Source organism: Perissodus microlepis, chromosome 5 (assembly GCF_051167445.1).
Source record: "Perissodus microlepis isolate ML-2025 ecotype Zambia chromosome 5, ASM5116744v1, whole genome shotgun sequence".
Lineage (NCBI taxonomy): Eukaryota > Metazoa > Chordata > Actinopteri > Cichliformes > Cichlidae > Perissodus > Perissodus microlepis.
Genome location: NC_140465.1, coordinates 23,018,025 through 23,147,573, shown reverse-complemented (window position 1 = coordinate 23,147,573; position 129,549 = coordinate 23,018,025). Strand labels below are relative to the sequence as shown.

General features: G+C 38.7%; 4 protein-coding genes across 7 annotated transcripts; 3 read left to right on the top strand and 1 right to left on the bottom strand.

Moving 5' to 3' along the window:
• Positions 1-55,424: 55,424 nt before the first annotated feature.
• Positions 55,425-96,680, top strand: cfap20dc (CFAP20 domain containing). 3 transcript variants are annotated; one of them, XM_084928885.1, is made up of 19 exons: positions 55,425-55,546; positions 55,696-55,785; positions 56,092-56,185; positions 56,690-56,762; positions 57,741-57,855; positions 58,024-58,171; positions 58,621-58,767; positions 60,899-61,014; positions 61,206-61,308; positions 62,850-62,960; positions 65,414-65,727; positions 74,213-74,545; positions 76,126-76,362; positions 86,052-86,113; positions 90,000-90,094; positions 90,975-92,885; positions 94,708-94,814; positions 94,915-95,026; positions 95,156-96,680. In XM_084928885.1, the coding sequence occupies exons 1-16, from the start codon at positions 55,526-55,528 to the stop codon at positions 91,091-91,093; spliced, it is 2,178 nt and encodes a 725-aa protein (XP_084785011.1). In that variant the 5' UTR covers positions 55,425-55,525; the 3' UTR covers positions 91,094-92,885; positions 94,708-94,814; positions 94,915-95,026; positions 95,156-96,680. The 3 variants fall into 3 exon arrangements, with proteins under 3 accessions (XP_084785011.1, XP_084785010.1, XP_084785012.1); XM_084928884.1 differs by having other exon boundaries at positions 62,838-62,960; XM_084928886.1 differs by lacking the exons at positions 94,708-94,814; positions 94,915-95,026; positions 95,156-96,680 and having other exon boundaries at positions 62,838-62,960; positions 90,000-90,053; positions 90,975-91,094.
• A 2,596-nt stretch (positions 96,681-99,276) lies between these two features.
• Positions 99,277-101,526, top strand: LOC146387344 (protein FAM3C). Its single transcript, XM_084928891.1, has 6 exons — positions 99,277-99,456; positions 99,554-99,612; positions 100,825-100,875; positions 100,986-101,070; positions 101,152-101,278; positions 101,413-101,526. The coding sequence occupies exons 2-6, from the start codon at positions 99,558-99,560 to the stop codon at positions 101,503-101,505; spliced, it is 411 nt and encodes a 136-aa protein (XP_084785017.1). The 5' UTR covers positions 99,277-99,456; positions 99,554-99,557; the 3' UTR covers positions 101,506-101,526.
• A 1,451-nt stretch (positions 101,527-102,977) lies between these two features.
• On the top strand, positions 102,978-108,315 carry LOC146387343 (protein FAM107B-like). Of its 2 annotated transcripts, none has more exons than XM_084928888.1 (5): positions 102,978-103,083; positions 104,454-104,505; positions 104,978-105,164; positions 105,253-105,412; positions 107,530-108,315. In XM_084928888.1, exons 1-5 carry the CDS (start codon positions 103,060-103,062, stop codon positions 107,632-107,634), a joined length of 528 nt encoding a protein of 175 aa, XP_084785014.1. In that variant the 5' UTR covers positions 102,978-103,059; the 3' UTR covers positions 107,635-108,315. The 2 variants fall into 2 exon arrangements, with proteins under 2 accessions (XP_084785014.1, XP_084785016.1); XM_084928890.1 differs by lacking the exon at positions 102,978-103,083 and adding an exon at positions 103,161-104,359.
• A 68-nt stretch (positions 108,316-108,383) lies between these two features.
• camk1a (calcium/calmodulin-dependent protein kinase Ia) lies at positions 108,384-128,937 on the bottom strand. Its single transcript, XM_084928887.1, has 12 exons — positions 128,556-128,937; positions 127,249-127,367; positions 115,087-115,218; positions 113,999-114,073; positions 113,405-113,543; positions 113,154-113,280; positions 112,800-112,875; positions 112,591-112,703; positions 112,413-112,491; positions 111,867-111,954; positions 111,532-111,700; positions 108,384-111,029 (listed from the first exon to the last, which is right to left on the bottom strand). Exons 2-12 carry the CDS (start codon positions 127,332-127,334, stop codon positions 110,926-110,928), a joined length of 1,188 nt encoding a protein of 395 aa, XP_084785013.1. The 5' UTR covers positions 127,335-127,367; positions 128,556-128,937; the 3' UTR covers positions 108,384-110,925.
• Positions 128,938-129,549: the final 612 nt, after the last annotated feature.

Below are 129,549 nucleotides of genomic sequence, written 5' to 3'. Positions count from 1 at the left end.
CGGTCGTGCGCTTTGAATTGTTTTCCATCTGAAAGACAACATGTTGTCCAGTAGGTTTGATGCACTGGGCTGAACAGGAGCACGCACAGCGCTCCCTGTATGCTTCTGCAATCATCCTGCTGCTTCTGTCAGCAGTGAAATCATCAATAAATGCCATCAATAAAACAGAGATGAGGTGCTTTATTTTGGATCATGCTCAGTGCTTTTGTTTTGTTTTGTGTTAATCTCTTCCCTTTTCAACGATGGTGATATAGACTCAATTGAGTTTAATGCGTCCATGCTTTGTTCCCTCTCAAACTGATGCTTTTGTGAGGATTCGCATCTGGTGCTGAATTGTTCAAGGTCAAGGTAACAAAATGCCCTGCTGATTATTGACGAGGAAACATTCACACCTTCATCCCAAAGAGCGTTGTTGACTTGCTGTGAAGTCATATAGGTTTCTGTGCGCCATGCTAATGATTTTCTGATCATCCTTGATAGTCCTGTGCACACCTGCTTTTATAAAAACATGAACCTAAAGGGAGAGTTTTACAGAGGAACTACTTTTGCTTTCTCTCTGGCATAGCGAGGGCTATTAAGGACTCGCTGTGTATTGGCAAATGATAAGGTCCATTCACAAAGAGCCATTGATTTAAAAACAGAGAGAAAAGGAAAATAAACACGTTGGGCTAACAAAATGAATAAATGAAAATAAATTCATCTCTTTTTCTTCTGTTCTTTGTCTAGTTCCCCTGCCAATTTTGTGCACCAATGTCATTAATTAATTAGCAATTAGTCTTCCCACTATTTATATAATCTGTTTTTCAACTTCTTGTTGCCTGATTGTCATATTACTTCTTCCAGTTTGTCATTCCATCTGGTTTGTATTCTTCGAGCTTTTTGATGTTTTTCCTTTTTGTGACATGCTTCTAGTAGCTATATTTATGTATGATTTCCTTGCTTCCTTTTGGAACATTGCCTTTTAGGTAACCCTTGCTGGAAATGTTTGCTAAACCGATAGAGCTCTTGCGTATAATCTCCAGCCTGGCAGTAAAGGCTTAGATTTTGGATTGCGGCCAAATTATCCACCATGTCTTTACCTAATCACTTTTCTGTGACTTTGCTGGAAAAATCATGAGGTGAAGGAGAATTCATAAGAAGGCTGGCAAAGAGAAGCATGGGGCTAACTACATTTAGCCTACACTACTTTATAATATGAAGGCAGGTGCTGTTTGCATCAGTCTACCGTGGTGAAACCACAGCATTCAGAAGATGGGCTACATAAAGCACATCTTAGATACCTTTCCCTGTGAATTCTTGTTGTTGACAGACGCGACCTCATTACCAAGGCTGAGCTCTTTGAAAATAAGTGAATACACAGAAACTCACATTAAAATTAGCTGCTCATTCTGTCCACTCACATTTTCTCTTCACTCTCGACAGATGATCGAGACAGACTCCTGCTTTTTATTAAGGCTTTCAACATCTGTGACCGAAGTTAAAATACTTAATGGGAATCCATAAAGGCTGGAAATATAGCAATGCTCAAAACAAGGTCATAACTAATGCGAACTGAATTATGGGAAACCTTATATTCATTTAAATCGTTAAGAAGAGCATTCGGAGAGCATTTGTAAAAAAAAATCCATGATACAAACGGCCTCATGCAAAGCAACGTCTTCATAATACAACTGATTAAACTGTGTTAATAGCTTTCCTGCTGGTTTAACAAATTGTTGAAGGCTCAAAAGATATCTATATAATTTAGGAGGTAAAGAAAGGGGGATGCAGTGAAGCACCTTTCCTTAGTATTTAGAGAATTCAACCAGATCTTATTAAGGCTGCCTCACAGATACTTCTGGGTCACTTCACTCAGTTAGGAACCTTTCCAAAGCAAAATTGACTATTCTACCGCAGCCCTGGTGTCCTGTGTTCAGGTCCTCTTCTATGTGAACTCTCTTCAAATGTTACTTTATGTAATAACTTTAGTGGCTAGAAATCCAGCTCTGCACTCCATACGAGCTCCAGTCAAAAAGCTGCTTCTGCCATGGCTGAGTATTTCACTCATCAGCCTACACTTCTTCCAAGATAAGTCCTTCCCAGGATGTCTCTCTGTAGCTGAGAGCAAGAATGATGCAAAGGTTATTCGACTTTCATTGTGTCTGACGTGACCTGACTGCAGCAGGCCGTTTACCGAAGTGGTACAGAAGGTCAAACGGTGATATCACTAACTGTCATAATCTGCAATCAGCTGTAATGTATTCTCTTCTGTCTCACACTACTTGCAAGGGATGAGAAGTTTTAAAACGGTTGTATTCTGAATCGCTGCAGAGACGACGACCGCTGCTGCCAGCGTCTCACTGATCACGCTCCCTCCTCCCTCATTTGTCATCCGGCCCTCTGCTTTGTTTAACGACACAAATCAGTGCGCATCATGCTGTTCAAGCTCCACTTGTGCACTGTTTAAAAAAGAAGCCATGCTTGAGGATACTTATGGAGTCACCGCTAGCTCGCACAAACCCGAGTGAAAGCTTTACATCACGGTGCGTGGTGTTTTGAGCTTGGGATTACTAGCTTGAGAATCTTTAAATTGTTGTGGAAGCTTAAGATTGCAAAAATAGCTTATGTGCAGTGCAGAAATATATTTCAGAAAACAAAATAGTTCATAATTTGCCATTCATCATATGCTGCCATGTGAGGCTCAAATCTCCTTAATGAGCAGAGTTTGCCAGTCATTGTGTCTGCCATCACTAAGTGAGGCTATTACAGCGTCTAATGAAGCTGATTCATTTTTACTGGACTTCCCATTATTTTATTCCAAGCTGTTATTCTTTCTATAGACAACTGAAAATGAGTTTCTTTGTACAGAATTACATGGAATAAAGCTTGTTATGCTGGATCTAGAGAGAGGCGGCATACTCCTCTGCGTGTGCGGAAGAAGTGTCTAAAAGCTATTCCACTGTTGACTATCCCCCTGTGTGAGCTAGCGACACTGAAATGCAGAGAATTTGCAATAGAATCCCATTAGATTGATGGTTCCTTCTTCTTGGTGCATGTTTCATTTCCCTGTTGTTTGCCACTTACAGCAAAGCTACACATCCCAGTGTATTTTCCCTCAGTATGGCTGAAGTTTTGCAAGTCTAATTTCTGCCCTTGAATTAAATTACTCCCCCCCAAAAAAGGAAAAAAAAAAAAAAAAAAAGAACAAAAGCGGTCACAGCCATACAGTGTATTTGCATTTGGATCATTTAATACTCCACCTTCAAGGATCATTAATCTTGTCTATGCTTCATATACAAACTGGGCATCAATAACATTGGTAAGGTAGGAGCGAGGAGGGTATAAATCACACGAGCAATATTTTCAGTTAATCAGGCATCCATTTTTTTTAAATCAACAAAAGAGACATAAAAATTAACAACCTTGTTTCTGCTCATGCTCCCATTTAAAATAAACTGTGTAGTCAAGATCCTGTGGCACGTTGGTTTAAACAACAGACACAAACACTTTAATTTGTTACTCTCTGCTTCGGATAATCACACACTGTGCATAGATGACAGTAACATAACAGCAGCCTCACATTTAGAACCTGTAGCCAGCTCATTTAGCGCCACACAACACCCACAGCTTAATTAGCTCCGTCGGTATCATCTGCAATTCTGAATGCTTTCACAGCATCTTTTTGATGCTTGGCTGAAAGACACATTTTCTCTGTAATTTAGCTGGCTACTAATCTAATCATTACTATATCTTGGGAGTGTTTTCTCACTTTTGCGGGCAGTTAGCTGTGATCTGACGACCTACATTACAGTCTATGCTGTGACTGCACAACGCTAACTGTGACATGTTTGAGGCTCTAATTGTCGTGATGATTAATGAGAAAAGTCACAGGACTCATCCCACCTAGCTGTTGTGGAAACAGTTATTAGGTGGATTCCTTGAACGAGCTCTTTCTTGTTACGCTAACCAACATATTGGCTCCACTAACAATTAGCAGGCTAACTAAGTGTTACTGACTGGATAACTGTTAGCAGTTATGTATTATTTTATTGCATATAGACATCCTTTTGATATCTAGAAGTCCAATGCTGATATTTGGAAAGGAAGTGTGCTACAGAAAGAGGAACACGAATGCTTGGATGAGGTCACATGTTTCAAAAACATTTTTGAAATATAAAATCAATAAACGATCACCAACTTTGACATACACGCTTTGCTTCAGTTACCTGCAAAGCAAAAACTCTGTGCGCTACATTAGTTATGACTCAGGTGTTCCATTTTCTGTTTTTACCTTTAAATAAAATACTTTAAATCTTTTGGATTGATACAATTTTTTCCTATAAGCCAGGCATCACCTGTCAAACCCTTTGTTTCTATCCCCACCATCTCCTTGCTTCCTTTTCCCCTCTCTCTTTCTTATGTGTTTACTTCTGTGTGTGTCTGATTATAGGAGTGGGGACAGGTGTGCTGGAACCTAAGCTGAGCTTCACCAGCTGCAAACACTTCTCCTATCACTCCTATCAAGTCTACTTTCAGTACCACCACTCTGCCAGAACGTAGTCTCTGCTTAAGCACTTCCATAAATGAGTCAGCCCCCTTTTCTTCCTGGTTCGCTCTCTTTGTCGGCTCAGCCCGATTCTCAGCTAACTGGATCCTTCTCTGCCTGGCTCTCTTTTTGCCTTTCTCAGTCCAGCTTCCAACCGTGCCTCGGTCGCATCTGAGGTTCGCAGCTACTACTCACCCAAATCCAAATTTCAGTTTTCTTGCTGCCAATCAAGCTCCTACAACTTTTGCACTACTTTTTTGACTTGCTTTATTTCAGAAGTCTTTTAATGTCGTCCTCTACACTTGAGTTCATCGGCCTTGACGTAAAGGTACATTCTGGCCAAAAATGCGGACCACCAGACGCTGGACTCCACCTGTAAAAACTTTAGTTGGTGACATACACAAACTAGTCTCGAGTTGCCTCCATGAACCTTAGCTCAGTTATTGCTCCCATCAGTCTTTAGCCAGCAGCCTGGTTGGTTAGGCTGGGCTCACAAGAATTAGTTCGACAGCCAGCTCACCACTCTGACCGCTAGCAGTCAGCCAGATGGTTTTTTGCCAGCCTGTCCCTGCCAGTTTTCAGACCAGCTGACTTAAACCCCTGGCATCCCGATTCTGGTTGACCTGCCTCGCCTCAAAGGCCTCCACAAGAAGGACGTCTCAGCTACCCCTATGCCAAGTCAGTTCCAAGGCCTCTTCCATGGTTGGCCTACACAAGGTGTAGGTGTTTGTACCTGTTTCTTCTGCCTCTGATAGTTGACACGAAGACCGTCTCAGAACTGGCCTTCTCCTTACTTGAGTCATTTGACAAATCCTATGTTCAACTGGTCAACACAGAGTCAGCCAAAGCAATATCTTTCCCTGAGCTGGCTTTTAGCACTCATACCCAGAGGAGGCTGATGTATTAGTCAGCCCTGCCTGAGCCAGCCTATGTCTGTCCCTATCTTCTCCCCTAAGAGGATTCCAGTCTGTGGCCCTGGCTCAACCTGCTCCACTGCTGCTGGACTGTGCACTCAGAGCTACTGGTTCCCTGCTCTCCTTTTGCTTGGATCAGTTCCAACCTTGGGTTTCAGTCTACGAGCCTAGGTTTCCCAGGTTTCCAGCTACTTAAGCCGTAGTTTCAGTTCTCTTGCTGCCAGCCCGGCACCTCTTCAGCCTTTTCCTCTAATCCTTTATTTACCTTGGATGAATCAACAGTCTGTTGACCTGGTCCTTTGCCTCTGTCTGCACTCGGGTTCAACAGCCTAGCTGTGATATCACAATCTACCGTAAACCCTGTTATGTTTACTTTCAACAGTAAGTTAATTCTACTGCTGATACTTCACCACTTCACGTGCTTCATGTGCATTACAAACAGCGGCACGTGTATGGCTGCATGCCTTTATCGCGGAAGAGAAAAATATAAAAAATGGGTTTTGCTGTTATCTTTTAATAAACACTTTGTTCCAACTAGGTTTTGGTAATGATTGATTTTAGACATTTTAGGATTTTTTTGTTGTTGGTATAACTAAAATAGTTTTAAAATCGTATTCAGTTTGACACAGGTTGAGACACACACACATTCACACACGAACAAAAACACAGAAGCACTGATGGGCCTGATAATGTCTCTAAAATGAAACAGGAGCTGACATTTAATTATGGTGGGGGGAAGTATGTTGCCTTCCATTTTTAGTTTTAATTTTTGCTTCATAAATGTTATCTCAATGCTTTCCATGTTAGAGCACTGAGAAGTGTGCAATTAACTTGGTGAAAACAATCACGGCATAACTGACAACATTTTGTGAAAGCTGACGAGGTGAACTTGAGGTAAAATAGAAGCGAGATAAAAGGAGATAAAACGGCCTCTGATTTCTCAGTTTGTGCGTCCTCTCCTCTCCTTGAATCTTAGTCCTTCCCAATAGAGATAAAAGCACAAACAGCATAAAAGAGCCACTGTGATGTCAGCCTCTGATTAGGCCTCAGCATTAGCATTTTGGCTGCTGCCATGTTGGCTTTGTGGAGCCAAAATTTACCATATATCGATGAAAGGATGGCGTGCTAATTTATCAGCTAATGTTAGCGAGCTTAGTTAGCAGATGCATTGATAATCTTTATGGGTGCAACACATTAATGCAAAGTATCAGACACACCAAAACCAAAGCACAAACATCTTGGATGGTCTGTAACATATTACTCATCTATTAACAGTGCTGAAAATAGTGCCAACTCCTTTCACACACACACACACACTAAAAGGTCTAGTTTAATGACTTGAAGTAGGAGACACTGATCACCTCCTGCAGCCTGGGGACACTTTTCAAACAACGTGGCCCATCCTTAACTCAATTATCCAGGTGGATGAGTTATAAAAGAACTCCCCTCTCCTACAGGTGGTATGAGGGTGGTATTATCCATAGAGGCCAAAACCATTTTTTTGTACCAGGTTGTAAATATGGTTTTTAATGCTGTAAAGTTGGAAGTCTATGTCGATTTTAGAGCCAGCTTCAAGTGGTAAGTAGAAGAAGCGGAGTTTCTGCCATTTGTGCATTGCAAGTGATGGAGGCGAGGAAGAGACGAGGGAGAGTGGAGGCAACAGGCATTCAATAAAATGAGACATCCTTTCTCTGGAGCCTCATTTTAGAGCGATGACAATTAAAGATGACCTTTGACATGAGAACATCTTACTTTAAAAAAAAAATACAGCTACTACTGTAGTTTCGGAGGATATTCAGGACTACTTTTGAGTAGTTCTGAAGGGCAGAAAGTCTAATAAACTTAACTCAAATTAAATTAATACAGCTACAACCATTTGTATATTACAGCTGTGCCACACATCTTTTAAGCACTTAATGTAAAACAAAACTTCAACAAAAGATACACCTTTGCATCTTCAATTTTAACACATCTGGTCATCGCTTCTCTGTCCTCCAGGTGCATTTTGGGAATTGAGACATCCTTTACCATGGCACACTGAGATTGATTTCCAGGTCACAGACACGAGGAAGAAGAAGGAAAAAGAAGCGCAAATTAGACAAATGTGAAAAGCCTTGAGACTTGATGAGGACTTGGAAGGGGAAAAAAGGAAGCAAAGTAAGAAGGGACTAACAAAGAAAGTTATTAGCAAAAGAAGAATATGCTAATTTCTCTGAGACACGCATAGACAAAAGAGAGGGGGTCAAAGGCACAGAAAGACAAGAGAAAATGTAAAACACGAAAAAGGAAAACGATAAAGAAAAATGAGCCAAAACCCGACATCACTACAGAATGAATTGTGTCGGGATTTTTCCATTCAAATCACGGGTGACCATGGGAAACGCTAGTGACCAAAGCGGCACCGTATACCTTTCAGCGAGCGACCACCAGCAACTTCCACCAACTCGGCAACAGGTCAGGGGACACACAATTTTCACTAGAGACCAGAGGTTGCCAGAGGTTTGCTGACCGGTCTCTGTGTCTCTGAGAGTGCTCGAAGGCATAGACTAAAGTGCTGTGTGAGTGGGTGTTTGTGAACTGGTCAAGGTTGCCTGTAGTAAAAAGTGCTTTAAGTGCTCAGAGTAGAAAAGTGTTAAGTACTAGTCCATTAACGAACTGAAAAACATTTGTCAGTGTAAATGTTGTTTTTCGTATATTTCTTATTTGGTTTTCACACATAATAACAAACAATGAAACACAGGTGCATTTATGGACTCCTCTACAATTTTTTCCAATTCTTCCACAGTTGACCTGTTCCTTTGTACCTGTGATTGTGTGTGTGTGTGGTGTTTTGCTGTTGTTGTTCTTTTAAAATATATGCTAATAACGTATTGTATTTTTGCTCTGCATTTGATTATGCACACTGGAAACATTCCCAGCCTCATTAGCTAGTTGAGATAAATCTTCCCATCCATGCTTTGGCGTTAATGAGATTCTCAATTTCTTTATCTCACACCAGAGCTGAGGAATTGGCCTGATGATAAAAGGTTGCTCCGAAGAACATCTTTCTATTGACTTTTTAAAAGATAAGTGTCTCTCTGGAAAATTAAACATGATTATTAAACAATAATTAGTCTATTGTTCAAGCCAACAAAAGAGATTGGGTTAAGGTTTGGTGGTTTGTGTCCATGAACTAAATATGACAAATATCTGAATTCATTCAAAAGGCCTCCAATTCTCCAATTCTCATTACTTAACTGAACTTCTGCAGTGGGTTGCAATGAATAACGAGGAAAGCTTACACAACTTGCTTGCACTTGACCTGTGAAAGGGTCAAGAGATGCTGGGCGGGAAAAAAAAAGATTACAGCATTTTATTGTTCTTTATGCAAACACAGATTTAAAGTCATTCAGCACACAAGCTAATGTTCCACAGCAGAAGAGACAATGTAGCCATCTTTTCCTATGCTCAGACTTCTTATCAGCAAATTTAGTACATATGAAAAAACATTTTTCGAAAACAAAGAAGCCTGATTTTACCTGTGGCGAGGCTGCTGTTGTATAATGATGTCAATCGCCGAGGAAACAGGATATATTAAACATCTAATCAGTTTACCGGACTGAAGCAAAACATAATTTTCAGATAAAATCATTACTGCACTCCTCTAGTGTTCTCTTTGTTGATATTCTTTCCCTAATTTGTGAACTTGCACCTTGCAAGAAAAAAAATACTTATGAAGACATGGCTGAGCTGACTGAAGGTTTTATAATCTGATAGCTGATTCCTGCATACTTCAATTTATTTCTGTCTGGACTATATGGTAATTTGTCCAGCCCTTAATCAGCTTGCATGTCACTGTTGTTTACACAACAGTTTGCCTACTTTCTGTGTTATGTGGGAGATGGGGACCAAGTTTCTGCTGGTTTCACACAAGAAAGCGGGCACGCATCTTAGCATAAAATAATTAATTTTTTGTGTATCGCCTCTGACATCGTTATTGTGCAATAATCCGAATAAATGTGCATCATGTCTAAGGTTCAAAGACTGCAAAAAAAAGTAAAAAATCATCTTAAACATAACACAAGTTGCAGCAATGCCTTAATTGGTCAACTTAGGTCTTTTTAATGTTCCTATTTTCTATTGCAAAAGATGTGTTGCTTTTATCTTTGGTGTAACAGTTTTCATGTGGCAAATCAAAACACCGTATTTGTCCTCTTGCTTTACTTAAAGCTATCTTTTGACTGAAGATGAAATCCTTTAAGCTGCACTGATCATCATCATTTCTGTGCCCGGTTTCAAAAAACCGACACAAACACGGTTTGTTCCTCTGTGCTTCAGCTAATCACATACTATGGTGTATTAGGGATAACTGTAATGTAATAGCAGCTTTATATTTAGACCTTTAGCCAGCTCATTTAGCACCACACAACGCCCACAGCTGAATTAGCTCTTTGAGCATCATCTCTTTTTCTGAATGTTTTCATATGAAAAAGTCCTTTTACTTTGTAACTTTTTCTCCAGTATTGAAACATTGCAGCAGGATTTCCTTCTTTGTTGTCACACTGTCTAGCACAGACTGCCTTTCCCATCTACAGGTGTTAAATCCACTCTACTGAAATGAAGAGTGAACCATATACCTACTTGCCACTTTGTTAGGTACCATTGCTAGACCTCCTTTTCCTTCAGAACTGCTATAATTCTTTGTGGCACAGATTCGACAAGGTGTTGAAAACATTCCTCAGACATTTTGGTCCATTTTGACATGACAGTATCACACATTTACCGCAGATTTTTTGGCTGCACATCCATGATGAGGTTCAATCACTTCCCAAAGGTGCTCTGTTGGATTGTGATCTGGTGACTATGGGGGCCATTTGACTGCAGTGAGTTCACTGGGATGTTCAACCACTTTGAGATGATGTGATTTTTGTGATATGATGTGTTGCCCTGCTGAAGGAAGCCACCAGTAGATGGTTATAAACGGATCAGCAACAACACAGGGGTAAGTTGTGGTGTTTTAACTATGCTCAGTTGGTATTATGGGGGAAATAATACACTAGCCTAAACTGTTGATATAAAGCAGGACAGATCTGCGGTTTCATGTTGTTTGTGCCAAATTCTCACCTTACTGTCTGAATGCAGTAGCAGAAGTTAAAACTTATCAGACCAGGTGACATTATTGCCTCCTTTTCCTGCTAGTTGACACCAGTGGCATCAGGTGTGGTCTTCTGCTGCTGTACGCCCATCTGCTTCAAGCTGTCAATGTGTTGTGTGTTGAAAGGTGCTCCTCTGCATATCTTGGTTGTAACAAATAGTTATTTGAGTTCATGCTGCCTTCCTATCAGCTCAAAGCAGCCTGGTCATTCTCCTCTGACCTATGGTATCAACAAACCCGCTACTGGATATTTTATCTTTTTCAGACAATTCTCTGTAAACTCTAGAGATGTTTGTGCAAAATCCCAATAGAGCATCAGTTTCTGAAATGCTCAGAGGAGCCCGTCAGGCACCAACAACCATGACACACAGAATCACTTAAATCCCTTCTCTTCTCTATTCTGATGCTCAGTTTGAGGTCACATTGACCATTTCTACATGACTGAACATACTGACATGTGATTGGTTGATTGTATATTTGTGTTAGTGAGCAGTTCAAGACGTAACAATGTGGACTGTGGATTTTGAAAAAAGTGCACTCTAATGGCAGCTAAGCTTAAAAGATTCAGGTAAGGAAATGTATTCAGAAAGCAGAACTTGCTAGTGAATAGCAAGAGTGACCGTTCCAAAAGAAAAAACAAGTAAAGGTTGTCAGGCAAGCAGTGTTGGTCAAGTTACTTGAAAAAAGTAATCAGTAATTAATTACTGATTACTTCCCCAAAAAAGTAATCCCGTTACTTTACTGATTACTTATTTTCAAAAGTAATTAATTACTTAGTTACTTTTAAAAACACGATTTACAACCTGAATAGGTGATAAAGCGATAGATCTTTCAGCCCAATTCTACTTTTTCTGCATAATCCATCATACAAAATGTAATCAAATGGAAAAGTCTCTTTTTTTAACTTGTTTTATCAGTTTTAATCTTTTAACTTTATGCATCAAGCAAAAATTAAATTATATGCAACATTCTCTGACTTGAAGAAATTAGTTTAACATTTAAACCTATTTTCTGCACATTCCAGCACATAAAATAAAATATTTTTTTTGTGTTTACACTCAGTCTTTCAAATAGATGCAAGTAAAACACAGCAGAAAATAAATAAAATCAAAGACTCAGCGGTCCTGTTGCTCTATTTTCACCTGTAAAGCAGGAGTAGGGTAGAGGTTTACCCTGGTGCAGGTGTGCCGCAGTGGTCAGTGGAAGGATACGCAGCTTCTCTGTGAATTTCCCATTACGTGGTAGCGCACTCGGTGCTTGTTTAGGGGTTTTTTTTCGCTGTAAAAAGAAGTTTTCTTCCCACGCACAACGGACGTTAATGTTTTTGTCACTTTTTATGGAATCAAACTCAAAGTAAGGTCAGTACTTCCACGCTTTAAACGCTGCACGCTCATACTCTCTCCCGCACTCGATATATTATCCATTGTTGATCTGCACACAGCTGTTGTCACAAACGTCGCACTCGCTTACGTCACTGTCATGAGACATTCTCGCAAAAAAATCACGGTTTTAGTAACGCAGTAACGCAGCGTTCCTACAGGAAAGTAACGGTAATCTAATTACCGTTTTTGCAATAGTAATCCCTTACTTTACTCGTTACTTGAAAAAAGTACCGCGTTACCGCGTTACTGCCCATCTCTGCAGGCAAGTACGGCAGTCAAATTCAAAATATGAAGAAGACGATCATGCTCCAAGGTTTGCCATCAGCGTAGGAGGAGAGTCTTGTTTTTGTAAAAACTCAGTTTGGGCTTTAAGTTTAAATTGTATTTTTGTTTGTGCAACTTAAAATGAATAACAGCATGTAGAGTTCCACCTGACTCCTTTTGTTTGTAGTTTTTATTGTTATTTTTATGGTAGGTTAATTAAAATACTATCAATTCACTGTATAATTTGTTTTCCAAAACAGAGCATAAAAGAAGAAAACCTTGGGAGCCACTGCCACAGCGAAACAGTGAATCATTTATATAGATAGTTGTGTTTTGCTCGGAGCACGCAGAGCTGACAGATGAACAGCTGGGGTAGATTCAGTCCTGATGAACAGTTTGGTACCAACACTTAAAACCTTTGGTCTGTTGACATCAGAGCAGTGTGAATTCAAGCTGAATCAGTGAGCAAACTGCCTAAACCTACGTGTGTCACTAATATTAGTTCATATTTTTATTTACCCATCACATTAAGATGGGTTCCTGATCCAAATTGGGCGCTCAAATAAAGATCGCATCAATAAGTTTAAAATAGGGTCTTGAAAAACACCTCCTATTTTTTCTACACATTCACCTAACAAGGGAAAAATCTGCCAAATCAAACATGCGGAGCTACACGCTGTGGCAACCCCTCGCAAATATGGGAGCAGCCCAAAGTAGCTTCTTTACATCCTGTAAAGAAGAACAAGTACATTCTGTACATGTGCCTTACGTTGGAGAGAGTACAGGCGAGCCAACAAAGGCACAAAACCTTCACATGTAGATTATTTTGAAACTAAATAACAATATCTCACGTTTTGAACTTGTTGAGCTCTAGAGTTACTTTTGAAGTTTCCACACATTTACACCTCGTCTTAGTGTTTACTAAACCAGGAGTTCATTTTAAGAAATGGTATTATTAATGACTTTTCTACATTTTTAAGACAATGCATTTTTCACACTTTGCAAAGCCATCCATTGTGCTGAATTAGACCCTTTTTTTGGTGCCAGCTCAGATCCGTGGGCTGTGAGTTTGACACCCCAGTTTAGAGTTTATTAGTATCCTACAGAATCTAGTGGAAAACCAGTGTCACTTTGAAGATTCAATCCAAGAGACAATTTTAATGAAGATTGCTCGCTAAGCCATGAAAGTTTATGAAAGTTTCTAGCTTCTGAGTTTGCTTCTGCATTGATGTTACGGCACTGCAGGTGGTCACTGGGAAACTTGTAGCAACACCGCGTCTTGCTCTGTAATGCATCAGTGGGCAGAGCCTACAAAGGAAATTGTGTTTATCAAACGTTTATGAAAAACTTCACTGAATCCATTCATCAGCATCTGACTGACTAACACAACTCTAGTTATGCGCTTTTTGGATGAGTAATTTGAATAAATTCGGTTTTTGATGCCAGATGGTGTTCTTTTTAAAATCTTTAAGCCTCAGAGAGGTTCGACAAATTAAATGCTGACATCACTTGGTTTATTAGAAAAGATTGCAGGCAATGATGTGAAACAGTCGGCGGAAGAAAAAAAAAAACAACCTTTAGGGACGTTTCCACAGTTCCTATCAGCTGAAAAGGTAAAGCTGATAGATAGCATAGATGGAACATTTTTAATGAGGTAATATTCCCAGCTTCATCTGGCGTAGAAATGATTTGTGGACGTAAACGGCTTTCGTACAAAGCTCTCACCGGCTTGCTTTCCAGGTGCTAATAATAAATATAACCCTCCCCTTTTTAAATGAATGCATTTATTTATTTATTTAGTGTCCACGTGAACACAGCGGGAGGAAATTGGAGAAAGTTTGTTGCTAAGAAAATCTAAATGACAAGTTATTCTCTGTAAAGGTCACAATTACTTAGAATCACAGCATCATGAAGGAGTAGAGCAATTTTCCTTGGTAAACATGATATAGCCCATTACATTTAGTGGAGGCAGCAGGCAGCAATTTATAATATTGTGTGAGCTGCCAAGTGCAACCTAAGTCTGTCTAACAGTAGCAGGTGTGTGAGTTAGATGTGTTAAGCTGAAAACAGCTTGTCTTCGTTTCTTACCGCAGCAGATGGAGAGTGGCTTTCACCAGCTAAGCGGGGTCATATGCAAGTATGATTATACAGATGACAGTGAGGAAGTGGAGAATTGGAGGAACCTGTTTTAAGCCCATTTTATGTAAAAGTCTGTATTTATTGGCTAGTCGTAGCATTAAAATCTGGTCACGAATACAATGAGTCATCGCGGAGAAGCTGTAAGTGCAGCTGGCCAGATTTAGATCATGACTTTAAGTTATGGCATGATGCTGTAGTGGTAATTGCAGTATAATGGGCCATCAATGTAAATGCGGATGCTGGTAATTGTAGCTGTCTGGCAGAGAATTCACAACACGAGTGCAAGTTTATTTGGAATTATTGGTAATAAAAAAATGTGTTTTCTTTTGTCACCCGTTGACATGGTTCAACTTTACCGTTTCATTGTAATTAATTGTTTTGATTTCCTCTTTATTGTGCCAACAAGATGAGAAGTTAAAATCCGACAAATTTAATAGGCTAAAAACATAAAAATAATAATCACAATAAAAGGGGGTGGTGATGAGTTGCATGCAGACGCTAGGTTTGATGATGTGTTTGGGATTCATTAGCACTGGTCACTCTTTTTAGCTCAGTCTAATAAGCAGAAAACTGGCAGGCAGTGTGTGTGTCTCAATTAAAGAGCAAAACACTCACATTTATATGAGAATCAACACCACCACTATGAGAAATAATTTAACACTGCGAGTAATGTTCTGCTTGAGTGAAAGGGTAGCACAGGCCCTGCATCACAATCTCATTGGTATGCATAAAATAAGATATGGGCCTGCCAGTATCCTCTTCTTCACCTCAGCATTAATTGTTAGCAGCAGTAATGACTTTGACCTTCACCAGTGAGTTAAGTATATTGTGTGTACTTCTTCTACACCTGTCCCACAGCAGGCACTAGCTGTTATTTGCACACTGACAAATATGTAAACATTTTTATGGGTTACTTTACATGAACTTCCATTTTTTTTCTTTTCTGCAGTTGTACGGGAAACTAGGATACTCAACATTGGTGCTCTTTTTTTTGTTTTTTGAACAAGTCATTGAACAGAATTGGTGTTTGATTTTATAAGATGTAATTGACCAATTTTCAGCTATAACAAGGGTGCTTCTATGAATTTTTATGGCAACCAGGAATCAGTTGGAAAAATTCAATGACTTGTAACGACAGTTATGGACAGACCTCCTTCCCACCACGATAATAATTAACCACGAGGTAATGGAGCTTACAAAATGGAGTCTGATTGCAAATGTAAATATGCTTACTTCTAGTGAGTGGTGGAAGTACAGCGCACTGTCTTTGTTTAAAGTTTGCCTTTGAGAGAGAGCCACTGTGAGGCATATGAGGGGGAGTCAATTTTTTACAACTAAAAAAAAAAAGGTTTTGTTTTGCATCTTTAATTAACACAAGAGGGCATATTATGATATTATTTACATTAATTATATTTACAATGATGCACTGGGCAAGAGAACACTGTTTTTCACAGAAAATGGAAATCCAGACTCCCTTGTGCCCATGCAGCCTGGGCTACAACCCACTTGTTGGCTGGTGTGCATGAGTGGAAAGTCACCAAGTTTAGTTCATCACACAGGCTGCTGTAAAATCTGATTCGGTCAATAACCACAGCAGAGTTGCAGCCTGATTCTGTCATAACTTGTTATAAGAAATAATTGTAAAGGACTCTAAAGGAAGACCCAAGCCCGTACAGTGATTTATTGATAGGAGTTTGAAATTCACAAATGAGACTTGCAAGCAGAGGTCAATGGGAATTTAGGTCAACAGCTCAGGAGTTCACTTCTGCCAGAAAAAAATGTGATAGATTCAAGTCGCCTGGAGCACTGAAGCCCTAATATTTAAACTGAATTCTTATTTGGGTTTTCTAGAGAAGAAGAGAGAGAAGGTGGTGGAAGGAGCCAGGGTTCCTCAGTATCTGTGAAGGACGGACAGGTATTCAATTCAACTCGGTGCTATAACAACAGTCACCTTGTACTGTCAGTAAGAACCTGATAATAATAGAGAGAAAACCCCAACAATCATATGACCCCCTATGAGCAAGCACTTGGGTACAGTGGGAAGGAAAAACTCCCTTTTAACAGGAAGAAACCTCCAGTAGGCCCAGGTTCAGGGATCTGCTGTGATTAAACTGATCTTTTAATACAGGCAAATGATGTCCTGATGACAAACAGGTTTGTAAGCTGAAACTAGGAGACACCACCAGCAGGTGCAGCCCAGGGCAGGCCTTGCCCACCTCCACCTAAGTCTTAGATCAATTCAATTTTATTTATACAGTGCCAGATCACAATAACCTTCTATTGCAAGGTAGATCCTACAATAATACACAGTGGGAGTGGGGGGATAAAAAACAACCCTAACCAGTCCACGACCATGACGAAGTCCTCCTATCAAACATGTACTTTAAATTCTTGCTCATAAGGGGTTGTTTGGGTTTCTTTCTAATATTGTAGGGTCTTTACGTGACAATACAAAATGCCTTGACACGACTGTTGTACTGCAATGGCGCTCTACGAACGAATTGAAGTTTCGGCTAGCATACGCAGCGGCGACTGCAAACTCAAAAACTTTGCTTTTGAAAAAAGTGCAGAACTACACTAGTTGGTGACCTGGAGGATGTTTTTAAAAGCAAGGAAATGAGTTCCTGCCATGCCGATTAGATGTTAATTGACTTCCGCTCGCTTTACATTGAGATGGAAACATTTTACCTTTGTGTCCTTGTGCACGTCTCTTAATCCGAAGACTGTACACTGTGATGAAATTAAACAGTTCCGCACCGGTGTGTATGCGGCGTGTTTGTCAGGTAATGTAAGCCAAACGGCAATCCATTATGAAAACACACAAGATAAGCATCTATTATTTTGTGTTTTGTTTTGAAATGCTAATTGGTAAACATTTACTCAATATGCATGTGTATGTCTGTGTGAAAGAGAAACGGAGAGAGTATGCATGGCATCAGGAAGTTATTTGGTTTGTCGAACAGGTGTCTGGTCTGAATAAAAATGTTATGCTCATTTGCAAGCATAATTCAATATGAGATGCAGGAAGGGTTTTTATAGAAGTTATATAACTCTGGTGAATAAGCCAACCTGGATCAGCTGGATTTTCTATGACAAATCGCTTATTCGCCAAATCATCACATAAACAGCTTTTCCTGATACTCTGTATGACCATTCACTGAGAAAATACCAACTTTTTCTTTTTTCTTTTTTTTACCCTGGGCTTCATTATCAATCCTCTTAGCATAATGTGAGATTGAGCTTTGTGTTGCAGCGTATTCAGAAAGGTGCAGCAGCACAGTGACAGGCACAGTGCGCCTCCGCTGTGAGCAGATAACAATCATCAGCTATCACAGCTCATTCAGAGCCCGCACCAATGTCAGAAGCAACCTTTTCAAGATGTTAGCGATTAGCATGGGTTGGCCTCATCGCTAATGACATTTCAGAGCATAGCCCGGCGACAATACTCAATACCCTGCGCATTAGAATTCAAGTCACACTAGGCTGGGTCAGAGGTGGCAGGGAGAGAGGCAAGCAGCCTGGACAACATGCCAAAAGCAGTACAGCTGTCCACTTTTCTGAAGACCACAAATGACCTCTCAGTCATCCTCGGAGTTGTGATGTAGCCTCACCCTCTGATGTGCAGGTTGCTGCTGAGTCACCCGCTGCATACAGTTGCCACAAACAGACTGTGATGAATGGGCAAGTATGCTGGCAGGTCCCTTCTTCCACCTGAGTTATTTCCTCTGCAGATATACTGAATGAGTGGGGAGTACAAGACATCAGTGGAAAGTATGGTAGAGAAGGTAGTTAGCAAGAGAAAAGCAGCATTATGTAGCTCTTAAAAGTAGTTTTTCTTTTCTCGCCGCAACTGCTCTCCGAGACACAAAAATCCTTTGATGTAAGAATACAATGGGGGTAAAGACAGAAAAAATACTCAAGAAATGACACATTTAAAAGAATGCAATCCAGTCTGTTTCTTTTAATCTTTCTGTCAAATCATTGCGAGAAGTCTTCTTTAAAATCTCTCGTTCTCGTTAGTTTTCTGGACATAATGCCATGAAAATAAAGGCTGAACAGTCAAACTAACAGATGCTGACAGGTAAGTTGACAGATGGTTTTTGGAGTCCACTGAGCTCAGTGAAATAAATAAATAAAGAACACTCCATCATGTCAGGGATTAGGTGCTACTGTTTTCAGCTCCACCGCAATAAGCAGAACCATTAGCATTCATTTTCAGTACTAAGATGGAAATCCATGCTGTCTTTCTGCCCATTAGAGTGGCATTTAACCCCATACAGGTGCTGCTTCTCATGCTGAGTCAGAGATGATCTTGTGGTTAAATACAGATACTGTCGTATTTTTATGCTCTTAAAAATGAAAACGGCAAACCTGTCTTTTAAAACGACCTTCACCGTCAGTGTGTCTGCGCGCGTGCACGTGTGCGTATTGGGTTGTGGGTGGATGGTTAAAGGGGGTTTGGGTGGGTGGGGGGGAGTGCTGATATTCAAAATGGTAATCACATATCTTATTGCATGTATAATGAATGCACGGACAGTGAAATGGGCGATCTAAACTGCAAGCAAAATATTGTGCAGCTTATGTGTCGTATGAAACTGGATTATCTGTTTACATGTGTGCATTTGAGGATTAAGGTTTGACTTTTCATTTGACTGACTGAGGCAGGAATTATTTAACTTATTTACATTTTTCTTTTAAAGCCAGAAAATCTTAGAAAAAACTGCACACCTTCTGTTGTTTTGTCTCTAGATGACAGCTCACGTAAATCAACGCAGAAAAAAAAAAAGAATGGACATACATTTATTTTTTTTCAGTATGAGTCTTGTAACATATTCAGTTTTTTGGTTCTTATCAGACAAATACTGCAAAAAAAAAGAAAAGAAAAAAGAAAACTCAAGGCATTTGACTTAATATGACAAAGAAAAACCCTCCTAAACCTCACCTCACATTCAAGAGGCAGGAAACAGCAATCAAATGGGTCTGTTTACCTAAAAATAAAACCCACAACTGATTCATGAAATATATACCATATAAAAATATGTTACCAAGAATATATGTAAAATATATGGGATATTGTATGACTGATATATAAAAAAAAAACGTTAGCATTATCCGAATCTGAATATTTCATTAATCCCAAGAAGAAATATTCCAAAGTTAAATAATACATACAAGATGACATATATATTATGCTATATATTACGAAGCGAGACTAATGAATTATTAAAATTTGTTGATCTTAAAATCCGAATTTTCGGTGTCACAAGACACCACTCTTTTTTACCTGGCTCTGTTATGCTAACCACATAACCTGGACAGGAGCAGGCTCAAAGTTTCAGTATAAAATCGACTGGAAGCGCCACCTTTTCACTAATTTAGGTTCAGGTTCAGGCCCAGGTTCCTTTACTTGAATAATACAGCTTTTATTTGAACCCGTAGATAGATTTGATCTGCACTGGTGAGTCATCCATCCTCACTTGTACATTTTTTAATACAAACACAGACAACAGATGAGCATAACACAAAATACTGAATAAATAAATAAATAATAATAATAGAGAATTTACCCAGCCTCATGCAGGATCGCAGAGCTATGATTTGTTCATCTGAATGATGGTTGCTGGAAAAAGGCTGTTTTTAAACACACTATTCTGCGCTTCCATCATCCAGATGGAAGAAACCGAAACTCACTATTTACAGCATCTTTTAAGTGCATTATGAATCATGTGCTGTAAGAATATGTTTTATATGTGTAACTTGTTATGGTGTAAAAATTACAGAACGAAGCCCAGCTGTAAAAATGCACAAAGCTGTGGTTTGTATTGCTGCTGAAATTTGCATGTATTCAACAGCTAAAGCAGATAAAATGTTCTTATAGTTTTAATCTGTTCTACTTTTGTTTCACACTGCTGGAACTGCAGCTACTAGAGCATAAATTAGAAAATTGATCAGGCTATTTATCACCAAGAATACCTATTCAATCAAAAAAAAAAAAATTAATCTTACTTTGATCTGGTGACAAATTAAAGTGAATTCTATGTTTCCTTTATTAGGCCACGGGACAGTAAGCTTTAAAGTTTCAGAGCTTTAACGTGCAGTTTGATATAAACAGAAGTGTTAAAATAATCAACTTGAATTAAAAACCTTTATTTACCGGTCTGTGCACTAAATCCCAATATTAATGATTTTCTGCTGCATTAATCTCTCGTCTTATTTTCACCACGATGCATTTTACTGTCATGTTTTTATGTCCTTTATAAATTTTTAATCGCCATTTTATCATCATCATCTGATAACGTCTCTGACTGAAGTAGGCGGCATTCGCAGGGGTCACTTTGTGTGGAAGAAGAGTCATATGACGCATGAAACGCCCCTTTTTGTGTGAATGCACACAGAGCCTGAAGCACTTTTGTCAAGGCAGCTAAGACAAAGAAATCCTGGCTGTGTTGAAATTCCTTCACAGTCTACCCCTCAGGGGTCACAGGGAGGAGTTGTAAAGTGTGATGGCTTTGGTCTTTTACTGAGCGTGCTCCTGTGACTGTCCAGCACATCACGGAGAGATGGTGAAGGATTGATACTTTATACTTGCCAAAAGAACTCAAACTCAGGAACACGGGGGAAACGTAAGCCTGTCATGACCACTGGGTCTGAGGATCAGTGTTTTTACTCTATAGTGTTTTTACTCTCTTTTGCATTCATTTTTTATGTCTATATTCTTAGTTAGGTTCTGGTTATGAATATTTTTTTCAAATGACTAGTTACTTTCATACTTGTGTTTTAGTTATGATGCTTTTCATTTCCTGTTTTACTTTGATAGTCATTTGTGACTATTTTCTTGACTGTCAAAGCGGCGTCCCCTTCCCATGTTAGTCATCTATATACGTACACTTCACAATAAGACAGAGTCCAGCTCTGTCCACGTTTTAACAATCTGCTGTCCAGCCAAACACTGATTTAGGTTTGTGTTAATAAATCAAACAACTTATATATAGGAGTTAACATATTAAATTCTGAGCTGGAGTTTGTTAGAAGCTTCCCTCTGCTTTCCAATCAAAGGAACTAAGCTAGTCTGACAGTATTGCTATACAAAAGCCAGTCCATGTGAATATTATGAAATATATAAATTTAGTATGTTGCTTTGTGAATGAGTCATATATAAACAAGTTTCTCTCTGAGAGAGCTGAGAAGACAGTTTAGATTAGCACAAAGACTAGAAAAATGGGGGAAAGCTCTTTCTATGTGGATCCCTGTATAATGATGTGTATAATTAAAATTCTACAGATCAACAACAACACACACGCGCGCACACACACACACACACACACACACACACACACATATATTGTTATAGAGGCTAAGCCTAGGCTTGAAGCCACTGAGGTATTCGATGGGCGGGGTTGACGCAGTGATGCCACTGTTATGAATGAAAACTTGTGGTATTGAGAAAGTCCAATAACTGCAGCATTCCTTATCTTGTCACTTTAAACATTTATTGCTCACCACTGATTGCATTTGCTGTTTCATAGTTCATCTTTATATCCAACATCATCCAACATAAATCACAACAGCACAGCAGTCACAAACTGTTTGGTCCTTCCGCCCAACAACACCTGACCCTAATTAAATGTTCCGACCTTAAATGCAATCATTCACGCAAAAAAGTGACATCTGGCGGCTCACATAAGGTAATAAACAAAAAACCTACATATGTCATTACTACAAGTCTGAACACCAAACCCTGCTGCTGTGTAAGTGCTACTGCCAGACAAACCTACTGGTATAATAACTCAAAAAATGCAGCACGGCTTTGGTTTGGGAATCAACAGGCTGACCCACTGACACAACAATTTAAACAAGCTACAGCATAAACAGTTCCCACAGAAGACATTGCACTGCCTTACAAAACAGCGCTGACAGTGGGCCTCATAATTGGACCTGTTGGCCTATCAGTGCCTTGCTCCACAACAAATGAAGCCCCCTGACACCCGAAGAAAAGAATCTTACTTCATAATTAAAAACAAAGCAGAAAAAAACAACCAAAGACATGAACAAACAAACAAAAAACTACGAAATGTATCGTATTTGCCCCCCAAGAAAAAAAAATCATCACAGCTGCTAAATGCATTCAGAAACAGCAGCATACACAATATGAGCTACACGAGTTTACAAGACTGAACCTTTAAATTTATTTTACCCTTAGTTGTAATAAAGCACTTGGTCAGATGTTTTGTGATAATAGCCTAATTGTACTTTTCAGGTGGAAAATTACGCTAAATAAGCCGTCATTGTAAAACAAAATTCATTTGGTGAGATTTTGACACCTCAGTAACAGGTGCCACTGCTTTTCCTCACATTGATTTGTGTGTGTGCTCTCAAAGTGTTTGGAGGGTTTAAGCAATTAAAGCAAAAGCTCGTGTACTGTAGAGCCAGACTTTTTTTTTTAAGTGGTCTTGAACAAGAGTTCTTTCAGCCGAGTTCTTTCACCTGGCCATGCTCAGATTAATTGTTTTGTTTTTTTTTTATCTGTTTGGCAACTTAACATTGACCTATGATTAAAAAAGGGGGAAAAAACAGGCCTAAAAGTCATTCAAGGGATGAGGCAGTGTTGAATCGACATGTAACAGACAACTTGGCAGAGAAACAATTTTAAATTGTGTCTTTAGGCACTTTGTTACTAACAGCCTGTCACAAAAACACATAATTTATTCCCATTTCTTTAGTTGAATTTATGAAAAATGCCAAAGATAACACAGTTTGACAGGCATAACTTGTATTTTTGCACTGACAAGATGATTCCCAAAGAACTATTAGCGGAAAACGTGGTGTGCGGTGTGTCCAGTTCTCTCAAAATCTTAAGTAATTTGAGAGAACTGGACTAAAGGAGGGCAAGTGTCAGGCCTCAAAAATGATCTACAGATGACCAGTATCTGAAAGTCCTTAACAGGGAAAAAAAAAACCTGAAATACAACCTGAAAGATGAATCTACTGTTGAATCCATCTCCTGTTCACTGAAGCCTCATCAGAAATGGTTTCAGTGGAAGGGTGGATGTCAAGAAGCCATTCTTAAGAAAATGAAACCGTGAGAAAAGATATGGCAAATTACACGAAAACTGCACTGAAAATCAAATGCAACAAATCTTATGGAAGGATGATTCCAAATTTGAAATCCTTGGTTCAAGTTGTCATCAATATGTACGAAGGAGGTCAGGAGAGAGGTGCAACAGTGAGTGTCTGCAGTCATCTGTAAAACATGGTGGCAGCTCTGCCAAGGTTCAGGGCTGCAAATCAGCTAGTGTCTTTGGAGAAAAATGATGGAATTATGAATGCAGAAAAGTACAGTCATTATTGAAGCAGTGTGGGATCATCTATTCGGAGAATGGAACAAAAGGCAGCCGACAGCGAAGGAGCTTTGAATGTCCTTCAAGAAGCCAGGAGAACTATTTCTGAAGACTTCTTAAAGAATGCTTATAAAGAAAGCTTTTCTAACAAAGTTCAGACTGTATCAAAGAATAAAGGTGGTCATACCAAATATTGACTTTCAAGGGAGAGACCATAGCTTGCCGTTTACGGTATTTGCTTTTGTGTTTGTATGTTTCAATAAATTGCTGCATCCGTTTACAATTTTCATGGCAGTATATAAAGAATTGAAGAATGGCTTAAGACTTTTGTACAATGCTGTATTTCAGTGTTTCTTTCTTTTTTTTTCTTGGTTTAGAAAGATGTCCTATCATATGAAAAAAGCCCCATGGCAACAGGATTTCTACATGCAGTAAAATGCCTATGGTTAATTTGTTTTTTTTACCCTGAATACTGATTATTGTATAATTACAATTTGAGTAATTTTTACTTACTGCCGATTTTTATCTTTCATTGTCAAATACTTTTTAAATTAATTCATTTCTGTAGGGACATTATCAACCCATTTGATATGCAATGTTTTCTTTGTTTTGTAAATGCTCATTAAAACTGCGCCTCAGGTTATATACACAGGTACATGGTCTACAGATGTGGCTCATCACATGCTGTGTGCATCAAGACACTTTGCACCTCGGAACAGAGTCTCTGCATGACAAAAAATCAGAAACATTCCCAAAGCAATGTCTTTGATGCAAAAAATCTACATCTCGGATAATATCTAGGGGATAATAATAGGCTACGCACCAACTGAGGTCCAGAAAATGCATAAACAAAAACATTAAATGTAAGAAAAAAGATGGCAATGATGATTTGCAGTTACATAAAACCCTTCAGTTTCTTCTTTGTTCGGGGTATTTCTTTGCAAGTCTTTATTTTTTGCATGGAAACAAAAAACACAATCATACTTGGAGTTCAATCTCAGCTCTGAGGAGGAGGTATGCTTGCATATGATTTAGAATAAGTGGTGTTTCATAGAAATAATTTCCAAGTGACTAATTTGCCTCACCATTCACAGCACGAGTCAATGGAGATGCCAAAGAAATCAAATTACATTGAAAATTTCAATTATATCTCCTTTTTTCATCTGGACACAGTTTAGCCTAGTGCTTTGGGAGATGTCAGTCTTTTGTGCAAATCCTTTTTTTAATCATTTTTTATGCATGTAGATGGAAAGCATTCTGTGAACAATCACACCAGGGTCACGAACAAACCAGTTTTAATGAGGTATCCTTAAATATTCTACAGGGGGTTCACGAGTGACTTTGTGTGACTGCAAATAAATGAAAGCGTCGTAGGAATATTTATTTGAGGAATCTCACTTTTTTAAACAAGCGATCTAAAAAATGATTTGTGAACTTACTCAGAAACAGTCTCTATATTAGACATTAGCGGGTAATTGTGCTTCAAGATTCGAAGCATAACCCAGACCTAGGACAGCGACAGTCATAACCACTTATTAAATTCCACATTTCGGCAACCACGTCTCCTACAGATTGCATTTATATACCGCTAAATTGTTTTTTAAATTACATTTAAGTGCAGCATTATCTCTGGTTAGATTATGCTCAGAGCAGCCTGATGCCATGAAATGGTATAAGAATAACACCATGATTTCACATGTTATTAAAGTGCGTTTTCTTTTAATGCCTTTTTCATTTAATTTCACACTGACTTCATTCACTAATCAGAGCCGAAGGACAGCCTAACCCTGACCTGAAAATGCTTCCTATCATTATCATCAGGTAACTGTTTCCCTTAAAGGTTTTGGAGGATTACCTGTGTAGTTATTTTAAAAGCTATAAATGACACGCAGAAAGGTCGAAATGTGCAGAAATGACAATGTGGTGAAGCGGGGTGCTATTTATACCCATTGCATGATATCATCATGTTCAGAGACAAAGCTCCACGTTTATGAACTCCTTTCAAGACGGAGCGGCGGTGATTGGGATGAATGGTGTTTGCACAAAGCATCCAAATCTCACACCAGAGACCGGAGTCTGCATTCAAACTCCCGTCTGTGATTAGCCTTCATTAAGGTAATAAAAGCACTTTGGTTAAGGTTAATAAACGAAGCATTTTGATTAAAGGCAAATAAACAATTCATCTCCTAAGTCACGGTAATATCAAAGCAGATTACAATCTTTTCCTGTGCTTTACAAAGTGCCATCAGTTCCGGAAAAGGATGAATAATGTTGTGCTAACTATAGGCGTGTCATATTATATTTGCATATTAGAGCCATGGTTTTATGTTGAGTTTGGGTGGATGTTCATGTCGAATGTTGAATTTTCTTGGAATTTGGTTTGGTGGGGTTGATTGTGATTTAATGGCAGCTTTGAGTTTTTAAGTGTCACTCCAGCAGCTGGTAAATGGAGAGCAAGTATATTACAGCCAAGCAACGGGTAAGTATCACAATTTAATTCTCGCTACAATCTTTTGTTATGGTAAAATTACACATCGAGAGTTCACTATATTAGAGCTAGGCTAATGTGCAGCTAAATATAGGTTTTTTTCTACTTCACCGTTATCTATCTATTGTCTCTATGTTTATCATAGATCAGAATATCAGCAGGGTGCAAACTGCAGGGAAGACAGGGGGCGCCTGACTGTGCCTAATGAGCTGCCCTGAAAACATGATTTGTAAAATTTTGGAGGGTCTCTAAAATGTGTGGGGGTTTTTTTCTTTCTCCCATTGCATTTCTATTTTTTTTCCCGTATCTTAAGCATCATAGATCCTACTTGAAATTAGGCTATTACAGATTTATGATTCATGCATATGGGTGATTCATCACTACTTCACTTTAATGAAGATACCAGCATGTATGCTATTCTTACCAAGCTTTTTCTTCTTACCAATGTAAGACAAAAAAGAAAAAAGATGGTATAATGCATAAACCAGAGAAAACAAACATGTCTCCACCAGCTGCAAAGAGTTCTATTCTTACATAAAAAGCCCATTCAGTCACTCTCAACACCTTCATTATCTGTTTATTATTCTCTTTACTCGTATTTCTATTAATAGAAATAATAATGAATAAAGGCTAGCAAAGTGCTTTAGAGATGCAGATGTATATAGTTCCTTTCCGGCTAAAATAAAAAGTTCCCACAGAGTAAGTGCTATAGTTCCCATATCACATGGCAGCATGCACACGTGATTCCTTGTCAACAGCAGGGCATGTGTGGTGTATATATAGCTAATTTAAGCAGCAAGTGTCAGATCAAGGAGCATTCATTATTGATCAACACATCATCAGTTACTTCTTAGGCAATCACACCTCAGAGATGGGGATCATTAACTTCTTTAGTAACCATACAAGGGTATTAGGTTATCTTTATGGAGCTCTATATTATCCCGTGATCTAAAGAAAATGAACCTGTTTTATTCTGATAAATTAGCTCCTTATCTTCCGAAAGCTGCTTCTTTTCCACAAGATTATGAGATAAATTGACTCATTATGACAAAAATGGTATAACACTATCAAATCACGGTTGCTTCCCTACTAAAGATGAAAAATCAGTGATCAAGAGACACTGTGTGGGAATCTGTTTTCATTTGTTAGGGTAAACTAAGGTAGGCTTTCACTCAGTTGATGAGGTAAACTGATGCAATCCAATAGAACAACCCTGTAATAAAGCCTGCTTTTTCTTTTCTTTTTTAACGATGGTTAAAATAATCAATTTCTTTTAAAAAGTGGAGGTGTTAATTAACATTAAGGTCACCTTGGAGGCTGTCCCTGGCAGTGTTGAGCAGGACTGTGTGATATCAGGAGTTGTTTCAAATATTTATCATATTTTCATTGATAAATGAAGCATAACCAAATTATCATAAATTCAATCAAGAAACTTCAATCTGCAGGGCCTTTGAATTTGAATTTCAAAATTGTGGTTTATTGTTCCCCCAACTGGCTTCAGTACAAAAAAAGAGAGTCGTGACTTGCCTTTATTCAAACGTAATTGTTAAAGTGGAACATTATTATGCCTTCTGCAGAAATTAAATATTACAGTGACTACAGATTTTTGAGTTAAGGACGGAAAGAATCGAAGGGCAGCAAAGGCAGCTGCCGTGCATTTTTTAAATTTCTTCTTTCCAGTTCGATTCCTGGGGTGTCTGTGGGAGCACAGAGGAACACAGGGGGATACGGCTCATTTGTTCAATGCTAATGTGATGGAAAAAAGATGAGGTCAGCATGGCATCGGAGTCACCAAAGTGGGATTGATTCTGGATCACATCTCACTTACATGAGAAACATGGATGTAAACGTATCGATTACGAGTGCTTAGAAAACTTCAGTGCCGCTGGATAGCTTAAAGATGCCCGAGCCAGAATCAGCAGTGTCCTTCTCTTCTGGCCTCGTCCTTCTCTGACAAGATCGTGATTATCAGGGATCTGATTATGTCAACTCTTCCCACTGTTGGGTTTGGAGCATTAACAAGCAGACAGTATACCTTTGCAGGATATCACACTTGCTGAGGGTGTTTAATTAATAGCTATAAATTTCATTTGCAGGAATATTCCCCAAGTGTTACATCCAGGAAACTCAAGAATGACACATAAAACAATGCAACTTAATTTTTTTGTTATTTACATGACAGCAAATAAAAAATAGAATTCTATTGAGACGGCACAAAGGTTTATACGCCTGCCAGGATATATTTTAAGATGTCTCTGTTTTTCTACGGCCATATATTTTTACTGAATTCCGTAGAATTTTAAAGCTACAAGGAAGGAAAAGTGGCTTCTGTACAAATATCTAATCATTCACAAGGTGACACTTGTAGACCTCAGAGGCGGCCCTATTTCACAAGTCTCAATGATAATCTGCACTTACTTACATCATTGATTATGTCTGTGGAAGAGAAAGTCCACCGGGCATTCTGTCCTGCTATTGCACAGAGAAAGAGAAACACGAAACAAACAAGATTAATAATCGCCTGCGGTGTCCATCCCTGGGGCCAAGCGGCTAACAACTCTTGACAAAACAGGGTTTAGAGCAGCAGATGGATTGTCTGTAGAAATGAAGGGAATGTGCACTGGGAGTATAATGAAGAAAGAGCGTTAGGTGCGCGCTTTTCCCCGAGTCCCTGCGAACGAGGCTATGGAAATTAAATCAGCCCGTGACAGTTCCCGTCAGCTGATTCCACCTGGGGACAGTGACCACAGATATGAGCATACACTAATCAGCCTTTGTTTCATCTGAAGAAATGAGCGCATTTAATAATCGCAAACAATACTCTTGTGGTTCAATAAAAGACATCCAGTCCTTGGGAGGCTTACTCCTGAGAAACTGAACACGGCCGTCAACATCTTTGCTGCCTACAGGAAGAAACGTGACGTGCATCTGTTAATAAAAGGAGGTAAAGTCAGGGGAGAGTGTTGGAGAAGTAGTAAAGAAACCATATTTACTTTTAAAAAGAACCTAAAGGTGAGCTGTAAAATCTTTACCCAAAAAGTTTGCTTTCCCTCACAGTCTGGCAGTCTGGTTCATGTTTGACCTCGGGTGTTGTGGAAGAATGAGAGAGGCCTTTTCAGCCCTGAACCATAAGAGGTGCTCTTGAGGATGCAAGCGGGACATTGAATGGACTGTAAACAGACGGCTGCCTAATGCAAAGGTTGTGCTATAGTATGTTAAACCCACAGTAGTCCATTTGTTCTAAACATGTAGCAACCACTCCTAAACCTAAGGTTTTCCTGTAGTGAGAGAGCATGTCTGAAGTGAACTAGCCCTTGTTGCCACATGTTAGACACTGGATAATACCCTGACCTCATTCTCACAGCATTATCAGGCCTTAGATTTAGTGTATAATGTCGGATTTTTGGTAACATTTCATATGTGCTCACAATTTTGCAGGATAAGTACAAAATGTATGTCTTTTTTATATAATCAGTGGTTGGAATGAGCTGTAAAAAGCCTCCTAGAGTGAAAAAATGAGCCACTAGCCCCGTTACTCTCCTATTTAGTAGACCACCTACTGTTTCACTGTGTGCTGATGTATTTAGTTTTTCCTAGCCTTATCACCAGACAAGAAATACAGAATTTGATGATTTCTGCCAAAACTCTGGATTATGTTCTGTGGCAATCTTTCTGTTTTTTATGTCAAGAGTCCATTTCTTCAAAAAATAAAAATAAATAAATAAATAAAAATCTCTCATTCTCCAAGATATGTGTTTGGCAACGACAACATGATTAAAATTAGGAAGAAATGGTAACAGTTCATGGTGTCCTTAAAATCTGCCTGGTACTGTGGTACACACTACTTCCTTCACTAACACCGAAAGGCAGATTGGACCTAATATGTCACCGATATGAGTATAATTCCCATTGTAGTACTCGTGTTTTTTTGCACTGCAGTGCAACTCTGCCCCAGATTTGCTGTGGGGTTTGATTAAAGAGATTGATTGGGGAATGCGCAACATATGAAAAGAGAAAGGATGCCGGTGCTCACTGATAAATTGTCTTCCTTTTTTGTGGGTATAAAAAAAAAAAATGTGTCTCAGCAATAAGCCATCATCAGTGTAACCCACAGTTTGGCTATTATATAAACCAAGTGAGGTTTAAATATAATTCAGCGAAGAGAATACATGAAAACCCCCCCACAAAAAAACACAATTACTTACATGATGAACCAACCAGAAAGTGGCCATAAATCAGGAAGGAATCCTATGAAATAATATCCAGCATCGCTACATGATAGTATATAGTATATATAAATTCCTCCACTTGTTAATGAACTGGTGCTGCAGCAGGCATAGAGCCCATCACAGCTGAGGTGGGGTAGAACCTGAACAGATCAGTAGTCTGTCACAGAAAAACAAACAATCATCCACAACTGTGGCAAGAAACCATGGAGAAAACCCTCACAGGCACAGGGGAGAACATGCGACAATGCTAAATGATGCACAGCAGTGCAGCCCTCTGCAATATATAAAGGCAAAACTGGAATAATGTAAGTCTTAACGCTCCATACCGCACTGGGATAGACTCTGTTTTGAAATCTTTCTTTATCTTGCACTTTATTTAGTTCTACTTCTGCTATTTGCTTTGCTTCCCACCAGTTTTGGGCCAAACTCGTGCTCAATCAGCTTATCGCTCACTCAATACTTTCTCCCTTTTGCTAGACTGGCTTTGTACTCACAGCATTTAAGATTTCCAGTCATGCCTAGTGCTCCTTACTTTTTGTCTTGTTTAGATTCTTATTGCATTTCCTCATTAGTTTCCTGTTTTTAGATTTTTGCTGTGTGCCTCCTACCAATTTCGTTTCCTTTGTGTAGTGATCTCTGGTGGATGACCTTTAGCCTGACTCAGATTTTGGACTTTTAACTACGTGTGGCGCCAAGCTTTTTAGTCTTTCTCCCCCTGTGCAATTGTCACGCTAATCACATGACTTATATATGAAAGCCTTTGCTTGTGTAATGAGTTCACTAATAATCATGACCCATTTTCACAGCATAATAATAGGCAGAAAGCTAGTTTTAACAAAAGGCTCCCAAAAATTCACTGCATCCTATCTGTCCAGCATCAAACAGAAGAAGGACAAAGTCAGTAGGTGTTAGAAAACCCCACCCTGATTCTCCAGCAGGAACACCCATCCACACTCTGAATAACAATCAGATCATGTCTACTGAATAAAACAGTGTTAGGTAGCTTTAATCACAAGGTATAACTGTTAATGTTTTGCTCATGTCTGTAAAAAACAGAGATCAGAGATCAAATCCAGAGGCTGTCAGGAAACTACACCCACTGAAAGCCCCCAGGCAGCTGGCAGCACTGCAGTGATGTGAAGGCCAAGTACTACCCGACACATTTAATCAAGTGAGAGGGTCTACATTTAGACAGGCATGGTCCACAGGGAACGTGAAGGTTCTCACGGCAAAATGAAGAAAAAGGGAGAAAAAGACCAACTCGTCTGTGCTGGATTGATTCTTTCTAGCCTTGATTGAAATTCACCCACTGCTGTTTAAACACATCACCAGAAAAGGGGATTTATTTTGGTTTAAATGAAACAGTGAAACCTTGAAATGTAAAAATGAGTATTCATTTTGTGATTTTTTTTTAAACAGTAATTTAGAAATTGTAACAGGAATCATTCAACTTTAAAATGAATTTTTTAGTATCTTACAGTAGAAGGCAACCGATCAAACATCCTCTGAGTTACGGATCTTTTAGTGACGGAGAAAACTAAAACGTGATCACACGATCCTTTGAACATTCGTGGTACGTTCTGGATTGCCGATGCTTGGGCAGCCAGGGTTGGAAATTCAGTAGTAAAAAAAGTGCATATTCATCGTTAGCAGGTCGAGAAATTTGTGACCCCTCTCTGAGAAAAAATGCCTTCAATTTCTGATTGTTTCTGAGTATTTTAAAAGAAAGACATAAAAAACACCCAAATACTTTCATGTTGGCCTTTGATGAATTAGAAGCAGTACATTTCAAAGACTTGCATCACTATAGTCTTAAAATAGAATAATCAGTTTTTATTTGATTTGAATATCAAAAACTATGATTTGCGCATGGCCTTAATGCTTAGAATCATGAATTAGATGTAGCATGCATTTAAAGTCATAATCATCAGTAAAAGTAATGATTAAAAGTCAGAATGTAATTGCCCTCAGGGCCTGTTATCTGGAAAGCACATCATGTGGTCGGACATAATGCATGTTGAAGGTGTGGACAGTCCTCACAAAAGGCAACGTATTTACTGTAATTTAATTAAAGGCATCAATCTGTGGGCTAGTGTGAAAGTGCCATTGTGCCCTCTACTGCTGAAATTCAATATGCCCTGCGCCTGAGAATGAATGCACTCGTGAGTATGTCCACCTTGTCTACCTGGAAAAGCAACAAACACTACTTGGACCGCAGGTTGCCGATGCCAAGCGTGATGCGAAGATGGAGGTGATCCACACAGGTCATTGTGCGATTTAAAGGTACATCGGGAAACGTTGTTGAGTCCGATCATAAAAACAAAAACCAAGCATCTTGCAAAGATGCCATTTTTTCTTTAATGTCTTTCCTCCTTTTAAAAGACACATCAGCAGTACACCTTTACTGAACTTTTCTGTCTGAATAAAAACATTCAGACAGTGCTAAAGAAAGTACCCGAGAAATAAATAGGCACCAGCTAAAGTAAAGTGAAGTGTATGTGCATTGTGTCTGGAGTGTTTGGCCATCAGATCACTGGTTGTCTCTGCAGCTAACAATGCCCATTCACCCTTGACGTGGACCTTTCTGGTGGCTTGTGTTGCAAAACAAGCATCCACTGGTGGCTTGCATTATATTACTTTAAAGCCGCTTAAATCGATTTTTTTTTCTTCATAAGAGCGATGTGTAAAAAGAAAAGAACATATCAATGGATCTATAGAGCTTTATTGTGAGTTTTCATCTCATTGTCTATCTATCTAGCCTTTATTTTGGTCCAAGCTTCCCACTCGCGTACTGCTGTAACAGCAGGGAGCTGTTTTCTTCTTCTTAAAAAACAATTTCGAGACAGTCAGAGCCATTGACTAGCTAGTGAACATGGCAAAACATAGCAGCTAAAGAGCAATACTCTATTTTCCCCACAGGAGTGGGAAGGGAGCAAAAAGAGAACTAAAAAAACAACTAACAATAAAACTCAATGCTGGACTTTTTCTGTGGGGAAAAAAAGAGAGCATGCTTTCAAATGAATGATGAGTGTAAATACTGGATAGTTAAAATGGGACCTCGAGTTCCTCGTCCCCAAGAGTGGCCAAACAATCTGTTACGACAGGTTAAAAGGAAGGTGTGGGATTTGGGCTGGTACACAGTGGTGACAGTTTTCCCTCCTTCTGCAAGACACAGCAGCGAGCCAATCCCCAGCATGTTGTTTAGTGGAGTTATGTGGCAGGAGGGCATCGTTAAAGGCATCATGTGTAACCGGAGGGTGATTAGAGACACAAATGAGCAGATTGAACATCTTTAAGTTGCCAAACCAACTGCCAAGTAATCCATGTTTACGTTGCAGCCTAGCAGTGCCAGCTAGAGTATATAAGAAAGTGTTGTTTCAGCTCTTTAACAAACATACAGTACATGCCACAATTATTCACTGTCGCATAATGAGAGCGGTTTTCAGTAAATCATACGAGAAATAATATACTTTCATACCTCCGGGGTGAAGCTTCATAAATTAAAGTGAGAATAGCATCTTTTTCAACCTTATCAGGTCATGTTCATTATTCAAGCAAACAGACTTTGGCACAATTTCCTTGCAGCTTCTATAGTCACCCTGAAATCAGTCATAAAAGTTGCATCAAGAAAAAATAGAACACACTGTAATGAGATTGTTTGACAGTGAACTCCGGTAAGCTGATATAAAGTACAAATGAATAATATACTTATTTGCATCTTAGCCTGAAGTTATCACATATTCGAAATGACTGATTTATGTATTCACCCCCCCCCCTATTTTCTTCTGTGCCATTATAGTGTAACATTAATGTATTTAACATGTATTTTCCATATTCCATCTTGACCTCATCAGCGAATCATCTGTGCTGAATTCACCACCGTTTTTAATGAGGCATTGACAAGATTCATCAGTGATGGGGTCTTTCATCACCCAAGTGACTGCATAACACTTGAACTCATGTAGCCGAACATATGGAGAGCATCATCAAGGCCTTTTCAGCGGTTTTCAGCTGAGACACATCTTATCTATCAATCCAACACAAATGACATCGGCAGTGGAAAAGAATCAAGCCAAGGGAATGTGTATCGAACATACTTTTCCCCATAAGCACTTGCAGACAAATCGCTGCCAACAGTGTTGTAAATTGCTCTTTGGATTTCTGGCTCTGAAGCTGGGGGGGGAATAGCCTGGACTATGCAGAGAAACACAGCTGAATGAGTTCAAGATAAGCACTTTTTAAAGGCCCTTTATCCATTTTTGTCATTCTAATATCCTGTTAAGAGGAGTGTTCCGTTTTCCACAAACAAGTCTGTTATTAACTATTATTTTTCATTAGTAGAAGTCATCACACTGGATCGATGCATACGTCACCTTGCCACATTATTGATTTTCATTTTTTCCCCCTTGTTTTCCTCCGTTCCCTCTTTTTCGGTGCACTGTGTCATAATTAAAACAACTCAGAGGCATCAGTGATGATTGCACTCTTTTTTCTGGCCTCAGCTGAGGAGGTTCATTTTTGCTTTTCTCTCTGTTTGTTTGCAGTAAATGTCAAAAACTCACTTACCTACCGCCCAAAATACAGAGCTGAATAAAATACATAGGCAAGATTGTTGGAGTTGCTGAGACTGATCTTTTCCTCATGAACCAGGCTATTGCATTATAAAGTATCATACTGGATGCATGGCATCTGCTGTTGCCTGCTATTTTGTGCTGGATGTGAACAGATAAGAAAGGGAGAACATCGGTTTGTAACTTTGACATGTTTTAACCACACACACATTTTCAGAACTAGATGTTACTTTCTCAAAATGAAGTCTTATGCACTTTCTGTTTTTTCTTATATAAGCCTTTCCAGTTGGGTGTGCCAAACACTGCATAAAAAGATGTGAATATTAACCTAACCCTAAACCTAACTCAAATTTTTTTTTTATATGGTCTCTCTATTTGGTAGGTTCTCACTATTTTGTAGGCCTGAACGGAAGCTCTAGCTGACTTCAGTTTGATGTCTTTGGTTATGCACCTCCAGAGGTCTCAAGGATAGTCTGGCTGCTCCAAAAAGCTTACCCACTTTCCTAAAACATACATGGGGGTAAGGTTAATTGGTGATTCTAAATTTATTGTAGGTGTTAATGTGAGCATGAATGGTCTGTCTCTATGTGTTAGAGACTATCAGCCTATTCAGGATGTGCTCTGTCTCGCGCCCTATGACATCTGGGATAGGCTGCAGGCCCTGTGACCCTAAATTGGATAAGTGGAAGAAATGGATGAATGGGTTAATCTCTTTACCTTTATACTTTACATTTCTGTTCCCAAGAGACGATTTTTTTCAAGATGAGAACTATACCAATTATCAATATTTAAGTAAAAATAAACCCTACACTGGTGGTTTCTATGGTCACCATCACATTGAACGTCTCTTATCTTTAAGAATAATTTTAAACCTGCATCTGCAACCAAACCTTAACCAAAGCAGCAGAGTGTAAGACTGGATATGGTACCTGATAATGTAGTGTTCCCTGCTTTTTCTGTGTCTGCAGTGAATAAAAAATGGTCTTGCATGAAGCAGTGTTTTCTGGGTAGGTCTCAAGGACTTCTTGGCCTTTTATTCCCCTGCCTGGACCACCACACCAGCAGGTTTCAAGTACCCACCTACTAATAGTAATGTACAAACTGTAATTACTGGCCTTTATTGCCCTTAATTTCTAAGTGCAGGTGAGGTTGAAGTTCACATGAATTGTTTTTATGTAGAAATGCCACTTGTCTGTGGCACAAAAGGAAATGTCAGAAAAATAATGAATAGATTATAAAAAAACGGTGTCAAATTAGACGGTATCTGCTTATTGTTAAAAATCTGACATGTCTGAGAGGTCTCATACTGACTTCAGAAGTAAACATGTTATATAACTTTCATGTGTTTGTGTGTGTGTGTTTGATCACAGTGTTGTTTTTAGACCGCAACGTTACCTTGGATCTTGCATTTACCCATCCTCTTCTTTCACCCCTGCAGGTCACCTCGCTGCTCTGATATGTGACTGTAAAGCCCTGCATTTTATTTCTTTTGTTATTTTTTTTATTGGGTTTATTTATGTCGTGAAGAACTGAGGAGAACTTAAAGAAGCAATTGAATGTGGTCAGGTGTTAAATGCACACTTCCACATTACTGTGTAATACAACAACAAGATGAACCCCAGAGTAACTACCTCCACCTCCACTCTCCCACCACAGAGTCCCTTCTTTGGTAATTTCCATTACAAATTTGCATCTGATGTTTTGAGTTTGGATTTTTTTTTTCTTTGCAAACATCTTGCTGCACTGTGTTTTCATGCAGAAGGGCTCATGGGATCACTTAAAATGGTGTGAGCACAAAGTGTATTGTGTGCCTACACCAAGCAGTGACCTTGCTTTCCCTTAAAGAAAACATCCTTGAAGTAAAATAACTGTGATGCTCTGGGGCTCGGGAGAGAGCTCCATCCCCAGAAGAGATGTTAGCACAGGCAGACCTGCTTTGGGAAGAGGAGCGTCACAGCGCCTGCGGGCTGATGAGTCACTTTGAAGCAGATCTGAGAATACCGTTATGGCTGCAGGGGCTAGAGAATTGTCAACCAAGCGTTCTCAAACCTGAAGAGCTGCAGGAAGGAGTCTCCCCCTCGCTCTTTCACCAATATTGAACATCAGTGAATATTGAATCATTTTTTTTGTCATAGTTCACGTCTATCCACGACTCAAGTTATTAAATTATTGCTGTCGTGCCTTCACTCACATAACGATGCACTGGTGAAGCTGGGAAATGACTATGTTTCCTCTGCAAAATACACCATAGAGCGAATCTCTAATAGTCTCTAGACTCACAGATAGTGAAGTAAAGATTCTGTCTTAAGTTCAAAATGCCACATAGCAGAAAATGAAAGAGTTTCTGTAGGGTCTTATCTTCATGTGTATTAGAAATTACTTTTTTATCTTAAGAAGACTGTAGAAACCGATGAACTTAATGCAGTGCATAAGGTCTCCTCTAAGCAGTGCAAAAGATTACCTTACTCTATTATACAGTAATTTGAAAGTGAGGTAAAGGTTAATGATGAAAGAAGGGCTGCTGTCTGTGGCCAAAGGTGCCATACTGGCTGACAGAGGATTACTCACAAATGTTTTACCGAAATGACTCAACATTTAGGAAAATGTTTCAACGAATAGTAAGCGGTTGTATTTATTTAAAAAAAAATTTCAGACAACACTGAACATTTTTCTCTTGCATAAGTGGAATGTAGTATGTGGTAAATGAATTCTACCACACTGACTTTCAATAAAATTCTCTTCTATATATTACAGATGATGTCTGAGGTATTTTATTATTATAAATACAAATAAAAATAATATGATATATAAATATTTTGGGTAAGAAATGTTTATCTGGGCTTTTGAATTTTCCAAAGTTCATGCTTCTGCTTTAATTCATTCATTTCTGTGCCGTTTAAGCTTCTTTTGATGTAAAACCTTCATATTTGTCTTTAAGAAGCCACTTTGCATTTGCCCAGTCAAGTCAAATTTAAACAGAAAAGTATATTTTTCATGTCTGATTTCAAGACTTCCCGGATTTTGTATTCCTTTCTTTAAGAGTCTCGTTGATTTTTCAGGTTGAGTTCTGTGCTCTTTGGGTGGAATCTCTCTGCACAGGCTGTCCTTCTCACACCTGCTTCGAACAACTTCGCCAATCCCTGGGTATTTTATGTGGGTGGATGGTGCAGCAGATCACTGCCAGATTGTCTTTCATGGTGGTAATCTGCTTGTTAGCTGCATGTGCTTGTTTTTACGTCAACTAAACTTTGTTGTTCCATCATTCTTCTAGTTGTCAGCCCAGGTGTTTTCACTCTAACCCGCTCTGCTCCGAGGAAATATGTGTTCACCAACAGCCACTCATCTTTGAATCTTGTTATTGTAAAGAGGACTTACCTGAAACGTACGTGCCTGCCCACTCTTCATCGCTGCACCAGTCACCTTTCTGGAAACTTGCCTGTCCCCCGAAGACCGCTCCTGAGCCTCAGTCACTCACTCGCCTCCAAGCCAGACTGTTAAAATTGACCTCCACCTTTTACTACATAATTCATACCCACCTTGGCCTCATCTAATCCATCTTCTTCTCCTCCTCCTCAGAGATCCCAGTTGTGTCACCGCTGTTAAACCAAAGTCTCAAGTTTCACACTCAATATTAAGAACTGCTTGCCTTTCAATAAATCTTTTAAAACTGCCTTTGGTGCCCTGAGACATACCTTAGCCCAAAAATGACGCTTCCAGATCAAACAAAAAGAAACATGAGCTTTCTGATATGACGCCCATTCTACAGAATAAGACTTTTTTTGTGCTTTACATAACTGCTGGTATTGAACGGACAATCACCTTGCTCCTATGTGAAAGTCTGTTTTTTGTTTTGTTTTTTTAATTCATCACACTCATGGTGTAATAATGTCATCTGACTTCTTCCTTTGCTCCTATTTTGTTTACTTTGCTAGTCACACTGCGTGGGATGTGTGGAACACTGATGCTGCTGTTCTGTTTGGGGAGTGTCCAGGTAGCTGTGTTTGTAATATGTATTTGTTTGAGGAAATATAGTATAATATATGTCCTTATTGTTAAATATAATATCAAGCCGTTAATACAAACCTTACCTCTTGTGTCCAGTTCACAGATGGTCTGAGACGTTAAACACAAAGACTGGAAGAAAAATGAAATCCCCAGTTATGTCTTTGCACTTGAGATTCTGTTGCTTTGGTTTTGCTCAGTTAATGTCTTTTTTAAAAAACTCCAAGTAGAGCTTAAGCACCCATTAGAAGCTAATATCCATTAATGGGTCCAGTTAGCAAATAGCCAAAAAAATAGAGATGCAGTGTCTAGTCATAAAACTCTGTCTGTATTCTGTACACATGATGTGCCTCTATATGGTACAGAAGGCTACATTAGTATTACAAATGAGTTGACCTCAAGGCACCTCACATATCTGTGTTACTATGGAAACATAGTAACCAGCAGTAGTCACACAAACCACCTGCAACTCAACACCTCAAAGACTAAGGAACTGGTTGTGGACTTTGGGAGGTCCAGAGCAGGTCTACTGCCGGTTCAGATAGAGGGGGAGGAGGTGGAGTTGGTCAACAAGTACAAGTACCTCGGGCTGTGGGTGGACAACAAACTGGACTGGTCATGCAACACAGAGCACCTGTATAAAAAAGCCCAAAGCCGACTGTACTTCCTCAGGAGGCTGAGGTCTTTTAACATCTGCAGGAAGCTCCTGAGGATGTTTTACCAGTCGGTGGTTGCTGGAGTACTTTTCTATGCTGTGGTGTGCTGGGGGAGCAGCACAGCAAAGAAGGACTCATCCAGGCTGGAAAAACTGATCAGGAAGGCTGGCTCTGTGGTCGGCATGAAGCTGGACACTCTGGTGACAGTGGCAGAGAAAAGGACACTAAAGAAACTGCTGGACATTATGGACAATGCTGGGCATCCTCTGCACACGGCCATAAACAACCAGAAGAGCCTGTTCAGTGACAGGTTGCTTCTCCCCAAGACAAGAACCAACAGACTTAAAAACTCCTTTGTCCCACACGCCATCAAACTGTTTAACTCCTCTCTGGAGGGGAGAGGGAGGGGAAACAGGAGGACAAAGGAGGGGGGAACAACTAAGCTGTAGTGCCTCTTCACCTCACTGTGCAATTACCTTTGTACAATACTTTTTGTTAATAGTCAACGGTGCAATAGACTCCATACTTGAAATGTGCAATCCACTTGTATTTTTATTTTTATTTTATTCCTATTTATTCTATTTATCCCCTTTGTATATTTTTATCTATATATGTCTTTGTATTTATATATGTGTGTGTATATATATATATATATATATATATATAATATTCTGTAACTCTATAACTTCTGTCGGTGCTGTGCTTATTTGGAACCGAATTTCCCAGAGGAACCCACCCGAGGGATTAATAAAGTTTTATCTTATCTTATCTTATCTTATCTTAGTAAATATAGTGGAGAAATGTACAATTTTACAGAGCTGGAACCCAAACTGAAAAACTTATAAAGCAAACCTAACACCACCTTACTCAAAATCCAACAAAACAAAAAAAAACCTCAGACTATTAATACACCTGAGAAATGAGACCTGCTGAATATTACAGACTGAATCACTCCAATACAACAACTCGGTGAAAGGATTTGATTGTGTGTGCTTGAAGCAGGGATCTGAATGTGTTAATTTAGTGATGCCAACATGCTCTTTATTGTTGTCTGTCTATTTTGGAATAATGCAGATCTACAAAATGCAAACACTGCATTTTACATGTTATCCTGCACTAAATCCTGTTCACCAGTGCCTTAAGACTTGGCTTGCAAGTGCACACTTTATATGTATATCGCTTTTTACTGGAAATTAGACGGTGGTTATATTGAGATTATACTTCCCTTAGGGTGGACACATTTCTCCTGCATTTCTTGTAGTGTTTAAGATGACATGAATATCTATATCATGAATATCATGAATATCAACTACACTGCTCTCTAGATAAATGACCAATCATACTTGAATGTAACGCCCAGCTCAGGGTTAAAAGAAAGCTAGCATAGTTCTGAATGGATGTACATTAAAATCAAGCATTCAGTTAATACTTCAAAATGCATCACAATGATCTGAGGTTGGAAAACTGAATGAATGCCATTTATTAAAAAACAAACAAACCACGAAACAAAAAAGACATAAAACAGCTGTGAACAAAGAGAGATCCTCAAGCACAGAGGAATGTTTTCCACTTTTTCCAAAGAGGTTTTAGACCGAGTCAAGCCAAAAACACCCAGCAGTTTTATTTCACTTAAGTATTTTGGAATTTTAGTTGATCAGAAACAAAGGACAATGAAAGCTTTTATCTCAAATAATATAACAGAAAATCGTCGCTTTTACTGTACTCAGAAATAATTTGACTTCTGGTCTAGAGAAACCCTGACACGTGTCAGAAAGTGTGCTAGATTTGAATGGCAAGCTTTGAATCAAAGTTTTAAGACAAATTTACAAAATGCTTTTTCATTTTTTTCTTCTCACCTCTGCTATAAAATTATTTTAAAACTGCTTCAATTTATTTCCTGGAAACAAAGTGGCTTACCGGCTACATAACCATGGCAACATGCAGAAAAGATGATGGAGATGGAATGACTAACTTCTGCTTCATAACCTCTCATTGTGTTTAAACCCTTCAACGCACACCTCACTGTGTTGAGCATAATAGATGGTTCCTTTCTTACACAACTATATACCACTCAGGAATAACTGTATTACATCAGATAATCTTAGTTTGTGGCAGTGCAAGCATATTAGATGACTAATTTCTCCCAGCGGGCCGGACATTATTATGTGCAGGCATGTGTTTAAGATATAGCTTGCTTCAGCAAATGCCTCATACTCAGTAGCAAATTAAATTAAAATGACCAATAGGGAGTATAGAAAAGCTCGAGCCAAGTTAAACATTTTTTTTTGTCTCTGGCACTAATGAGGATAAGTCATGTGTCATGCTTTGATGAACTTTCAATTTGTATTCTGTGACACACAGATTGTGAATACTGGATCAGTTCACGTAAGGGTTAAAACACAGGTGTGCTGTCTATTTTGGCAGCTCCTCATTAAATGTGAGAAAACGTAGCAACCAGACTCCATTTGACAGCAACCACTCTCTTCATTTACAATGTATCCACAAGGTGCCAGATGCCAACAACTCCAGATGTGTGCGGCTCTCGAGATTCAAAATTAAAACTCTTAAAGAAGCATCAACAGCAAATGTATAAAGCTGTCCATATAGCCATCAGGGTGCTCTTATATCAGAGCCGACTCTTTGTGATACATGTACACAAATCTCATTTCTATCTTTAGGCATGAATAGATGTTGACATTATTTAACATTTGCATATACACTCACTGGACAATTTATTAGGGTCATCTTGTTAGTACTGATTTGGAACTGGTTTTGGTTTCAATACTATTTTGGATTGAATCTATTCCATGAAGAGTCGATCTAAAGTACAGGAAATGTTCCTCTGTGAATGTCCCAGTCTACCAGATCTCAAAACTTTGCTCTATTGGACTCATATTTGATGACTGTGGAGACCATTTGAGTAAAGTGAACTCATGGTCATGTTCAAGAAACCAGCTTGATATCATCTGAGCCTTGTGACATGGTGTGTTATCCTGCCGGAAGCATCCATCAAAAATGGGTACACTATGGTCAGAAATGGACAGACATGGTCACCAACAATATCCAGGTCCACTGTGGCTTTTAAACTATGCTCAGTTGGTACTTAAGGGCTCAAAGTGTGCCAAGAAAATATCTCCCACACAATTATATCACCACCAGCCTGAACTGTTGATAAAAGGCAGGCTGCATCCATGTTTTCATGTCATTTATGCCAAATTCAGACCCTATCACGTGAATGTTGGAACAGAAATTGAGACTTATCAGACCACACAATGTTTTGCAAACCTCGTGAGGTGAGCCCAAGGAAATTGTAGCTTCAGCTTCTTGTTCTTAGCTGACAGAAGTGGAACCCAATGTGGTCTTCTCATGCTGTAGTCTCTCTGCTTCAGTGGTCAATGTGCTGTCTATTCGGACGTGTTCTTGTGCATACCTTAGATTACTGTTGCCTTCCTATCAACTCGAAGCAATCTGGAAAATACCCTCTGATCTCTGACATTAACAATTTTCCCTCAGAGAAATGCTGTTCACAGAATATTTTCTCTCTCTTTGACCATTCTCTGTAAACCCTAGAGATGGTTATGAGGGAAAATCCCTGTAGAACAACAGTTATTCAGACCGGCCCGCCTGGCACCAACAACCACACTGCCTTCAAAGTCACTTGCATGAGCTTTCTTTGCCATTCTAATGCTTGGTTTGAACTTCAGCATTCCTCAGTGCATTGGAGTTGCTGATCAGATATCTGTGTTAATACACAGCTCAGCAGGTTTACCTAATTTAGTGGCCGGAGAGTTTGAAAACACAAGTTATCAGGCAGCTGAGCTGTTTTATAATCTTTTCTGTTCATACATTTAGGCATTAAAAAAAAAAGCTGTAACTAATTAACACCAACATTTTAAAGGGGTTAAATTCTCAAAGAACAATTCCTAAATCACAGCTGAAGACATATACACACACAAATATATATCCAATCTAAGCTGACTGAGTTGCAGTCCTCTTCGTGTCATTCAAGGTGACTACAATACACTCTCACACTTGTACACACTTTGCATAAATTGTACTTTAAACACAGATCAGGTTTCTCCCATGAAGTGAAATTTGCCGAACCCCAGGATGACCTCACTGGGAATCCACTAAGTCTTCAGCAACTTTGGAGCTACGGATAACAGAACCAGTGTTATTATGTGTAATTGCTCTCCTGCTGTCAGGGCGTCCAGTATAGTAGCTTCCAAACAAAGACCCCAGTGCGCACACAGTAAGTGATTTAAAATTACTGACCCACAAGGTTACATGTGCACATTGTTGAAAAAAGATGCTTTCTAGTCTGTATTTTGTTCCCCCTCAATTTGGCAGTGTGTCATAGACAATGGGGTTATTAACAACAGCAAAGAAAACAAAGCAGCATATAGACCAAGTTACTTGCAATGTAAATGCATGATTTTGGTCTGCTGATATGGGCTATCTCAACCTGCAGGAAGATACTAACAACCATAATGCTGTCATACTGCCAAGCTTACCTCCAGGGGTACAAACTCAAACACACACACACACAAGCACATACAAACTGGCATCCATGAATGATCAAGTACATGAAACCAGTTCCACTGAGACATATCTGCATAAATTACATTTACACATGAAATGTAAAACTGCCCCCCAAAAATATAAGACACCCACTTTGATCAGGTGAAAATGACAGAGCACTGTTTACTGGCAGGTAGTTTAGGTGGGTGTTGGTAGCCAGTAATGTGCCTCTGTCAGTACTGCTGAGCTCTATCAGGGTTAAACAAAACCACCACTGAGCTCTTAGTCAAGCTATGCCAACTACCACAGAAAATATCCAATTCTGTCCATCTGTCTTATTCTCTTTCCAGCTCTCTCACACACAGCGCACACATGCAGCTACAACTGTAATTTTTACAAAGACGGGTTGGATGAACCAGTCTCGAATCTATTCACAGCTGTCCAACAACATGAAAAGAATTGAGCTGGTTAGAAAAATTGGTCTTCCCCTACTGCTTCTCGCTTGTCTGGACTGTCCAGAAGCAGCATACCTCTTATTTAATAAGCATAAAGCCTCTTTACAATTATAGTTTCAGACAGACCTCTAGTTTAATTAATAAAATATCTACAACATCAGAAAGATGAATAGCTTTTCACTATCCCCTTTCAAAACAGCCAGTGTGCATAGACTTAAATGCTACACTGACAACCTGATGAGTATTTGGCTTTGGTAGTGTCACTTTTAGATATAGTTAAAGAAAAAAAAAAAATCCACAATGTGTTGTAAACATTACAGTTTACTTTAAATCACATATAACAGTGCATTATTGTTATAAGATTAGAAAGATTTTTCTCATTTTTTGCATTTTGTTGTTACACTAACATTCATGAAAATTGCACAGATTTTTCACCTCTATATAAACTGTTATAAACCTGTGACAGATTGTTATGTTACATTTATCAGAATCCATAATACTACTGTCACACTAGGGACAGTGGTTTGAGGCTTTGGCACAACCGAAACTACTGTGACTGTTTGCCATGAAGCTTTTGTCTTGTTGTCTATGATACGGTTGCTTTGAGGACAGGGACCAGATCTGCAACTTCTGGCAGACAATTGTTGTCTTCAAAGCAACTTTGAGTTGGCAATAAGACGGAGTGAGTCTGCTATCACTCTGTTATCAGTCTGCTACGAGTTTGTTATTGAATGGGGTCAAGCTGGCAATTACATGCAATCTGTTTGTGGTAATACACTGATTAACTGTGATAAATTGGATAAAATAGCAAATCTGTTGCCATCTGTTGCAAGTCTACTGCCATCTACATAGCCAGAAATTCACATTAACTATTTACATTTAGTCCAACTAGAACCTCATAGATGTGAATCAGAAATTCAGAAATTCCTCCATAAATGGTGATGTAGTTGCTGCACAATGGCAGTTTAAGTGCAGAATGATATTGAAAGCAATGTTATGCAACCTTGCTTTCAATACAGGAATATAGCCAGAACACAACCAGCTAAGACTGACTCAGACTGATTGCAATATACTGGCAATCGGTCTGCATTTGTAAATTAGATTGAAATTATTTCCAGCTCTTGCCAATCTGTCTGAGAGTCACTCCGAGTCGGACGGTGATTATTTGGAGCAGGTAGTTTGCCTCCCAACAGGTGACCTGTTCACTTGCCTTGGAATGAAAAATGACCAGTTTGGTAGTGCAACTACTCACAAATGGTTGCCAAATGTGAAAAAATTCAAAGAAATCGCTTTAAAATTTTGGGGAATATATCTCACTATTTCACACATATTGCATTTTACAAGCCATCCAGTCAGTGAAGGATAGCCAGTGTTGTACCAGTACTGAACAACTACAATGTGGTAGTTTATATTGTGTCTCTGAGTATGCATACATAATAATATGGGAAATTGGGAAAATAGCTCCTTGGTCACAAGGTAGATTAATCAGTCAAAAAAAAAAAATCCAACAACAACAACTCCAATATATGATTAAGCAAACCTATCCCCTTTTTAAAAGTATTTTACTTGAGTTGCTGATCAAATGATCAGCAATTGTGGCAAAACAACAAACAGACCCAGAGTGGGAATGAATAAAGCCTCCGAATCTTCCATTGCCGTGTGCTGTTAGTCTGTTTTACCAGAACATTAATAGTGCTTGCTGACATGAGCCTTGCTAGCACAAAAGTTCTGGTACTCTGAGCTCTTGTCATAAGGAATTAGCTTTTGCAGTAATGGCTTACGCCCCCCAAAGTCCCCAGGTTAATCCATTTATTATTGGAAATCTAAAGTGTATTAGGCATGATGCAGTCGTTTCAATACAAGGATAAAGATTCTGTCTCACCCACTTTAATAGGTGAGTGTAAAATGAGCAATACTTGTGATAACTACACATTATGAGCATATTTGTTGGCGTAATGTGTTTGATCAACACTGACGTTCACCCTACTGAAATCAAACGCTCTATCCAGCTACACCCATTTGTTAAATATACAAGGATTCTCCTTTGTGTGAATGGGTGCCATGTTGTGCCACAGCTAGTATTTAATAACTACTACACACACAACCTTCTGTGAAGTCTTTATATGCCAATGTAAATGTTCCATTTACTATTGACACACACGAAAGTCAAGTTTGAGTGCCTGACAAATTAACTGTATAAGGAAAAAAAGAAACACTTTCAGCATTAACATCAAGTGGAATCATAATCAGAACTGCAGATATTTTAGCGGTGCTCTGCTCATGCCTAATGTGTGATGAGGAGTTTTGCCTTGGGAAAAGATATTGGTCATATATTCAAGAGAAAAAGAAAAGACAGGATTACAAGGCCAACTGGTTTTAAGAATTCAGGGCCCTCTGCATTGTATTGTAACTGTATGATTTATGCCATATGTTTTCATCTTTTTGTGTAGAAAATAATATTAGACCTGGGGGCTGGGGTGGGGGTGAACACTGGTGACTTAATGCAGCACAGTCCATTTTTCTTCATTTCCTTTTAGGAGCGCATTGCTGTAACCTGCAGAGCTCTCTAGTTATCTTCACAAACATCAGAGAGGCAATGCATTTTCATCATGTGCCTCATGGTCCCAGCCAATTCAAAGATCCACAGCTTTTTGTCTATATTTCACAGATACATTCATCAGTCTTTGCTCTTCCAAAACCTTGTCTCAGGGCATGTTTAAGGGGTTTTACTATGTGTGTGTGTGTTGTGTTCATTGACATGCTTCCTTGCACCCCAAGCAACACACCTCCGTCATAACAAGCAATTATTAATCGTCAAATTCAGAACCCTAAATCTTTAAATACACAAAGTGTCTCCAGCCATGCATGCGAATTATCACCTGTCACTGAGGTGTCCAGTATTTTCAGAACAACAGCGAAATGAAATTTGGAAACAGCGTACTTTGACAAATTAATCAGCACCCTCCTTCATGATTTTACTGACTGCCTCAGGCTAATTTTAATTAATGACAGTCCTCTTCTCGTTTTTCTGTTTTCAGCTCACCTTTTGGTACAGTTTTTTTTCTCTTCTAGAGTGACACTTCATTGGATCACAGTATTTTTTTTTAATCCAGGGAGGCTATAAAATGGCAAACTATGAAAACAATGATGACATGATTTTCTTTTTTTAATCCACATCAACTGGGATTTTCAGTGAGAGAAAATGTTGCAGAAGACTGTTGCGCATCTTTAGGCTTAAGGGAAGTTTGGTATGTAATTTAAACGAGACAGCTTTGAAATAAAAGTTCTCCTTGTGGGCTACACAAACATGAAGTTACAATTTGCAGAATTTTGAACAAAATACATCAGCAAAATGTGAAGAAACAATGCAACACTATATCCAAGATCTCTATGCACTGCGTTCCAGAGATATATAGTAAAGTTGAGCTATTGCCAGGCATTACCCTTGTATAATACCACAGCAAATCAATGTTGCATCTAGCCTGCCTTGAGTCCAAAGAAGAGAGAGAACAAAGAAGTAGAACTGATGCTGAGACAGTAAACAGAACAATGTCTGAAGCTTCTTCAAGAAATGAAATGATAAAAATAAAAATGCAACAAGAATAAACATTTGCACCACTTTCCATTGCCTCAGACAGCTTTTGGAGAAAAAAGGAATTAAGTTTGATGCTGAACTTGTTTCTTCTAGACTGCTAAGTAAACTGTTGTTAATAGTATGATTAATACTATTCACATGTGACCTCATTACCACCTAAAAAAACACCTAGCACAAATCACAGAGGTAAAATTTTTTCTGCCCAAATATGGCATATTGATCCTTTTTTCTTTTTGCTGTGATTTTATGCCATCTGAACCTGTTCTGCCTCTTTACAGCACGGGAGTTATGGAGCCAACATTGGTAATTATAAATAAAAGTTTGGACAGCATTATACAGGGAGTGCAGAATTATTAGGCAAATGAGTATTTTGTCCACATCATCCTCTTCATGCATGTTGTCTTACTCCAAGCTGTATAGGCTCGAAAGCCTACTACCAATTAAGCATATTAAGTGATGTGCATCTCTGTAATGAGAAGGGGTGTGGTCTAATGACATCAACACCCTATATCAGGTGTGCATAATTATTAGGCAACTTCCTTTCCTTTGGCAAAATGGGTCAAAAGAAGGACTTGACAGGCTCAGAAAAGTCAAAAATAGTGAGATATCTTGCAGAGGGATGCAGCAGTCTCAAAATTGCAAAGCTTCTGAAGCGTGATCATCGAACAATCAAGCGTTTCATTCAAAATAGTCAACAGGGTCGCAAGAAGCGTGTGGAAAAACCAAGGCGCAAAATAACTGCCCATGAACTGAGAAAAGTCAAGCGTGCAGCTGCCAAGATGCCACTTGCCACCAGTTTGGCCATATTTCAGAGCTGCAACATCACTGGAGTGCCCAAAAGCACAAGGTGTGCAATACTCAGAGACATGGCCAAGGTAAGAAAGGCTGAAAGACGACCACCACTGAACAAGACACACAAGCTGAAACGTCAAGACTGGGCCAAGAAATATCTCAAGACTGATTTTTCTAAGGTTTTATGGACTGATGAAATGAGAGTGAGTCTTGATGGGCCAGATGGATGGGCCCATGGCTGGATTGGTAAAGGGCAGAGAGCTCCAGTCCGACTCAGACGCCAGCAAGGTGGAGGTGGAGTACTGGTTTGGGCTGGTTTCATCAAAGATGAGCTTGTGGGGCCTTTTCGGGTTGAGGATGGAGTCAAGCTCAACTCCCAGTCCTACTGCCAGTTTCTGGAAGACACCTTCTTCAAGCAGTGGTACAGGAAGAAGTCTGCATCCTTCAAGAAAAACATGATTTTCATGCAGGACAATGCTCCATCACACGCGTCCAAGTACTCCACAGCGTGGCTGGCAAGAAAGGGTATAAAAGAAGAAAAACTAATGACATGGCCACCTTGTTCACCTGATCTGAACCCCATTGAGAACCTGTGGTCCATCATCAAATGTGAGATTTACAAGGAGGGAAAACAGTACACCTCTCTGAACAGTGTCTGGGAGGCTGTGGTTGCTGCTGCATGCAATGTTGATGGTGAACAGATCAAAACACTGACAGAATCCATGGATGGCAGGCTTTTGAGTGTCCTTGCAAAGAAAGGTGGCTATATTGGTCGCTGATTTGTTTTTGTTTTGTTTTTGAATGTCAGAAATGTATATTTGTGAATGTGGAGATTTTATATTGGTTTCACTGGTAAAAATAAATAATTGAAATGGGTATATATTTGTTTTTTGTTAAGTTGCCTAATAATTATGCACAGTAATAGTCACCTGCACACACAGATATCCCCCTAAAATAGCTAAAACTGAAAACAAACTAAAAACTACTTCCAAAAACATTCAGCTTTGATATTAATGAGTTTTTTGGGTTCATTGAGAACATGGTTGTTGTTCAATAATAAAATTATTCCTCAAAAATACAACTTGCCTAATAATTCTGCACTCCCTGTAGACCCAAATTTAGGAGGACTCCTGTCGCAGCACAGCATGGAAATCCATTCATGGACAGAAGAAGGAAAAAAAAACCCAAAAAACTGTGAAATCTCCACGAACGGATGGACAACATGTTGCTGCCTTTCAGCAGACTCAACAGTTGGTATACTATTAATGTAGCCGCTGACCACAGATGTCAGCAAAGCACAGACTTTTCTTATCCCACGTGAATGCAGTGCACAGATGGAGGCGGTTGGTGGGGGGAAATTTCGATCATAAAATCATGGTAATACTTTTCCTAAAATGCTGCCCCCTCTGTGTTCACTATTTCTGATGAGAAATCTCACATATTTTACCTTTAATACATTTTAAAGTGCTTGTTCTTTCTAAAAAAAAATGCTTTAAAACATATTTTACTCGTGTGTACGTGTTTGTGCCTATGTGAACACATTTCATGGTCGTGTCCCTTGAGCCGTGGCATGTTTGTACATAATGGGCAGCTAAGTACGTTATGTCACATTCTCCTAAGAGTAATTTTAATGGAAACACAGATTTTGGTATTTTGTCTTTTAATGGTTCCACTGCTATTTTCAAAATAAAAAAGCTGCAATGCCTCCACTAAATGTTTCTCTGTAATGTACGTGTTCCCACTGACCCACTGGTAATCCTAGTAGACTAGCTGAAAGCAATTCTTTAAAGAATAAAAACAAAAGAACACAGTGACCTAAATATGTCTTCAGATATAAAAGAAAAGCTGGCCTTTCAAGGTGATACTGTTTATTAAACCAGAAGCTGGGACCTTTTGCTCAAGCTCACAGCTTGCTGTTGAAATTCACACTATAAAATCTGGCACAGTATGTATACAAAATTTAACTGAATGCTGTGCAGTGCAATGCTGTGAAAAAAAAATCACTTCACATAGTAAGGACTGAGGAGATATTCGAATTGAGCTAAGACAAAAGCCCTTTTCAAGGGTATGAGGTTGAGATGTAGGTTGTACTATATTTGAAAGATTAAGTAAAATAGGGCTTCATGAGAAACATGATATAATGCAGATATAATGGACTGCTGTGTTGTAATGTAAGCTTTGTGATTTCCTGCTTAGTTGCTATCAAAAGACTAGCATAAAGTTTTTTGAAACACAAAAGCCGTAGTAGTCCAGAATTTGTCCCACGTGTCACAGCTAGCAAAAGGAAGAGGGCTATGAAGGATGTTAATGACCGTGATATCTGACTCCTCACTGTGATTAGTTTGTCTTTTTGAACTTGTGATGACACTCAAGGGAAGCATGTGTTCATATTCCAAGGCTGCACATTTATAATGACTACATACTTTGGAGGTTATTGCATATCTGCAAATGAATAAGTAGAATCTGCAGGAAAAATACTTTTCAGATGTGAGTTTTCTCATTCTGTATGCTTGTATACTATTATATACTTATATACTATTCACTAATCATGTTTTAGCAGGCTTTGGTTGCATGCAAGTACACAGTCTTTGTGAGGAACAAAAGAGGGAACTCATAACACTACCACCTACCACCTATCATCTGACAATGATTTAGGTTAATTAATCTGAATTCATAAGCTATAGCTGGCAAACTGAACACAAATTATAATATATTAGCCTAGGCTGGGGTTAAGAAAAAACAGAAACCCACTTGCATAATGGGATCCATTCCTTTTGGTGGTTAAACAATCTTTTTTCTTTCTTTTTTTTTTATGCTGAAAGAAGCAAAGCATTTAGAAGAAAAAACCCAGACTGGATCAATACAAATGGCTTTAAGGTAGAGGTCTGCTACTATACTCTGAAATGCTCATCTGTAAGGTTCAATCCCTGCATTCAAATCATGTGTAAATGCAATGCGTAGTCATGGAAATGATTAGTTTAACTCAGAAGCCCTGAACTGCACAATAGTTTCACGATAAAGCCAGTATTTTGAGAGTATCAGTGACATGACTGTGGTCATTCCATTGAAATCCTCTGTGTTGCAGTCACCCTACAACATTTCAGAACTAACATTGAGAACAGTAATTGATGTGTTTTGACTGTTGTAAATGAATAGATTCTTTTCAAAATAATGACTGAATAATTAGTCATAATTAAGTATGCTAACAAGAGCTGATTTATTAAGTGATTTCTCCATACCGGCTTCATCAGTGTTCACTGCATGCCAGGCTTTATTTTAATGATGCTGTCTGTCCCAATCAGCGTCAAGCCATTTCTGCAGAGAAAAAAGTCAATTATGAACCTTTCAAAGTACCATGCTCTGTTGACGCTGTTTCTGATCTTGCACACATCTTACACACAATTCTGCATCCATAATAAAATAGTTAGGAAGAAAGGACAGACTATATAGAGACTACAAGCCAGTGGTTGATGGAGTTTCTTCACCTTAGTACTCTCTATTAAGGTTAGGTAAAGAATATAATGAGCTGTTACACTTGATAGATTGTATATGTTATATACTGAACAGCATAAGATAATCTTAAGTATTACATATCTTCCAATACCACACTCATAAAAGGTTATCAACCATTAAAACAAGACTTTCTGTTCTGCTGTGGATAGATTTGTAAAGACAAATCTAATTATGTAAGTAGAGTTAATAATAAGAAAGGCATCTGCGAAGCAAGGAGTACCAACAATAGGCCTGACGTCTGTGGTTATTAACGTAGTAATTTTGGAGATTTCAGTGCTGGTAAATTTGGTTACACCTGTATTTACTGGTTGTAACAGAAATGACGGATTGAAAGAACAACCACACAATTCTGGAGTTGATGAATAAAATGATTGTCATTTTAATAAATAAGGAGGATTTTCTCCATATTTCCATAAGAAATCCTATTTTTTTTATGCAACAGAGAGGCACAATGGAAGCTAAAGCTGTTTACCTTGCTTAGAGGTTGAAGTTTATTTTATCTTAAAGAAAATAAGTTGAAACTAGGCCAGAAAGTCCTGCATCGGCTACAATGTAAATTTTAAACTGGGAAATCAAAGGGGAAAAAACAAAACAAAACATGATCCAATGTCTATGGCACTCACCAAACAATTTATTAGGTACACCTTGCTAGGTATACTTTCAGAGCTGCCTTAATTCTCGATGGCACAGATTCCACAAGTTGCTGGAAGCATTCCTCATAAATTTTGGTCTATACTGACATGATGTCATCACACAGTTGCTACAGATGTGAATCTCCCATTCCACCACATTCCATAGGTACTCTGTTGGATTCAGAGCTGGCTACTGTGGAGCCATCAGTGAACTCATTGGCATGTTCAAGAAATCAGCGTGAGATGATCTCAACTTTGTGACAAGGCCCTTTATCATGCTAAAGCAGCCCTCAGAAGAAGCCTTGTGCTCATTAAGGGATGAACGTGGCCAGCAACAACACTCAGGTAGGTCTTTAACCTATATTTAGCTGGTACTAAGGGACTCAAAGCATCCCACCATCCTGAGCCATTGAGCTTGTGTGAATTGTAGCCTATCTGCTTTAAGGTTTGCCATGCTAATTCTTGTAGCGTGGTTATTTGAGTTACCCTTTTTCTTCAAATAAGCTCAATGTCATTTGGCCATTCTCCTCTGACCTCTGACATCAGCAAGGCATTTTTACCCAGAGCCACCTCCACTGCCACTCACTGGATATCTTCTCTTTTTCAGACCTTTCTCTGTAAACCCTATAGATGGTTTTGTGGGGAAATCTCAGTAGATCATCAGTTTCTGAAATATTTTGACCAGCTTGCCCGTCACCAAAAACCACACTGCACTCAAAGTGACTTTGAGAAATAAACTTTCTTCCCCATTCTGATGTTCTATTTGAACTTCAGTAGGTCATCTAGACCACGTCTACATGCTTAAATGCAATGAGTTGCTGGATTTAATTGGTTTATTAGATATTTGCATCAATGAGCAGCTGAAGAGGGGTTAGGGTTAACAAAGTGGCCAGTGAGTGTATACTTGACATTTGACAAACTGGAGACGTGTGTTTGGTTATTCATCTGCTGGTATGAGAATTTTCACAGTTCACAACATTATATTTTTGTTGCAATGCTGAGTTTTAAGATGTTGGTGTTATTGCACTGAACACTAAAATCCCTCACAATGAAAATGACTGCAGTACTTGTTTGGCAAACTCACTGTAGTCATCATAGGTGCGAGTGGATAGATTTCTTTGTTTTCCTTTGTTCTATATCCATAAATAACTGAGACCACGTCGTATTTGAAGTCGGATACAAGCAAAAAATGTTAATAAGCTGTAAGACATACAGTTGTACTTCCGGATGTTTCCTCCCTGAGTAGCTAATTAAAAGACATCTTTTTGATCTCATAATAGCTTTGCTGCCAGGGTAAACAAAGCAAGTGACAATGACACAATAATGGATTTTAGCATTTCAAGAGAGGCTAGAACTTAAACACTGGTCTATTTTTAACTGTTTGTTAAGCAGCACCTTTAGGAATGATATTCTTGGGATAATTAACACATCTTAGATTTTGCAAGTCCACAAATATTTCTTGATAAAAAAAAAATGTTGTATTTTTCTGAGGTTTCTTTTCACTGCTAAACTCTCCATTTACATTGTCTGGCAACATGAAATATGATGAGACATAAAAGATAACTTATTTCTCTCAAATAAACAAACATCAAAACAAAAAAAACCCGCAGTGAAATCCAATAAAAATGGCCTATAACAAACTTTGGTTGTGAAAAAAGCAGACATTTTGTGATCTGAGCTTTCTTGTTTAAATCTTTCAAATTTCATTGTGCTACATTTTTGTCAATAATGGGGCTAATTTATACGATGAGTAACTATTATGTCTGATTAATTTATAGCACCCTGTCAGAAGTAGGCCGCTAATCTTGCCATCACATTAATTTCAAAATTGCGTTAACTGCGTGTCAGACAGGATTTTTTCTAAAAAGAAGTGAAAGTAGGTTATTCGCCTATTGGATTTCATGAGTGGCAGGTAAACGACAACAGCTATTTACAATAAAAATAGCAGGTGAGAATTGTTTGAGTCACCTGTGCCGATTTAATTATTCCAGTTACCATCGGCTCTTGTTTGTTTTACAGACAAAAGGTATATTAAAAAAGTACTAATTACCTCTGTCGGAAGGCTTAGGAAAAATGACTGGTTAGTTAACCTTTGGTCAGGTATCGCTTTATAAGACATGTCAAATTTGGAGTGTGGGGTTAATCTGTATTCTAATAGGGATTTTGTTCAGGTTAAGGTAAGCGGAAACACACAAACAACATAAACAGAAACACTCGCGAGATTTGAGCTCTACAAGCGGGACTTTGCCGGTTGCTATGGAGACGTGTCCAGAGTTAACTAAACTGGTGTTCATCAACTGCCTTTATCATTTGAACAGGGGTGTACGCCCACGTCAAATTAGTATTTTCACACCGCTGACGTTGTGTCATGTAAAATGTTCAGGAATAATTATCAGGTAAGCTTATTTTAACCGAATCAATTTAGCCCTTTATTTACTAAAATTCTTGCCCTGTGTATAAACATACAATTTCCTCGGAGCTGATATGAGCTTCAGGCTGATGTAACATCGACTGCAGGCTAGCGAGAACTAGTTGTTTCTTGCAGGGTGGAGCTGTGGTTGAGATCTTCAGTGGACAAGGAAAAGACGCTGCGGCTAAATGGAAACTCTGCGGAGGGCCGTCAGCCATATATAAAGTTAGTTATTTATTTTTTTTAGAGCTGTTTGTTTAACTTACTATTAGCTTATACTGGTAACGTAATCACACTAACCTAGGCTTTATATCCTCTCAAAGACAATCTGGCACCTGCATATGAGGACTGAAACAATTGCATTTCTCTAAACATATATGCTACAGACTTATTCAGATAAAAAGCAAACAAACAAAACTAAATACACAAAAGAAATTGTGCATCTCTGAGAGCAGTTACACAACAGGTAGTCTTCTGGTCATAACACACGGAGACTGAGCAATTCCTCTTATGCATTATTTTCTCCCTTAGGAGTATAATAAAGAAGTCAAAGGATGTGTTTACTGTCTGGATGGAAGCAGCCAGACCGTCAAGATGCAAATGCCAGAGAATGGCAAAATGTCTCGTAAGTCTCTACTACTTTCATACAAGTGTGCAACTTGTTGTTTTGTTTAATTCTAAATATTAATGTCTGTGAAGGTTCTCAGTCATCCAGGTCATCGTAGTCAAAGGAGCTTGCAAAGAAAAGCGTCTGGACTTCTTTAAGTTTACTTGAAGACGTTTCACCTCTCATCCGAGAAGCTTCTTCAGTTCTAAGGTCAAATGGTGGAGAGTCCCAGATATAAACCTAGTGGGAGTATCCCCCCACAGAGGGACAAAAGGACCCCCTGATGAAAGGACCCGATTAGAAGATCATCAGGGGGTCCTTTTGTCCCTCTGTGGGGGGATACTCCCACTAGGTTTATATCTGGGACTCTCCACCATTTCACCTTAGAACTGAAGAAGCTTCTCGGATGAGAGGTGAAACGTCTTCAAGTAAACTTAAAGAAGTCCAGACGCTTTTCTTTGCAAGCTCCTTTGACTCTAAATATTAATAGTAACTCATTCTTTTCGTTTTTTTTTTTCTTAGTTGGACTTCTCCAAAGATTTTTGGTGCTTCAAGTCAATGTTTCTCACGGTCATGACTTTTCTGCTGAGCTTGTGTAAGTAGCGCAGAGATTGTTCTTATGGTACAAATGTTATAAATGTTAATTCAATTGACTGACTTCAACATTTCGGTGTAAATCTTTAACATTCTGGCTGAAAAATGTATGCGAGCGGAACAAAATAACATTTTATGTACTCACTTAGAGTACTTGCTTATTGTAATGTACAGTGAAAAATGCTTTTCCATTAATGTACAGTGTGACAAAGAAATAGTGATTGAATAATAATGGGCTCACAGTGAAAACAGCTTGTTTACATCTGGTAGGAAAAAACCCATTGAGCCACTTAGAAAACAAAGTGCCTCATTGACTGTTATGTAACAGCCTAAATAACCATTTATTATTAAGATATTGTTCAACAATTTGTTACAAAGAAGGCTTTTATCTTGTGTGCCACTATAAATTCTGAACAGCCACATTATTACAATGTAGAATGTGAATGTCAAGTGCTCGCTGTTTTTCTCCACAGTTTGCATTTAGTGGCTCTGATTGCATAATGCAATTGTTTGTTCACATATCGTCACTGCTGCATTTAGTCACTGAAAGAAGAATGCCACTCTACATTGTGGATAAAACACACATTATTTCAATCTTTATTCTATTTCAGTCTAATTTGGTAAATTCTATATTTACCCCAAAAAAATCGTTGGTAAACTGCAGCTTACAGTATGCAGTAGAAACTGCTGTTTGGATATCAAGAGCATCAGGGAGAGATATTGCCTGAAATGATTTTCTTACACTTACCTGCTTATTTACTATTTTAAGAATCGGTGAAAACATTGTGTGTCGTTGTTCTTCTTCCATTTGAGTATGTCATGACAGCTGATTTCACAGCGTGAGATAAAAGTGAAAACATCTTTAAGAGCTTACTCTAGAGACCAATAAAGCTTTTTGTTTTCACAGGTCATGATTTCTTAGTGGCACTACTGATGCTGGTGATAATTCATGTTCTACTTTGCTGTCTGTTAATCACAGGATAACTGATTCAGAGGGCCTAAAAAGAAGACTCCACTTATCAACAGTGCATAAAGAGGTGTCTGCCACACTTTTGCATGCAAAGATACCTTTTGTTGGACTGAAACGCAATGTTGTGAGTATCTTATTCATCTTTGACATTCCTTTAGTATTAAATTTGCTGTCAGCTGTTTGTTTGTTTTTTTGGTTTGTTTTTTCCTTCTCCATGTTTCTTAGTAGGTATTGAGCTTTATCTGTGTGTGGTGCTTTTAACTACAAATTCATATTGTATGTGTTGTCTCAGTGGTCAACGTTATGCATCGACCTTGTATCACTGAGCGGTGAACTGTTCAAGGGATTTTTGACACTGGATGGCATCACGTTGTTCGCTACCTGCAAAGTCCGGAGAATCTTCACTGTAAGAATGGAGCATGCAGGAATGTCAGATGATGGTAAAGCAGTTGGTTGCTGGTTTCAAATTTTGAAGTTTTATCGACTTACCCAATACGCTACTCCAAATGTGTTTAATAAAGATACAGTACCTAAGTACTTGCCACAGAAGCAAGCCAGTGGTCTTTGTTCTTGTGGGTTTGTGTGAAATTATGTTTGTGTGTTTGGAGAGATAGAGAGACAAACAGTTGGCTGTTTTTCTGTGGCTGGCTGAGAACTCAGTGGTAGATTTTGTTCAAGGCTGATATGGCTCAGCAGTGATAACAGCTGCACATTACTGGCTGCCTACTGCACACCTACTCTATCTACCAAAAAGGGTGTCTCGGTCAGTTCGTATTTTTCAGTTGATCAAAGTGTTACTTTTGTGGTGTGATGTTATATATTGTAATAATGTGTTTGAGCTTATTTTATAGCTAATATTAGTGTGAGATTGTTACTTTTTCCAATCTAGACATGTTTCACAGTGGAGCTGGTCTCATGGACTTAATCCCACGCAGTTGCCAGTTCCCACCAGACGTGAACCAAGTCATTCAGGTGTTCAACAGGGAAAATGTGCGAAAGACAGATTTGAGGACTGGTCTTTCTAACTCTGACTGTGGTACGTAAGATAAGACACAAACAAAAAACATTTTGAGAATTGTAATTTCATCAAATGTAACCATAAAGCATGCAAAAGTGTAAACTGTCATTAAAATCATGTATGAAGTAGCTGTTGCTTTGTTTAACAAAGACGATTTAGACTATTTGGAGTAGGACCCTTTGTTTTTGAGATTGGTAGTCTTTTCAGCAACAATTTGGAGGAAGGAGTTTTATCTGGAAGGATAACAGTACCCCTTTGCACAAAGCCAGGTTTGTAAAGAAAAAGGCTTTATAAGTTAGGTGTGAAGTAATTTTGCTGCACAAAATCTGAGTTCAATGCCACTGAGCGCTGTTGGGATAAATTGGAGTGCAGACTCAAAGACAGGCCTTATCTTCAGCATCAGTGCCTGACTCCACCAACAATGTTGTGGATGAAATCCCTGCAGCCGGATTTAAAAATCCGTGCAAAGCTCTTGACCCCAGAGGAGATGTGATAGTTACTATAGCATAATAGTGGCGTGTTACAACATTGCAAATTAATGTAATGTTCACAGGGTTAACATAATTTGTCAGATATTTTTGTCCTTTAGTGTAGGTCTTCTTTGATGGATCACAGCAGGTTCATAGTGTTGATTGTTTTGAGAGTAACTTGCAAAACAATGTGAGTCTTAATATGTGAGTCTATACATTGAGAGTACACAATATGAGCCACAGTCCACCCATGAACTCACTTATTTATACAGATGAATAGGAAACGGTTCACAAATGGTTACATGTAGAGAAAGTGTTTGCTACAAAGGCACTGTGATGATAATCACTTTGTTTTCCTGGAATGAAATTCCCATGGTCTTCATTTTTGTGTTCATTTGTGCCTCACCTGTACTCAAGGAGCTGCAATTATCTCCTCATACAAAAATACATGCACCAGTAATCCACTTCTGTCGCCTTTGTGGCCTTTTTTATCAGTGCATATTTATTTGTTCTGACAGCTGTCTAAGTCATGTTGAGTCAACCAGCAGTGCCCATAGAAGAGAGCAGTAACCATGCACAAGAAATATCTTTTCATAATTAGCATCTGCATTATTAGCATAACATTCCTAATCATAATTAAAACGATTGCTATTAAAGTAGGCATCCAATTTTGACTTTGACAGAATTGCTGGGTGAATGCTGATCCTTCAATAGCCAAAGTGTCAGAAACTGTTAAAAGTAAGCTACAGCACTTTGTATCATGCAACAACAAACAAGCCCTGATTATCTCTGTGCTTCAGCAAAGACGTTCTCTTAATCCCAAAGACAAAAATTTCTCATAAATTAAAGTCTGTTCTAAAAATATTTGTAGCTTATGCAGACATAGATCTTGTTGTAGTTCTTGCTGTTATATCACTCTTTCAAGTTTCAGGAGGAATGTACACATTCCAGCAGTAAAGTTCAATTAATTTAACTTGCTGTATCACACAGGGGCAACATCATCTCTTTCTCTTCTTAAATCCACCAAAGCTCTTTTATTGTAGTGTGTATGTGTGTGTGTGCGTGTTTTGCAGAGAGCAAAGTATTTGCTCACTCTTCTGATGAGGCTTTACAAGAAAGTGTGTTTGGCTGTTAACATCAGCAGAGGTGGTCCTGATGAGTCCTGGCACAGATACAGCGGGGTCAAGTTGTCGCCATATCACATCTCCCACTGTAGCCCATTATTTTCACATGATGAAATGGAACAGATTGTTAGATTAAAGAAAAACATCCGTTATATCAGCTCAGCAGTAGAGTCAAATTTGTATCCAATCATTAATTTTCATTCCTCATAAAATATTTTGCCCATTAGACTCTAATTAAAATGCTAAGCATTAGTAAAGTGCATAGTATTTTCTTGATTGACTATGTTTGCAATATAGTTTAAGAAATTTAATTAAAAAAACATATTGCAGTATATAATCTACATAAAAGGGAATGTTCTAAAGATTTTTATTCACAGTTACAAAGGGACTTTAAGGGATCTTTTTAGTTTGAAAGAACACAGGTCTTTCCTCATCTTAATATGCTGGTCTGTGCCCTTCAAACTGAAATGGCCTTATGTATTAGCATAAGAGAAATCCTACAGGAACTAATCAATTCAGATCAATAACTAATGGGAATGCCTTACTTTTGTGCAGTTCCTACCACTGCCAGATCAACCTGTTATCGGAGAACCAGGCCCCAGGGCATTTTACACACAGCCTCAGGCTCCAGAGCCTCTGGACCACCTCTCCTAACTGGAAGAAAAAGCAAGGTAACATAAGATGGAACTGAAAGAAATGTAGTCTCTTTTTTTCCTTTCCAAATTAGTAATCTAACCAATCCTGTAAGAACATACAGCATATCTCTCTGAATGATTTGTATTCCTGCCATAAATTGTATTTACTACAAAACAGAATAAATTTGTCTCTGAACTTGTATGTTTTCTTTGGTTACGTCCCACAGGGATCGAGTAGAATGAACCAAAAGGTTACTACAGAAAGTCAGAGCATTACCAACCAGAGTGAGAATTTATCACATGGAGAACCTTCCCACATTCTCAATGAGGGTAAATTTGACAGAGTACAGACAGTGATTTATTGAGTCTGAATGCTGTCTATGTATGAACAAACCCTGTTCATCTTGCTATTTTATCACTCAAACACTTAGCATTGCTTGTTACAGACTTTATTTATCTATTATCTGTTTGTTTGTTTCTTTTTCTTTCTATTTCTTTGTACACTAGCTCAAGCTGAAGTTATGCTTTTCTGGGCTGCATGTACACCATTGTAACATATGTCTGTGTGGACTGGGAGTGTTGTGTGTCTGCAGGAACCCATGCCACGTTAAACAAGGTTTAGAAAATGAGGAAGAACCCAGGAAATGGGACTAGATAAATATTTAATTGTAAAATGATATTTAGGGGTTTCAACAGGGATTAAAAAACAGTTCTTTAACCCAAAAAGAAAAAAAGAGGCTGAAACCTGAAGAACAAAAATAGTTTTTGGAAAGAAGCCAAAAAAATATATTATTTTCACTTCCTCTGCTCATTTTTTTCTGTGCCGATGCTGAGCAGAATGATGATGGGTCATTAAACAGATACTACAAGCACTACTCCACACACCCTCATTAGGTCATATTTTTTAGATGTGTTTTTTTGGCATTATGCCTTAATTGAATAGCTGACAGCAAAGAAGGAGACAGAACATTGGGTGAGAGAGGGGTGTGATATGCAACACACCCGCTGGCTGTAATCAAACCAGGGGCATTGCAGTTTTGCACTGTGACCTTTCAGTTACTGGGCAGATATGTTATTGTTGAATCTGTGCAGGTCTTGAGGACCACTTTATCTAATTTGCCAACAAAGGAAATGAAGAGTTCATTAGAGTTTAGGTTTGTGAAGCAGATTCACGTTATACTTGCTAATGTGAAGTGTTAGATATAGACACAAAACAACTAATGCCTATTTTATGAACTTAAATTGTGGTCTGGAAAAACATTTTCATCATACTTTGAACTAAACATTGGTATAATGAAACGAACTGAAACAGATTTTACCACAAATCTTCAGTGCAAAACTAGCTGCCATTGACTCAGTACCTGTGAATGGTTTTTGACACTAAATCCTCAAAGAGTAAAAAAGTTTTAATATAATAGTGGGATTTTAATATACTTGATTTCCAGTGCATCTTTGCCCTTAGAGCATAGATGATTACTTTGCCTTTTCATTTCTTCCAGATACTAGACATCAGTAAATGCAGTGCATTTGAATCAACAAACTAACAAAATAAGAGTCCTCTTTCTCAGAACATGCTCTTTCAAGCACCTAATAACAGCTTTTATGGCTGGTAATACAGCATTCTTTGAGCATGACAGAATGAAAAAAATGGGATGATTAAAATTCCCTAATTCAGCTGAACATAATGTAGCTGGAAATATTCTCCTCACTGAATGAATGTAAGAAGCTCAGTTACTGAAATGCCTTCATTAATAAGGATTTTCACGGTGCATAATCAATTCACAGATATGCTTCTGGCAAGCTCTAATAACATTGTTGTTTGACTGTTTTGTGTTATAAAGCTTTTGTAATGTTGAAAGTACATTATGTAGGAGCATCTGGCAGTTTACAGCCACATCCCCCTAAAAAAAGAGCGGTTGACAAGAAGGGATTTAAGAAGCTGAGAGTCATCAGTGCTGGAGGAGAAAAGCAAACATCATCAAGTAAGTTGTGTGCACTGTATAAACTCACCAGCCACTTGGACCCCATTTTGCCTTCAGAACTGCCTTAATTCTTTGTGGTGTAGGTTCAACCAGTTACTGGAAACATTCCTCAGAGATTTTAGTCCATGATGACATGTAGCATCACACAGATGCTGCAGATTTGTAAATTCCACATCCATGATATAAATCTCCTGTTCTACCACATTCCAAAGGAGCTCTATTAGAGATATGAGCTTTGTGTCATATATGGCCACACTGTGGTTATAAAGGGATGGATGATCATCAGCAATATTTATGTAGGCTGTGATGTTCAAACAATGCTCAGTTGGTAATAGGGGCCCTTAATTCAAGGGATACTGGAGCCATGCTTTTTGGTAGTTTATGCCAAATTCTGATCCTACCATCCAAGTGTAGCAATAGAAAGCAAGACATCAGATCAGGCAGGGAATTTTCAGTCTTCTTTTTTCCAATTTTGGTGAACCTATACAAGTTTTAGCTGCAATTTCCTGTTCATTGCTGGCAGAAGCAGAACCTGGTGTGGTCTTCTGATGCTGCTGCTGTCTGTCTGTTTTAAAGTCTGACATGTTGTGCGTTCAGAATTATTCTTCTGCATACCTTGGTTGCGTTTATTTGAGCTTATTTCAGTTACTGTACTTTGCCTTCCTATCAGCTCAAAGCAGCCTGACCATTCTCCTCTGACCTCTGGAATCAACAAGGCATTCTCACCCAGAGAGCTGCCTGCTCGGTGGATATTTTATCTTTTTCAGACAATTCTCTGCAAACTCTAGAGATGGTTGTGTGGGAAAATCCCAGCAGATCAACAGTTTCTAAAATACTCTGACTAGCTCGTCTGGCACCAACAGCCATTCCATGTTCAGAGACACTGAAATCATTTTCTTTCCCCATTTTAATGTTTTATTTGAACATTTCATTTGCATGTCATCCTAACCATTTCTGTTGGCTATTAGTGATTACCTGATTTTATATTTTCATTAATGAGCTGGCGTGCCTAATAAAGTGGTAGTTGAGTGTATATTCTATGTGTGTTGTGGTGGGCTAAAGGTGTACTATTCTTTTATATTATTAGGTGTTTCAGTTATGGTTAACATCTCCTTGGGATGCTGTACCTCAGCACCATAGAGGGAATAGTGAAAGCTGGGAAAGCTGCAGTCCTTCATCCAGCAGGCAGGAGAGCAAGCACCAGCCTCTGACCCTAGCAGAAAAGTCAGAACATGCAGCCGATGAGGCTTAAAGCAGCCGTAAATAGACACCAGGAAGACTTGTGATATCAGTGAAAACTTAAGCACGACAGCAAGAGATGGGAACACGAGACAAAATAGAGCAATGTACATGCTGGGTGATTTTGATGACTGCTTTGCATGTTATGATTTTAATAAGCACCTTGTTTATGCTTGAGAAAAACAATATGTGTTCCCACTCTTACTTTTTAAACTGGATTGTTGAAGTGTTGCATGAATTTTAAAAGATCTCATTCTACATTGGACACAAGCTTTTCCCCCCTTTTTAATTTTGCATAACCTGTGTCAAGGCCACTTGTGGGATCCCTCCCCCACAAACTCTCCCCGCACTGCTCCCCCCCCCACACACACACATGGACACACCTATACCCACATTGTCCTTGTGAAGTGAGTGCATGTGTTCCGAAAGCTCAATTATGGATGTTTCTCCAGCAGTAAGCTCCTTTGCTGCAGCCCTGCCCACAGACGGAAAGCAGTTAGTTCATTAATGGTAATGTGGCGCATTAAATAAAAGTCAGAGGGACATCTCCTGGGCACAGGGTTTGCCACACAGTGGGCAATTAGAGAAAGTGATTATACTGTCGAGAGATTCAAATGTGCTCACTCATTCAAATTTAGGTGCCCCTTTCTGTGATCTCAGACTTATCTCACAGTATAAGGATTCATTGTTTCTCGCATACCAACAGAAGTGGATGCTGCATTCATTAAAGGCTAAAACAAGCTTTTATTCTCTTTGCTATGTATATACTATATGTATATAAAGTTGGCATAGGTGACATTTCATCAGTGACAAATTAGCAGTAAAATGGTTTTCTTACTACTGATGTTTTTCTTCTTTCTTTGTCTATAACGTTTCACTGTACCTAATTAACCTAGCAGGGTTGTTAATAAGCGATACAAACATGTCAGTGCAGGATAACTTCATTAATGCTTATTTTGCCAGGTCGTTGAATGATTTGCAACCCTATTATATCGTTATTATGAATTTCGTGTGCACATATTCAAATCAAATTAGAATGACAGTAACCGTATGATTAAAAAGTAATAAAACAGTGATTTATTGCTCATTGTAATTTGACTCCATGTCTAGTTGTGAAAGACATACTTGGGAATTTGTACATTTAAAACTCTTAATAACATTTCCTTGCAACTATTCTTTTGTTACTTGATCTTATTTTATCATCTTTCATTTAGATGAGTGTCACACTCCTGCAAAGGAAAGTTCAGCACTCATGGTCGCAGAGTCTCAACTGTGCTCTGTGCAGCAAGGTTTGCCTTCTGACCTGAAGGTCTGGAACAGCTGGGAGAGTAATGAAGGGTCTGAGCCTCAGCTCACTCTGCAAGAGGAGGTGTTCACTTTCTCATCTCAGCCTCACTCACCCAAACGAGGACAAGGCCAGGGTGACCAGGAGAAGATGGAGATGGGAGATGGTCAGGTTCAGAGCAAGATTGGGAGGCGGTATGATGTCCAGCCCGAGGATGACTTTATTGGCAGTGAAAGTGATGAGGTACGTTAAGGGAGAGACACAAGCACACTGTTCTTTGAGTTCACACACACACACACAAAGTGCCCCTGTCTTGCGGGGACACTTAATGATTATCTGTCAAGCAAAAACTGCTTTATATTACATGCACTACTAGTTTGACATGGAGTAGAAATGAAAAACTATGTCTAATTCACTAAGAAATCCTTCAAAATGCCCAAAGTTTGATTTATTTCTGTTTAATCAGAGTAAGTTTGAAGTACTAGCTTTAATTTCACTTTAAATTTTTTGGTGAGTAGTATTTCATATTGCACATTTCATATTATGCATCAAATTTTCACTTGAAAGGTCAGTGTGGTTATTTATCATCAGATAATTTATTAATGGCTCTGAGACTTGTAACAAAAAGCAATGATTTTCTTTATGCTTAGCAAGGAGATTAAACTATGATCACAAAGAATGATCTTCAAAGACATGCTAATTACTTTTACTCATTTAAAACTTTATAATAAATCTTATAATTCAGAATTAATATCCTTGTTGTGATTCTACAGGAGACGACTCAAATGCAGAACACTGAGCCAGGATTAATACAAAAGCTGAGGCTTTATTGACTGGCAATAAAACATGTCATGTACTTGGTAAAACAAAATAGGAATCCAGAAAGGGGCATAAGAAAAATAGAGACAAAAAATGAAGGAGGGACAGACCAAAGTATACACAGAGATCCAATAAGAAAACAAAAAACAGGTGGAATTGGTGTTGGGAAGACAAAGACAGAATGTAAAGTTACAGGAAACAAAGAGGAAAATCAATTACCAAAAAAATATGAAGCAAAACCCAGAAATGAACAGGAAACTAACACACATACGAATTCGAGGAGATATATTGAATCAATTACATTATGTAAAGTTTTTTATTCACGCTAGGCTGTACCAGTTCCTTTAACAAATATGATCACTGCTACTGTGTGAGGAGCGCATGTTGTCTGTCCAAGATGTGGGCATATGTTTTCTGCCCAAGCATGAAACTCAAACACCCATTGCCTCTGAGAAAGTCAATGCATTAAGTAATTTATAAATCTGTAAGGCATGTGAGAGAATAGTGTGTCGCCACTCAAAAAACAAAACAAAACCCTGTCCAAATTAAGACACAAAATGCATAAAATTGTGAACCTCATTGTGCTCACAAGAGTGCTTTTCAAAAGCGTGTGTGCATGAAATGGGGAGAAAGCTTATTGAGATGCTGAGACAAATTGATGCGTGCTCAGGCCTGGATCATAAAGCACAGTGTGAGTGCAGTCCAGCAGACAAGGGGGAAGGGAGTACAGTTGTGCATGGACACAGTACAAGACAACCATGTTTAGTGTGAATAGTACATCTTAAGAAACACAAGGCCAGTGATCTTACAATATCAAACTCAACACTCTTTTTGTTTTATGACAGTTTTAAATTAATGCATTATATCTACAAGGTTAGCAACTACATTGAATAAAAAAATATTAATAGTGCATGTTATGATTTTGTATTTTGTATTGTAAGAGCTTCTCCTAAGGCTCACATTTATCACTGACATTGTGTACAGATCTAGATGTACATGTTGAAACTGAGGAGCCAGGGTTATTGTATTGGGAAAACAGTAAAATAGATTGGTTTCAAAAAATGAATCTTTTATAGTGACCTTTGTAAATTGCATGTATAACCTTTCTTCCATAAAGCTCTTTCCAGGTTGAACATTTCTTTAGAATTTGCATGAAATATTGGTTTGGAGAATGGTTTTATAACTACTTTCACCTCTGTCAAAAGAGCACAGCCATTTCAACTTCATTGGCTGCCAATTTATAGTGTTTGTTAAATAATCTAATAAAGGGCCTATAAGAACACATATAAAGAATAAAAAAATATTGTAGGGATTTATTGCCTCAGCATTGGGCATTGTATAGTTAGTGCAGCATGCTTTTTCTGTTGTTGTTTCTTTTCTTTTTTTTTAAAGACCTCAGTACCCTGCTGTCCAAACCAGAACAATGTGTGTGAACACTAGACTGATTGAAAAAGTACCTATAAGGTGAATTGTAAAACTTTTCTTGTTTACTACTTTTTTTTTCTTTATCTTTGCTCTGTTTCCAAAAGGCATTGCTTTGTCTCAATATTATTTCTATCTCTGCCACCGTGCTTTGGGGGAACTGAGTTTTCAGTAATTGTGTTTAACCGTTAAGGTTGACATCTACATACAAAGAAAAAAGGAAATTATAACAATTCACATATAGTAATGTCACTTCTCAATACAGAGTTTGTAATCTGTTTGCATTAAAATGCTATTTGGGGGGATTTATAATAGCGCTATAATAAAAGGCTAGCAATGTAAAGGCATGAAGACATTTATTTTTGTGGCTGGCCTCATTGCACATGCATTTTCAGGAGTTTCTCTTTCAGAGTGGAAACATTTGGGAAGGGAGAATTGAGAAATGAGTCTTACAGCTGTAATTTACTGAGGTTTGCGGTCGGCAGTTTACTGCTGTGTGTGCCATTGTTTCATACTGAAAGAAAATCATCTTTTAACTCATTTGCGCTTGACATAGCTGCCAACACTCTTATTTGAACAATCCCTTTAACGCCACAGTGGCACAGCTGCCTGCCAGAGTTTTCGGTCTGTCCTATAGGTCGTCACTCAAGTCCTCACCTCGATAGCTTACCTTTTTCTGAGCTGTTCTTTTCTTCTTTTCTGTTACATATTGTGTTTGTTACATAACACCGAAAGTATCTGTCAAAACAGCTGTTATTGGACCTCAGGCTGTTGTTAAACTTGTTAGAATAATGCCATTTACTGTAACTCTGGATTTTGTAGAGGCATTCGACTCACAGATTGAGACTGAGTGTTGTCCACAGCTGGGTGTGTATCTGATTTTTTTTTTCCTTTGAGTTCAGTAAAATACCTGCAATATCACGCGGCATTCAGAAAAAAGGGGTGTGTATTTTTGCACATGTGGCACAGCAGTAGCTTTATTGGATCGCTCTGAATCTAATGGTAAATACTGTTCGGCGTTCTTCTACACCACTACACAGCTGTTACACACAGATTACATGGTTTTGCCCTCCATCACATGTTTCAGGATTCATCCAGAGCGTCTGCCCCAATCCACCAAGTCCCCACTCAGTGCCTGACTAAAGATTTCACCATTGCCTTAGAACAAATCGATTTTCCCTCTGTGGCCTCTCCCTAGTCTGAATTACCATGGGAAAAGCACATATATAAAACCTAGACTTATACAATATTGTTTCCATCACAACAGAGGCAACAAGCTATGCCTCTGTTGTTAGTTGTTCTTTATTTGCGACCGGTCAATTTGGGCTGCTCTTGTTAAATGGTGTTGGTGATTACTGAAATGAACTGACTACATTTGTGTTTAGAAATTGGAGAATTGTTAGTGGATCACCCTTAGAACTTTCTGCTTCCATCTGTTTTTTCTAGTCCAATTACAGCATCATACTAATTTGCCCTTCTTTGTACCTCTTAACGGTAATCAGCTGCTTTCACTCAGCTGAAAGCCGTTTAAAACCACTAACAGAAAGAACTTTTATGTTTTCATTCTCCCCACCTACGACTTTTTGTTTTCTGGTCAGTAACTATTATTCCTCATAATGAAAAAGCTGCTATGAATGCAAAAGAAACCAGAACTTCATTTCTGTCAACAACAAGAGAGACCCATACCTGTTTAAAGGGTGACTGTTATAGAACATCACACTGTTTTCATAATGCTGTCAGTACAGCTTTTATACAGTAACAATAACAATGCTTATGTGACATGACTAATTAATGACGGAATCAATTTCATAAGGATCAATGAAGCGTGGTGCGAGCTTGCGTGTCAAGGACATCAAGGGAATGTCTTTAGCCGAGAGCCACACCTTCTGTCCAAGGTCATTGGGAGGGAGTGGAAGGCCGACAGCGATGGGCATAATGCTGGTTTCTCTTGACCGTCTTGAGGAGGTCCTCCCTGGTCCGGGTCCACACCTGCCTCCTCCTCTGTAGTTGTTGCTGTACTGTTGGCATGGTGAGGTCGGCTTCTATGGAGGGGAAAGAGTGGAAGCTGGTTCCCTAGAAATGCTTCGAAGGACGAAAAACTAGTAGCAGAGGATGTAAGAGAGTTATATGCGTATCCCAGCAATGTCAGTTGTGAGGACCAGGAGGAAGGGTTTTGGAAGGTTACACAGCGGAGAGCCGTCTCCAGTTCTTTATTTAGCTTCTCCAACTGGCCAGGTATTTGAAGATGAAAACCTGAGCTTACACATACCTTGGCTGAGAGTGCAAAACAAAAGGTCTTCCATACTTGGGAAATTAACTGGGAGCCCTGGTCAGAAACAATTTTTGTAGAGATCCCATGAAGCCTGAAAACATGATGGGTCAGTAATTTTGCAGTTTCAGTGGCAGTGGTTAATTTCTCGAGACTGGTGAAGTGAACAGCCTTGGAAAACCTATCCACCCATAAAAAAGTGTAGTGCTATGTAGGACCAAGCGCGATGAGGTGTAGGTAAACATTGCAGCAGCCCCAAAGGGCATTGAGTGTTACTCTTACTACAAACACAGCTAGAACATGCTGCCACATAATCATTTACATCCCTTTCCAATGATTCACACCACAAGTAACGCTTGAGGAACAATATAGTTCTACTCTCCCCAGGGTGATAGTTGAACCAGGCAGTTTGAACCAGTGGATGACTGTAGAGCAGGCGGCCCGGTGCCAGCGTCTGGTTCATCCTGCAGGGCTTTTTGAATTGTCTCCTCATAGTCTGATGTTAGTGAGCCCACTGTGCATGAAGAGGGGAGAATGTTTGGGGGTTTGTTGAGTTAGTGGCAGCAGAAAATGGGACAGGAGGACAGGGCGTCTGGCTTTTTTCTATGGAACTATTTTATGGAACATCAAGTACCATAGAAAATAGTGAAGTTAGAGCAACTTAGAAATAAAGACCAGTGAGCCTGGCGAGCATTGAGTCGTTTAGTACTCCTTAGGTATGTCAGGTTCTTGTGATCTGTCCAGATGACAAAAGGCTGTTCGGCCCCCTCTAACCAATACCATCGTAGTTCTGTTCAGTTGGGATTAGCTGGTGTGAGAAGAAGGCACAGGGCTGCAGCTTGCCTTGTGGACTGGAGCATTGAGAGAGTACTGCCCCCAACCCCCGAGTCAGATGCATCTACCTCCACAATGAACTGCAGCTTGGTGTCAGGATGGACAAGAACAGGTGGTGATGTGAACAGCTTCTTTAGTTAGACAAAGACAGCTTCAGCTTCTGAGGACTAGAGAAAGTATATTTTAGTGGAGGTAAGGCGTGTTAGGGGTGCAACTACCTGGCTGTTGTTGTGAATGAACCTCCAGTAAAAATTTGCAAAACGAGGAACTGTTGGAGGTGTTTACAAGAGGTGGGGGTTGTCCAGTCCAGTCCACCACTGCCTAAATTTTCACTGGGTCGGTCTTCACAGGATCATCTCACACTTCTGTTTAATCAGTTTTCCGTTTGACGTTCATTCAGCTGTAATCTCAGCCAAACCGATTTACTCACGAACAAATAAAACACTGAAAAAAGCCAAACAATAACATTTTTAAGTTATCTAAGTGACTTATATATCATGTTTAACGTGAGTAGCAAAAGACCGTGGGGACACATGATTTGGCTAATAGCATGTTTCCTGTATCTTAGATTTTCCACAGATATAAACCAATAAAAGTTAAACAAGATTATAAAAATAAAAAATTGGAACATAATGTTTGGGTTTCAAAGGAACTGAAAATAAATGTCTTGCGAACACCTATCTGGTGAAAAAAATGTCATCTTTATATTAACACATAACTGTGCTACAGTATTGTTTGGTCTGTGATTTTAGGTAGCTATTAGGTGGTTGCTAGGCAACATGACAGACTGATAATATGAATAATTAGTTATTAAATTATTGTTATTGTTGTGAAAATTAAGATAATATAATCCTTTTTATAAGGCGTTAAAGGTCCATAGATGCTACAGATGGGTCATTTTAGGCTGTAGGTGGGTGGTTGCTAGGCAACATCATGACATCAATATATGATCAAACAATATATGATATATAGATAAGAACCTTCAGGCGTCTAAGATGTACCTGTGTGCCAAGCTTGTTTGCTCAACTCCTAATTGTGTAGGAGGGGTTTGCAGACAGACACTGAATTTGTGTAGTAAGCTTTTGTTATCTATATTTGTAGATTCTGATACCAACATTCATTTTTAAAACACAACTCAGTTGCCATCATGTAATAAATTTACAGCAAGATGTTAAACTAAATAAGTCATGTATATGTTTTTCTAAAGTGTTGTTTTGTTTTGTACAGGTATTGCAGATTGTGTGTTTGTGTAAATAATAATTTTGCTCTAAAGACATTTAAAAGAACATTATTTTTCCTTATACTTAGAAATAAAAATGAAAATTTAGACAGAGATTTCAGTTTTGTACATATATTGATGTAATGGAATAATAAGATTTGCATATAAAACCTGGTTTTGATTTATTTGTGTCAGGTTGTTCATTTCTCAACTTGGAGCAATATCATCTTTCAAGGTGTTGCGTCAGCTTCATACAATTCTTTTGAGCAAGCATTTGCTCTTAAACATAGAGAAATATTAAAAGCAAAACAAAGAAATGAACTTTGATTGTATTAACTACTTTGAAATACATTGAAACCACGTTTATCTTTTTTTTTCAATATTTTCAATGCAGTACCTCAGCCAGTGGACCGTGAATTAGTTCATTAAAATGCATTCAGGCTCATAAAAGCACCCGTATCAGGATTTCAGTAATACATATTGTTTATTGTTTATTCACCTGAATGTAAAAAATTGATAAAGTGTTGAAAAATGAGGGAAAACAAATAACATATAGAGCCGGTAAGCTACAAACCTCAAGGGGCTTGTGATAACCTTTCACCCCACAACAAAGCTCAGAGATGAAAGAAAACACCAAAAAAACCCAGACAGCATAAGGAAAAAATATTGATCTCCAAGGCCCAAGGAAAGCTTCGAGCTCTTAAATTCATGAGAAACAAAGACTACATTATGAACAAAGAAATGTTTTTGTGATAACAATCTGGTTGTGAGTATCCCACAACTGTGATTCTTTCTATTGTATGAAGAACTGGCAATGGCTGACGTGAAAAGTGAGAGGATAGTAAACAGCATTTTGTTTTAAATACTTAATCTTTCAATTCCATTAGGAGCAGCATTTATTAAAATAAGTGCGATACATCTATTTTTCAGGGTGAGGTATTTAATGCAAGTGATTTGTAATTTTAGTTTTTTTTACTATTGTCATATTTTTTTATAACTGTTGCGATGAGTTCTAAGTTTGATCCAGATTTAGAGTAAAAGAACAACTTCATATGAGTGGAACTCCCTTATTCTCTGTCTGCACATACAGTACTGCATGTATGTTCCAAAAGCTAAATACACAGTGCCAGCATCTGGATGATGTAGTTAGCTTTTTACATCTGTGTTGACTACACTTACTTACCTTGGTTCAGGATGGTCAACGGTTTTATTTTTATCCATCCATTTTCTTCCACTTAACTGATTACTTAACTGAAGCCTTTCCCAGCTGTCACAGAGCAAAAGGCAGGGTACACCCTGGATAGGTCACCAGTCTATCGCAGGGCTAACACATCAGTAATTAACCTAACCTACCCCCAAGCATGTCTTTGAACTGTGAAAGAAAGCCAGAGGGAACCTACAAGTAAGTACAGGGAAAACATGCAAACTTTGCACATAAAGACCCCATCTGGCTGGTCAGTATTAACCTAGGACAGGGGTGGGCAACTCCAGGCCTCGAGGGCCGGTGTCCCTGCAGGTTTTATATGTGTCCTTGAACCAACACAGCTGATTTAAATGGCTAAATTAGCTCCTCAACATGTCCTGAAGTTCTCCAGAGGCCTGGTAACGAACTAATCATGTGATTCAGGTGTGTTGACCCAAGGTGAGATCTAACACCTGCAGGGACACCGGCCCTCGAGGCCTGGAATTGCCCACCCCTGACGTAGGACCTTCTTATGGTGAGGCAACAGTGCTACCCACTGCAGCACCAAGTTTGTTTGTTTTTTCCATTTTTGCTGGTATGAATGTAGATTGTAATCTCAATGTGGAAACGAACTGCAAAGGATCAGGTCTCTTTCAAGAATACAGACTTAAATGTGTGATATGCAGATCTCTTTGTGTTGAGTATTCCTTTTAATGCTGAGACGACCAGTGTAGTTCTTGCATATGCAGTATCTTATATAATCTCTTTGGTAGTGTAGGATGTGGGTTTGAAACTACAATACTGAGCTGCAGCGCTAAATCTGAAGGTGTGAGAGATTAGCAGATAAGAAGAAAATGCTATCATAAATGTGAGGTTAATTTAAAGCTCAAACACCAAAAGAGAGCACGACAGAAACATTAATCAACTAGTGGGTAGAATTTAATAATTTTATTTCCCAATGGTGTCCTTGTGTTTCTTTCAGGATAACAACTTCACCATGTTCCAACATCAACAAACAAGTGGGTCCAATCTTACATCTCCCAGAACGCTTGATCCAACTTTGAGCACACAACTTGAAGGTCACCCTGGATCTCCTAATGTGAACCTAACACCTCCACTTATGCAGCCTCATTCCAGTGGGAAAACTGAACCTGGGCTGTTTCCCACACGGTGCTTCTCACCTAATGGACTGGAACAGAAGCGTGGTCCAAGAGTTTCAGAGAAAGTAAACCGGGTTCTTGATGTGAGCAGCAGCATATCAGTTTGTAGAAGACTCCTGCAAGAAGTCAAATTGGATGATTCAAAACAGCACAAGGTAGGGGTTACAATTTTAACAACCATCAGCTCTCACCCGGTATCATGGTTCAGTATTTTTGTGATAGTTACTCATAGCTGAATAGTGCTGCAATTTATTGCTGAAAAAAAAAAGATTCAGATCACCTCTTATTGTGTCAACACCCAGGAAGGCATGCTCATTAAGATGTCACACTGACCAGTGAAGACACACTTTACAACCCATGAAAAATCTTGTTCATTTGCATTGAAAAGAAAAAGTTAATATTTGTTTTATTCATATTTTTTATATTTACTTTAAGATCTTTAATTTTATTGTTTCAATTCAATTATTTGCTAAAAATGAGTGGGATAAGGGGATGCCCATAGCTCAAAATTAGAGAATTAAAATTGCAGCTTTACAGAGCTTTTAGACTCATTCAAGCACATTTTTTGGTTTCATGCACTTCAAATTTGCAGTCTTATTGTCTGAGTCACTCACAACAAGCCCCGTAGGCAACTGTTTCCACTAAAAAAGCTTTGATGAGTCCACTACACAATATTTGTCTAGGACCAAACATCAAAAACACAAAGTTATCAAGTGGCAAAAAAGAAAAAAAGTTGAGACTGAGCAGGCTAGCTCAAACAACCAGACATGTTTGTCTGAAGTTGTTGGAGTCCACAGCAGAATAAAAATGAGGGCTAATGTTTATATGTTTTACCCCCTTGAAAATTGATTAATGCAGCATGGTTTAATGAAAATTATTTTGATTAAATTCCATCTTTGGTAGATGGGTTAACTCAATTCTTTTAGTATGCAGTCATAAAGGTGCTGAGCTCTAACTGTGATGTGCAAGTGGGGGTTTGGAGTCCTTGTGGCAAATGTGCAGCTTATTAAAAACTTTGATGTTCGTACACCCAGCTGTCTCTCTTTACTCATAGTAATGTGTGATCACTGCTGATTTGGACAGCTAAAAAGAGCTGGGGAAAAGGTTTGCCGGATCAGTCTATGGTCTGTTACAAATTGAGGTGGGCCCCAGCACCAGTTGAAACGATCCAGGATCAGAGGATAGTCAACTGAAGCGATCACAAGGCCTGAAGGGAGATCTGTCACTTGATGGTTGCTTTCTGCATTTACACAACTTGCTGCTGAGTGATATCCCAGTTTCCTTCATCAGTGTAGCTCCTGACTGCTGATTTGTGCCAACTACAGCAGGCAACATGCAGTGAAGGCTTTGACTGAAAGATTGTCTGATGAATATGACAAGGAGTTTGTTTCCCTCCCTGCAGCCTTGGTTTATTGACTGCTATTGATTCGTCACCAGGGTATCACAAGACTTCCTTACACTTTGTCAGAAAAATCCTGTTACCATAGTAGTCTGCTAAATCAATAGATCCACAGTTAAAAGACATTTCCTCAGTGGGTCAAAACAATGGCGTATGTCCAGAATTGCCTTGAGCTCTATCTGGGACTAAAGCTTATTGTTAAGACTTTCAGTACTTTATTTGTCTGCACAAAACATTATATCAGTGTGTACATCTGACTGTGACTAAGTGCAAGGTATTGTATTGTGGATTGCTCCCAAAAAGGTAATCTCGGTTTTATTGGTGATAAATTTGAAGGAAGAAGAAGAAGATGAGACACTAAAGCCTGTTGATTCCAGTCATTGCGACTTGGACCTGCTCGGCAGTCTGCAGACACAAGATGATGAGGAGCTTCGAATGCTGGCTAGCCTAAAAAGAGAGCAAGAGGAAGATGAATGTAAAGCCTCGGGCCTCAGTGCATCTCAGATCCACCGGTGTAATGTCAGCATCAGCATGAGCAGTGACGATACTTCTACATGGACCCACATCTCTCTGGTCTGTATTGTCCAGCTTTGCTACTCTTCATATTTTATTGACTCTTCACTAACAAGCAGCACATGTGCAGCTCATCTACCACTTACAATCATTAGCACGTTGTTCCTCTTTTTGTCCTCCTGTCTCGAATATTTTGTTTGACCTGGGTTGATCCTCATTCTTGCTCATTTCCATTTCAAACCCCAACTTACGCCACCATGAAGTGCTAATGCACCTCTTCCACCAGTATGTTTTTGCATTATAAAAGGTTATTGAGATAGAAATACATTAATTGGCCTCTTCCAGTTTTTAAATATACACTGGTGCAATATCCACAGGTCCCTCAGTGACTAAAAATTATTTAGGTCATTTGAAAATTTCCCCAGAGATCTTTTTAGAATTTAAAGATGGTGCAGTTTTCTCTCGGCTATTGAAGGTCATTTAGATCTATGGTCCATTAACAAAAGTATGTTTCACTTATGGAGAGATAACACTATCATGCCTGGCTCTGCTGAGTCCACTGTAGGATCCCCAGTGAATAAAATCATTATAAATTCTCGAGTTATACGCCTGTTACCATTTCTGTATATTCAGGTATCCATTAATGTCCTAAGATTTAAGGACACAATGAATAGTGCTATTACCTCAGGGATTACCACCTCATTGTTTCTATTGAGGACACAATTATGTGGCCACCAATAAAGACATGTATCTTTAGACCCCACTTTAGGATTTACATTTTACTCTATCATGCCCTGAAGTTATGTTTTTTTTCTTTCTGTCTTTCTTTTTTTTTTTTTTTCAATTAGCTGTTGTGTTTATAATTGTAATGTATGGCAACAGCACCACCAACAGTATTGTAAGAAAACACTTTGCTGATAACGTGAAAGTGAGGAAGATAAAGAAAGATACCACACATTAAACAGACCACAAATGAAGAGAAATAGAGATATAACTTTTTAGTGAATCTAACACCTAAAACTTCCATCAAAAGGATAGATTTCTCTAAAAAAGACACTAAGTGATTTCAAGACCTAAATAGTCATTGTCTGGGGCTGGGACTCCTCCATTGGCAATGATAATCCATCTCTGGACCCTGGATGTTGTGATTCAAGTGGTTTCTGTTGCTGTGATTTATGGCAGTGCAGACAAAACTTAACCTCCAGACAAACGTGTGCTAAGCTTCCATTACAATGTTGAAAACAAAACACTACAAAAAAAATATATTATATAAAAAAGTGTTATTATTTAATTCTTCAATAAAGAGTCTTACATGTAAAGAAATAAAGAAAAGGGTGCAAGAATAATGGCAGATAAATAATTGTAGTTTCATATTTTTTGGTAGCTCATTCCTATTTGTAGGCAGCACAGTATTTAAATCCATTTTTTAAAAGTACAGCTGTTAGAATGTCCTATGACCTGGTATTCTAAGTACTGTATTTAAATTTAAGTTCTGAACAAGGCAATCTTTGTAGAAGAGCCTTGTAAATAAACGGCATACAGTCTTACTCTCTCCATGTTTGTTAAGGATGAGTATCCCACAAAGAATGACCTGTGATAGATCACAACACGCTGTGGTTAAGCAAACATGCATATGAGCCACTGTAAAATAATCTCATAAAACATGAGTTTTTTCTGTATAAAAAAAGTAAAATAAATTTCTCTTTCATTTTCTAAGTTGTCTGGGATCCAGTAAGCATCCTACGTATTTAGAAACACTAACAGATTCGGTTTTATGACCATGGGTGGAGTAGGCTGGTTACTTTGTGGTGACCTCGTGAATAGCATGCACTTAGTTTTATCACTTTAAACTAAGCTTACTTTTGATGAGAGATTTTGGAAATGCATCAAAAGAGGCTGTAGATTTGCAAAGGTTACATCAAGGGAAGAGCCAGTGGCATATAAAATTGTATAATCTCCGTTAAAAAAATGTACATTATAGATTAAATGTGACGAATTCGATTTCTGACACAGTGGTATGTTGTCCTAGATGTGAAACATATTCTTTGTGGACACATGGCTACAGCGCTGTCATTTTAGAATAAAAATGATACATTTGTAAATCTGATAATTGCTGTACAAGTGGGAGACTGACTGAGATAAAAAAAAAATGTAAGCAGTGTTTTTAGTAATTTAACCTGAAGAGTTATAATTTTTTTTATTTGATAAAGAAAACTGGCATCAAAATTGTCTTCCTGTAGAATGTTTCAAAAGTTACCCTGTCAAACACATCTCACGATGGAATTAAAGATTTAAAAACATTTAGCCATATCACTTTAATTAATGGGAGGTTGGTAATTAAAAAGTTAAAGTGATTTAATGATTATGTGACTGTGAAATCTACAATAAATCGAAGTGCCAAATGTTTTCTTTTTAATGATTTTACTAAATCAAACGATCAATCTGCAGTTATATGTTGGATTATTATCCAGTCCCTGCCACAGTCCTGCCGCCACCCCTCACTCAGCGTCTCAGAGTGCCACTCACTCACAAGTTCTCTTGCTGCACTGAGGGAGACTCAGCGGTGCATCACGCTGTCAAAGTGTGTGCTTTGTTAAGCAGGAGAGGAAGCCGCTGGGATTAATTTGTAAATTTGACTGCTCTGCTTTGGCAAACAGATAATAATGCTTTGTTAATGACAGATAAACACTGTTGATCTCTCTCATCTCTGACCAGTTACTTCCACCTCGTAGTTGATGGGTTTGGTTTCTTAGCATTGTTACATACAAGAACCCTGACTATCTGAATGTTGGAACAACACTGGTAAAAACCTTCATCGTGAGAAAAACTGCTTGTTTTTCTCATGATGTGTCTTCTACCAAATAAAAAATACATTATGGACACAAGTCTCTGCTCTGCGGTAGAGTATCACTTCCTGTTCCTGCTCAAACACAGTGGTGTTTCTGAGTAGCTTATTTGCTTAGCAATTTAATTAACAACTTTTAAATACATTCTTCTTTCATAGTATAATCTTCACGTGCTTCATCCGAAGCACACTTTCTGTGTACTCACTACCTAATTTATAGCCAAAGTATTCACTCACTGTCTCTGTACTGTTTCGCTAGCTTAGCTTAGCTCATAGCCGACTCGTTAGCACCATGGCTACTTCACCTGTCCCTCCTGCACTTTCTTGCTCATTGTGTCAGATGTTTAGTTACTCCTCGGCCTCCTTTAGCAGTAATGATATCTGTAACAAATGTAGCATATTTGCAGCTCTGGAGGCCAGGATTACTGAATTGGAGACTCGGCTTCGCACCCTTCATTCACCCGTAGCTAGCCAGGCCCCTGTAGCTGGTGCAGCCGAAGATAGCGTAGGCCCCGCTAGCTGTTCCCCGGCAGACCCCAAGCAGCTGGGGAAAGAGGGCGGCTGGGTCACGGTGAGGAGGAAGCATAGTCCTAAACAGAAGCCCCAGGTACACCACCAACCCGTTCATGTGTCTAACCGTTTTTCCCCACTCGGTGACACACCCGCCGGGGGTCAAACTCTGGTAATTGTTCTCAGACATGTGAAGCTAGAGACACCGGCAACCATAGTCAATTGTCTTCCAGGGGCCAGAGCAGGCGACATTGAAGGAAATTTAAAACTGCTGGCTAAGGGTAAACGTAAATTCAGTAAAATCATAATTCACGTCGGCAGTAATGACACCCGGTTACGCCAATCGGAGGTCACTAAAATCAATATTGAATCGATGTGCAACTTTGCTAAAACAATGTCGGACTCTGTAGTTTTCTCTGGTCCCCTCCCCAATCAGACCAGGAGTGACATGTTTAGCCGCATGTTCTCCTTAAATTGCTGGCTGTCTGAGTGGTGTCCCAGAAACGATGTGGGCTTCATAGATAATTGGCAAACCTTCTGGAGGAAACCTGGTCTTGTTAGGAGAGACGGCATCCATCCCACTTTGGATGGAGCAGCTCTCATTTCTAGAAATATGGACAAATTTATTAAACCCCCCAAAATATGACTATCCAGAGTTGGGACCAGGAAGCAGAGTTGCAGTCTTACACGCCTCTCTGCAGCTTCTCTCCTCCTGCTACCCCCCCAAAAACCCATCTCCATAGAGACTGTGTCAGCTTCCAAAAAGACAAAAAACAAACTAAAAACCAGCAACAAACAACTTAAACATAAACAATCAAAAAGAAAGAACAATACAGTATCCACATCTGAACCAAAGAGTAAAACCGTGAAATGTGGATTATTAAATATTAGGTCTCTCTCCTCCAAGTCTCTGTTAGTACATGACTTAATAATTGATCAACAAATTGATTTACTCTGCCTTACAGAAACCTGGTTGCAGCAGGATGATTATGTTAGTTTAAATGAATCAACACCCCCGAGTCATTCTAACTACCAGAAACCTCGAAGCACAGGCCGAGGGGGCGGTGTGGCAGCAATTTTTCACACCAGCCTATTAATTAATGAAAGACCAAGATAGACTTTTAATTCATTTGAAAGCCTGATGCTTAACATTGTCCACCCCAGCTGTGAAACTCAGAAACCAGTCTTACTTGTTATCATCTATCGTCCACCTGGGCCTTACACAGAGTTTCTGTCTGATTTCTCAGACTTTATATCTAATTTAGTTCTGAGCTCAAATAAAATAATTATTGTGGGTGATTTTAACATCCATGTAGATGCTAAAAATGACAGCCTCAACATGGCATTTAGTCTGTTATTAGACTCAATTGGCTTCTCTCAAAATGTAAAAGAACCCACCCACCACTTTAATCACACTCTAGATCTTGTTTTAACATATGGCATAGAAACTGAACATTTAACAGTGTTTCCTGAAAACCCTCTCCTGTCTGATCATTTCCTGATAACATTTACATTTACAATAATTGATTACACAGCAGTGGAGAGTAGATTTTATCAAAGTAGATGTCTTTCTGAAAGCGCTGTAACTAAGTTTAAGAATATAATCCACCCACTGTTATCATCTTCAATGCCCTGTACCAACACAGAGCAGAGCAGCTATCTGAATGCTACCCCAACAGAGGTTGATTATCTTGTTAATAATTTCACCTCCTCACTACGTACGACTCTGGATACTGTAGCTCCAGTGAAAACTAAGGTCTCTAATCAGAAGTACCTGACTCCGTGGTATAATTCTCAAACACGTACCCTAAAGCAGATGACTCGTAATCTGGAGAGGAAATGGCGTGTCACAAATTTAGAGGATCATCATTTAGCCTGGAGAAATAGTTTGCTGCTTTATAAGAAAGCCCTCCGCAAAGCCAGAACATCTTACTATTCATCACTGATTGAAGAAAATAAGAACAACCCCAGGTTTCTCTTCAGCACTGTAGCCAGGCTGACAAAGAGTCAGAGCTCTGTTGAGCCAACCATCCCTTTAACGTTAACTAGTAATGACTTCATGAACTTCTTCACAAATAAAATTTTTATCATTAGAGAAAAAATTACCAGTAATCATCCCACAGATGTAATATTATCTACAGCTACTCTTAGTACCATTGATGTTAAGTTAGACTCTTTTTCTCCAATTGATCTTTCTGAGTTAACTTCAATAATTACTTCCTCCAAACCATCAACGTGTCTTTTAGACCCCATTCCTACAAAACTGCTCAAAGAAGTCCTGCCATTGATTAATTCTTCGATCTTAAATATGATCAACCTATCTCTAATGGTCGGCTATGTACCACAGGCCTTCAAGCTGGCTGTGGTTAAACCTTTACTCAAAAAGCCATCTCTAGACCCAGCAGTCTTAGCTAATTATAGGCCAATCTCCAACCTTCCTTTCATATCAAAAATCCTTGAAAGAGTAGTTGTCAAACAGCTAACAGATCATCTGCAGAGGAATGGTTTATTTGAAGAGTTTCAGTCAGGTTTCAGAGCTCATCACAGCACAGAAACAGCTTTAGTGAAGGTTACAAATGATCTTCTTATGGCCTCTGACAGTGGACTCATCTCTGTGCTTGTCCTGCTAGACCTCAGTGCAGCGTTCGATACTGTCGACCATAATATCCTATTAGAGCGATTAGAACATGCTGTAGGTATTACAGGTACTGCACTGCAGTGGTTTGTATCATATCTATCTAATAGACTCCAATTTGTGCATGTAAATGGAGAGTCCTTTTCACACACTGAGGTTAATTATGGAGTTCCACAGGGTTCAGTGCTAGGACCAATTCTGTTTACATTATACATGCTTCCCTTAGGCAGCATCATTAGAAGACATAGCATACATTTTCACTGCTATGCAGATGACACCCAGCTCTATCTGTCCATGAAGCCAGATAACACACACCAATTAGTTAAACTGCAGGAATGTCTTAAAGACATAAAGACCTGGATGGCCGCTAACTTTCTGCTTCTTAATTCAGATAAAACTGAGGTTATTGTACTCGGCCCTGAAAATCTTAGAAATATGGTATCTAACCAGATTCATACTCTGGATGGCATTACCTTGGCCTCCAGTAACGCTGTGAGGAACCTTGGAGTCATTTTTGACCAGGACATGTCCTTCAACGCACATATTAAACAAATATGTAAGACTGCTTTCTTCCATTTGCGCAACATCTCTAAAATTAGAAATATCCTGTCTCAGAGTGACGCTGAAAAACTAGTTCATGCATTTATTACTTCCAGGCTGGACTACTGTAATTCATTATTATCAGGATGTCCAAAAAACTCACTGAAAAGCCTTCAGCTAATCCAAAATGCTGCAGCAAGAGTACTGACAGGGACTAGAAGGAGAGAGCATATTTCTCCTGTTTTGGCTTCCCTTCATTGGCTTCCTGTTAAATCCAGAATTGAATTCAAAATCCTGCTCCTCACATACAAGGTCTTAAATAATCAGGCCCCATCTTATCTTAATGACCTTGTAGTACCATATCACCCTATTAGAGCACTTCGCTCTCGCTCTGCAGGCCTACTTGTTGTTCCTAGAGTATTTAAAAGTAGAATGGGAGGCAGAGCCTTCAGTTTTCAGGCCCCTCTTCTGTGGAACCAGCTTCCAGTTTGGATTCGGGAGACAGACACTATCTCTACTTTTAAGATTAGGCTTAAAACTTTCCTTTTTGCTAAAGCATATAGTTAGGGCTGGACCAGGTGACCCTGAATCCTCCCTTAGTTATGCTGCAATAGACGTAGGCTGCCGGGGGATTCCCAAGATGCATTGAGTTTTTCCTTTCCAGTCACCTTTCTCACTCACTATGTATTAATAGACCTCTCTGCATTGAATCATATCTGTTATTAACCTCTGTCTCTCTTCCACAGCATGTCTTTTATCCTGTCTTCCTTCTCTCACCCCAACCGGTCGCAGCAGATGGCCGCCCCTCCCTGAGCCTGGTTCTGCCGGAGGTTTCTTCCTGTTAAAAGGGAGTTTTTCCTTCCCACTGTCGCCAAAGTGCTTGCTCATAGGGGGTCATATGATTGTTGGGTTTTTCTCTGTATCTATGAAGCGCCTTGAGGCGACTTTTGTTGTGATTTGGCGCTATATAAATAAAATTGAATTGAATTGAATTGAAAGTCTAGGCCTAAATATTTGATTTTCTTAGGACGGGGTCTTTAAATTTAATGGAGTTTATCATTATTATATGTGTTATTACAGAAATGATATTGGAAGGAAGAGTGAGAGGTCTGAGATTTAGTTTTGTAATACAACCCAGTCTGTAATTTTTCATGGGGAGATGTAGAGTGGAAATAAATAATAGAAAATAGCCACTTGAGGGGAATTCAGCCACCATTCATTTGTCTCAAAGAAAATGCCTGGTTAAAAAAAGCAGAAAGCTATGGAAATAAATTATCTATCATTGGTTGACTCGACCTCTCTGCCAAATAGGTTTGTGCAGCATAAGTTTTCAAACAAACACTTTACATGCACTGCTCTGTTTTAATATTTTCCTAATAGATAGTTGCAGAAACAGAAATCAGAACCTAAGACGATGTCGATCAGATACATGTGAAGCTCTTTAGATTTCTGATTGTTTGATCCGGCATACAGGGGAATAAAGGATGTATAATGGTTGATATATAAAGGGAAGAGTCAATAAAGTCCAAGGTGTTTCCACCAGGGAGACAATACAAACATTATAGATGTCAGCTCCAAGAGCAAATGAGAAGTGTGTGGGCTTCGCAGACACACAGCAGATAGTGTGCCAGGCAAGTCATCACATTGACTCCCAAGCTACTGACAGCCAGCGCTGCTATATTGAACATCCTCACCACATTTTGCTGTTTGGTCACCAGGTGATGTTTGTTCAAAATAAGTGATGCACTTCTGTTGGCAGCAGATGTACTTAGTGCTGTCTTTGAAACTGGAGTTCATGCAGGTGCGATCGACCATGTGAGGTACTGGGTTTAATGTTACAGTTGGAATATAAAAATGGTTGCTATTTCCTAGATCCCCAGAGTTTCTCCATCCCTTGACAGGCAAGTAACTCATCATCATCATCCTCAGTCCATATTACCAGCAGAATTCCACAGGCTGCAATTTTAGGTCCTGTCTTATTCTAAGAAGGTGATTAGATAAAGAAGGTACGGAAGCATACAGATAGCTAAAATAAACTCAAGCACTGCAAGGACTGCAGCTTCAACATGAGTGCTTCTTCATCAAAGTCATGTAATGTAATAGCCTTTAACAGCCACTACGCTTAAAAATCCTCCTGAGGCTATAATATGGTCTTTAACTTTGACAAGATGGAGAGGGTAATGTGCTTGTGTTTCATGCAGCTGAAAATGAGTATATATTAAAAAGGAAATCATTGCTGTCTTCTACCTGTAATTCTACCTATGCTTTAGGTCCTTCATACTTACAGAGTATAGGAACATCTAAAGTTTTGAACACATTATTAGATTCCACGGATTACTTGATCACGGTTTGTTCACCCTTTATTGCTCACCCATCCCTCTTGTTCCTTGCTGCTCATATTTGTCATACTTGATTTTTATGCCAAGGCACAAAACATAGAATTGGGTTTTTGCAGTACAAGGATTTTCATCAACTGTTAATTTGTAAAGAAGAAAAAGAAGAAGAAGAGTAAAGGCTAATTTGTGGTTGGACTAAAGCTTTTGTTAAAAAAGAAAAACTTTCACTTAGCTTAATTTTCTCAGGTGATGTTCTTTATGTGTAATTTCAGGGAGCCTTGAACGGGCAACTTTGTGGATGTCCTGGACAGCTGTGTCTCCACAAAATGTTGCTCCTCATGCTTTATTTATATCTGAGTGACACCTCACAGCACGACATGGCACAGTTTAATTCTCTGGCAAGACTGCATTAAATGCATTAATTCATGAATCTGCACAGGAAAAATTATAAATTTATCTCTTGATCCCTGAAGGACTCAACCTGTATTGCAAAAGTAGTGAAATATCAAAGCACATTGCAGCAGTTGCCTTTGACTCAACGACACGATGTGCACAACAGTAGCAAAAGGCCCAGTGACACTTATCAGTTACAGGTAAGTGTTGTGGCACAATTTTCATAGAGAGACAGGGCGACTGGGCTTAAAAAGGAGTCAAATGGCGGCGACCTTCATTACTGCCTTACTGAATGAAACGGGTCACTCTGAACCAAAAAATATTTTCGATTTTGATGTGCTGCACAAGTAAATCTTTTTCCTTTTTGCGCCTTAATCGAGTACTTAGTGGTCTTTTCAATTGAACCTAATGAGAATTCTTGGGAAAAATGATTTGCATTGGAGCATCTGGTGACATTTTAACACAGCTTTCCTCTTTCCTTCTGCTCTAGCCGACTAATCAGGGACACCACTATCAGACAGAAATGAACCCCTTCCTGCAATCAAACCCCAGGTAAGAAGTGTGTGTTATTACACACACTATTTTTTTTTACACATTATTTTTTAGCATTCCAGTGTATTATGCATGGAAGTCTGACTATTAACCCTCTCAGGCTCAAATTAAACCTTTTGTTGCTAATGCACAACCAAGTCCTGCAGTGGTACTTCTGAGTAAAAAAAACCTCATAAAATATGTATGTGGGGTAATCAGGTTGTTAGTTTTTAACTGTTGCAAATCGGCAACGCCTGCCTCAAGAGGGTTAAGAGTCCCTTTATTTAAAATGAACGGACACATATTTTAAATTGTTGATAACTTCGGCGAGTAGAATATAATTTTTAAAGCCCTGCTGGTGTGTACCTTCAAGCCTCTGTTTATAATTGGCTCCATCGTCTAGATTGGATGGTTACGAGTCAGTGCAATATTTGTTGCTAAATGTCAGCTGTCAGGTAGATTTTCTGAATGGGGCTAACCTTACTCACATGAGTGCAAATAACCTGGAGGTGTGGTAGGTACAGTTCTTTTATTCTCTTAACACAAAATTGATAAGGGTAATAGTAATAGAGAAGCTAATAGAGGAGAATAGTACTGTTCCATCCCCACCCTCCAAATAGAGGCTTCAAGGTATTATTTCATATACAAGATATACATCTGTGGGGCTTTCAGAGTTTGATCGTGTTCATTTCCTTCTGATAGTGGTGCCTCTGATTAGCTGCCCAGAGCAAAGGTAAAAGAAAGCAGTCCGAAGATGTGTCATTGTGCTTGTCAGACTTGTCAGAAGTTGTTAAAGCATTTGTTTGTTTGCTATACAGTAGACATCAGCTTTCAGATTCACCTGAATTCAAAATGCACGTGTTAGATTTTCTGCACAGCAGGGGCTTCAGTTCAGTAATTCATAATGCAAAACAGCCATAAGACACGTTCCACCTTGCTTTGCCTACCTACAGCTTAAAACCAAATAAAATTCTCTTCAAAAAGAAAGAATATTGATGGATGGCTTTGTATTGCTGAGGGCGAAAGAAAAAAAGTATTATATCCCGTATCAACTTAAGGCTTATGATGTGTGAAACAGAATAACAGAAAAGATATTTTAGAAGTTGGAGAAAAGCATCCCTCCCCCAAAAAAGTAAATAACCACCAGAGGTTTATTAAGTAAAGCTAAAGAAATTTTGCAAGCTTTCACAGACTTCTGAAAACGTCCTTTGACATGTGTTGAGAATTACAGATTGTCATTATGTAGCAGTGAAAGGAGAATGACTAGATCCCCCCCCTCCCCACCCCCCTCGTACTCGTAAGTTAAATAGGATTTGTCATTGTCAAGGCAAGATGAAGTAAAATGTTTTCTATAACCATCATTTTTGTGTGTGTAAGTGTGTGTGTGTGTGTGTTTTCTTCTAATGTTCCTTGAAGGGGAAAATAGCTCAGAATTAAGGCTTGAGTCAAACACCTCTTGGAACAGATTCAGTGTGTTGATTTAGAGCACAAGGTGAAAGAGTCTCAGAAATACAGCTCAAATACTTTCAATTTAACAGATTAACACTGGGAGGATATTACTGCCCACTTCACAACACTGAATACCATTATTTCAAACTCGCTTTCAGGTGTTTTTTATGCGTCTAAAAACCACAAAAAAACAAACTGCGGCAGGGTATGAATAGATCCAGTTCACCTTGGAAGGTTCTGGAGAAATCCTGTAGCCCCACAGCTGGCAGTTATAGAGCCGCGTCCGTGCACACCTCCATCTCTTTGTGAATATAGACAACCATGTGGTCTGTTACACAACCATGTTGTAGGTTACAAAAGAAGACAAAGGAATTGCATCACGGTTTCACTACTGAAATTACGCAACCCCCATCTCTCAAACACATTTGATTTGTTGATGAAAACCAAGGTAGCATGGTGTGGACATGTGTAGACTTCCTTGAGCTGAAATATTTGTATTTGCATTACTGTATCATGCAGATTTAAAGATTTCAAATTTATCCATCCAGCCGACTGGCGAATATCTAGTTAAGCGATGCTGTTTGATTGAATAACCACTGAAATTAATATTACTGTTCACAAACACACTGACGGAGCTCTGCAGCTTCCACAGCTGTAGTCCTGAAATGAGACTTCGAAGTAAGCCTCGATTTACATACTGAATAGCAGCTGCACAGGATTTGTCGTTGTTTTCTTTCATTTCTTTTAGGCATTGCATTCTGAGACACCCTTACAGAGAATTCTATCATGGTGTTTTTTGAGCATCCTGGCACCACTGCAAGGCTTTCTTGCTGTTGAGAGCAACAGCTTCCCTGACAGCTAAAATGCCCCGATTGCTGTGCTTAATGTTGCCAGGGCTTTTCTGGCATTTTAACATGCTTCTTTGCACGTAATAATTGTGTCTGCCTTTGGCTAGAATGCTAAAGTTGAAACAGCAAATAAGGCTGTCAGTGAGACTTTGACTAGAAATACAGTTGTACATTACATACTATTGTGAACTTTTGTTACCAGCGTGTCAGACAAACAGAGTTTCTTGATACTGTTTCTTTTCGAGATATTTAGAAAGCTCATTTTCAGTACATTCAACCACTGTGCAAAAGCAGTGTGCTTTCTCTAATTGAATAAAACCAATTTATTCCCTTTATCTCTGGTCTATATTTGGATTATAATGACTTGAAAATCTAAGAGTTTAATCACTCTTGCCAAGTCCCACTTAACAATTTGAAGTTCAATTTACAGTTCAGTAGCAGAGGCTTTTGTCCTTGAAAATTGCTTCCATTAACTTTTGTACAATGTTCCTGCCTATCACGCAGTCAAATGGGTGTTGGAAAGAAGAGGCGGATGCTTTTGTTAGAAAGAAAAATCAGAGCCTCAACAGAGATAATGCACTTTATCACTTAAAGACATAAAGAAAATGAAATGAATGTACGCTTAAATGTATGGGAAGATCAGATAAAAAAGGAAACCTTCTTTCTGTAGGTTTAATGTATCATATAATTTACTCTTGATCATAGGGTTTCGAGTTTTTTTTTTTATTAGCTATTATCAGAAGACCACATCACTAAAGAGGGCTGCTCATAAGTAATTTCTGTATTTTAATATTTCCCAGTAAAGATTTCCCATTAAAACCATGGACACAAGAGTAGAGCCAGTGAAAATAAAAAGTAGTAGTATTAAGTACACCATGGTGTAAAGGATCACACTGTAGAGATACCATGAATGGTTTTCTAGTTTAGGTAAAATACTTTGTTTTGAGAAAGAGTGACATTATCAATCGCTGCACTTGATGATGGTGAGGCGGGCTTAGCAGAGAATATTGTGCATAAGACGATTATACTGTAATTCCTCATTAAATATGCTATGATGTGTTCTCATGAGAGGTTTTGTCCAAAGGCAGAAGATGTTAATGCATAATTGCACAACTGATGTATAGCCAAAAATGATTATGGATGCTGTTTAACAAATGAATGTTGCATTGCCTCCAAGTAAAAGAATTCATCTTGTGATATTTTCTCCTCTGGCTGTAATCTGTTACGCCATACTAAAACAGAACAGTGTTTTCATTTAGTGGAAAATGACTGATGTATAGTTGTAGCCTGAGTACATCGCAGACAGGGAGGATAAACTCATTTAGAGAGAAATGAAGTCATGCTCTCTCTGAAGCAGGCAAGGTTAAGACCCCTACTCCGTGCCCGAATGTGGACACTTGGAAGTCACAGCTTGAGTCAAAATCTAATAAGTGATCCTTCAAGTAAAACTGTGGAGCTGCAGGAGAAGTGGCTCAAGGACAGTGGGAGCTTAGATGGGCTTCTCAGAACCCACGATGATGGGACTTCATTGTTAAAATGTCATAGAGTAGGTTGGTAAGTGTAATGGTATGTGTTGTCATGTCTGTCTGCTTTTATGGTCTTTTCCCTAGGGAATGGATGGACGTGCTCAGCCCTCCTATTATGCCTCCCAGCCAGCAGAGAAGGTCAGGCAACACATGGAACAATGGGGGAAGTCTAGTCAGAGGTACAGAAACCTTCATATTAGTCCCTTTGCCTGCAGACTGCCTTTTTGTATGTGAAAGTCAGGAAGACAGAAAACAATCCAGTGCTGTAGCATTAACACTAATGGCACAAATGGATACAGCTAATGGAAACATTCACTGATGTCAGAGCTTGCAGAAATGTTAGGGTACAGAAATCCACCAAAGACTACACACAACATGGTGGGAAAGCAGGTGAAACTGTATCTAATGAAGAATAAAAAAAAAAAAATAAGAGTGAAGGTCTGTGTCCTCCACATTATGCCAAAGGTCACAAGAGACAGGCTCATTACAGATCTGTACCCCCTAGACACATGGACAAGGTTAATTGATGAAACCTTTCCAGTTTACAACATCATTTTTAAAGCTCTTACACAATGTGTCTTATAATTAGTTTTCATTATTGTTGCCCGAGTTCTGATAAGATAAAATGTTCGTCCCGGAGCATTCCATAACCTTTTTAGTGTTTAACTGCCCGTCAATTTAACAGCTAAATTCTCATGCTTTAAAGTCGTGGGGATTACAGGGAATCTCTTTACAGCTTCATAATGTGGTACTGGGCCTGGGTGTCTTGGGTCTTGATTGATGAAGAAAAAAATGGCAGCGGCAGAAAACTTAAATCCACCTGAGTCTGAAGGTCACCCCACCATCCAGACTTCTCATTTTATTCCAGTAACAGCTGACAGAGTAGGCTCTTATTCATATCTGCTATGGCTATTCCGCTGTGCATTAAAAACATAATGTCTTACACTTATACATTTTATTTGTGCAAATTCCATTATGGATCGCTGTTGTACTGTTACTTATGTACTTTTTGAACAGCTACACCCAGTGCCGCTGAATGGTTCTCTGGCTTTATTGCAGGAGGAGATGAGTCAGTGAATGAAGAGGAGAACGAGGATGAGTATTTGAATCTGCTCTATGATCCTTGCCTGAACTGCTATTTTGATCCAAAGACAGGAAAGTACTATGAACTGGCATGAATTGAAGTCAATTAGAGCCAAAAATAATAAATCAAATTGGAAGTGGATGAATGGCTTCAGGATTTATCAGCTGAGCTTATTGATCGGTATTGAATTCCCAATTCAGAAAAAAATCACTTTCTGTCTATCCGTTCGTTTGTGGAAGCTAACAGGAGCTTTGTGTCACCATATGTAGTGTCATGTAAGTCTGTAAGAGCCTGGGAATGTAATACAGATACTTGCTTTTTGAAAGTTCTTGCTTATTCATTCGCACATGTGATGCTAAAGAGTCTGTTTATGAAGCTTGGCTGGCAAACTCTTATCGGGCTTCCTGAAAGAACATACTGAATCTGTGATATTTCAGTTTTACATGTTACAATACAGATAATTTATGGTGTCACAAAATCATAAAGCCATGCTGTGCGTATGTGTAATGTGAATTAAATTAAATTTGAAATAGCAGTGGTTTGAATTTCTTGTGTTTATCTGGATTTAAAATGAGTAATTTGACAGAATTGGGACAAGGATAAAGGAAGATGATTGTTTTTTAATATACTCAATGCATGTAAAAAATCTTCAAAATTAGGATCTCATGGCCTGCAACTGTAACTGGGAGTACAACAGGCGGGTTGCTCATGAGGCTGGCAAGTCTTTTCGTCAGTCTCGCCAAATCACTCATCACACCCGATGAGCGCCTGATACCAGCTTGAATCATTATTTTCAGCCTGATATAAACTGTTGCCTAACCATGAAGAAAAAAATGGCATAAAAGAAAAGAAAATCACATCCTGGGAAATGCTTTATTATTTGTAGAAATTCAGGAAACAATAGCAGAGTGACAAATGTTCAATTTCACAATGTATTGTTTCCAATTAACAGTTACAAGCTGCCAAAACAAGACCTTGGACAGAGAAAAATCAACATTTCTGAATTTTAATGCGCTTATGACTCACAAAACTGGTCCTAGGAACTGTGTGACAGCCTCGAAAAGGCACTGAATGTTACATAAGGAACTGTCTCGCATTTCAAGCATGATCCCCACATCATTAATGGGGTTATTGAAAATGTGTATATGTGCGTATGTGTATATACGTATGTATGGATAGATAGAAACATATATGTATATATATAAAAAAAAAAAATTACACATAACATATAATGTAATTGCAAGGAGGTATTCTATTGATACTAGATAGTGGAAAAGGGGTGGGATTAAATAAGCTTATGCTTCTTCCTGCTCCTTTTTGAACATGAACGTTATTTGGAGTTGTGGTTGCTCGTTTTCCTTTTGTTTTGCTTTGTTCATTTGTCTCTTTTAATTCTATTTTGTTGTACTTTTTCAACATGTTCAAAATAAAGATTCAATCAATCCCAGTGCTTTATATAGTACAGGACCCAATAAAAAAAACATGCCAAAGGATCTTTAGTTAAAACTGACTTCCTCTCTAAAGTAATCAGACACATACGTCATCATTTGTAAGTACTATCATACTTTAAGAGTGGATCGTTTGCAGCAAAAACGACAGGTCTGAAAATAAGTTTTAAATAGGCCATCGGAAGGTCATGTGACACATAACTTTATGTCACATGGTGTGCTTTAACAGGGGCGGGGAAACAGGTGCAAAAAGCAGAAGCAGGAAGTAAACAGCTGTAGATCTTACGACTATACTCGGACCAAAAAACAAAAATCGTTTAAATGCTTTTAAATCGCTTCAGTTCGGATCCTTGCAGGCTATAATGTTCACAGTTCGAGGCTGCATAATGAAAATAAGTTAGCCGGGCTTTAAAGGTAACAAGGATGTCTGAACAACAGGTATGTAAGGCCGCATGAGTAATGAGATCCGATAAACTCGAGGTAAAAGTTAATTTAGTTTACAATTTATGACGATGTAACCATTTATACCTATAGTGCAGTGGACTTACTTTAATTTAGATAGAGATTAAGTTTTCGTATCTCTGGCCTCAGCTTGTTGACTTGTAGTGAAATAGCCTGAAGCACTTCTTGGAAGTCTAAAAGCACAAGCTGATATATGACTGAGACTGATGCATTTTGGAGGAACAGTACTCCATTTCCTAAAGCATATTTATACCCCTCTGAATTCACTCAGTGTTACTGTGCACCTCGTCATCTTTGTGTTGCAGACGTTGCTGTTTTTCAAATTTATCTGGAACCATACAGATGGGTTAGGGTTCCTGTTCCAGTGTGTGTGTATTACTGCATATCTACACTTACGTTTTATTATGTAGACATTGCCAGTACTGACTTGAACCCCATTTTTGCCTTCACCACTGCTTTAATTCTTTGTTGCATAGATTCAACAAAGAGCTGGAACCATTCCTCAGAGATTGTAGTTCTTATTGAAAAGATATCATCACAGAGTTGCTGCACATCTATGATTCATCCTATTCTACCACATCCCAAAGATGCTTGTTGGATTGTGATCTGGTCACTGTCATGAATTTGAGATAATTTGAGCTTTGTGACATGTTGCATTATCCTGCTGGAAGCAGCCATAAGAACATTGGTACACTTTAGTCATAAAGGAAGGGACATGGTCGGCAACGACTGTGCCGAGAAAATATCCCCCACATCATTACAACAGTACCGCCACCAGCCTGAACCATTGATGCAAGGCGGGATGGAGCCGTGCTTTCATGTTGTTTACATCAAATACTGATCTGAATGTTGCAGCAGAAATCAAGACTCATCAGAGCAGGCATTATTTTTCAGATCTCCTATTGTTCATTTTTGGTGAACCTGTGAAAATTGTAGCTTCAGTTTCCTGTTCTTAGCTGACAGGAGTGGTACCTGGCTCTTCTGCATAACGTAACAAGTGGTTATTTGAGTTACTGCTGCCTTTCTAATAGCTCGAAGCAGTCTGGCCATTCTCCTCTGACCTCTGGCATCAACAAGACATTTTCTCCCAGAGAACTGCCACTCACTGGATATGTTCTCTTTTTCAGACCATTTTCTGTAAACTCTAGAGATGGTGTAGGAAAATCCCAGTGGGTGAAGTTTGTGAAATACTCAGACCGGCCCATCTGGCACCAACAACCATGCCACATTCAAAGTCGCTTAAATCATCTTCTCTGTTCTAATGCTTAGTTTGCACTTCAATACCTTTACCATGTCTCCATGTGTAAATGCACTGAGTTGCTGCCAGTAGTAAACAAAAGAGAAAAAATGAGCTTCATAACCATCAAACCCCACCCATCTCTGTTTGGTTGATTGTGATATTTGGCACCGGCAAACAAAATTGTTCGTGTTCATTGTCACATTTTGGTCACGCTCCATCTGAATTATTGCTACAAAGATTAATTTTGTCATACTTTGTTCCAAATCATCTAATGGACAGGCCCGACTTAAAGATATTATAGTGATCTGCAGTATGATGTGACGAAATGTCATCCGGATTGCATCAGTTTCTCCTCTTGGCCAGAGACTTGCAGCTCTGCTGCTGAGCTTTTGGGATGTACCCCACCACTATGATTTATAATGCACCGCTGTTCAGCTGTCATATCTCCTGCTGTATTTCCTTTTTATCTTTGCCACACTTCATGAACTGAGCTGTTAGGTTTATGGGCTCTTTAACTACCCCACTGTTAGATCTTATTGGATTCATTTGTCTTTTTAGGCCGGGTTAAGGCTTCACCCCGGGATTATTGCATCAGTGATCTTGGTGTCTGCGGCGGCGGTAGCTGCTGCCGTATTGATCATCCGAAAATACTGCTTCCCAGTCAAGTAATGAAAATTTATTAATGAGCCTTAACGTGTTTATTTTAAATACTTAGATTGCAGTTAAAACAACTCACCCTGGTTTGCCGCATAACTTTCTTATCAGTGAGGCAACTTACAGATACTCAGTGCTGAGACAGATGGAGGAGGGGCATTCAGCAGCGGCAGAGGAGGATGGCGACAGGAGGTCGCGCACAGTGGGAGAGGATTCAGACGAGGTCAGTGCATCGTGGCTTCTCTGATTGTAGCTTTCGCTGTCATCTCTCTTCCAGTACAAGCCAGCACCACTGTATCCTTCCTAATCACATCACAAGTCAATTTCAACTTCCTTTTCTCTCCCCTTACAGGATCTTTTGGAATAAATCTCCAACTGGGAAGCTGCTGGATTGACTGAAATGGAGTTTATTCTATAAACTGTGTGGTGTACGAATGAAATGGAGGATTGTTTTCGTAGCGGGGATAAAAAGCGAGCCACGAATGTGAAAACCAAAAATATACTATTACAGATAAAATAAGTGAGGAAATGGTATTCAGTATTTGCAGTTATATCTTAAACTGTAATTCTGAGATTAAATGTGATTTCTGCTTGTGCAGCTTCATACTCTTAGATGTGAAATAATGACCTTCATTTGAATCATCACTGACATTTTTTTTTCTTTTTTCCCCTTTTTTACACATAACACATGACATTTGATGTCTTTGGCTGCTACCCAACCCTCTGATGGGTGGAGGTTGCTCCCGCAGGCACAGCCCAGGGCTTAAAAAAGGTGTTATTTTTTTCCAGCATAAAACTCATTTAATCCTTATTTCTCACAATCAATATTCTGCTAAAATATGTTACAATAAAACAACCAACAAAACATTCAGCGTTAGCTGTGGTAGATAAGCGTCGTAATGAATTGTCAACAAAATTGAATGTGTTATTCGGCGATACGGTCAGTGTATTAAAGCAGCAATTCATGCAGCCTTTTTAAATTATTCTTTTATTTTGGAAAGCCTAACTACTGAGCTATCTGCACATCTTTCAGCTGCATTTATTTTGTTGTTTTTTGGACGAATTGAGCTCTGAGACCTATGCGTTTGATAAGACTTGTGGGTATGTGATTTGGATGCTAATGCTGCTGATCATATGGAGAGTCAACACTCCACTATTTACTCCTTTATTTCCACTATTTAACTTTAAATGACGACCCTTACCTTAAATATAAAATCTAAAGCGGAACATTATTTCCTGTATTATTTACTGGCAGTGCAATAAATGTCAGTGGGACATTGAAAGGGCAGACGCACTCACATTCGCTCAATGTTTGTCTGAAAAAGTCTGCCACAGAACATGTAAATGTGCAAAGCTATGAATTAAGCGGTTGTTACAAAGTCGCACATGGAGATGTGATGTTTCGCACACCCCAAATGATGTGCAAAGGTAGTCAAAATAGGACTTCAGCTGTCTGCCAGTTGGGCAGTTTCCCTTTGAAAGGATTTCCTGTTTCATCGTTCCACTTAAAGGCAATTTGCAGTTTAGTCCACTGGGTCTTTAATGTAGCGCTGGGCTGAATGATGTACCCTGATCTTTCTGACAGCCATACTTGTCACAGATAGAAAAAAAGCCACTTACCTGGTTGGGAGCTGCAAGTGAACATTCTGACGTGAATGTCAGTGTCACAGCTCAAACTAACGAATGGTTCATTTTAAGTTATTCGTGTGATCAACAAATCAAACACGAGACCCGATTCTTGTGTTTTCCAATCATCTTTTGCTGTGTAGTTACTGATGTTGATGTGGATCAGTATTTATAAAACCTACTGTATCTTTTTATTTATTTTGTGGACATCTGGGATCTAAATCTGCTGGTTATTAAACATATTAATCATGTGGACTGGTTAAGTGTGCTTTGTATGTACTTATTTTTCCCCCAGTTTGTTACCTTGATGATTTGTGTCCTTATATAAAGGGAATGTTTTATTAAATGTAGCTATGGAATAAAAAATCCAGGAGCTATGGAGTCAAATGTTGCAAAAATATTGCCGGCGTTCATTTGATTGCTGTCTGCAGAATGTCGATAATCATACAAAAGGAAAGCGATTCCCTCACTGTGTGCTTTGTGTTACCGCTGATCAGTAAACGGCAGTACACAAATACCACCTGCTGGTCACCTTTAGTAATACACCATCGTCACCTGAAATTGGTGTGAACATAATGTGAAATCCTTGATATTAAATAGTTTTGTGCTTTGTTTGTAATTCTTCAGCCTTTCAAGGTTTTAAACAATCTTAAAAGTTCTGATAGGAATTCAGTTGGTGAGTTCAAACAAAGCAGAAACAAAACAGCACTCTTCAACATCCCAGGCTCCTTGTGTGATACCTTCCGTCTTATTCAAGGGTGTTAAGGCAAGACGATTTTAATCCAAAGGCCATGCTTTGTAAAAGGGAGCCAAAATCCATTTATTGGAGTTTAGTTGATGATTCTGTGGTAAAATCATGTAAAGTTAAGTAATCTGTTAAACTTCATTTGGCTACAAATATGGAAAAATAATTGGTAATTTTTCAGCTCAACAAGTCTGTTTGGTTGTTTTGCTGAATCTGTAGAAGTGCTTCACACTGTTGTCATAAGAAGAAAACGAAACACAAATTTAGAAGAAAAGAGTACATCCCTTCATACTGTTTTGAGGAATCTATGCCGGGAAGATCTGATGCTGATGCTGTCCTGGAGGAAAACAACGCCTTTGCAACATTTTAGATAAATTGGTACAATAGCTTGATGAGGGGGAAACAGCTCAAGCAGAAAAGAGCTCAACAAAATAAAACAAAATTGAGTAGCTAGAAAAAAACGAAATAAGGCAATAAAATAAAATGGCTCGATGAGTGTAAGAGCTCAATAAAATTAAACAAAAAATAAAAACAGATCACTACGTGTAATAGGAAATAAACGGCGAGATAAAAGTGTAGCAAACAGTGCAGTTTGAAATAAAGCCCATAAAATGAGACTATAGTATTATCTCCATGATAGATGTGCCGGTTGTTGTTATTGGACGAGGTTGTAAAGATCTGTATCCGTCCACGTGGCAGCAGAGCGAAATCAGTCTGTTAGAGAAAATGATCATTGTGTTCATCTGTGCGCTCGATTTGCCAGAATATGATACAAGGAGATGCTGTTTTTGTTTACGAGCTCTCCAGGCAGGAAAGGCTCGAGCTCAGCTACTGCTGAAGGATCAGCAGGGCAGACGCTTTGTGACAGACAGGCTTGACCTCCTCTTTGGGGATTACCACGTCTTTCACCATCTAAATGTGACTAATGGCTTATTCCTGTGCCAACAACGCGTTTGTCTTAAATGCCTTAAAAAACACCAGCTCTATTGCCCTGTCTTTGTGTTTTTTATTCTAGATAATTGACTTCTCGCTCTCCGCCGTGGTCAGCTTTCCAGGTTTTGTGAGTTACTTTCCCATTTGATTCTGCTATGTTTCTTTTCAGCAACGCTGTCTTTGCCCTTTCCCATAGTTATTTTTTAGTTCTGAGTAAAATCTTTTGATTTTTTTTTTCTTTTCTAGTTTCTAGCATGTTTTTTTCTGTGTGTGAGCTGCTTTATGCAGATCCTTCCACACATCATATGGGTTTTTACCCAAATTTACATACAAATGGAAAACTCTGACAGCTGGTACAATGATTCTTTAAATCCCCTTTTCTCTTACTCATCCCATTTGAAATATGAGGCTTTTGGGCCCTCCTTGGTGTCTTTTCTCTCTCTAGGTTTCAGAGGCTTGTTTATACACCTGCAACACACAATCGGCTGTTTGCAAGCCTTGTTGTTGACTACAAATAGTATCTGTTACTTGTGGACACCTTCCTTTGTTTGACATTGTGAAAAGGAGAAACTTAATCATCTAGTTTTCAGTAGCTATATACATGTATCACAGAAAGAAGGGTTTTTCCCACAAGTGATGGGTTATAGGAATTATCAGGATGCATTTTCACAGATGAGATGACACCAAAGCTCTGCTAGCATGTCTTTCTTTTCTCAGTTCTTCGGGTGAGTTTGAAAGGTCTCAACTCTTCCCCTCAGGACTGAAAAAAAAAGCTCTCTGATCTGTTGCAGATATGAAATATCGAGGTAAGCTTTTCCTTCATTTCGCAACAGCTGCTTTTAGTTGTGTGACTGCAGATTTGATCTACTATCTTTTTACTGTTGACAGCTGTTTTGCCCCTTGCTGCTGTAATTATTGTCCTCCTAATCACATGGGGAATATCCATCAATTCATCCGTAGCACAGGAGAGAGAAAGGAATACTCTCGGTGAGATGTTTTGCTTATTAAATCCGGAGCTACAGCTTTTTAGTGACAGTTTATGCCTGCTGTCTCCACCATACTGTCTCATTTCGTTTTGTAATGCAGATCTAGTCAAAGCGAATCTCAAACAATGTCTTTTTAGCAACATTATGCAAAATATTTATTTCTCACATGTCATTATCTGAGTTTAAATATGGTAAAATCACAGTATTCCTGCAGTAAAATCTTTTCTGTGCCTTTTTAGCTCCACCTACATCTGTGTCAAAGTGCAGCCTCTCTAGAGTGTGTCCACCCAACCATATTGCTTTACGTATCAGGAGCGGCGCCGCTGATATTGTCGGGCCAACAGTCTGTTTTGATGGCAAAATGTATGTATTAATTTGGTAACACCTGAATTAACAGAGTACTTTAAAAAAAACAAACAAGATTCTGCAGTGAAACTGAACCCTGTCAGTGCTTCAACAGCATAATGAGTCATGCACTGAATAACGTGGGACCAGGGCTAAACATTGCAGTGATAAACGGTGAGTATAATACTCAGACTTCTCATAAACATGCATAAACATTGAAAAAATGAACTGGTAAAATAATCTTTTAAAGATTTGTAATAACCAATAATAGTGGCTTAATAATAATACCATAATTCTCTAATTTGGAAATAGCTGGTCTGGAGTCTTTTTATGTGCCGTGCAAAAGTCTTGCACATTCTCTTATTTCTTTATATCTTCCAGCGAATCAAACATTCTTTAAACTTTTAAAAGTGCTCTTGAGCAATAGCTTTCCAGGATTTCTGAAGATTTTTCAAAGTTTATCATTTATCAACAGTCTAGACTTTGTACCTGAGCATTTTCAGAGTAGTGTTTGTTTGTTAAGCACCGACCTATGACTCATTCAAGCATAAAAAAAAGGCACCTAACACCTAACAGACAACTTAGCGAGGAAATAATTTTAAATGATAACTTTGGGGACTTTGTTACTAGCAGCCTGTTGCAAAAGATCAATCAATAATGAAAAAACACCCACAAAAAAAACTGTATTTTTGCATCAGCAAAGTCATTAGCAAAACACTATTAGTAGAAACTGTGGCATATCTTGGCATGGTGTGCAGCGTGTCCTTTAAGGGTTTTTGGACAAGTGGAGGAAAAAGGAAGAAAGAGATTTTATAAGAGATAAAAATCTGACAAAGGACCTGATAGATGCATCTACGCCTTCATCAGAAAGATCTGAATGTGTGGCTGTGGAGATGAATCCAAATTTGAAATATGTGATTCAAATCATTGTCAGTAAGTACAGAGGAGGTCAGGAGAGAGGTACAATAGTGAATGCCAACAGCCATTTTTAAAACACGACGGAGGCTCTGTTGTGATTTGGAGCTGCGTTTCGGTCAATGGCGTTGGGGAGATCATGTCAATATTTGTGGAATTATTAACCCAGAAAAAAAGGATTGTGATCTACTGCGCAATACTGTCTGAAAAGTGTCCCACAGTGACAATGATCCCAAACACACTGGCGATACATAAAAAGCATACCTGGATAGAAAAACTCTATCAGTCATGGACTGGCCATCTGTTTTTTTCCACAGAACTCAACACATCACTGCATCTATTTCCATTCTTCCTCGCAAAATAGGAAGAAATGCATTGTGACTCTAGATTTTGTGCAGAACTGCATGCATAATATTCTTCTGTCTGTTATTATTATAATTATTTTGATCATATGCAATTTTTTAATCATAGGTGAAACTGGAGTTGTAGAAAAATCTGTCTGTCTTAACATGAAAACAGGAGGTGAGTGCTTTTCTTTCTTTAACTCTTCTAATCAAGTTTTTGATTTAATCTTGTAAGGGAGCTTTGACTTTTTTTTCCTTTTTTTTAAAAATTTTATACTCTGACAAAAGACCCAAAAGACATCCTTGCACACCTGAAGAAGATAAAACGTGGAATGATCGTTTTGGTGGCCTCCTTTGATGATGTCACACAAAAGTAAGTCCATATCTAAGTTATTCAACATTTAAAACAAATTTAATGTCACAAAATGTGACCCGCTCTACTACTTTGTGGCAGAATGACAAATGAAATGAGGGAGATATTCAGTGAAATGGGAAGCACTTTGATCAGGTCTGTAAAGCGCAGAGACAGCTGGGTGTTTGCTGGAAGAGCAGGCACAAAAATCAAAAGCCTCTTTGAGAAGGTTAGTGAACCTGTTAAGTGCAGTTTCATTTGTTCTATTTGTGTCAGAAAAGACCATCTATTTTAAAAATCTGCTGCCTGGAAGGGGAAAAATGATAAAAACAACCGTTCTCTTCTCCTCTGTTCATCTGTCAGCAAGCTGTTAATGATGAAAAAAACAACATTTATGGAGGATGGCCAGAGATGGTGGAGGTGGGCGGCTGTTTCCCAAGAGTCTTCAGCGACTGACTGACTTACATAAACATTAATTAACATGAACTGTAAAAAGTGACTGCATTTTTTTTAATGGCAAAACATACCTGTCTATAATTTCAGTAAAAGCACATATTAATATTGTCCCTACATTACATGGTAGAGATCACCTGTGGATCATCGGTGAGGAAAGATGATTACGTGACTTTGAAGATGGCACGGTTGTTGGTCTGTCTAGTTCAGAAACTGCTGATCTACTGGGATTTTCCCACACAACCATCTCTAGGGTTTCCAGAGAATGCTCCAAAAAAGAAAAATTATGAATGGCCAAACTGCTTTGAGGTGATAGGAGCTCAAATAACCATCCATTATAGTCAAGATATGCACAAAAATACACAGTGCATTGAATCCAGAAACAGATGGGCTGCAGCAGCAGAAGAAGACCACACCAGCTGCTGTCAACTAAGACCTGGAAACTGAAGCTGCAGTTTGCTTATGTAATACTATGCATGAGTATCAATTTCTGCTGAAACCTGCAGATGGGAGCGTGAGAATTTGACCTAAATAACATGAAAGCATGGGTCCATCCTGTCTTGTTTCAGTGGCTCAGGCTGCTGCTGGTGGTGTAATGGTGTTTATTTTGTTGTCACACTTTGGGCTCCTTAAACACCACAGCCCACCTAAGAATTGTCGACCGTGTCCATCCCTTTATGACCGCGGTGCCTCCATCTTCTGATGGCTGCTTCCAGCAGAATAACGCACCATGTCACAAAGCTCAGAACTCACTGTCATGGTTTTTTGACCTTGACAGTAAGTTCACTGTACTATAATGGCCTGCCAGTCCAATCCTTCAAGGATTAGTATTTCTTCCCCCGTTGATATTCCTTGATATTTTTATCCTAATGAAAGCTCCAAGTATAGATTAGTGATTGTGGGCTGTATAGTAAATGTTCAAATAGTAGAAGTCAAGTTACTGAGTACTGTGCACATATCTCTTACTAATGGCCTTGAAACACTTTTGTTCCTTTACAACAAAGCTGCTTTACCACTAGACTAATTACTTTGGTCCAGTGGTTCAAAGCATACAGCGACGGCTCCTGTAAGGGGGTCACAAGTTTAAATGTGACAGATTAGAAAATGATTAATGGGACAGAGAAGAAGTAGTTCTGTTCTCTTGTAATTTTATAGACTTTTCCCCGAGCCTTGTGTGGTTAATTTAAAATCTTAAATCTTTTTAGCTAAATCCATCCAGCCATCCATTCATCCATTTAGCCGGCCTATGGCAGTGCTTTAAAATAAACAGTCCAATAAAATGCATGTATACAAATTTACTTAAATACAGCACTTAATGAGTAGGTATAGAGTTAAATGTTTTGGCTTTTTTTGCTGAACACCTTTAGTCTGCTCAACAGGAGCTTTTCTCGGTAGAGGCTTCCCTCTGGTCCAAACACAGGGCACTTTCCTCCCTCTGTGGCATTCTTGGCTGCTGGAGCAGAGAGAGAGGGTAACCTCAAATTATTGCTGAAACCCCGTAAAGTGTGAACCAAACGGAATCTGTGCAAGCACCAAATCTGGACTCACTCTGAAGACATGGGAGTCACTCATGGGAAGAAGGTAAGTTTGTCGTTATCGTCCTAATTTTCATTTAAAGTACTTTGGGAGCATCAGGAGGTGTGCGTGTGTGCATGTGTGTGTGTGTTTGTGTGTGTAAGTGGTATTTTCAGAATTCAAATGTTGTAAGTGACACAACCTGTCACTTACAATACTGTAAGTTATTTATATTTACCAAAGTATAACTTTACTGCTATCCTTAAATTGGTTTTCCTTTTTGCTTTTAAAATAAAGTTCCGTCTGTAATACTCGATATATACTTTGCTATTACCTGGTTATAACTTTGTTTTGCTTAGTTATTACCTCGTCACTGTACTTTGGTATCATTGTGTTATTACTGAGCTTGACATGAAGTGCTCACAGCTTTTGTCCTACAGTACCATTTTTCCTGTGGCAGATTTTTCTCTTACTGACATCTCTCGTTTTTGTTACCCATTGCTCAAAGGCAGTGAATGCTTAAACAAATATTGGTTTTTATATCCAACTGAAAAAAATGCACTCTGAAAAATGCACTCTGAGAAGCTGCCCTTGGAGACTGTTTATCCTGTCATGTCCTATTAATTCTTCTCCCTACAATATCCACTGTGTGAGCTTTACAAAACAAGACCCCCCCCCTGAAAAAAACAGTGGCTAGCAGCAATTTGTCATTAAAATGTATTCATTCCTCATCTAGATTCCCTCTCATTCTGACAATTTACTGTCATCTTGTATTTTTTCCATTTATTTGGATATTGTTGCTGAAATTTGATCACATTGAGCATTCAAATTCGTTTTTTGGGGTTTTTTTTTTTTTGCCTGTTTAAATGTAGCTCAAATGTCACTATGGCAAGCTGGAAAGCTCCGAAGTAGCAGACAGTTTTCAAACAAAAAAGGTTTTATGCTACCATGCATGCTTTTCCTGCATATTTATGAAATACTTCAGTAAGCAACAAAAACAGTCCAGAGCTGAAAGAACTGTTTATTCAGCTGTCCAGACTGATTCACAGAGGATAATGATTCTTGTCCCAGCTATTAATTCTGCATAAATTCCAGCAGGCAAATAACTCAGAGGGAATTAACTGTGTTTTGTTTGATCCTGTCATTAATGAGGTGGCAGCCTTCCACCTCAACAGTAAGGGTTCTCGCTTCACTGGACATGTGTAAGGAGCTGACACTTCATTTGTCTGTCAGCATCATAATGCAGCTTTGTGTTTGTCCTATTTCCAATAAGATGCAGTGTTGACTCGACTTGGAGATTTCTGTTTGTTTCCTTTTCCCTGTGCTGCTTTTATTTTTGCATGTACGTATCTATAAAACAGCAATATTTGTCTGGGGGATGTTGGTATCTCTAGGATGTATTATTTCCTTTCCCCCCCACCTTTTTCTGTTGACAGAGAGATCTTCAGCATTTTCCAGGTAGAGATGAGACACAGTTTCATATGTATGGTGAGGAAATATCAGAGTGATGTTGTATATCCTGTCTAGTTGAAATACTGTTAGGGACCACTGTTCTTTATTAAAGTGATTTCTGTCAGTTTACAAAATAAGCCTTTATATTGCCTTAAAATTATCCCTTAAATAAAGTCAGTAAGCAGTTTTCTGACAAACTTGAACAGTTTTTGGGATTTTAAGTGACTCAATTTGACTCTCAGACACAATTGTGTTTGTTTATGTAATTACTGTAAAAAAAAAACAAAACCTATTGTTTATATTCACATTAAGCATTTATATAGATTATAAATTTGTTGTTTTAACAGTAAAACCTTTTTACCTCATTAAAGCTTGTTGTAAATGTGTCTGGCAAACCTTAGAGTGAGTTTGGTATGTAAAACTGAATCTTACAAATCTGAGGCAGAATTCCACCCAGAAATCATCTTGATAGGAAAACATATTTATGTAAACTGTTTGTTCCCTTTAGCCTCCATGATGCAGACTCATCAAACCGAACTCGAAGGCCGATTTTCAGAGCTTCAGGCTTTTCCATCCCAACTGCAGAGTGAGGAAGAGAGCAGTAATCTAATCAGACCCCTAAAAGCTACTAGTGCGATAACTGCCCTCGAGAGCCACCGGGAGCTGCATAAGGAACTGCGGATGACCCACAAGAGGTTGGGCAGAGAGATTAAAGGTCAGAAATGCTCATACTCCAGTGTCATTGCTTGCATAAACCATTAAGTGTGTCTGTGTGCCTGAAAGGAAGAGAGTGTCTCAAGAAGGAAAGACTGAACTCCAGCAAGTTCAGGAAAAAAGGAAATGGGAACAAAGATTGAAAGCGAGCAGGGATCAAGAGGAGGCAAAGAAGAAGACATCAGAGCTACACCAAGAGCTGCTGAAAAGACAACAGAGGCTTGAAAATGTGAGCACAGGACACACAGCATTTTTTCTTTTATACATTTACTCATGAATATTCTTGTTACACATGCACACACACACACGCAAGCATGTCTGCTTTGCTATCCTCGTGGGGACAACCCATTGACATAATGCTTTCCCTAGCTGCCACTTACCCTAACCCTAACCATCAAAAATGAATGCCTAAACCTACCCTCAGCCTAAAGCTAACCATAACCTAATTGTAACCCTGACACTAAAACCACATTTTGAGTCTCAAAAATGGCTTCAACCTTGTGAGGACAGCCACTTTTGTCCTCACGTTACTGTTGGTCCCCACAACTATAGCAACACTCCAATTTTTGGTCCTCACAAAGATGTCTAAACAGGTACACACACACACATACACAGGTATATCACACTCACCAGCTACTTTGTTAGGTACACCTGCTCATTGCAGCTACTCAGTACATTTAGGCATGTAGATATCAAGACAACCTGATGACATTCAAAACGTGCATCAGCACAGGGAAGAAGGGTGATTCAAGTGACGTTGAATGTGGTGTGGTGGGTGGTGTCAGACAGACTGAGTATTTCAGAAACTGCTAATCTGCTGAGATGTTCTTGCACAACTCTAAGGTTTGCAGAGAATGAAAAAGAAGAGGTCAGGGGAGAATGGGTGGACTGCTTCGAGCTTAGAGTGGGCAACAGTTACTCAAACAACCAAGGTATGGAGAAGAGCATAACTGAATGCATCAAACCTTGGAGCAGGTGGGCTTCAGCAGCAGAAGACCATGGTGGGTGCCACTCCTATCAAGCAAAGAACGGGAAACTGAGGCTACAATTTCCATGTACTCAACAGAAAATCTTGGTTTCTGCTACAACATTTTGGTCATAGGGTAAGATTTGGCATAAACAACATGATAGCAGGGATCCATCCTGCCTTGTATCAATGATTCAGCCCGCTGATGGTGGTGTAATGGAGTGCAGATGATTTTCTCTGCACACTTTGAGCATCATTTAAGCAACACAGACTATCTGAGTGCTGTTACTGACCATAATCATTCTTTTATGACCACAGTGTGCTCATCTTCTGATGCCCTAATTCCAGCAGGATAACACACCATGTCATAAAACTCAAATCATCACAAACTGGTTTCTTGAACATTGACATCGACTTCACTGTACTCAAATGACCTCCACAGTCACCATATCTCAGTCCAATATAACACCTTTGGGATGTGGTGGAATGGAAAAAGTCATATCATGGATGTGACAAATCTGCAGCCACTGTGTGATGCTATCATGTCAATATGAAGCAAAATCTCTGAGGAATGTTTACAGCACCTTGTTGAGTCTGTGCCATGATGGACTAAGGTAGTTCAGAAGGCAAAAGAGGGTCCAACCCAGTGCTAGCAAGGTGTACCTAACAATAATGTTTTCTGTAATCATGGAAATATAAAGAAACAGAACATTAAGTTGTTCTGCATACAGCCAGTTGAGGGCAGTCTAGTCCACTCTGGGGTCCAATAGCACAACAAATCTATTTCTCTGCTGGACAGTTTACCTTTGTTTAGCATTAGCTTCTAGCTACATGGCCTAACAGTGAATCAGTGATCACTGATGATTTCAAATAGTCATATCTATGCAATGTTATGCAATAAAAATATCAATATGACCTTTTTTAAATATTTTGTCACAAATAAAAGATCCTGCAAAAGGTTTAAACAAAGGACTCAGTTGCAAAAGGAAAATAAGAAAAAAGAAATAGACACAGTGGGTGTATTACAGTCTTGGTGTTACAATAACGAGGCTCTTTTAAATGTGTAAATGTAATTCTTTCAGCCAGAAGAGATGGAGGTTATTTTTACAGTACAGTTCATGAAATCTGTAAAATATATAGAATCTCTGCCTGTCAAATAAATGTAATTGTGTAAAGTCAACGTACTGAGTAAAAGCTTCACCTCTGAATTCTACTAAATTCATGCATAAGAAGGAAACAATGTGAGCACATACACTGTGTACTTTATGTCTGCACTCAGTTAAATGTACTTACGCTTAATTCCATGAATGTATTTAGGTAATTCACTACAGTTTATATGATTTGTGTCATTTCTAAGTTGGTTTCTCTTTTCTACACAGCTGGAAAAAGATCAGAAAGTTAAACAAGAAGAACCAGAGTTCATCCAAGTCAAAGAGAGACTGAGGAAGACTGCAGTGCCCTGTGCAAGGGCAAAAGAAGTGTGACCGTTTTATAACTACGTGTGTGTTTTGTATTCACAGTCGGTGCAATTGACTGTTGGGAATAACTGACCTGGTGAAGGATTCTTCTGCTATAAATAGAATAGATAGATAATACAGCTCAATGCTCATGATCGAGGCGACACCTTCTGGTCAAGTGGAGACACGTCGTCACTGTGAAGTGTCTTTTGTGTTTCTTTTGTTTTTCTTCTCAGTACTTTGGTTAAATGTGACTTAGAGCAAAATGTTCAGTAGAAAAAGAAAACTATAAAAAATTGTATTGTATACAGACATTGTTGATTCTTTTTTCTCCAGTGGCACAATTTATTAGGTGTTTATTTTGTCCATTTAATCCATAATAAAACATTTTTTACATGCTTTCTATCTACATTCTTACTGTGTTCAGAATTTTTGACATTCATATTATTAGCTGACAGAAGAACCTCATACCATACATACTGTATACTAGACAAGCAAACATGTACATTTCTGATTAATGTTACCACTGACAATTACTCTAGATCTGTAGATATGAAATATACTTTAAATACTTTTTAATCAAACGAATTTGATCGTGGTTATTTTAAAAGTTGTAATTTTGTAGTATTGAGATTGGTGAATTAAGAAGCGCCGCATTTAAAAAAGTGAATGCATTGCCTTTTGCAGACTATTTGGAATCAGCGCACTTTACATTTCTACAGTTTCACCTGAAATCTTTCACAAACCTGGTTATTATATTATGACAGAACACACAATGCATAGACAAGGAAGTTTTATTTCAGTTTCAGCAATCATATCTCTGTGGGTACAAATCTTATTTTCTTACATCTTGTTCAATAACCCATGATGCATTGCATCCATACATTTGTAGCTCAAAACAGCTTTTACAAAAAAGGATATACAATATATACTTATATTTATATTTATATATATAATATACACGTGTTTCTTTATGAATTTAGATGTGTTTGTAATGGGTAATATAAGCTTTAAAAAAACACAGCCAAGTGGAAACAAATCCCAGGAAAGGTTGAACAGAAGGTCATTACCAAACATATAATAGCCAGTTTCTCAAAGTCATCAACACTGGCTATCTTACAGTTAACATTAAGCCCTTCAAACACAGTTTGCATATTTTCCACAATTACAGTCATGTAAATCCAGAGTGATAGCCTTCTTTTACTGTACTATATGTATCAATAACAAAATGAGGGAAAATAATAATATGAGTGGGGGAAATAAACAGGTTTAAATTCAACTAAAGTGGACTGTTTGCGTACTAATGTAACACAACACAACAAGTGTCAGGATTTAAGTAATTCTAGCAAGCTGTTGGAGGGAAAATGCTTTGTCACACTCCTTTTCTCGAAGGCCGTCCTTCACCTGAGTCATACATTTAAAAAATGATGACATGCTTGATCTGTATCTTTAGTAAAGCATTCCAATTTCCCTGTATGGCTTTAGTATTTTGGGCCTTTTGCTCTGGAGGAACAAAGCTTGTACACTGGCAGACAGGTGATGCACACAGTGGCACTGATGTGTTTTTTTTTTCCCATCACTGTCTAGATATCAGCTAGTAATGATTTGTTGGAGAGATTCAACATAAGTAATAAAAGCAAAAAAACAGAACGATTAAAAGAGATTCCAGATGGAAATAAACATAGTACAGGAGAATTGTCACTCAGGTAGAGACTTGACCATCACAGTCAATGCAAATGATAAGTCCACTGTGCTGTGTTGTATTCTGTTAACAACATTACTTCTGGTGTTACTCACTTCACATTATATATCTCAAAATTACAGTATTACATCTTTTTTTTTTTTTTCAGTACAACAGAGTAATAATAATCATGTGTGTTTATACTAATTGATCATCATTCATGTAAACATATTGAACCAGGTCATGCAAACAGTAGACCAAAACTTCTTCCACTAGAGGTGCACAGCACAAAGCAGGCGGAGCGCGCAGACTGAGATCCCTCTGACTCAACAGGAGCCAGACCTCGAGACTGACAGCCGGCGGACATTTAGACACTTTGTCAGAAACAGAACAGGGAGGATGAACATGATATGGTTATGTTTGTTTTCTTCCCACTTGTTGTGGATTCTCTGTATGCTTTTTCTAAATGACGAGCGCCAATGGAGGAAGGTGAGATTACTGTGATTTCCAGACTTTTGGGGATCTCAGTTTGAGCCTCAGATAACAGAACAGCCATAAAACAAACAAACAAAGAAAGAAAAAAAAAACAAAGAAGTCTCCTTTTGATATTCGTACATTTCAGTGTTTTCCCTAACAAAAGCATGCAGACACTTCAGGTCAGAATGACCCTTCACAAACCCAGTCTGAGCCAGTATATAGAGTCCATAACCCCAGAATCACCCTTCACTTTCAATTATCTCCTTTGCAAATAGGCTTTAAACAAAAGAAATGAATACTTTTTTTTTTTAAAGACAGAAACACTAAATAGTGACAATATGAGGGGAAAAAAGGGTTAACCAAACAGAAATAGATAGGCAGGTGAAATCAGCAGTGAAGACACAGCTTGAGATTTAACTAAACAGCTACTTGGTCGATGACTAGACTGAGTCATATTGATGGGTGAAGAGTATAAAGACATGCAGAAGGAGCTTTCAGTACTCTTTTCATTAGCTTTTTTCCCCCCTGTCTGGCCAGATTTTTGGAGAAGGCTGCGAGAAATGTCTAGCATGTGGTCCAGATGGACGCCCATTGTAACTGCGATTAGAGGTACTGCAGATGACAGATAATATAAGAGATACGTAATCAAAGAGAATACCTTTATCTCATCACAGATTAAAACTCTAGGCCCTTCCTGAAGCCAACCACTTATAGTACTAGCAAAATGTCAATGGCCACATTCACCTAGATTTTTTCAACAGCGTGCTTTAATGGTGGTGATGGTGGAGGAGTATTGGTGGAGGGTTTCTGGACCAACATATTGCAAGATCCTCTAAAAGAGCCATGCCTACTTGAAGCAGCTTTGTTTACCATTAATGCAATGCAGTTGAAACTTGTAAATCTTCACTCATGAAGTTTTTTCTTTTTTAAAAATTATTATTTATCTTTTCTTTTTTTTCCCTGGGCAAAGGAAATGTATGTTTTGTCTGCACTGTAACAGTGACCTGCTGGCTGTGGATGTACTCTGGTGGACCGTGCCTGATAGCTGCTCTGCATTCCTGGCCAGACTGGGCAGGTCGGCGGGTCAGCGGGTCGGCGGGTCGGCGGGCTCTGGGCGCTCCAGGGATTTGATGTGACATGACAACACTATTAGGTTGTGCTCAGATCCGACTAGTTGGCCTGCAGCAGTAGGTGCAGCTTCTCAGGCTGTCCCGATCCGTGCTGCCCTCATTGCTTCCACGACGGCCATCCTCATAGTTAGACACTGGATGTTAGAGCAGAGCACGGATTATTCTGGGGTCTGAGATTATCCATGGTTGGTGTAAGAGCTTGAGTCTGTCTGTTCAAAGTAAGTGTAAATTGGCCTAATCCAGCTAGCTCTTCCTCCTAATTCAACACCCACATCATATAGGGCTGATGATAGAAATGGGCAAGATTTCCAATTGTACCAGATTCACATCTCATGACAAATCAGTGTGGTTGTATGACTGAAAACCTTACCGCAAACATCATAAATTATTGTGAACTTACATTTTAGGGCTATCCTAAATAAGGAAGAAATTTTGTCTAAAATAAAATAGTTTGTTTTTGGTTTAATTGCAGCTGATAATTACAGTAACTATGATATTATTATATACATATTAAACTCATCTCCTTTGACATGAAAATTCACACAATTTCTAAAAACATACACCTTGAATCACCTAAATTTTCCTGGGAAAAAATTGAATTTCCATATGTTCATTCACTGTGAACTGCTAACTTACAGCTCTCCTCCTCGCCATTCCCCAAATCGTCATCCTCCTCCTCCTCTTCCTCTGGGAGCAGATGTCCATGGCAGGGGCTGGTGGGAGTAATCTGACTGGGTCCCTCGAGACTAGTGCCCAGCTGCAACTTCCGCATGTGGCGCACCACTGCTGTGGCATTAAATGCTTGCTACATGGAGAGAGGGAAGAGTGGAAGGGGAAAAAAATAGTAAGAACCTTCTGTGTCTGACAGCTACTGAAGGAGGAAAACAGTTAAGCCGTACAAAATGAAACTGCTGGCAATCTTAATACAGCTCTTCCCACAGGGTGCTGCGTGATTCAGCTGAGGAACTGACCTTCCATTTACTTTTGGCAAAGTTCTTCTTGATTTGTGCGCTGACAGATTCGTGGATATTCTTATCCAGAGCTGTGTCACCACATATCCTGAAAGTCACCAAGAATTGGAGAAATTACAGGAATTTTAGGCACATGACCAAGACATCATATTGTAAACGATTAGCATCATTCATGGCTAAGCATTACTTCACTGAAGCATAAGCCAATCTGTGGAACACTGATCTGCTGATCTGCAATGTAGAAATGTTTATTTGGGCTTTTCCAAAACATCTGACAATGCACAATCAAAGAGATGAGTCAGCTAAAGCAATTAGTTATATGCACACTGACAGTAAGAAAAAACAATAAACAATATTGCAGTCAATAACTGATTGATTGTTGCATCTTGCGATATTAAAGAAGCCGAAATGTCACCCCTGAGAAACCAGAAAAATTTAAAAAATAAAATATAACAAATATATAAATAAAAACTTGAAAACATTTTCACACTGCTGCTTATGACATTATAGTAGCTACATATAGATCCAGTATTTTAGCTTTCCTACCATGGATGCTGGAGCGCCTGCTCACATGTGTATCTTTTCAAAGGGTCTTTTTCCATCAGGTGACAGATGAAGTCTTTGGCTGCCAACAAAATTTAAGTTCATGTAAAAATAATAATCTCATTTGCTGTTATTTATGTATTTTTTTAATCTGTATTTGTAGTAGACATTTCATGGTTACCTGAATCTGAGATGTCATCCCAGTATGGAGAGTCAAATTCATATTCTGCTTTCAGAATCTGCTCAAACAACTTGGCGTCATTCTCATCGTAAAACGGAGGATAGCCACATAAGCTGTAGCAACGACATTGGATTTTATTTAATGCAAGAAACCCCCCCCACACACAAACACTCTCTATACTTCTCAGGGATAAATAAACTGCGACTTACAGAATATAAGAAATTACTCCTATGGACCAGCAATCCACTGCTTTACTGTATGGCTTCTGAGCGAGCACCTCAGGAGCTGCAGTCAACATTCACAGAGTGAGAAAGTATAGAGACAGAGCAGCGGTGAGGATGAATTCAAGTAATCTTGACCTTTCAGTAATACTATGTGATCTGCCAGGTCATGTTAAACAGGTAGAGAGCACTTCTGAAACACTTGCAGTTGACTCAATAGTGGATGAAAGAGCCTCTCACAATGCAGAGTATAAAGAGGGGATATCAGCTGAAACAGCTAGTGCTAAGCTCACATGAAAGAGATGGGGGGACGTGAGAAGACCAGAAAATTGAATGCCTCACCCACATATCCAGGAGTACCACAGGCTGTGGACATGACGCTGCCCGCCCCCTCAATTTTTGACAGTCCAAAGTCACTGATCATAATCTTCGAGTCTTCATCCATACTGTAATACAGCAAATTTTCCGGCTGCAGAGACAAGAAGAAAGATCAAAGAGGAAGATTAGAAAAAAAAAGAGAAAAGAAAGAAAAACAAGCCAACTGCAAGACAGGTTGAGCTTTTAAATCTCTGTCTTTTGCTGAATTAAGATACCTTCAAGTCTCTGTGGACTATCCCCATATCATGGAGGTATTTGACTGCATCCAAGATTTGATGGATGAGCTGGCTGGCATCTCTCTCCGTGTAGAAACCTTTCTCCACAATTCTGTCAAAAAGCTCACCTCCAGACACCCTGTCAGTAAAACAAAATCAGGGAAAAGAGTCTCTACAGTACTGCAAATATTAGAAGTGATTTTCTCTTCAACATGAGCTTAAATTTGTTTAAATAAAAAAATCTATTATCTTATTCTTTTATGATTATTAATGTCGTTTCCAACGGTTTACTGAATTTTAGCAAATTGTCCGAATTACGTAAGACTGCTTCATCCTGCTAGTGATTTCATGAGTTTGAACATTTGAAATGACATATATTAATACGAATATGATACACTGTCAAATTTGAGGTGTTACATAATGTCATATGTAACAGATTTTTTAAAAAGAAGCTTTTTCCAGATTTATTTTCTCTAAATTAACAGAACAAAATCAAATGTTTCCAGGCTATTTTAAAGAAAAATATGAGAGGCATGTGTATCTTGTGTTGTGCAGTTGGCAGTTGTGTGCAAGCAATGAGGAAGGAGAACTCACAGCTGCATGACAAGATAAAGGTGGGATGTACTTTCAAAGATGTCCTCCAGCGAAACAATATTGGGGTGCTTGATTCTGAAAATTCACAAACAGAAATCATCAGAAATCTGTTTTTTTTAATTAATTCATTTTTTTTTTTTTTAAACAAGTCACATTTCACCAAACACCAAACGTTTATATTTAATTGGTCACCAGATGGCATTCTTGCTGCATAATTCCCATTTTAGTGAGCGCTGCTCTCTCTTTTCCCTGATGTGTACAATGGTGAACTCAGGTTAAAACAAGGTATTTACACTGCTCCCTAAAAATAGAAAATGTGACAGCCTCCCAGAGAAATCACAGCTAAGTTTTAGATAGATTACCTCTTGACTCTTTTCTACGCCTGCAGAAATGAACGAAAAACACTTATAGGGCCTAACAGCATGGCTATAACAAATGTTAGTCTCTTAAAACATTGATTTGGATTGCTTATTGTTATGAACCAGCCAACAGAAGGTTGAGCATCTCTCTTGGCTGCTGAGTCAAGTTGAGAGCATATGAGGCATCACTAACACAACAGCAGCTGAGAAGGGCTAATGTGACTTTTCGTAGGGTGAGAGAATCCCTCTGTCTTTTCTCAGATCTTTTTTTTTTCAAACTTCCCTCATCTCCCTCACTCTCATGTCTCTCTTATTTATTTCATTCTGACTTAAATATTCAGTCCACTCCTCCCATTCTTTCATATCATTCTCCCTCTATAATACTCCCCCCCACCCCACCCCACCCTCTCCACTTCTCCTCCCTCTATGTCTCTTTCTCTTTCTTCAGTACACTGCTGCGGGGAACTCCACACCATCTCCGCCTCTGTGTGCTGTTGCCCTGGCAACAGGGACACTAAAAATAGGTCTATCTTCTTTACTCCTGACATTTCCGGTGCACAATCCTACTGTTTCAATTGACACCATGCATTTAGTCACCCATTCAATTGACCCCTTGCATATATTTTGGAGTGATGTATATGCACTGTAGTACCAGGCTGCACTGATTGATCCTTCCAGCTGGACACAAAGCAGCAGCCGATGCATCGCGAGCAACTCCAGCGGCCTCACCTGTGTAGTACTGCGATCTCATTTTCGATATTGTTCTCTTTGCCTTCCAACGCTTTCTTGGGAATGCACTTAATGGCCACAAGCCTCTGAGTCCTCTTTTCCTCTGCTAGAACCACCTCGGAGAAAGCACCCCTAAAACACACACAAGCGTACATGCACCAATCAGACAGTAATTGAGAGACGTGTGGACTGAAACGGACAAAATCAGAAAGCTTTGTGCCACGATGCCTAGAGAGTGTGACATGAAAGAATAACACATGAAGAGTTGTTTTTTGTTTTGTTTTTTTAACAAAACATTCATGCTTATAAGCTCTAATAAATAAAAAATAACTATATATGTTTGAATATACAGGTTTTTGGTGCAATCTTCTTATTTCTTCTTATATGTTCTGCTAACTGGAAGGTTGGTGGTTTGAACCCCAGCTCCTCTGGTGTGCATGTTGTTCCGTCCTTGTGCAAAATAATGAAAATGAATTTCCCTCTCTGAGAGTGTGATTGATAAAGGGCTGCACGCACTGAATGAGGCACTGTATTTGTGCATCAATGCATGAGCGGTCAATAGGCCTGGAAAAGTGCTATGAAAACACCAATGTTTAATTTACCACTTAACCACACCAGACCTCATACGCTGCATTCAAACCATCAGGGTTTGTGTTTGTGTTGCAAAGGTGTGTGCGTGAGAGAGCGATGTTTAGATGAATAATTCACAACGGTGGCATTACCAAGAGGATTTTGGAGGGCCGAGAAAAGACTCGGGAGGTGATGCAACAGTCACATAGAAAGATGGGAAGAGAAGTTGTTTTAAAAAAGGAAACGATGTTCAATAATAGATAGAGTAAATGTAGTGTAGCTGTATCTGAGGGAGACTAGACTGCATTATAGATTACGGTCTGGTGATGATGAGAGGCAGAATAGTTTGTATTTACACAGTCTCCCCACAGGAGCGTGGGAGGGAGCTCAGGAGGAGACCTGAATGCACCAACATTGTTAGCAACCACAGGGATCCTTTCCATGTGTGCGAAGCAACACTGTCACTCAAAACACAAAAGGATGTTTGATGTTCAAGTTTTAGAATACGTCATCTTTTGAGCCATAACTCAAAATGTTTGCATTTTAATAAAAATCTTAAATAATAATTGCTTGCTTTATATTCTTTCTGCTTTTAAAGTTAATTAATATGTAATTACAAAGCTGATGTAATGTTCCTCTTCTTCTATTTTTTCTGTCATCTCTCCATAATAAATGCTCTGCCTGAATCCGTGGTAATCCTTGAGATGGCTTTGCACCGTGGCCATCTTGTGCTCAGCGAACCAAAGCAGTGGAAACATTTGCATAGTGAAGCTGATGCACAAGAAAGCAACCAATTCTAACACACATCTCTGGTTTCATTTTTAAAACGTCCTTAAAATAGTCTCAGAGCAAAATTGCATAAACGTCCATTTCTCATCGACCCCTGAAAGCATTTTAATATGTTTAAGCCTGCAGCATTTGTAGCTACATAGGCTTTCATCAGAGGGTCAAGAGTGCTAAACTTACACTATCGGTCAGTAAAACTCTGTCTAACTTTATGGGGATTATTGAAAGTAAGGCAATCAACACCTCAGGGGGGAGAGAGACCTATGGAAATCCTAATTTGATCACGTGTCTTTCTCATGGAAATGTAGGCAGTATTATCTCATTTTAACATGTGTCTGAAATGTACTGTTACATTGTATAAGAACTGCCTCATCAACTTTATAAATGGCATTTACACACTTCCTTGCTTTGATACATTTCTCTGAAATTCTTAGAACTACCTGTTCAACTTCCACATTACCGCACACATCATAGGGCTCATTCCTTTTAAAGCTTTGGCACATTTGTGGACATTAATACTAACTGCCCACATTATTAAATGCTTGTTTAATGCAGCTCAAATTGTATACAACAGCTCCTTCTATACTAACTCTAAAGCACCGAGGTGTCAATCCTTTTGAACAAGTTAAAACATGCCGAAATAACAGAATTTCATTGTGACTGATTCTGATAAAGGGCTGTGAAAGAGTCTTATCTTTTTATTTTCCATATCAAAATAATAGGATCTGTTAGCAAATTGCAGTACAAATTACACAGGTATAAATGTGAATCCTGTCCAGTCACCCATATGCCGTAATGTGTACTGTTGTACTGGAAAAGTGTGACCTTGTGGATTTTCAATCATTGCCTTTAAACCCACAGTGCAGTTTACATCACGAAACACAGAATTCACTGTTACACTGACAGCTAAAGTCTGTTTACTTTGTACTGATAAAGATTTTGAGTGTGTAGACTACTGTGTGTTTTTGATAAGAAACACCACCAGGAATTGTTCTGCAGTGATTTGAGATATGTACCAAAGTGACTGACAAAACAGTGAAACAACAAGAAAGAAAAATCATCACTTTTTATAGGTGCAGAGTGCAAGTCTGTACTGTTCAAAATGCTATAATATCAGACAGCAAAATATCAGCACAATACAATAGCCATAAAAAACAATAAACAAAAAATGAAGATTAAAAGACATAAATACATATAGTGCTTAACAAATTATTAGATCCCACCAAAGGTAAGGTTAATGCCACAGCTGCTGTAAATTAAAGTTACTGGTAATTACAAAAATATATTTTTTCATGTTTTTATGTGAAACATTTTAATAGTAAAATATAATTATTGTTATTATCTATGAATTTTCTCATTTACTGTTTTACAAAAAAGGAAAGGAAAAAACAGTAAAGAAGATCGATATTTTTTATTACTTTGCAAATTAAAATTGTACTTTTTAAGTTTGAAGTTTTACTTTCCTGAACAGAAAAGTGTGCCAGCTATCTGTTTTTTAGCAGTAATAGCTACCATCTGGACTGGCTGTGCCTCATCATACAATATTACTGGAATACATTTAAAAACACCCTCTCACAGATCAGTAGGGAGCAAACAACAATGGCACTAGCACAGGCATGTCCGAGAGTGAGAGCATGGAGTCAGTCCCCAGTGAAGACTAAGTACATAAAATGCAATGCTTTGCAAAATATGCAAATAAACAAAACAAAAACAACTGTTCCCGCTAAAAGTGGAAAAAAACTTGTTCCACCATTTGAGGCAAAAAAAAAAAAAAAAAAACAAGCTTTAAAGATTCATGAGGAGGCGATTCTAGCAGATTGCAACAATGTCAACCTAACTATCATCTCCAGTAGAAAATATTTTTCGATTTCAGCTTTATTATGTAACAATATTTTACTGACTACTAAACAGTTACAATGCTAGGTTGCTAGGTATTCTGTCAAGCAGTTTTTTTTAGTACGTTTACTTTAAAATTTCAGTGAAAAACATGACCTGGGCTACTTTTTGTGCTTACATGGGATTTATGCTGTGTCACTGGAAATAATGCTGTGTCACCACTATTGTACTATAATGGTGCATCTACTGCAAGAACCTTGTGGGAATAGATTCACATTTTGAATTAGGTAGTCTGTCATCAGTGACAGTAGCTCATTGGAAAAGAAGGATGGGAAGTGCTCTTCATTGTGTTTGCACTGATAAATACTGCTGCCTGCAAGCTGCAATTACTGATGAAACATTGTTGAGGTTTTTTTCTATATTATCATAGATTTCATAGTCACAGATTTCCTTGATATATAATGATATAATTTTCGAGCTGTATCGCCCACCTCTCATCACTATTGCCTAATTGAGAGTTCAATCCCACAGTTTATTCACTTTGCTCTAAACAATGTCATGTGACTGAAAAAAGTCAGTCTCTTAGTACTACGGTAAAGGCTGTGACAAGAATGTATCGGCATAAAAGAATATAAAAATATATTATCCAAAATGTAATTTAACATGCGTAAACATAAAATATCATTAGCTGTAACAGAACTATGAGGCTGTATAATGGTCGAAAGTGTTCTTATAACAATATGACTGCGTGATTTCAGCACATATCTGTGAGTGACAGAATGACAGAGCAGACGACAGAGCCAGAAAAGGATCATCATAGATGTACATATAAACACGCACATACACACACATGTACACACTTCCCCGCTGTTGCCATGAGACACACTGTAATTAACCATCCAGTTGCTCATTTCTCCTTGGAGACATAGTAGGGGTGGACTCTCAATGGGTTTTGGAGAGGAACACAGAGGAAGCTACTGTAGCTGTTGCTCTAAACTAATGAGAATATGTGGAGTGCTGTGTATTTTAACCCTGGACAGGTGCAAAAATGGGGCTGTATGTTCTCATCCAGCTGTAAGGTTTTCTTTTTTTCAGTCTCTGATTAAAACATTGTTTCTGTATCTAACCAGCAATTGGTAACATACAATGGAAATGTATTTAATGCCAGTAAATAATCCTGGCATGTGCATCAACTCGCTGTTAAGAAACTAAAATAAATACATTTCACATGAGTCACTGGACTCAAGACTCATAACTGATGCATCTGTCATCTTGGCAGTTTGAATAAGACATCTTGTAAAAGAAGATAGATAGATAGATAGATAGATAGATAGATAGATAGATAGATAGATAGATAGATAGATAGATAGATAGATAGATAGATAGATAGATAGACACACACACAAAAAAAAAACACAAGTTGGTGATGACACTATCAGCCCAGCTGTCTAAATGGACAAATATTGATTCACACATTCTCATATCAATGTCTCGCATTGCTTTCACTCTAATTAGTGGTATCACTGTACTGTACAACACACACACACACACACACACACACACACACGCACATGCTTTCATTTTTGTACATAATATACAGTACTGTGCAAAAGTCTTGAGCCACCCCTCATTTCTTTGTTAATTTTTTAGAGTGGTCGTTAGCATCAGTGCTCTCCAGGCCTTCGAAGGTATATCAAAATTTTTCGTTGGTGATTGGTTGCAGATAATAAGAGAGGAAGCACAGTGAATGTCTGTAGCCATCTGTAGAGGCATTGACATTGTACAAACTCTGTCATTGCCTTACATGCTATTTCTATGTATTTTTACACAGGTTTCAAGAGAAGAAATAGGTGTTGCTCAAGACTTTTGTACATATATACACCCATTGGCCACTTCATTAGGTACACCTTTTCAATACTTTGTTAACACAAATGTCATAGGCAGCATATAGACCTGCAGGAGTTCAAATCGAGCATCAGAAAGGAGGAGAAAGGTGTTTTTGAACATGGTCTGATTGATGGTGATTGATTGATCTGAAAATTTCAAAAACTGCTGATCTACTTGGATTTTCTCACACAACAATCTGAAAACAGAGTTTCCAGAGACTGGTCAGGAAAAATAAAATATCCAGTGACCCTCAGTTCTCTGTGTGAAAATGCCTTGTTGTTTCCAGAGGTCAGAGGACAATGGGCAGAATTGATATGCAGGTAACTATAACTCAAATAATCCCTTGTTAAAACCACGGCTTCTAACAAGCTGTATCTAATGAAGTGGCCAGTGAGTGTATTTGCACCGTTTTAGTCTTAAGCCAGTGACTTCATACACTAAGTTGCAGCCTTAACCCACTGAGTTCTAAGTATCATAGATGGTAACCCTAACTGTACACTAACACTATATATTCACTGAACACAGGTTGTCACATACGGGTCTAAGTCTTTGCTACTTAAGAATGAATACTTTTTCTAAGTTCTGAGAGTTCCTTAGTTCAAAAATATAAATTTTTGTGGCAATTACTTTTATCAGGTTCTTTTTTTATTTTAGGTGATAGCTTCACAATCAGTAAAAACTGTTGCCCTTTTTGAAAACATCTACAAGGACCTGTAAGCCTATCGATCTCACCTGATACAAAATACTCACTTCAAATCCAACACGCCTCCAAGTCCCAAAAAAACCATTCCCATTTTAGTCCAATCCATAATGTGTGTGTGTGTGTGTGTGTGTGTGTGTGTGTGTGTGTGTGGGGGCTTGAGAGAGTGTAAAAGAAGACTGCATCTCTGTGGATATATAGTACAATCCAATTCAAAATTATCTCTAGATCCATTTTTCACATTGCAAAAATATCTTTATACATTCACACCACCAAAGCTTGGGAGTGGAGTGGACTATTCACCAACAATTGTACAACTGTACGTTCTCCCTTCACTCTGCTAGAGTTATGTGTAAGCCAAACCTCTTCACTCCTCTCCTATTCTCTTCAAACAAACTAACCAGCACAGGTGCTTTCCAGTGATTCTGAGTACTGCACAGTCACAATATTTATACTCATCATCCACCTTTATGGCACAAGTAGTTCTTAAAGCTGACCTGCCTCATCTCTTTGTTTTATTTGAAATTAAGGCTCATTTTATTGTTATCCTGTCTTTCTGAGTCATACTTTATGCCAAATAGCTTCCCTTTTAAAATGTCAGTTAGGTCTTGATGTTAAAACTAATTGAAACAAGGGGTATTCCAAAAGTGAGTCAGATACCATCGCTTAGGTGTAAACTATGATTGTGAACTTATTGCATTATTCCTCTAAAACCTGTTTGGTATCATGTAATTACCTTGTACCTTAACCGGGAGCTCTAAAAGAAGAATCAGGCATCAGCAGTAAACTTCAGAATCACTCTGCTGTGGAAGCTTAAGACTGATTTTACTACTGTTTTGTGGTTTAAATGATTTGTTAAGTAGCCTCTGTGTAGCTCATTTCTGTTAGACAAGCTACCAGCTCATGGGTATAATCCCTGTCCACAGCACTCATAAACTGAACTTATGTTCCTGCACACTATCACTGTTCATGATTAAAGTCAAGCTGCAGCGTTCTGTTTTGTAAATAAACACATTAAATTAAGTGATTTCAGAGGACATTTATCCACACTGTAAAACAAAAAGACATCTATTTGGACAACTGAGATACAGAAAAACGAAGGCTTTCAGTATTAATGGCAGTAATAAACCACAGCAACTACAGCAATGCCTCGGCCCCTGGACTCTCCTTCCATCTTAAAGTCTTAAACAAACACTCTGGGTAAAGAGGGCCAACACAGAAGAAACTTGAGTCAGCTAGACTCTAATCGCATGTTACACCTCCATAACAAGTATCAAAATATAATCTGAACTTTTGTCTACTACTTATGACTATTAATTCCAGAAACAAACAAACAAACAAAAAAAAGATTCTATCTGCATTTGTTTACTGCATTTTTCATGATGAAAGATTGACCCTTGACCCTTTGGTAACACGTTCTGCATTCATATACTTCCTTTTAACATTAGTAGTTCCACAAAGTAAAGGTTGACTGATATAAGCTCTTTAAGATGGATATCGATACTTCATGACACTTTATGATTTATAAATGTGATACTCTGATATATCTAGTAGGGGTGCAACGATACACAAAATTCACGGTTCGGTTCAGTTCGATACTTTGGTGTCACGGTTCGATATTTTTTCGATACAAAAAAATGTTCATGCTTTTTTAATTTGTCATTTATTAAAATTATAAATATATATTTTAACTCAAACGTACAGTTTTTAAATTTAATGTTGCTGAAACAACAAAGGGATAAAATAATAAATCTATCTGATCGAGAAATCACTCATCTTTGGAAAAGAGAGTTTATTACAGAGAAATGGTTCTTTCCAAAATAAAAGCTAAAAAATAAATAAAAGCTATACTATACGCTTCTTCTGGGGTATATTCTCAGCAGCATATTAAACATATCAGGTCCCCATAAGGAGAATCATGTGCTAACAGCTGTCTAAATGACTCGGGTAAAGTTTGTAGCATGCGTGCTTGTTGTTTTTGTCTGCTTCCACTTGTCTTTGCACTAGGATGATGTCGGCGTAAATGTGCAGTCATATTAATTTTGTTCCCACTAGTGCTGTCAGCGTTAATCTGAAATGACGTTAACACCACAACACGGCAAATCTCCGTTAACGAGCTACCGCGGATCGCCCCGTGCGTGGGGCTGGACAGCGTCAACACGTTAACGAGCAAACTGCGCTAACGCAGTAGTTCCCACCCATGTAATTGAGCATTGCGTGGCACATCCGACATACTGTTTTACTTTTGTCCATGACGCGCTTACCTTCAGGGTCATGCTTCACATGAAGACCAAAATAGTTCCAAAGGCCAGATCTGAATGAGGGTGGGGGAGGTTCAATTTTCCATGTTGCAACGAGCTTAGCTTCTGTCTTGCTAGCTTGCGCTGCGCTCAGTGGATCTGCGCTCGACAGTGCAGCCTAGGCGGAGTAGTCGAACGCAGATCCTCTGACCATCGTCAGAAGAAAAGTTGATAAAATAAATTAAAAATTTTGTATTGTTCGATACATATGCGTACCGAACCAAAAGCACTGTATCGAACGGTTCAATATCGATACGAGTATCGTTGCACCCCTAATATCTAGAGATGGGAATGAAGAACCAGTTTGAGTAGTTTGATTCCTTGGAATGTATTGCCGGCTTTTCTATCCGTCCTACTTGCAAATATGCTACAATCAGTTGATTTCAGTTTGTGTGCTGGAGAAGGGAAGTTGTTGTGCAGTCTAAAGTGGGGCTATGGACATTTTGTTTTGACTGCACAAAAGGAGAAGAGTGCAATGGTAAAGTATAAATTGCAAACAACTACATTATGCTGCTAACGCACCTTTTGCTCTTAGAAATCACCTGCACAGACAGCATGCTAACGGTAAGCTAGCGAAGACCCCAGAGTGATGTTAAAGCTGAGTGAATGCTGATCCCACCCCAGCAGCCAGACCCTGAACTTCAACAGGAAACAAACTGCTGAGCAGTCAGGCTGCAGGCTTCGTTTTTACCTGTTCATGTTGGAGTAATTAAGTAACATACTGCTTTATTTAAAAATATTCTGTGTGATATGTGTAATACATTACTTCTTTGAGTAATGACCCCAACTCTGATCTCAACAAACAGGGGAAAAACCTCCAACATGCACAAACATTTGAACACACAGCATGCAATTAATTTGCACAAATGTAGTGTCTTTGTATATGCTGGTGCATATACAAATCATGGTGGTGACTAAGAATGGAGCCAATGAGAACACAACGTCAGCATTCATCACAGGGTTGAAAGTTGTTTCTTGTGTCTCTTCTCACTTTTTACATTTTAATTTATCAACTGTTATAAATACATATTCCAATAGATCATCAAATATCTAATAATAGCTGATAACATTGACCCATAAATAAATTAGGCTCACAGTCATACATTAGGAACAGGGAGAGGGATAGAGCGTGCCACCACATGAGCCCCAACCAGCCCCGATTAGGTAGGTGTTAAAAACTGTATCTTGATGGAGTCTCACTTGGTTGCCTGACACAATTTATCTAATCATCCGATGACACTTGGGTTTTGTCAATAAATGAAAAAAAAAAGTGTGTTGAGGATTAGAGTGAATGTGCTCTGGAGAAACTGGTAGATTGAACGCATTACCTCTGGACAGAAACAAGTTGTCTGTTTTCAGGAGGTGTCCTAAATAAACTGATGAATAGTTTAACACACCAAGAGGCTAAAAATGGGCAAATTTTTAAGAGCATGTACACAATTTTGTGTACAATTTCATTACACTAACATAATCCCAAGACTCTATAGTGCCCTACAACTCTGTCTCATTCATTTCATTCTTGGTAATTCACAGTGTTGAAGGAGAAAAGCATAACAATAACAAAAGTGAAAAACAGTCTCCAAAGCAAGACAGGTATATTAATTGTAGTGGGGGGATTTCTTTTCCCCCATCTGCTAACACTACCATGAGGACAATTTGTTCTCCAGTGGACTTCAAACAGAGGTAGAACTGTGAGGATTATTCGGATCTGAATATAATATTTCAACATAAATCAATTAACTTCACACACTGAATTCCTGGATAAAGCTCCCCAGTAATCTTTTCTCTGAGCATAAGGAGCTTTCCGTCAACACATTAATTCTACCCTCTGCTAGGTCCAGCTATAGTGACAGGAGGGAAAGAATATTACTACAGCATTTTCTTTTTCTCGTTTTTTTTTCTGGAATAAGAGAGCATGGCATCCTGGCATTTTACTCACTTCAATCCAAGTTATATAACCTTTAATATCATACTTTAACAGTCACTGTTTTAAGTTGCTGTGGAGTCCTGGTAGAATCATTTCAGGAGTTATGAGCATTAAGCAGCAGTCATGAAATCTGAAACATACAGTCAAAGTGCATTACAGACAGCATGCACAGCTCTGAGACACAGATTTTCTGTCTCTTGCAGTGTTTTAGATAACGAGACAGTGTCATCTACCCACTGCTATCTCACAGTTTTGGATGGGGACCAGAGTTGTGCAGTCATTAATATCTGATTCTGTGTTGCCTCTCTGGGGAAGCAGGTGTGATTCCAAGAGGAGAGAAAACAGCCACACTACATATGGCACACCCGTGTCATCACAGGTGGATGTGTGCTAGGTCACTTGTACTCAGTTTAGGGGTGGAGAGGTGCCCACCTGACCATCTGGGCTCAGTCCTGTCCCCCTGGAGGGTGCAGATGCAGGTCTGCATGAACCCATGCTTCACCATCACAGACTGCAAGGCAACCTGAACCCAGCTGGTTGAAGATTAATTTGGTAGACTTATTAAATCAAGATTTAAAATGTATTTCAAATTCCAGACTATGAGGCAATAACAAAATGTAATCAGGGTCAATATGAGGGCAGCGGGAAATATGATTCGCCGCCAGATTTTACATGACTGGTTGGACTCAAGCTTCAACAGATTTTCTGGCAAACTGCAGTCAGCAGTTACAGCCAACTTCTCCTGATTACCCAAGTTTGGAGTTCATACAACAGTCTTATATCCTCCTGTCAGCCATGATGGAGTAGCTCCCACAGACGCATATGAAAAGGATAAAGAGTAACAAGTCATACTGAAAATTACAATTTCATAACTTGTATAAATAAAAGGGATCTATCCAGTTACATTGTTTTTATGTTAGTATGAAATGTGTTCTTATTCTTTCTTTTTTTTACTATAGAGTTTTCATAAAAGGAGAAAATGTATTATGTATACTGTAGGAAAGAGGAAACCCAGAACAAACAGCCTACAAGTATTTCACATCCTCCTCAAGCGCTAACCTCTGGAGCCAAAAAAATCTTTACGTTTGTGTTGAAAACTGCAGTTCTTCTGTTGACCACTGGAGGCTAGTTCCCAAAACAAATCAGTCCCATTAGACTCCATGTTAAAATGACAACATTTAAAGCACTAAACAGTCTGTTTTACATTCTGGTACGAAAAGTGTTTTCATCTCTATGGATAGTTTCTCCCTTCATAACAATTCTAGAGAGTACATTTTCTTTTTTCTTTTTTTTATTGCATTTAATTGTATTTTTTACACAGGCAGCTGCAGTCGATTGGTATCTGCTGGTCCCTTTCTCCACTAGCTGGAATCACTGAACTGGACCACTACACTGTGCTTCTGCTTTTGATACCTTTTGGAGCATTTTAATTGAATTATCTGACAACTAACAAATGCACTAACATGGTTTACTTGTTATCATGACAACTCCACCCTCTTGCTGAAATATGGTCATTGCTACCTAAACAAAACAAACAAATAACAACAACAACAACAACAGCAAAAAATGAGGATAGTAAAAACACTGAAGCTTGCAGTTGCAAATCAGTTGGTGATGCCATGGTAGCTGCATTCCTGAGAGTATGGTTTAGATCAGTGATAGGTGCTACACAGTAGTTAAATGGTGTGGAAATATATGGTAGAATGGCTGTGTTAATGTCAGGCTGTGTTAATCCTCATTATTTTGCTTTCACCACATTAAATCATGCAACATGCGTATGCACTCTGTCACCTGCAAGTACTCATAAGTTACAATGCGCATGGACAACAAATGCCAGCTTCACTATGTGAGGTCTCAGACTTTACAAACCTACCAGTACTTGTATGGGTTATATCTTTGTGATGATAGAACCTCCAATAATGAAGGGAAATTTAATTCAAATTCTAAACATACATGGTTGTTTTTGTATCTAGTTATCCATAGTGTTATAGAGGCATTCCCGTTGCTGAGATTTCAGCAGTATTGGTGTAATGCAGACACAGCAAAAAGGAGCGTGACATCCAAATATTCCCAAAAGGTGTGGGAGTGCCTTTGCGAGTTTCGGCCAGTCAGCCATCGAGCTGAAATCTGTCAACTAAACAGTAAGTACTACTTACGTTCCCAGCACTTCTTTGAAGTCGTAATGTTCTTTGATGTCTGATGTCTTCTTTTTCCATCCATTTCCATCCTCTCCAAGAGGCATCCTACAATGCTGATGGGAAACGCCACACTACAGCTGTGGAAAAAAATAATCAAGGAAAAGACTCAGAGTATACAGAATTAAGTTCAGATCAACTGCATTGATTTTCAATAGAGAAACAAATTAAATGATCAATTCGGGGAATTAGTGACTTGGTTACATTCTAAGACTTCTTTTTTTTTAATTCTTAAGGAAAAAACATCCACTTTTTCTCTTCTACTTTTATGTTTGCAAAGATTTAAATGCAAAGTGGAGATATACATTTTTAGGAATTTGTATACAATCTGTGCATTCCTACAGTGTTTAATATTCAAAATTAAACAAAAATATTCAGTGTTTTTTAATTGTTTTAGATTACACTCTGGTTATCTGGTGTGCTGCACTGAATGACAAGAAAAAAAGCTGGAAGTAAGCGCATGATGACAAAATACAAAATTACAACAGCTCTTGTGTTTGAATTTATCAAACAGGGCAAATTAGATAAGCAAGGTATGTCTTATTAAGATATAGACATTAATGAGATAAGAAATAGAAATAGATCACGACAAAACAAACCTGTAGCAACAAACCTAGGACAAGTTTACAAACAGAAACCACAAACCACTAAAAATGACAGTTCTCCAGTTCTAAAAACCACTAATAAAGTAGGGCAAACAGTGCAGCAGAGGCTGTCACAAGAAAGCGACCATATACCGTGGCAAAAACAAACGCATGGTCAGTAGGTTGTAGGCAGGCACCAGCTGGGGGACCTGTGCTATATTTAACACTTCGCTTGAAACAATTGGGTTTCTCTGAAGAATGAGTATCTACAAATATACAAATCCTTGGAGATCTTTGAAGTGGAAAGTGTAGGCTATTCCAGTGATTAGGGTTTGACAATAGAGGCTGCAGGGCTGCAGGGCGTGAATGGCAAGCAAGAAAGGAGTTTGAATGGAAATTAAAAACGATGCGATATGCTTCTAATGCCACAGCGAGCTCGTTTTTCGTGGGTCGTGGTGAACATGCAACTATCATAGACTACAGGAAGAATAGACGATGTGGGTGTGCGAACCATACTGCAGCGCTCAAGGGTACGGCAGTCAAATCAAGACAGCATCTTTAGGTTTAAGCAGGAGGCTGCGGACATGCGACAAGGAAGTGGAGCAAAGGCACTTTGTCTCACAGATAAAAATAACACAATGCAAACAAGCCTGCAATGAATGTTGAACTGAAAAGGGAACGTACCTAAATGGCGATCTGTGGCTGTGATGCGTTCTTCTTCCCTCTGGGAGCGAGTGTGCTTGCTGTGCTTGTGCGCAGCGCTGGGTCCGCTCCGACTTCTCCTGACGTCAAGAAAGCCAGACGTCTATGGACGTAGTGCACCATAAAATCACTATCTGTTCCCTCAACAACGCGATCTGCGATTCACCTTATGACTGTCGAGCGACTGTCTGTTACAGCTGAAGAGTATTTATTTTTGGCGACACTATAGCGCAGATAATTCTCCTCCTTAAGCACTGTGCGAGTTAGATTCAGGCAAATTTTCAAGAGTTTTTGAAAGTCATAACAACCCAGTTTGAATAAATTATCAATCACAGCCAGAGAAGCCGGTTTAGCTACAGCAGACTAAACCTTTTAAACGCAAAATGGCCCCAGGATGAATTATTATTTTACGCATGAATTATCAGAGGATTAAATCTCCCTTCCGCACCAAGCATCTTTCTTTTGCAGCTCTGTGCACTCTCACACTTAAACCATTTCCTGGCAGCCAAGTGACATGCAAAGGTGTGGACAAACAAAAAGCAGGTGAGAAGATCCGGGAAGAAATAAAATGTCTCACTCACTCATTAAAAGTTTATCGTTCCCCCTTGAATGAAGTTTGATTATTGTTTCTTTTTTAGTTTAATATTTATGTCGTAATTCAGTGATTGTTATTCCTTTATTTTTATCACCACTTGCAGGATACTGTCCACATACTAAGAAGACAATCACTGAGTATCTAAATGTATATTCTTGGTAAACGTATACGGAGAACTCCACCAACCAGTCTCCATGGAACATCACAGGGAGAAAAGGCTCCACAGGGATGGTAGCACACAGCCCGCCATTTCTGGGAAAAGGCAGGGAGTTGTCCTTGTAAATAAATGTTGGTTGGGCGTATTGCATAGCCAATATTGTAAATCCAAACGCAATACATTATAATACAAATGTCCTTAAAAACACAGAAAAGCTAAGTGAA

Bases quoted from the DNA above. Each gene is read 5' to 3' on its own strand.
- LOC146387344 (XM_084928891.1), top strand. From the start codon at position 99,558: ATGAGTCATGCACTGAATAACGTGGGACCAGGGCTAAACATTGCAGTG. The intron at 99,613-100,824 runs GTGAGTATAATA...TTTTAATCATAG, and splicing joins AAACATTGCAGTGATAAACG to GTGAAACTGGAGTTGTAGAA. The intron at 101,279-101,412 runs GTTAGTGAACCT...TTCATCTGTCAG, and splicing joins TCAAAAGCCTCTTTGAGAAG to CAAGCTGTTAATGATGAAAA.
- LOC146387343 (XM_084928888.1), top strand. From the start codon at position 103,060: ATGGGAGTCACTCATGGGAAGAAG. The intron at 104,506-104,977 runs GTGAGGAAATAT...TGTTCCCTTTAG, and splicing joins GACACAGTTTCATATGTATG to CCTCCATGATGCAGACTCAT. The intron at 105,165-105,252 runs GTTGGGCAGAGA...TGTGCCTGAAAG, and splicing joins CTGCGGATGACCCACAAGAG to GAAGAGAGTGTCTCAAGAAG.
- cfap20dc (XM_084928884.1), top strand. From the start codon at position 55,526: ATGTTCAGGAATAATTATCAG. The intron at 55,547-55,695 runs GTAAGCTTATTT...TGTTTCTTGCAG, and splicing joins TGTTCAGGAATAATTATCAG to GGTGGAGCTGTGGTTGAGAT. The intron at 62,961-65,413 runs GTAAGTTGTGTG...TCTTTCATTTAG, and splicing joins AGAAAAGCAAACATCATCAA to ATGAGTGTCACACTCCTGCA.
- camk1a (XM_084928887.1), bottom strand. From the start codon at position 127,334: ATGCCTCTTGGAGAGGATGGAAATGGATGGAAAAAGAAGACATCAGAC. The intron at 112,876-113,153 runs GTGAGGCATTCA...TGTTGACTGCAG, and splicing joins TGGTACTCCTGGATATGTGG to CTCCTGAGGTGCTCGCTCAG. The intron at 111,955-112,412 runs GTAGGAAAGCTA...GGTGACTTTCAG, and splicing joins CAGGCGCTCCAGCATCCATG to GATATGTGGTGACACAGCTC.